Source organism: Vulpes lagopus, chromosome 8, assembly GCF_018345385.1.
Source record: "Vulpes lagopus strain Blue_001 chromosome 8, ASM1834538v1, whole genome shotgun sequence".
In the NCBI taxonomy this organism is placed as follows: domain Eukaryota; kingdom Metazoa; phylum Chordata; class Mammalia; order Carnivora; family Canidae; genus Vulpes; species Vulpes lagopus.
The window spans coordinates 68218906-68324280 of record NC_054831.1 but is presented as its reverse complement, the minus strand read 5'-3'; the positions used below and the strand labels follow the sequence as shown (position 1 = coordinate 68324280).

At 38.9% G+C, this 105375-nt stretch overlaps 1 protein-coding gene and 1 long non-coding RNA gene across 3 annotated transcripts; one reads left to right on the top strand and one right to left on the bottom strand.

The window, feature by feature from the left end:
* Positions 1-13600: 13600 nt before the first annotated feature.
* LOC121498028 lies at positions 13601-17760 on the bottom strand. Of its 2 annotated transcripts, none has more exons than XR_005989597.1 (3): positions 17589-17760; positions 16894-17038; positions 13601-13643 (listed from the first exon to the last, which is right to left on the bottom strand). It is a non-coding gene; the product is annotated as an uncharacterized LOC121498028 (long non-coding RNA). The 2 variants fall into 2 exon arrangements; XR_005989596.1 differs by lacking the exon at positions 13601-13643 and adding an exon at positions 16330-16524.
* A 520-nt stretch (positions 17761-18280) lies between these two features.
* On the top strand, positions 18281-91641 carry SLC39A12 (solute carrier family 39 member 12). The gene is made up of 13 exons (XM_041767155.1): positions 18281-18342; positions 19430-19770; positions 27130-27411; positions 31281-31488; positions 39560-39729; positions 44513-44684; positions 48963-49135; positions 51759-51911; positions 53830-53940; positions 57430-57496; positions 61048-61206; positions 62805-62992; positions 91144-91641. Exons 2-13 carry the CDS (start codon positions 19510-19512, stop codon positions 91270-91272), a joined length of 2073 nt encoding a protein of 690 aa, XP_041623089.1. The 5' UTR covers positions 18281-18342; positions 19430-19509; the 3' UTR covers positions 91273-91641.
* Positions 91642-105375: the final 13734 nt, after the last annotated feature.

Below are 105375 nucleotides of genomic sequence, written 5' to 3'. Positions count from 1 at the left end.
AGCAGAACAGAACAAGGCAAACCAACAAAAGCTTGCCGGGTGAATTTATGAACTAGATAATGAAGAAATAATGTTGAATAGGACAGTTTTGTAGGTGTTAATTATTCTTCAGGATTCCCTAATAGGTCAAAATTCTTGAGAACATGAATACAATAATATTTCTCAAAATTAGCAGAGGGCAGTTGGCGAATTTCATGATGTAGAATGGCTGCTTTTAATATAACTATTTTTTTTAACTAAAAAGAAGGTATCACCAAAAATAGTAATATTATAATTTGCCTTTTCATACATCTAGTTTTTCTTAGGGAATTTATATTGTATCCAAATATCAAATAAGAAAATTTCCTTGAAACCTTGTTTTTGGTCAAGCTTAAATTGATGTTGTCATAAAAATGTTTTAGGAGATTCCTTCCACTGGAAATTTTGTCCAAACTGGCGCAATGCATATTCTGGTATTAGAATTTCTATAGCATTCTTTAAATGATGTTTTTGATTTGGAAGGGCGCCCTGACAGGCAGCAATTTTAAACAAAAGGTGGCACTGACATTGGAAAGGCTCTCTGAGTTGGCTGGAGATCCTGGCTGTGCTGTGGGGGCTTTAAAATATTAAAGTTATTCATGGCGGCTCTGCATGATTAGGTTTTGGCAAAGATTATTGATCTCATTCAACTAGCTCTGTGGGCTGAGTGAAAACCTTTCCTGTCACAGCATTCTCCTTATGGGTCTGATTACAGCTCATGTACACACAGTTCTCCAGGAGTGTGAGAGAACTCCACAAAGCTATCACACTTTCTTTTCTGTGAACTTTTTGTTTTCTTGAAGGATGGGAAAATTCAAGACTCACTGGGCTGGCTCCTGATTTGGGGTTTTGGCAGGGGTTCTCAAACTTTGATGGGCATAAGAGCCACATAGAGAATTTATTCAAAATACAGATTTCTCTGGGCTCATGCTTCTGATTCTGATTAAGTAGAGCTGGGTTGGAGTCCTGGAATCTGCATTTCAGGACGCATCCCAGGAGATTCTGATGGCCTCAGGCTTTATGAGTGCTCTATTTTGATGAGATGCTCTATTTCGCAATCATTTTGCATTGAGATAGCATTTCCTCCAAACTGTTAGATATCTCACATAATCCCATAATCTGTGAGGTAAAAGCAGGATAGCCAGATAGCATGGGAGTTAACCAAAGTTTCAGTTTTTCCATTCTTCCTGTTAATTAACTAACTAGGAACTGTAGATGCTAAAATCTTTCTGTACTACTTTTTGTAAACTGCCTTATACTCTCTGCTTTCTATTCAATGTTTGCATCCTTCGTCCCCATTCATATGTTGTGAACCTAATTACCAGTATGATGGTATTAGGAGGTGGGGTCTTTGGGAGGTGAATAGGTGATGAAGCTGGAATCCTTGTGAATGGTATTAGTGCCTTATAAAAGAGATCCCTGAGAGCTCCCTGTCCCTTCCATCATGTGAGGATGAAGAAAGAAGACTACTGTCCATGAACCAGGAAGCAGGTCTTCATCAGACACTGATTTTACTGGCAACTTGATCTTGGACTTCTCAGCCTCCAGAACTGTGAGAAATAAATGTTCATCGTTTCTGGGCCACCTAGTCTATGGTATTCTATTAGAGCAGCCCAAATGGTCTAAGACAGTCTCCCAATGCTATCCTGTGCCTACACAGTTCCTTTATAATCATCATTAATGAATATGTGCAAATTGATGATTTGTTTTTCTTATCCAATCTTAGAATATAAACTCAGAGAAGGGAAAAGCCAGTCATTATGTGGTCCTGGACAGAACCTTAGATCTTTGTGAAAAGCATCATTTCTCTTTGCTGTGGGTGATAACAGAAAATTATCCCATCCATAGAGGCTTCCCAGCTCATGGAAATGTCAGTTGTTGTGGCTCAGAGCTTGCTCTTGTTATAAAAGGAAGTACATGGAAACCTTCTAATGCTATGATCACCGTCAATCTAATTCACTCTTATTTTCTTGAGAAGTAAGAGGATCGCGTCTGTAAGAGGTACCTCATCAGCTTCTTTGATAAAAATTGCAATAAACATTTCAAAGAGGAATCTGTCTTGTATTTTCCCTCAATTTTCTGGAAGTGAGAGCGGTTCTTGGCTATGAAGGTAATAGGAAAACTAATTAAGTATCTATCGTGCTAAACAGAATGCCATGTAATTGAATAAATTCCAGGTGGTCCCGAAGTGTGTTCTGCTGACTGCCATGTGCCACCCTATGGGTTAATTCCAAAACCCACAGGTCTTCACTTTTGAACTGTGGGAACAAAGGAGGAGATCTGAAGTTTCTAACAGAGAAGAAGGAAGAATGTGAGATTGATAATCTCTATGTACCCACATCTCTAAACATGACAGGCAGTTTATCAGGCAGGATTTGACTCCCTTGAGGAAATACTGGGTTAAGGGATGACCCTTTTATTAAGGGTCTCAATAAAAAGTCCTGATTTTCTCTGGATGCGCCCAGACTTCTCCCTGGGCCTTTGCTTCCACATGTCAATAGTCTGTAACTAGCTATGGATTATGTAAGAAGAGTCTGTTTCCATATCCTATGGACCCCATTGGCCCCTGACTCTGTTGTGGGCTGCCTCCCCACCTGGACTGCAGTTCTGCTGGAAACACCTGTACTGGTCTCAAGCTCCTGTGGTGTGTTTTTACCAGAATGCAGGTAGGGGGATTCCTGCTTCCTCATCCTCAGGGCCACGTCTCACCCAGTGAAGAGTCCTCAAGCTTATAGAACATGAAGGAGGAAGCAGATCCAGTTTGGGGCCTTTGTTTGAGCAGCTGACAGAGATTCCACTGCCAAACAACAGAGAATCTGGCAAAATCTCTGAAGAGCCTTAGCCAACTGGAGCTTCAGAAGCCACAGCTTCCCTCTGAGCTCCCCCTCAAGATGTGTATAGTCATTGCGCTTGTTTTGCTTCCTCCCTACTCTTGTTTAAAAGCCAGATTTCTCCCTTGACAAGCAGCAAAAGCACAGTACTCTGGGCTTTCCATGAGGGCAAAGAGGAACAAGGAGAACAAGTTTGGGGAGGCCAGGCAGTATCAGGTAACCTTTCCTGCAGTTGATCTTTAGAGTATCCAAGCCACTGTGTTCTTTTGGACCGTCTTCAACCAAGCATTTTCTACAGTGCCAAGCCTCAGGATATCAAGAACCATTTACAAAATACTCTCTCTCTCTCTCTCTCTCTCTCTCTCTCATAAGAAGAATGATTTAGCTAAGCTAATGATTTAGCTATATGTGTTTCTGCCAACACATATCACATAGACTGAGACAATAAAAGATTTTTTTAAGAGCCTAAAGAGAATTAGAGTGAGTTCTTGTTGGAAAGAACACAGTCACTCCCCTTCCAAGCATTCCTGGGATCGGCCAACCTAAGCTACTTTGGTAGCTGCCACCAATCCTGTGGCACCCAAAAAAGACTAACACAATGGGCAATGTGGTACTTTAGTGACCATAACAGGTACCACACCTGGGTAGACATCAACACCCATAATCATGAGGGTTTTTTTAGCTCTCACTTTGTTTTCTTCATTCAGTGGTACTTCACTTTCCATTGGCTCCGATAGTGCCCAGGAATAAAATGCTATAAAGAACCGAAGCAGAAAAATGACAGTGTAAGCTACAAACTCTAAAGTTGTTTCTGGGACCTAGCCATGGGTAAATGGTCAAATATACACAATCTGTTCTTCTGAACACACCAGTCATAACATTACGACTTCCCCAAATATTTGACAAATCTGCAAAGGATGTCAACCCAGAGATTCTGGTAAGCCATTCTGTAGTTAAGGCAGAAAGCAGAGCTACATCCATTTGGTTGAGTGTTGAGGCCAAAACTACCATCACGGGGATGATGAATACCATCACCCCTAAGGAGTCATGTCTAAGACAGCAATGATCACCACCAGGACATGAAGAGTTGAGTCAGAAATGAAGGTACCGTCCATACTGACTGTGGCGCTCAAGGCTACACCCAATATCACATGCACATTATGAAACCTGACAGCTTTCAAGAAGGAGATTGAGGCATTATGCAGGTAACTGGTAACAAAAATCTAGAGTTGAGGCCACTCTCAGTATTGTTTTTACAGAGCTTATAAAAATGCTGAGGATGCCAACAACAAACCCAAGATGGCACATGGTCCCTGGGTAATACACGCTTATTGTCACAAAGCTTCCGAATGGCACTGGCACGTGTTGAACCCTCCACATGGAATGTGCTTTCTTCCCAGCTCCAAGAGCTAGGCACAATAGATCCCTCAGGTCAATTTCATTAGGATAACCTCCAATTCCATTGATCTTAAACTCAGCCTCCTGCTTGTTTCCATAACACTCATAATCTCTTGATGTTTCCTTTATTTATTTCCTCCCTACCAATCCCAATGTAATGGAACCAATGTCTAGTTTGGTTCATCAGTGAATTTCTGATGCCTTCAACAGTCCTTGGCTCATGATGTTAACTCCAGTGAGTCAATGAAAGAATTCAAACTATAAAATAATAATTTTTATGTGTATAGTTTAATAGTAGATATATTTACATTGTTGTGCAACCAGTCTCCAAAACTCTTTCATTTTGCAAAACTAAGACTCTATACCCATTAAATAACTTTCCATTCCCCTAACCCCCACCTTCTGGAAACTACCATACTACTTTCTGCCTCTATGAATTTGACTTCTCTAAGTAGCTCCTTAGAGATATAAGTGAAATCATGCATATTTGTCCTTTTGGGACCACCTTATTTCACTTAGTGTAATGTTCTCAAGGTTCATCCATCCTGTAGAATACATCAGAATTCCTTTCCCTTTTTTTTTTTTTTTTAGGATTTTATTTATTTATTTGGGAGAGAGAACATGAGTGGGAGGGAGGAGCAAAGGGAGAAGGAGAAGCAGACTATATGCTGAGTGTAGAGCCTGATGAGGGACTCCATCCAGGACCCTGAGATCCTGACATAGCCAAAGACAGATGCTTAACTGTTTGAGCCACTCAGGCGCCCCAGAATTATTCTCCTTTTAAAGGCTGAATAATATTCCACTGTATGTATAGAGCATTTTGTTTATCCATTCATTGGTCTTTGGACATTTATTTGCTTCTACTCTTGGTTATTATAAATAATATTACTATTAGCATGGGTGTATAAATATCCTTCCAAGATCCTGCTTTTAATCCTTTTGGGTAATGCCTGGAAGTGGAGTTGCTGGATCATATGGTAATTCTATTTTTAATTTGCTGAGGAACTGCCATACTGTTTCCCACAGTGACTATGGCATTTTATATAAGGGGTCCAATTTCTTCATATCCTTGCCAACACTGTTTTCTATTACTTACCCATTTTTTTGATAGTAGCGACTAAAAGATGTGAAGTGGTTACATTATTTTTACTTTTTCTATTTTTTAAATTTTAAAGATTTTTAATTTTATTTTTTTAAAGATTTACTTATGTTTTTACTTTTTCTATTTTTTAAATTTTAAAGATTTTTAATTTTATTTTTTTAAAGATTTACTTATGTTTTTACTTTTTCTATTTTTTAAATTTTAAAGATTTTTAATTTTATTTTTTTAAAGATTTACTTATTTATTTGAGAGAGAGATTGCATGAGTGGGAAGATGGGCAGAGGGAGTCAAGTAGACTCCCTGCTGAGCACAGAGCCCATCCTGGGGCTCGATCTCACAAACCATGAGATCATGACCTGAGCTGAAACCAAGACTGAGCCCCTCAGGTACCCCTACTTTTACTATTTTTGAGTACTACTTGAGTCAGGCTATAGTGAATGCTATTGATTTCTCAATGATCTCCACCCTGGGGGAGACTAGGATTGGATAAATTGGACTTTAACAATGTCTTGGCTCTCCTTTTCTTGTAGAGGTTTTTGACACCTTCAAAATCAAGAAAACTTAACAGTTACAAACCATGTCCTCCACTCAGGTTCCTCTTCTCTGGGGAAGATATGTGCACATAGCCTTGTCTCAAGTTTTCTCTCACTCTAAATCCTAAAGAGGTCTTAGGAGGACAAATTCCATTTATCAGTGTTGCTCGTTTCTGGGCAAATCTGTGCTGTTCATTTTACACAAGATCAAGATAGTCCAGAGGCTTACAAAGTGTGCAAAGGAATAGATAGGCCAAGCCATTGACCACTTTCTCTGGCCCCACCTATAGAGGACAATGTCAGACTGGGAGAGAAAGCCATGATGTCTGCTGATTTCAGGGGTGGAGGCTTAACCATAGATGATAGATAGATGATATTTAAATATATATTAAATGATATGTGAAAAAATCTGTGCTAGATACTATATGTGGTTTATCTCATTTAATTTTTTATAGTAACTCATGAGCTAGATACTATTTTATAGATGATAAACTGGGACTTCATATTCCATACAAGTATAGGTGGCTGGTGTACAGAGTAGGCTTTATTAATCTAGGTTATGTCCCAAATCTATGTACCTAACTATTACTCTCTTTTGACTTCAGCAAGCAGGACACATTTGATGAAAAAAAATGCAAGGAAAATATTAAGTCTGTGTTATGAAAGTTTTCATACCCAAGAGAATGAAAGTTTTCATACCCAAGAGAGTTGAGAGCATGCTGCCTAATTGTACCATATTTCTGCTTAGATGACAGAAATGAGAACCCCAGTGCCATTCAGGATCTAACTTTTGTTGCAAGAGGTAGAGTTGCCCTTGCCTTTCTCAACACTTCCTAACCTTCCTCTCAGAGAAGCCTGCACGGGCTAAGCCATTAGACCAACGAAGTGAGGGAAGGCTTCTATCTGCTAATGAGCCAGAATAAGCTGTGACTCTCCATGAGGTCACTTCAAAAGTCTTATTTATATGTCACCAGAGGAAACCTTGAGAACTGAAGCTAGAAGGTAATTTGTGCTCACTGATAATCATTTTGTTCAAGGATATTTCCAACCTCTCTGCTTCACTTGACTTTGCGCAGACCTCTCACTTTTACTACAGTGTTCAAGTCATCTTGCCTTTTGTTGCCTCCCACACAGGGTAAGGGGTTCCCACAGAACACGCTGTAACTATCATAGGACTTATCCTGCTGCATGCTGTTGGACTGTTTGGCAGGCTGTTCTCTGACAAACTGTGATTATGGGAAGTGATCATGCTCCTCTTGTCATTGTCTCACCAGCATACGGTGACATAGGCATGCTCAGTAAATATCTGAGTATGATACTATGTAAATATGCAAAGAACATCTAATGCTCTTTGAGCATTCCCTATGTGCCATGTACAAGTCATTCATTGTATTATTATTTAATTTAACTTAGGAGAACCCTTACAACAGTTCTGTGAAGGCAAGTTTCTACTCTTACCCTCTCATTACTGAGAAAACTGATAGAAAGTTTAGGAAAGTCATTGAAGGTCACACAGCTAGTAAGTGGCTGAACCAAAAATGGAGCCTGGACAGGCTAGCTCTTGAGTGAGTAAGCTGACTTTGAAAGAAAAAAGAAAAGGAAGTAAGGAAAAGAAGGACTTTTCTCTGTTTGAACTCCATTTCCATGCAAGAGGGAGCACAGGTCACTGAGGTGGACTAGGTCAGGCTGGAATGGAACTGGCCACAGGGTTGCGCCTGGGTAAAAACCAAAGGGAAGGCACAACCCAAAGGCGCCAGCAGTAGAGCAGTATTCACCAGAGACAGCAACCCAGAGCAGGGGGTCATAGTGGTGGGGGTGCAAGGCCAGCAGGCTTCCCAGCACCACCCACTCCTCTTTCTCCAGGATATGACTCTTTCCTGGGGGCATTGGGGTGGAGTGTGATATCAAGGATTTCAGTTGCCAATATTGGCACTGAGAATAACAAATCAGGTATTTCACTATCTTTGTTACATTTATCATCATCATTGTGAATAGATAATGCATATATAGGGTACACAAATAAAAAGATTCAAGAGTATGATGAACCCCCATACCACCCACCCCTGTAACTCCCATCCCTCAGCCACTGGCAACCACAGTTGGACATTTCTTGTATATTCTTCTAGCGATCAGTTATATATATCCACGCAAATAAGTGTACACACGCATATGCATGCATATTTATATATGCACAACATTTCTCTGGAAGAATATACAAGAAACTTTTAACAGTATTATATATACACACACATATGTGTATATATATATATAGGAGTCTCCACTCATCCACTTTCATCCTTCTAAGATTTCCTTGCCTTTTTTTTTTCACACTGCTGTCTTTTCTCTGTTCTCTTTATTTGATGAGTTATGCTTCTTTTATTTAAAAAAATCCTCTATTGTCATCAAAATGGAATTTGGAGGAGAGCTCTGAGATAAACACACACCACCTTTAACCAGAAGTCTCGTTATATATCCACAGCCTCAGAAAAGGTATTGATGGAGCAGAGCTGGAGACAGATCCAGACTTGGGCAGTCACAGATGATCTATGGGAAGCTGGGTCAACTGAAGGAAGAAAGAAATCTAACAAAATCCTGATTTTAATAATAATAACAACAGTAATATTCATTTGACATTATCAGTGCCAGGTGCTGTACTTTTACATGGTCTCTCTCTTTTAATCCACACATAAAATAGGTACTAAATCATCATCTGCATTTCAGAGATAAGGACATTGAAGCTTACAAAGATCCAGTAAACTGACCAAGGTTATAAGTCTTGTGAATGACAGAGCCCAGGATTTAAATTTACATCTGCCTGAAACCTTTCTCTTAAATCCTGGAGCTGCTCGTTATATACTCTTCTGGCTGATTCCTGACCACCATGAATAGATTGGATCAAACTTCAATTTTGTGAATTAAATGTATGTTGGGAGGACAGGATATGCTGAGTGCAATTTTCCAGGTCTGTTGTTCTCTTCAAATGGCATTTAAAAATAAGAACAGCACCCTCTTAGGAACTGGTTGATAAGAACCAGTTTAAGTTCTACTTGAAGGCATCCCATCTATGATGTCTGATACCATCCCAAAGCACCCTATGCCTCCGGTATTCCCCTAGATTAGCCTTAATCTTTTTACACTTTCTTAAACTCTGAAGTCTAATAAGGAAGTTCAGATGGGGTATGCTATGTAGTTTCAAAGAGATACTGAGTTTCCAGAAGTTCTAACATAACAGGAAGCTGGGTTTCAATAATATTATGTTGATACGATAATATTATATGTCAACCTGACAGGGTTGCCCAGGTAATTGATTACACATAATTTCTAGAAGTGTCTGGGACGATATTTCAGGATGAAACTAGCATTTGAATTAGTAGCCTGAGTAAAGCAGATGGTATCATAATGTGGGTGGGCCACATCTAGCCAGTTGAGGGCCTGAACAGAAAAAGGTGAAGGGGGAATAATTCACTCCTTCTGTTTGAGGATCTCTGAGCTGGGACATTGATCTTCTGCTACCTTTGGATTTGGACTAGAACTTATACCATCAGTTCTTCTGGTTCTAAGGCCTTTGGACTAGATGTCTTGGGACTTCTTGGCTCCCATAGTCACATGAGCCAAGTTCTTATAATCAATGAATCAATCAGTCAATCAATCAATCAATGTCTATCTATCTATCTATCTATCTATCTATCTATCATTTGTCTAAACTTTATCTATATATCTCCTACCAGTTCTGTTTCTCTGGAGAAATTGACTAATACAATTGGGTTGGCACCATTCCCATCATGGACTATGTGAATGATACCAGATTAAGAATTTCACTCTCATAAAGCCAAGGCTCTTTACCAGCACTTATGGGGCCCCAACAAAGCTTCTCATAAGGAGAAATACAGAAATGCCTTCAAGACTTCAAGGAAGCTCTGATCTAGGTGTTTGCAACGTACCTTTCACAGTAGGAATCTGAGACATGGCGATTATTTGAACAAAGGTGCTCAGTTCAGCAAGTGAGGCCCAGACATTAGGGTTTTTTTCTTTTTCTTCATTTCGTCTTTAGAAGAGGAGGATTGTAAATAGAACAAGAGATCATGGGATGCCTGGGTGGCTCAGCAGTTAAGCATGTACCTTTGGCTCAGGTCGTGATCCTGGAGTCCCCGGATTGAGTCCCATGTCAGGCTCCCTGCATGGAGCCTGCTTCTCCCTCTGCCTGTGTCTCTGCCTCTCTCTCTCTCTCTCTCTCTCTCTCTCTGTCTCTCATTAATAAAGAAATAAAATCTTAAAAAAAAAAAAAGAACAAGAGATCAGAGCATGGCTCCCCATGATACCATTTTCTTCTTTCAGCACCTTATCCTCTTGACCATAACTTTTTCTTTTGTTGGTGGCTGAGCTTCCTACTTTTATGCTAGTCCTCTTCTTCCCCAGCAGCAGGTCTGCTGATCACATCCATTCTCTTTTATCCTTACAGGGATCACACAGTTCTAATCAACTTTTCCTCCTCTGGCTCATTCATTCAATTATGCATTTATTCATTCATCAGATATTTATTCAGCATCCACTCTATGCAAGGCACTGTGCGTGAAAACCAAGATACAGCAGTGACAAGAAGACATAGTCCTTCTTCCTGCAGACCTTAGGCGGCTATAGGAAAGACATATTTTAAACAAATGATTTCATAAAGAACTTTTAATTGTTATTAAAGAAAGTATAATGGAAAAAAAATAAAGAAAGTATAATGGAAGAAACTTTGAGGAGCTCATGAGGGTACATATTGAGGTCAGAGAAGGCTTGAGAAAGTTGAAAAGAATGGAATGAGTCAGAGTTCAGAGAAATTGATGACTGAAGGGCTGGGGGTGTGGGCAGGGAAGAGTGTGTGGGGAGACAGTACAGAAGCAAAAAGGCACAGAGTGAGCAAGGTGGAAGCTTGGGGGGAGCCTGCCCCATTTCTTAGCTCCCAGTCTTTACAAACGCCCAGTTGAGACAATCTTTTTATTTTCCTTTCAGCTCTCCAAAGTTGAATTAAAAAGGAAATCCCCGGATGGAGTTATTTTTCTCATTGGATATAGTCCACTAAGAATGAAGTACTACCCTCTCCCACTAATCAGAGCTGAGCGATCCCTTCACCCACACACAGAACACAGGACACACCCTGAACCACTTTGTAGCATGGTTGTTTGGGGGTGGGCTGAGGTCTCCCACCAGGATGAGGGCCCAGGAGATCTGAGAGTATATGTAGGTCATGGTATTTCACACAAGCTGTAACAGGAGCTTGCACAAAGCAGGTTCTAAATAGTTGCTGGCTGAACTGAATTATTGTGAGTTGAATTCAAGATTTTCTGGAAATTATTTCTGGAGCATTTACCATTAAGGGAACCATTTTTTCAGTATATGGTAGAGACAACTTCCACTTTCTAACATGAACTATTCTGGGATCATTTCTCCCAAACAACCCTCTGTATTTCCTGCCTTATTTTGAACCAGAAATTGGGATTTTAGCGCCTCTTTGCCTCAAGGGTTTTGCACAGAGATAAGATAAACATATACGCCTCCACATCGTGGGACAAGTAGGATAAAAACAAGGTATCACAAGGCACAGGTGATGAAGATTCTACTACGGCAGGGGAACCATGGAAGGCTTTTAAAAGAAAGTGGTATTTGAGGGCCTGAGGGAAAGGCAAACAAACAAAACAAAGCATAGGTTTGGCAGGCCAGGGGAGAAAGGGCCATTTTATCCTGAGAGAAGAGCACAAATACTAGACCCTAGAGATGCTCAGGGTAAGAGAAGTGGCTGCAAATGGCCTGGAGAAGGAGCCAAAGAAAGAGGCTGGAGAGGACTTTTCATGGAATCATACTGTAGAGCTTGTGTAATAATTGCAGTGATGACAGTCCATTTATTGTACTCATAGCTGTGCCAGCTGCCAAAACGCCATAAAGGCAGGTGATATCCCCATCTTGAAAAATGAGAAGAAGGCTCAGAGGCTCCATAAAATATCCTACGTGGGGCCAGTGTTCTTTCCCCCAGGTCTGTCTGATTCGTATTATCACCACGGCCTCCTTTAAAGAACTCCAAAACCATCCTGGCTGGCAGTTTTAAAAAGTATTTCAAAGGGCCCTCTTTTAAAAATGATTTTTCCCTGTTGTACAAAATTATGCATATTTACTATAAAAATGTGGAAAATATTTTAAAAAGAAGGAAAAATCACCTATATTCCTACAACCAGTAAGGAACTATTACTACTTAATTATAGTGATATTCTTGCCATGAATATATTTGACATAATTATGATCCACATAACATTATGTACAAATGTGTAAAAATAACTTCTCTTATTATACAACGTGCCTAATAACTGGATAAATATTGGAAAGATCTCTTTCCATACTTAGAATAAAATCCACCAAATAATAAGTACTGAACAGTTTATTTTGTAGAATTCTTGTGAATGCCATTAGTTGAATCAATATAAATAGTGTTGAATCCTTCTCTTTGGCAATATTAGAGTCTAGCAAATTTTTGAAATTCTCATTAGCATAAAGGATATTCAAAAGAAATTTCAGCACATAATTCTGAAATACCCATAAGTTGACACCAACACTCTAATCGTAAAAGCAGGCTAAAATGCTAACTCAGGATTCTATTTTTCTAAAAATATTCTAGAAATTGCAATGGTTTGGGTTTGCAGAAAAAAAAAAACATGTTTGAGGGTTACGTACCTTAATATTCTTTCATCTCAATTTACAAAGGATTAGTTCTTCATTTTAGGAACAAGCAAATAAGACATTAAATTAAAAAGGAAAGAATTCCCAGTGTTTTAGACTGGCGCTGAAGATTCTGAACAAATATTAAATGTTGAATATGTCCTTTGTAATATTTGTGGCTAACCCCAGGAGGGCTGGGAAACAAGTGAAGTTGGGGTGTGGCTGGAGGATCAAGAAAAATGTTGTAAGAAGTTCCACTGTCTCCAATTCCCCCGGAAAGAGTATGGATGAAAAATACAGCTTTTTCCAATGTGAATTGTCAATGTGAATTGATTTCCCTATGCTTCTCCTGTTAACACTTAATGCTTCCCAGTGATCCCCACCTCTTTATGGTGCCCTTATCCCCCCAAGTGTGGATGGGACATATGATTCCCTTCTGACCAGTGAAACAGGAATTTATAAGGTTACCAACAGTCGCATGAGTTTGAAGGGCATCCTTCCACCAACAAAGTCTTTCAGAGAAACCCCAACCCTGCCCGAGACCTAGGCTGCAGCCTGATGTTCCAAAACACAGAATACATGTCTCAGCCATGCCTGACCCACAGAAATTGTGAGATAATAAATGTGTCCTGTTGGGAGCCTAAATTTGTGTTAATCTGTTATGCAGAAATAGATGACTAATACACCTATTTACACAATGATTCACCCAGAGTGAGTCAGAAGCTAGTTGTGAAATTAAGTGGTCAGCAGGCCTCTTCACATACCCACTCTCCATTTCTAGTAGCTTTTCCCTGTCTGAAAATGTCATTTCCAGAAACAGAAAAAGATGACAACACATATCATTTTTGTCTCAAGGGGTACCAGCATATGCATGTGGCACAAATGAACAGAAGACTTGGAGGCATGGACCTCACAGAGGTAGGAGCCCAAACCTCCAGGGACAGGCAGCCAGGGCTCCCACGGTGGCTTGGATGGTAACTCTGGTGTTTAAGCCCCTTCTTCTGTCTTCCTGTTCTTCCAACTTGAGTGGAGAGGCCCTTGGCCTCCCATTCCTTGGGTTGCTGGGGCCACCTGCATTCCAGACAGGACGATCCCGTCAACATCCCCAGCAGACTTCCACTCAGATTCACCATAGACCTGAAGCACCCCCCTCACTTTTAATGAGTCTGGAGAAGTGAGGAGTTTCAGTTGGGCACTTTGTTGCCTTGAACAAATGGAAGAAGGAAGGATGGACACGGGGTGGATGCTTAGCAAAGTCTGCCACTCAAAGCTTTGTTCCCACAAAAGGAACCATGGAAAGACAGGAAAAAGGGAGGGAGGAAATAAAAAGAGTGAAAACTAATGGCATGGAAAGCAATCTATAAATGAGGTATCAAAGCCAATGGGATGGTGAATGTTTGAAATGACTAATCAGAGAGATCCATTTCCAACAAGACTGGCACAAAATAATGAGTAAAAAGGATGAGCTTTAGAATCAGGGATATATAACATCCTAATTAGGTTAAAATCATAAAAAGAGATAACTACCTTTTAGGTGATCTAAAAGGTAAGAGAGACAGAGACTACCATCCTTTTTTTTTCTTTTTTATACATCATGTATTTTCTCTGGGTTTGTTTTTTGTTTTTACTAGTGATAATCTAGGGCTTTTATAAAGAGAAGAAAAATATTGTTTGAAGTTGCACATAATAAAGTGTATGTTTTATTTAAGTCGGCTTCCAAGTCAAAGATGGCCTAAAGGTCTAAATTCAAACCAACTGACATTTTCTAATTGTGTCAACACAGTGAAATTGGCCGTGTCAGAGAATCAGAAGCCGTATTAGACAGTCCCTGCCCCATAGGGCTGCCTTCCCAGAGGGATATTCTGTTTTTCCTCTGAGAAATCATTTAGAGAACAAGGAGAATTTGTTTCAAATGCCTGGTAGGTAGTCCTGTTAAGTATCACATAAAAGTAATAAAGCCTAAGGTTCTGTTTGTTATAAAGTTCGGTCTTCCGCTTACATTTTCTTTTATCCCCTGAGAAGTTTTGAGCTGCAAGGTTTTGGGGAAGAATTGGAAAATCAGAATGTAGCAGATGATTTCCTCGATGATGGGCTCTCATCTGCTTCCTTCACATATCCCGCCCATCCCACGCTGTGCTGTAAAAGAAGCTTGCATTTACAAATAAAAACCAGGGAGCTCATCACAACCCACGGATGCCTGGAGTAGAAGTACCAAAACTTCGATGTGGACAGGCCTGGATTTCTGGTGACAACTACCAGCTGTGTGACACTGGCTAGTTCTGAAATGTACAGTGAGAAGTTCATTAGGTTCAATTGCTATAACACCAGAAAATATACATGAAGCTGCTTAGCACAGTGCCTAGGCGTAAAAGACACTCAAAAAGTGTTAATAAATATTGTTATTATTAATTATAATTATTATTTAGGGTAGTGTCTTGGAAAAGGGGGAAGACCATGTAAAGGGGCACATGGGGAGAAGCTTGGAAGAGGAGGACCTCCTATTACCGCCAGAGCTGGCCCCATGGGGCTAGGCTGAATGCTGGAGAAGAGGCACACACGCAGCCCTCTGGCAGCTCAAAGCCTCCTTTCCTCATGAAGGTTGCTGGAAAATTGTTCCAATAAATATATACATCTGTGATGAAGAGGCAAGTTAATGATGATCCCTACAGTTGTACAATGCCCAACCTGCAACACTGTACAGGGCAGCCCTGAACTATCCCCACAAGATGGCTTGATCCTGGTTTCAGTCTCTTTAGTTGGCCCCATTTATTTTACGGCTCCTGCCGGGCCCCTTTAAAGTCTTTCTAGCTCAAGGCCGGGTACACATGTGAATACATTATAAAGAAGGGGACGCCCGGGTGGCTCAGCTGTTGAGCTTCTGCCTTCGGCCCAGGGCCTGATCCTTGAGTCCCGGGATCGAGTCCTACATCGGGCTCCCTGCACGGAGCCTGCTTCTCCCTCTGCCTGTGTCTCTGCCTCTCTCCCTCTGTGTCTCTCATGAATAAATAAATGAAATCTTAAAAAAAAAAAAATCTAAAGAAGTTTGAAGTGCAGGCCATACCAAAAGGCAAAGAATCCGACCTGAAGGAAAGACCGGTCAGTCCCCAGCTTCTCTCCCACTTCCCCTCCCCCAGCAGCGCTGTCTGTCCGTCTAGACGCGACTGCATCAGATGAGCGTGGTCCCAGATGGGGCTGCCGGCCTCCTAAGCATCAATCAGGACTAGATTAGCTCCTCTCCATGCCGCGGGCTAGCTAACGTCTGGAACTCATTACCCTGCAGGTTGCTCTGGTTAGGGAAGGCCGGGGCCGCCGGCGCAGGGCGTGACCCTGGAGACCTGGGATCGAGTCCCGCGTCGGGCTCCCTGCACGGAGCCTGCTTCTCCCTCTGCCTGTGTCTCTGCCTCTCTCTCTGTCTCTCTCTCTCATGAATAAATAAATAAAATTAAAAGAAAGAACGGCCGGCCCGGGCTTGCTGGGCAAGCAGGCGGCCTGCGCCCCGCCCCCGGCCTTCAAGCTGCAGCCCAAGTCGCACGGAGGCGGCGACCGGGTCGTGCAGAGCCCTCGCAGGCTGGGCCTGACTTGGAGCCTCCCTCCCGCCTCTGGCTGCGCCACCTTGGCCGTGGGGCCGGGACGCGGACAGGAGCGCGGCTGGTGGCTGGCTGGGGCTGCAGCAAGCGGGGGGCCGGGTGGTGGCCCGAGGCCCTTCTGGGCGGGGGGGGGGGTCGTGGGCTGTGGGAGCCGCGGCCAGTACCTGACCCGGAGGGCCTCCAGGCCGCAGAGGGGCGCGGCCCCGGGCGGGGGCGGGGGGCGCCAAGGCAGGCGGGGCTCGGCCTGCCCGCAGGTCAGTGAGGCGACGGCTGCAGCAGCTGCTGGCGGGGCAGGCCGGGGAGCCACGGCCGCGGTCCCCAGCGAGGCCTAGCGCAGGCCCAAGGCTGCGCCTGTCGCCTGTTACCTGTCGGGGCGCAGGGTCGTGCGCTCAGTGGCTGTGGGACTGGGCTTCAGTCACCCCCCAACCGGCCCCTGAGCCACATCAGGACGAGGTGCCCCCCAGGAGCCCCTTTTTTTGACATACAAATACAGGCTGTATTGGAGGATGGGGGGGCACAAGGGCCATCAGGGGTCACGTCAGTCCTCTCTGCTCTGCTGCTCCCGCCACACCTCGTTGGGCTCCAGGTCGTCATCGTAGTCGTCCTCCCCTCCCCCTCCTCCCCTTCCCCTCCACCCCTTCCTCCTCCCCTTCCCCCCTCCCCTCCCCCTCCTCCCCTCCCCCTCCTTTGGCGCTGCCCGACACCTTGAGCATCTGGGAGGCCGTGAAACCGACCTGCGGGTTGCGTGTGGCCTGCACGCTGCGGCGGACCCGCGGCATCTCCCGGACGCTGGCCCCGTTGCCGAGCCGGACCTCGAGGTCCTTCCACGTTTGCCAGACAGCGCCAGCGGTCGCGGGGTCGCAGATCTGGGAGCAGAAGCTGGAGATGGCACGCGCGGCGCGGTCAGGGCCGCCAGGCCTGCACTCCAGGTCCGCGAAGTGCAAGCACATCTCCCGGGCCTGCTCGCGGCCAGCTCCCGGCCCCCCTGCCGGCCCCCCTCCCCGCTCCCCTCCCCGCTCTCCTCCCCGCTCCCCTGCTGGCTGCACGCGGACTCGGGCTCCGCTCACCCGAGAGCTCCGCAGGGGCTGAACCCGAGCTGCGGCCTCTGGGAGCCTTTGCCTCCAGCTTCCCCGAGGGTCCCGGCCCTCCCTGGGCACTGTCGCCCCCTCTGGCTGCCAGGTTTCACATCCAGCGAGTGACGCAGGAGGAGACTAATTCTCCTGATTGCTTCCTCTTTGCATTTCCCCTGCCTCCGGCCTCCCTCACCCCACTGCCTCCACCCCCCCCCCCCCCCCCCACCTTCCTCGGAGCTGAACCCAGAACCCGGACCCTCCCCTACATCCTTGAGCATCACTTCGCGCATCGTGTACCCCGTGCCATTTACACGCGCTCTGTCCACTTTGAAATCGTGGGTCTGAATTCCTCTTACCTCCTGCACGATTTACCACTTGGTTCTTCCAGTCGTTGGTTGGCTCATAATTTGCCAAGAGCCTCCTGCGACCTCTTCCCCCGCAGACGCTGGGGCCAGAGTGTACGTGCTCCCGTGTGTTCCCGCTTCCATTCGCTACTGCCCAGCTGAGAACTCGACGCCTCCCACACGTGCTTTTCTCCTTGTTTGAAGACCTCCTTTTACAGATTTTCAAATGCCTTAAATCTTTTAAACCTCTGCACCTTATAAAATTAAGGCTTTATAAAGAGCTTACCTTTTCCACAAATCTTCACCTCTTGAGTGTGGCTACAACAGTTGGGGAATCAACTGGAAAGAATAAAGAAATCTTGATCTAACACTAAAGCCTTTACATTCAGCGAGGTGAAGTCCATTGACCTAGATCTGTCCCTGAGAGAGGCAAGGGACTGTGAGAAATTCTAAGATTTTCTTAGATTTTGAGGAGCATTGGTAAATATTGATATTAAAAGTCAGGTTCGCTAGCCACTTTTATTTCACTTTCCTGAAAAATCTGCCAGACAGAAAGTTCTCATTTTTATTCACCTTCATTGTTACCCCCAGAGCAGCTCTCTCCATAGCAACTGAAAACTTCTCTGGGTTGAAATAATCCTCTCCAGCTCCCAGTGCACAGTCAAGGAATTTTAAAAACAAGAGGACTTTGTAACCGAAAAATACTCTGCGCGATTTAAAAGGCCACGGAGATCCAGATAAATAATCATTTATCTTCCTTCTAACGGTAAGCACCACATTTGGAAATGTTTGTCTCCTCTGCTGTCATTTTTTAAATGCTAAAATAAGAATCTTGAACTTTCTCTCTCTCTTTTAACTGTAAAAGTAATCCCAATTATCTATCTCTTCTTACTACCCCGCAGTCATTACTAGCCCATCGCCAGGCCAAGATCTGACATGAGATGCTGTTAACATTTTGCATTTTCCTTAAGCAGTCCATTGAAAAGATGAACTTTTTCCGCAGAAAGCTGATTGGCTCAGACACTCCCTCATGCCTTTAGTGACCATTGAGTATGTGGATTTACCAGGGCTCTTGCAGTCTTGGAACTCTTGGGCTTTTCTGCTCATTCGTACTTTGATTGGACTAAAAACTTAAAAAATGGCCACTGTTTTCTGGGCATGACTGTTTTCTTCTATTTACCCTTCCTTGACTATAACCATCTCATTCAATGTGATATGGGTAATTTATTGAAGTGGATTTTCTGGGGGCACCTGGGTGCCTCAGTCCGTGAAGCATCTGCCTTTAGCTCAGGTCATGATCTCAGGGGCCTGGGATCGAGCCCCGCATTGGGCTCCCTGCTCAGTGAGGAGTCTGCTTCTCCCTCTCCCTCCCTACCCCCACTGCTGCTTATTCTTTCTCTCTTGCTCACTCTCTCTCTCAAATAAATAAATAAAAAAAATATTTTTAAAAAGGAATGTATTTTCTGTTTATTTTTATTTACTTACTTGAGCCATGAGGACCACACAGCACTGGGGGTTCTACTGTAGGATGGGATAAAATGAGAGTACCTCCCATCTGGGTCCTCTGACTTGTACCATCTACAAGATGAAGAGAGAAACTTCTTCTTCCTAACTCTTTTCCTCTGTTTAGTTTAGAGAGAGGCAGTCTAACAAACTTCTTGGCTCTTCCTACAGTTTGAAAGTCTAGGGCCATGAGAGTTGCCTGCTGCTGGTGGTTATAAATGACCTACGGACCCCCTGCTGTCCAGAAACAGCTTGCCTTTGCAAATCAGCTTAGCCACCCAATTAATGAATCCTTTCAAACATGTTGCAGGCACAATAATTAAAGCCTTTATTTTTCCCCTCTACTACAGAAATTCCTCCGGTTACAAGTGTGCACCAACAGGCCACCCAACTCCCTCAGACACTGACTGAAGGTAAAGGAAGAGTGGAAATGTGCTTCTGGACAAAGCTTCCAGTATTTGGGGTGTCTTTGTTCCTCCTACTCAGCCTGGTTCCCTCTACTGAGACAGAGAGACCCTCGAACCAGGACAGCAGCAGCGCCTGGAGCCCAGGCCACCTGATGGAAATACTGCGAGCTCTCTCTGCTGGTGACCCCCCACCCCGGAACCATTCTGGAAGCCTCATCCAAACATTGCTGGAGAAAACTGGCTGCCCACGGAGGACGAAGGCAATGCAAGGAGATTGCAGTCTGGTTAGTGCAATAGAATATGGGATCAGGTGCCAGGCAGGTTCAAAGAGGAGCAATGGATTCTCTTGCCATTTATTTCAGTAAAGCAAACTCTAATGCAGTACCCAAGTGGGCGGTGCATTGTGGTATAATAAATCCCATGGTCAGGATATAGGAAGCCATTCAGCATTCCAAGTATAGCATTTAAAAACACGGAGAAGTTCTTTTATTAAGATGGTAATGTTTATGAAAGCCTGTCTGCAACCCTGCCGCATGTTAAAGGGTATTAAGTTGCAAGTGTGAACTTTTAGTTCTCTCTTCTTTCTGATTAACTAATTATTATTATTATTATTATTATTTTTTGTGGTTAGAGAGAACTTGTGCATCACTGGTTACACGCTATTCCTTTTTGAGAGTATAATGATAGTGACAAGATATTTGTCAAATGTTGAATTTTTAAGTACTGTATCCTGGATCTTGATGGGTGTTTTCTAGTATTTTACATGGTAGATCGCTAATGAATTGCGATAATCATCCTCTTAAAAATGACACATCTGAGGGGCGCCTGGGTGACTTTTTTTTTTTCCACAGAAAGCTGAAAAATAATTTATTCCAGTAGATGGCAGAAATAAGAAAGTCATCCTGAAAATATACTTTGGTGTAATTCTGTTGGGACAGATATTCCCTCTGAACATGCTCTCCTACTGACTGCCTTGTCTTGTGACAGTTTTTAAACACTTTGCTGATTCCCATGTTGTGACCAGGCAGGAGTCATCTTCAAATTCACAGGTTCCAAGGAGAGAGCAATGTATTTCTCAGTCAGTTAGGCATCTGATTCTTGGTTTCGGCTCAGGTTATGATCTCAGGGGCTGTGAGATAGAGCCCTGTGTTGGTTCTCTCTCCCTCTCCCTCTGCCCCTCCTGCTCATGCTCTGTCTCTTTCTAAAATAAATAAATAAATAAATAAATAAATAGATAATAAATAAATAAATAAATAAATATTTTTTAAAAATGACACATCTGAACTGGGGAAGAGAAGTGTTGTAGACGGAGCTCAAATGAGGCCTATGGCTCATGGGCCACGATTCCCAGCTTTACCTGTGGCTCTCAACCCTGTCCACACCTCAGCATCGCCTGGGCAGCTTTCACCAAATACCACACTGGGGCTTCTTCCTCCCTCTGTAGATAAGATTTAACTTGCCTGGGATGGAATTTTTTAAAAAGCCTCTACAGGCCGCTTCAGTGTAAAATCTGTTTTAATGCAGAATCAGAATGTCTCCGTGAGGGTGGAGGGATCCACAGGGACAGCACCAGAGTCAGGAGCGTGTATTGTAAACGATAGCAAACAGGAACAAATGAAAACCCATTCACCATCCCTTTCCTGATGGATGAGACTTTTTTTTTCAGAATGAACCTACAAATAAATGAATAAATAAATAAGAAAAGAAGCAAATAACTGCCTCCAGGAAAAAAAAATTGGCAGATTTTCTCAATCGTGCTTAGGTCTAGGGGAAACATTTCCTGGCCAAGTGTTTTGTTTTGTGTTTTTGATGTGTTTGTGTGTGTGTGTGTGTGTGTGTGGTTTTTTTTTTTTCATGACAGAGGGTCTTACTAATAGAGAATTTTTCTCTGCTCTGTACAAACAATAAATAACTTAATAATTAGTGAAATTCCCAAGGGCTCCCAGAGAAAACATGTGTTATAATAGGCAACTCATCTGTGATGACATTAATTTATATATATAGCAACATAAGACTTCCCCATGGAAATAAGTAGGAGTCATATCTTATTAATGTCCTCTGAGAATTTGCTTCAGGGAAATATTTTCCCCTAATGACATAAAGTGCCTTATTAAGGCTGATTGAATATTAGTCTAGCTAGCGAGAATGTAAACATGCAAAATTGTTCTGTTTTTTTGGGGGGGGGACAGGGCAGAGGTTGTTTTGTACTTTTTGTTTACTGTGACATTAATTTGGCCAACTTAGCTTCTGTCTAAGCTATGTCTTTGTCCCGGGAAGTGAAACACTTGTCTTTAATAGTCTCCTTGCTGCTGCTATTTCTCTGTGGAAAAGACTGTGGTTTAAAAAAAAAAAAAAAAAGGCAAATTTCTACTTCACCTGCTCAGAGGGCTACACTTCACCCAAATCACCCATAAGCAAGGATCCCAACAAAATCTCTCCATGTCATTCATAAAAAACCAGGGAGAAACAGTGTCCTAGGGCTTTACAAACAACCGCAGTCTAGCACAAACCACAGGGCTTGAGCTTGTTGTTGAATCTCTCTTATGTCTTTTTAGGGACTTTTCCATTTAGAGGCAGGGTGTATATTAGAAATTCTCTGATAGGGGACACTTGGGTGACTCAGTGGTTGAGCGTCTGTCAGCTTTCAGCTCAGGTCATGGTCCCAGGACCGTGGGGTCGAGTCCTGCCTCAGGATCCCCATATGGAACCTGCTTCTCCTCCCTCTGCTTATGTCTCTGCCTCTCTCTGTGTTTCTCATGAGTGAATAAATTTTAAAAATATTTTTTAAAAAAATTCTGTGGTAAAAAGAGGGCGGGTGGGGTGTAAGTTCCTATCCCTAAATGTCTGAAAAAAAAGAGGGAAGTGGGGAGAAAAAATGTTTGCAATTGTATTTTCAGACTTAGGTAAAAACTGAATGGGAGTGTGTGTGTACATAAATCAATCTGAAGTATCTGAAAGCACTGTGCATTTAAAAATAAATCCATTCAAGCTTTAGCCTTTGAAAATGGATAGTCTTGCCTGATCATGGCCCTTTTTTCTTTTTTTAATGAGAAGGATTAAAATGGAGTTTTAGTGAACTTAATGAGGGATTAAGTTAACTCTAAGAGAATGAATTCCACTTCAGTTATGGTGAGAACCATGAGCTTACATAGGTTGCAGACATGGTGAAGGGATATGAACTTGGATGTCTGGAGTCAGCACGGGGCCCAAATCCTTGTTCTGGTACCTTCTAGTTGATAGGACATATTGAACATCAGCTCTCTCATCCATAAGACCCAAGTGCTGGTTCTCTCCTCAGGGAGCTGTGTGTGAGGACAGCTGGGGCAGGACAGCTCAGGCTCTCTCCATCCCCTCATGTTTCCTATACATCATGGGCATTTCCAACCCCTGGACACCAGAGCAGTGCTGGTGAGGTACCTGCAGTGCTGCCAAGAAATGGAACCTTCCTCAGTATCAACATCCTGCCCATCCCCAGACCCCTCCCCTCTCTGTCCCAGGGGTTAGGGGTTTTTATCCAAGATCTCTAGAAGATTCTCAGATACATTCAAGGTAAAGAACCACTACTTTAAGGTCCTGCATTTCATTCAACCTCCCTTCCCCCATTTGTCATTTCTGTTATAGGATAAACAGGGGTTAGCTCAAGTTTTATCTTAACTTTTTGATCTAACAAATTTTTTTATTACCCTAAGATGTATCTCTGTCAGTCAGAAATGCCACAGAATTTGGTCTAGATCCACAAAAAGCCAGTGTCTGCCATCAGCCAACATCCTTCCAACTCTTGGTTTGTCTGGAAAAGGAAGAAATGTAATTTCCCTTTTATAGTCGACACAATCCCCCAAAAAGACCTTACAAAAATCTTAGAACTTGAAAAAATCCAGTGGATTTATCTATAACCCAAAATCAAATTAAAGTATCTTTGGATTTAAAATCTTTAAAGTTTATCCTACAAGTCTGATAACTGTCCTATTAATGTAGAAGAAAGATTTCATATCGCTTTTTGTCAGTAAAGCTTTCTTAGCATGAGCAATGAACAAAACTGAATGAAGCAACTGGGGAAGATGATCTGATTTGGCTAAAGGAATCAAGAATCTGTGTTCTTACCCCCCAAAACCTTGTGCTTCCACCTGACAAGATTTAAAAAAAAATCGATGGATTATTCCTGAATGAGTCCATTCTTCTTTAACAAAGACTCATTTCACCAGACGGATGACGGATCTCAATGCCTATGGGGTGGAAGTATTTGCAAAATTTTACTAAATATTCTCTCCCCAACACAACTTAGCCACTCCTAAGATCCCTAACAACTAAAACAAATCTAGTGACGATGAGTTGGAAAGTCCAATCCCCCACCAATCCCCATAGTGCTTCTTGTCATGTCAAAGTCTGTTAGCCCCTCTGATGATCCCTATAATTGTCTTTCCTCAAGCCACTGCCTTCCATACAAAAATAACTTCTTAAGAGTCAAATATCCTAAAAAGGCAGAAAAATTTCAGCTCACAGACATTTGATTCACAACTAAGCTTTATTTGAGCAAGCCTCAAAAAATTAAAGCAAGGTTTAGGCAACTTCTGTTCATTCAAGATGAAGGAAATTTCTAGTTAGACAAAATGAGATGCTCCACAGCTATTTAAAAATTTTCAGTTACAAATCAATTTACCTTCCATGTTATATGCTTTTCACAAACCGTATCTTACCCTATCCTCTGTTGCCCCAGGCCACATCCCTCCTACCCCAATCGTAGAAGGGTATGTTGAGAAGGAACCACAAATAGAGAGGGATCTCGGGCACCTCTAATGTGATGAAATGTGGCTGCATACTCTTTTGTGTGGTCAAGCAAACCCTGACCACATGTGTCTGGGCTGGTGGCCTCATGGAAGTCCCACTTCTTGTGTCACTGGCACTCTTTTTCCAACCTCCCCAGCCTCTTCAAACAACCTGAGCAGAACTGTCAGCAGGAACTCCTTCAGTCTTCTAGTTGTACTATGTTCTCATGGATTTATATTACAGCCTTACCTATCTCTTGGTCTCCTAATTGACCTCTTTTTCTATCAACGAGGAGGGAGAGAAAATTACTAGTTGAAGGGGCTGCGCATGAAGTACATAGGTGGGTCTGTAGCTTAGTTCTTCAAGGCACAAAATGAAGGGATAAGAGAATAAAAGCCTATCTTTGGTGGGGGGTGAGGGGATTAAGATTGGGCCACCACTGTTAGCCTTGTGACCTTAGGTACATTACCCTTTCTTAGACTTGCTTTTCACATGTGCTAGAGATATAACTTTCTTATAGAAAGAAGACATAATTCATGCTGGATTCTGTGCAGTGTCCTTGCATACTGCATAGAAATGTACCCGTTATTCACTATGCATTAAATAAATGGGTAATTGGTAGTCTCAGTGCTTAACATTATGCAGAAATATTTGGTGGGTTATCAAATAGGCTGGAGATATTTTGTTTTTCCATTTTAAAAAATGGAATGAGGGACGCCTGGGTGGCTCATTGGTTGAGCATCTGCCTTAGGCTCAGGGTGCGATCCCAGAGTCCTGGGATCGAGTTCCGCATCGGGCTCCCTGAGGGGAGCCTGCTTCTCCCTCTGCCTATGTCTCTGCCTCTCTCTGTGGCTCTCACGAATAAATAAATATTTTTTTAAAAATAATGAACTAATATTCTTACCATCAAAAAATTTGTTATCTGACATTTTTTCCAGAACCAATTAGATCTATTTACTGAGGAATACCTTGGTACCTAAGTTGTTTAGCACTGTCCTGGGCACATGGCTTCCAATAAAGGATAGCTAACACTATCAATAGTTTGGTTTCAGGAGGTTATATGTTACAAAGAATGGCTTTATTATCCTTTTGTTTCAGCTGATTCGCCTGCTTGAGTCTTGGCATCAGCCCTGCCAACAGCTACCAACCCATGCACTTTTCTTGTGGGCTAATCAAGAAACCAAAGGGCTGGGTTGGTTTTAGTGGTGGAGCTTAATGGTCACAGTGAGTTAGTCTTGTTGGGAAGCCCGGGTCCTTCCGTTTGCTAAGTTCTTATCCCAGTACACTTGAACCAGAGAGAGAACAGAATCCATATGGCTTGTGAAGAATGTGATTAGTGCTTTGTTTTAGAGACAGATGACATGTTTCTTCCTGACTTAGATAGTGTGTCCCAGATGTTACCCAGTGGGACACACAGCACAAATGGAATTAGAATACCTGAAACTTCCACCTCAGAGAATAGATTAAAAGATGTGATAGTAAGTTGTCCCATAGTGGGAAAAATCCCTCTGGGGCTCAGGACAGGCATCCCCACATGCCTTCACTCTGAAGCTGGTACTGTGCAGTGGGACGCTCCTGGGATCCTAGGAGAATTTTTAGGAGCTCCTCACTGTCTTAAGTAAGACCATTCCTGTCTTGCCAGGAGAGCTTCCGCTCCACAACCCCGTGTGTATCTTTTTCTCATTGTCCCATCACATTACCCAAAACACCTTCTGCCTCATAAACTTCCCGGATGAGACTTGCCGGGCATCTGGCTGTGGGTGTGAAACAAATGAAGCATCATGGAAGTATTTTTAGCAATTCTCTTAGGTAGGATAAAGGCGAGGCAGATGGCGTTCATTCATTTCATTTCACGCCTTGTAATTGCCAGGCATTGTGCTAGATGCTGAGGATAGAACTGTGCACAGACAAAACCTGGCCCTAATGGACCACTTATTCTCAAGGGAAAAGACAAACGTGGAGAGAAAGTAATTATAGAACACTAGTGCCACAAAGAAAATAAACATGCTATGTGCTGGGGCTGCCACTAGCTCCATGTGACTGTTGGGCACTCGATACATGGCTTGTCTGAATTGAGACATGCTGAGAAGTGTAAAGTACTCTCCAGATTTTGAAGGCTTAGCATGGCAAAAAGAATGTCAAGTAGCTAATAAATAATTTTTTAAATGGTGATGACATGTCGAAGTGATCATATCTTGAACATGTGTTTCAATAAGGTGCATTATAGTCAATATATTATTAAAATTAATTTCACTTTTTAAAATGAGGCTACTGGAAAATTTAAAGGGATGCATGGCTCACCTCTGTAGCTTGGGTCATGTTTCCATCGAACAGTGCTACAGTGCCACACTGGAGAACATGGGGCAGGGTTTGGGGCTTTCTACTTTAGATATGGTGCTCGGGAAGGCACCTCCAAGGGGGTGTCACTCTCAGCTGAGATCTGAGAAATGAGGGGAAAGAAGATCTGAAAGGTGGTAGGAAAAGGCTTGGTGGGACTGATAGAAAAGGTCAGTGAGAGAGGTAGGGGGAGGTTAGGATGAGGTAAGGGAGGTAGGTAAGCAAGAGCCAGACCAAAGAGAAAGCCGTATGGAGCTTGGATTTCATTCTAAATGCAACGAGGCATTACCTTAAAAGCCAAAGAGTCAATTGGTTTTAGTCAGGCCAGCAAATAGACAATTGGAGATCGGAGGACTACTGTCAGGGAATAAGGCATCACTGAGGTATCAAAGTCCAACCAGGACTGTCTTATCTGAAGCTGAGTGTTGGGCCTGCCCCCATGCCCCTCCTATTTATAAAATAATAGGCAGTGGCGATCCGGTGGTCGTTAGTGTTCCAGGACTATCTGCTAAATTTTGTCTCTACTTTTGTTTTCGGAACAGTGCTTTGAACCAGATGCCCTATTACTAATAGCTGGAGGAGATTTTGAGGAGCAGCTCCAAGAGGAAGTGGTCCAGAGAGTTTCTCTTCTCCTCCTCTATTATATTATTCATCAGGAAGAGATCTGTTCTTCCAAGCTCAACATGAGTAATAAAGAGTATGCATTTTACCTACACAGCCTCCTCAGCCTCAGGCAGGACGAAGACTCCTATTTCCTTTCACAGAACGAGACAGAAGATATCTTGGCACTCACCAGGCGGTACTTTGACACTTCTAGAAGCCAGGTAAGAAGGGGGAAGGTGCCAACTAGCTTTGGTGCTGAGATACGGTCTGAGAGCCTCATTTTCTGTCACTTATTTATTCCTAAGACAGTCAAAGGCTTCTAAGAGAGGTATTTGTGGGTTTCAGTTATGGGGTGGTAAGTGATGTCATTTAAAATTCTGAGTATGAAAGGGGGAGATGTGATGAGTAATTATTGTAAAATAAGTTCCAGCCAGAAGGTGGGTGGGTGGGTGGGTGGGTGGGCAGGAAAGCCAGGTGACAGGGCAGCTCTCTTCTCCCGAACACGAAAGTGAATGATTCACAGCTCCTGATCGTTCTCCAAGGACTGACCCGTGGTGGGGAGGGCACTGTGCCTATTTGCCTTGCCTTCTGGCCAGGGAAAAAGAAGGCAGTACCATTTGAGAGAGATGAATTTATCATTAGTTAACAGCTTGCAAAAAGCATTATTCATGACAGTCAGCACAGACAGTATCTCTTCTGCAGCTTTTGATTCGTGCTGCTTTTGTTCAAGGGATCTCTTGAAGTGGTTTTCTCCTCTCGGGGCTCCCACCGTGAGGACCTGGGCTCCTGGTCCCTTCTGGCTTTCATTACCGTTCCAGCAAAAGCTGGCCTTTCAATTACCTTTATCAGCTTTGCAGTGGGGAGTTTGAGCAGATAAAGTGCTCTGAACATAAAAAAGAAAAGAAAGAAAGAAAGAAAGAAAGAAAGAAAGAAAGAAAGAAAGAAAGAAAGAAGAAAGAAAAGTTTTTAAAGCCACATTTTCTTAAAGGACTAATTGAGCAGCCTCTGGCACATTTTGAGGAGTATCATGAAACGTGATTTTTTTTCTCTTGAATTTTTCATTGACCTGTGTCTTTGAGCTGCTCTAACAAAAATACCATTGACTGAGTGGCTTATAGGCAATAGAAATTTCTCATAGTTTAGGAGGCTGGAAGTCCAAGATCAAGGCACTGGGCAGATTTGATATCTAGTGAGAGCCCCCATCCTGGTTCATAAGAGGGATGGTTCCCTCTTACGAGAGTTTCACCTCTGGCAGAAGGGGTTGGGAAGCTCTGCAGGGTCTCTCTTATAGGGCATCAATCCCATTCGTGAGGGCTCTATCCTCATGACCCAGTCACCTCCCAAAGGCTCCATCTCATAATACTATCACAGTAGGTGGTAGGATTTCAACATGAATTTGGGGCAGGAGAGGACACAGACATTCAAGCAATAGTGACATATACAGGTGAATTTGATTTTTAACCTCCATTCTGGTTCCTGGGAACCCAAAGGTATCTGTGCAATCATGCTGTGGCCTACCAGCCAGCAAACATAACCTCCAGTTTGCCATAAAAATGTTAATTTCTCTTGTGCTTGGCACACAGATGGAAAGACCGTTTTCCTAAGGGCTGTGTGAGCATCACTTTGGTAACTCTTATTTCATGAGTCTCAAAATAGGGCCATATTTTTGTTTCTACTTCCAATTGAGAAAATGGGTTCCTTTCTGGAATTCAGTTTCTTCTTAAATAAGGAAATAGGCCCACATATAATTTTTTCAGTGCAACATCTATATGATACAAGATCGGTTCAAATTAGCCAACAGGATTTTAGTCATCCCATCTGTTACTGCGTTTTGATGCAGATTAAATGGGAATGAAAACCCAGCACTTAAAAGCAGATGGTGTGTATATATTCAACGCAGATTTCTGGTTATCCAACACATACTGCAAATACCTGGGCTTCCAAGTATATGTGAGATTAAACATTCCTAGAACAGAATAAAATAACTCTATTATGTGTCAACCTACTTTCTCCATCTATTCAGTCAAGGATTCGGATCTCTTGTTGAGTTGCAACCCTTGCTAGGCCTTAGACCAGTTGTCTTCGGAGGCTGGCACCATCATCCTTTAGCCCATACACGTGGGCCGGAATGCCCTTAGGAATCATTAGTCAGTCAAGCCAGTCTTTTACAGGAGGCTGGGCATCTCAGTGGAGGATGCCGCTCTCTCCGACTAGAGAGTGTGAGGTCACAGAAGGTGCTGGTAGACCAGGCCCACTACTACCAGCATCTCTAGTTCTTGGTCTGCACCGTATTCAGTCTCCATATGTAAAGCCCTAACAGCTGCTCCAGGTGGGCCTTAATCAGCTCACCAGGATGCAGCTCTACACAGTAGTGCCCTAATCTGGCCACCCTCCCTAGTGGACCAGAATGTAAATATCCCTCCATTCCTTCCCTTTTTTTGTCCAACTACTGTTTTATCTCCTTGACTCGTCTCTTGCTTCCACCTCTCTCTGTTCTTTCTACTGTTTGCTGTTTCCATGATAAATAAACAAGGATCTATATAGACTTCTCCACTAGCCCTGACTCTTATAATGGAGGCATAGTGGATGGTGTTGCCATCATACAGTTGGCAAACCCAGAAACCTGAGCCATTTTTAACTTTTTGGACTCCTTCACATTTTCTTACAAGTCCTTTGTAATATTTCTTAAGTACATCCGCTTCTTTTCATCTCAAGTGCTACCATCTTAGGTCAAGAAGTATCTTGGATTAATCAGTAACTTCTTAACTAGATTTCCTGCTCTTAAATTGAGCCCTGGCAACTTATTTACTACTTTGCCACCAGAGTGGTATTTCTATAACCTATCTTACTGTATTATTCTTCTGTTTATAACATTAATGGCTCCAGAGGAGTTTAGGGGGAGTTTTCATCACACTGGATATAAGGCTCTTGTCACCTCTTCAGCCTACTGTTTATCAGATGCACTACTAGACACTGGGACCAACAATAATAGTGCCAAAGATTAGTCGACCATGTCCTAAATGTACCAGCTACTATATTAAGAATTTCTCACGCATTAGCTTATCTAATCTTAATAACCTTTGTGGTGGGCAGCATTGTCCTTTTCTGCTGATAAAAAATATGAAGGTTAGCAAAGTTAATCATTTTGCCCAAGGTTACTCAGTTACAAATAGCAGAGCTAATATTAAAGCCTTTTCTGTCTGTCCTAAGCACTATGTAATGGAACTGGCTTTGATGGTATGAAAGTCCCATCACCATCCTCCATTTCCATTTATTTCCATGTACAAGGGGAAGAGTATTTAAGAGCATAGGCTTTGGAGTCAGATGCGCATGCACACTGAGACTCTGTTATTGGCCAGGTGATCTGTGTAAAGAGTATCCACTGCACAGAGCTCTGGGACATAACGTAATGGACTTCTCATAGTGTCTGGCACATAACAGGGACTCAATAAATGGTTGGATGAGTGAATGATATGCTAGTGGAATGCAAGGCAAGATCTCACTTTCCAGATGCTCATGATTCAATTGAAGAAAATTGATGTACACATGAAAAAGATCCTAGATCCTATATGGGAGTTCAAAGAACACAGACTGTGCTAGTTCTGATTTGCACTTAGCATGCATTGATCTTGAGAAGAAAGGCAAGGGTGAAAAGAAAAGTTTTCTGTGATGACTCAGTGTACCAGAGCCAGGATGAAGTCAAAGGCAGGAATATAGATGTGAAAGTCATTACACGGTGGGCTGTACTTGAAGCTGGAGAGAAACAATTCACCAACTGGAAGGTCATGAGCAGCAAGAGATCTTCTTGGAGAAAACACATCTCTGAGGGAGTAATGAGCAATGTTAGGTAAATAAGCATCCGTAGGATGGGAGCTAGAAAATCCAGTGTTGGGAGGATAAAAGAAATGGGTATTTTCCAAAAACAGAATTCTGAGACTAGAGAATGATGGTTGTCATGTTCCTACAAACAATTCAGACCTCTTCAAGGTGAAGAACTATTTCTTGTCTTTTGGAGGAAATCCTAGAGATACTTGAATCACAATAACTTCAGAGGTTCAAACTTTTCTCTTTCTGGTGTATCTGATTTCAGTGTATGGAAACCAAAACGCTGCAGGAAAAGTCTGGAATACTGAGCAGTGATGGTGCTGATGAGAACACACTTCCTCAGCTGGCAGTGACAATCATCACTTTGTCCCTCCAAGGTGTTTGTCTGGGGCAAAGAAACTTGCCTTCCCCAGACTATTTCACAGAATATATTTTCAGTTTTTTGAATAGGACAACTACTCTCCACGTCTCGGGTAAGGGTGCTTTTCATGAATTTCACTGCCAAGTCATACCTACTAAATGAATTGAATTATTTGTTGTTGTTTTCTTTTCTTTTCTTTTCTTTTTTTTTTTTTTTGGTGTCAAGTTGTATAAATTCTTTATATATTTTGGGCATTAACCCTTTACCAGATTTTCATTTACAATTATCTTCTCTTATTCAGTAGGTTGTCTTTGAGTTTTGTTGTTTCTTTTGATGTGCAGAAGCTTTTTATTTTGATAAAATCCCAATAGTTTATTTTTGCTTTTATTTCTCTTGCCCCAGGAGACATTTCTAGAAAAATGTTGCTATGACCAATGTCAGAGAAATGACTACCTGTGCTCTCTTTTAGGATTTTTATGATTTTCGATCTCACATTTATTTCCTTAATCCATTTTGAGTTTATTTTTGGGTATGGTATAAGAAAGTGGTCTAGTTTCATTCTTTTGCATATAGCTGCCCAGTTTTTCCAAGACCATTTTTCCTATTGTATTCTCTTGCCTCCTTTGTCAAAGAGTAATTGACCATATAATCATGGGTTTGCTTTGGGGCTTTCTAATCTGTTCTATTGATCTAAGTGTTCATTTTAGTGCCATTACCATTTTGATTACTATAGCTTTGTAAGTATAACTTGAAATCTTGGATTGTGATCCCTCCAGTTTTGTTTTTCTTTTTCAAGATTGCTTTGGCTATTCAGGGTCTTCAGTAATTCCCTAAAAATTTTAGGACTGCTTGTTCCAATTCTGTGAAAAATCCTTTGATAGGCATTGCATTAAATCTATATACACATTTTAATAATATTTGTTCTTCCAGTCCATGACCATGGAATATCTTTCCATTTGTTTGTGTCATTTTCAATTTCATTCGCCAACATTTTATAATTTCAGAGTACAGGTCCTTCACCTCCTTGGTTAAATAAATTTATTCCTAGGTATTTTATTATTTCTGGTGCAATTGTAAATAGGGCTACTTTCTTAATTTCTCTTTCTACTGTTTTTTTTATTAGTATATAGAAATGCAACAGATTTCTGTATAGTGATTTTGTATCCTGCAACCTTACTGAATTCATTTATCAGTTCTAGTTTTTTGGTGGCGTCTTTAGGGTTTCTATATATAGTATCATCTAATCTGCAAATAGTGAAAGTTTTACTTCTTCCTTACCAATTTGGAAGGCTTTTATTCCTTTTTCTTATCTGTGCTAGGACTTCCAGCACTATGTTAAATAAAAGTGGTGAGAGAGGATATCCTTATCTCATTCCTGACCTGACTGAAAGCTCTCAGTTTTTACCAAGTAAGGATAATGTTAGCTGTGAGTTTTTAAATATATGGCTGTTATTATGTTGAGGTATGTTCCTCTAACCCTACTTTGTTAAGGGATTTTTATCATGAGTGGATGTTGTTCTTTGTCAAATGCATTTTCTGCAGCTATTGAAAAGATTACATGGTTTTTATTCTTGCTCTTGTTGATGTGATATATCACATTGACTGCTTTGCAAATATTGAACCACCCTTGCATTCCCAGGAATAAAGCCCACTTGATCATGATTTTTTTTAAAGATTTATTTATTTTAGAAGGAGTGAGTGTGCATGTGCAAGCAGGGAGAAGGGTAGAAGGAGAGGGAGAGAAAAGCAGACTCCCTGCTGAGCATGGAGCCATACTTGGGGCTCAATCTCAGAACCCTGAGACTGTGACCTGAGCCAAAGCCAAGAGTTAGACATTCAACCAACTGAGCCACCCAGGTGCCTCAGTAAATGATTTTTTAAATGTATTGTTGGAATCAGTGTGCTAATATTTTGTTGAGGATTTTTGCATCTATGTTCATCAGAGATACCAGCCTCTAGTTCTTTTTTTCTTTGTGGTGTCTTTATCTGTTTTTGGCATCAGGGTAATGCTGGCCTCATAGAATGAATTTGGAAGATTTCCTTCCTCTTCTAGTTTCTGGAATAGTTTGAGAATAATAGATGTTAACCCCTCTTTAAGTGTTTGGTAGACTTGTCCTGTGAGGTTGTCTGGTCCTGGAAATTTATCTATTATTTTTGGTTGTCCAGTTTGTTGCCATATTATGATTTCTCATAATATTCTCTTAAAATCCTTCATATTTCTTTGGTGTTGGTTGTTATTTCTCCTCTTTCATTGCTGATTTTGTCAATTTGAATATGATCCCTCTTTTTTTTTTTAAATCAAGAGTCTCAAAGGTTTACCAATTTTGTTGATCTTTTCAAAGTGCCAGTTTCATTATTTCATTGATCTGTAGGGTTTTTCGTTTCTAGTTTGTTTATTTCTGCCTTAATATTTATTATTTCCTTCCCTCTACTGGTGTTAGGTTTTGTTTCTTCTTCTTCTTGCTCCTTTAGGTGTAAAATTAGGTTGCTTAATTGAGACTTTTCATGCTTCTTGAGGTAGGCCTATATTACTATAAAATTCCCTCTTAGAACAGTTTTTGCTGCATCCCAAAGATTTTGGATGGGCTAAGCCAAGAATGCATTTGGATGCGCAGATCTCCAGAAGTATATAGGGTTGAAGACATGGTGTTAGCAAGGCTTGCCTGGGTCTGCTGTGGGAGAGGACCTGGAATGGAGGCCTGGCTGGAGGGAGTGTGTTTGCAGGGGAACAAGGGGCAGGGCATGCTGTTTACAAGTCACACAGTGAATGGAGGTGCTGCACTGGGCCCCCCAGGTGTCTGTGTGTCCAGAATGGTGTGGGGAGGTGATGGAAGGAGGGAATGGCACCCACCAGCTCCTTTGTTCCTGGAAAAGTCTCCCAACAACCCCTGCTCCTCTAGTTTGAGCTCTGAGATTAGTAAACAAATCTCTCCTGTGTGCTCCAGGTATTTTTCAAACAGCTGCTTCCATGCTGTATCATAGTGGGGCTATTTACTGGGCTGTTTAAGGGCCGGGACCGTTTCCTCTTGCCCTCCCAGTTCTCCCAGTTCTCCCAGAGCTGAGCCTGCTGATTTTTAAATTTCCAGGTTTTAAGCCCCACTGATTAGAAGAACTTATGAAATCTGATCCCTCTGGTTTTCAAAGCTGAATATTATAGGTATTTGTCTTCCCTGAGTGGGCTCCTTGGTGAGAGAATCTCTCCTGTCCTGCTGATCCCTCCCTCCTGCAGACGGCCCTGCAATCTGTTTAGCTCCTTGCCGTGTCTCCACCCTTCCTACCCTCTTCAAAGTGGCCCCTTTCTCTACATTTAGCTGTGGTCAGTTCTTCTAGTCTTCAGGTTATTTTCTGGGTTATTTACACTGCTGTGTTATCCAGTTGTATCCATGGGACAAGGTGAATTTAGGGTCCTCCTACTCTGTTGTCTTCCCCAGAAGTCACTTTTAAGTGTTTTTTAAAAAATATTTTTATTACAAAGATTCTGTATAATAAAACAAAAGTGACATACAATAAAAATATAAACAAAAGCAGAAACAGTAATATAGTCAACCCCCATGAACACGGGATCTAAATCTCAACAATTGGATAATCTTGTCTTTTATTTGCCTCTATCCTTTCCCATCACTTGATTATTTTGAAGCAAATATTAAATGTTTCTGTATGAATCTCTAATAGAGAAGAGTTTTTAAAAGCACACTATCACCAATATCATAACTAAAAAATTAATACTGATTCCTTAGTACCACAAAAAAGTTCATTAATGTGCAGTTTTCTGATTTTTAAAAAGTATTTTTTTAAATCAAATCAAATCTAAATAAGGTTCACTAAATGTGAATTGTTGGTGTATCTCTTCAGTTTCCTTTATAGATAACATGCCTCTCTCCTGACTCCACCTTCTGAATTTTGTTGCAAATATTTTATTGGAAGAAAAGGAGGATTGTTTATTGTGTCTGGATTCTGATGACGGCATTTCTAGTCATCTAATATGTATTTCTTTGTACTGTGTTTCATGTAATTGGTTACAGAGGTTTGATTAGGTGGCTTATTTATTTGGGGGATACTATCTTATAGTCAGTACCTTCTATCAGCAGGTACATAACATCTAGTTGTCTCTCTCTTTTTGGGAAGTCATAAGGTATTGATGATAATTGTCTAGATTGATTATTTATAGCTAATGAAATGATATTCTTCTAATTTACTCATTTCTTCTTCATTTATTAGTGTAATAATTCTGTAATGGAAAGCCTCCCCTCATCACAATTTCATTTTATTGAACTTCTTAAAGAATAAATTCTTGATTCTTTACTTTACCACTTTTCAAAACAATAACATTTCCTCACATCCTTCAAAGGAGAGCCATGAACATTTTATATCATCGTGATTTCATATCTCTCAATCTATTGTCATTATTATCCTAATTAGTGTTCATATTGTTTTCTCTTTGCCCAGTAGAATCATATTCAAGTTGACTTCTAAGACCTTCTGACAAAACTCTTAGGACATTTTCTATCTTCCTTGTTCTCTACTATGATATATTTCAGGTTTATCTTGTACATTTCCTGTCTAGACTTGGAATCAGTTTTTCTGTAATTTTTTTTTTATTTTTAAAGATTTATATATTTGAGAGAGCATGAGTGCATGTGCACTTCAGTGGGGAGATGCAGAGGGAGAGAGAATCTGAAGCAGACTCCCTACTGGGCATGGAGCCAGATACAGGGCCTGATCTCAGGACCCTGAGATCATGACCTAAGCTGAAATCAGGAGTTGGATGTTCAGCCAACCAAAGGTGCCCTTTTTAATCTTTATATAAACAAATTAAAGACTTTTTAAAAAAAGATTTATTTATTTATTTATTCATTCATTCATTCATTCATTCATTCATTCATGAGAGACACGCAGAGAGAGAGAGACAGAGTCATAGGCAGAGGCTTCCCTGCAGGGAGCCTAATGTGGGACTTGATCCCGGGACTCTAGGATCACGCCCCGAGCTGAAGGCAGATGCTCAACTGCTGAGCCACCCAAGCATCCCAGTCAGACTTTTCTTTCAGTGCTTTCTGATTTTGACTTATAGTTAAGAAAGTCTTCCACAGTCCTAAGTTTTAGACGAAGTCACCTATGTTTTCTTCTAATATTTGTATGTTTTCATTTCTCATTCATTTTGGATTAATTCTGGTATATGTTGTGAAGAATAAATTCAGTTTATTTTTTTCTATATGACTGTTCACTTTTTTTCTATGACTATTCACTTTTTTATACTTATTATTTTAAAAGCAGTGGAAATTATTTCCTCCACGGATTTGAGATACCACTTCTATATAATACATTGATAAATGCAATTAGATCTATTTCTGTTTCCTATTCTACTGTCCAGCTTGTCATATTTATGTGCCAATGCCATACAGTTTTACTTATAGTGGCTCAATAGTATATTTTACTGTCTGATAGAGCTAGCCTTCTTCATTGTTCTTCTTTTCAGCATATTTCAGCTTATTTTTCCTTCCTAACAAACATCATCAAAATGTCAAATTCTGGAAAAAAGCATTGTAATATTGCATCTTTATATCCACGAATATAGGATGTCTCCATTGTTCTTGTCTACATGTGTGTTTTTGTGGAGTTTTTACTCTCATAGGCTTTAGACATATCCTGCTACATTTATACTTATGCTTTTAACGTTTTTCTTGGTTTTTTTAAATGGTGTCCTTTCTTTCATTATATCTTCTAACTGGTATTTGTTTGTACATATCAAGAATCTGATTTTCGTAGACTAATTTTATAACCTCCATTATTAAATCTTTTATTTTTACATTTTTTAGGGTTTTGCCTCTTGCTTTCCAATTCTTAAGTCTTAATTAAGTCTCTGCTTGCTTTCTTATTTAAATAGTACTAAGGATAAATAGTAAATAAAACTGTGGGTAGTCTGCATTATTATCATGTTTCTCAATTTGAAAGAAAAGCCTGTAGTGTTTCCTGAGTTTAGAATAAATGAGAAAAATATAAATTTGTCTTTTATATTAGCCTTATACTTTATATTTTTAGTGCTCTTCATTTCTCCCTATAGATTCAATCTATCATTTAAATCATTTCTTTTCAGCCTGAAGAACTTCATTGAGTATTTCTTTTTTTTTTTTTAAAGATTTTATTTATTTATTCATGAGAGATACAGAGAGAGAGGCAGAGACACAGGCAGAGGGAGGAGTAGGCTCCATGCAGGGAGCCTGATGTGGGACTTGATCTCGGGACTCCAGGATCATGCCCTGGGCCAAAGGCAGGCACTAAACCATTGAGCCACCCAGGGATCCCCTCATTTAGTATTTCTTATGAGGCAAGTCTTCTCTCAATGAACCTCTCATTTATTTTTTATCTTGGAATTATTTTATTTCACTATCATTTCTGAAGAACTGTTTTACAAGATAAAAAATCTTGATTGAAAGTCTTTTCTATTTGCACTTTGAGTATGTGATTCCACTACTTTCTGGCCTCCATTGTTCAGATGGGAAGTAAGCTACTGATTGTATTGATGGTTCCTTTTATGTGATGAATCATTTTTCTGTTGCTGCTGTTAAGATTTATCTTTTTCTTTGACTTTCATCAATTTGGCTTCAATAGGTCTAGGTGTGGATCTTTTTATATTTAACCTTCTTGATGTCTGATGGACTTCTTAAGCCTTAGATTAAGGTTTTTACATAAATTTAGATAGTTTTTGACATTATTTCTTCCAATATTTTTTCTACAACTTTCTTTTCTCTGATTGCCATTGTATATAGCTTGGTATACTTGCTGTTGTCTATGGTCTCTGAACTTGTTCTTTTTAAAAATCTTTTCCTCCCTCCCTCACTTTTCAGACTGGATTATTTATATTAATCTATCTTCATCTTCAGTAACTCCTCCTTTTACCATTTCACATATGCTGTTGAGCTTCTCTAGCGATTTTTTTCATTTCACTTACTATATCCAACACCAGAATTTCCATTTGGACTTTTATGTAATTTTGAATTTCTTATTTATTCTATTTGTTGACTTGTTGTCACACTTTAATTTTTTAAATATGCTCTCCTTTAGTTCCTTAAACCCACTTATAATAGCTGCTTTGAAGTCTTTTTCTGTTAAATCCAACACCTGGGAATACTTACAGGCCTATTTAATTAACTGCTTTCCTCCCTAATTCTGGGTCGTATTTTCCCTTTTTTTTTTTTTTTTTTTTTGCAAGTCTCATAATTTTTTTTTTCACTGAATGCCAGTCATTTAAAATAAAATATTGGGGATGCCTGGGTGGCTCTGTGGTTGAGTGTCTACCTTTGGTTCAGGGCGTTTTCCTGGAGTCCCAGGATCGAGTCCCACATTGGGCTCCCCACATGGAGCCTGCTTCTCCCTCTGCCTGTGTCTCTGCCTCTCTGTGTGTGTGTGTCTCATGAATAAATAAATTTTAAAAAAGTATATTGTAGTAACTAATTTCTAATTTTTCCTGTCATTGAGGATAACATTTCGGAAAATTCAAGGACATTGTATTCATAAGCAAGATGATGGATAAACCCAAAGAAATTCACCATTACATTTAATTATTCTCTGTGATCAATTTTTAAAAGCCTGGAGCTCTACTAAGGGAAACTAAACTGTAATCTATAAACTGGCAGCCATACCGCAGTATCACTAGAAAACAAAGTCGGCTTATCTCTACAACCTGAGATCCCTTTCATTTCCTTTCTTGTTTCTGCATAAATAAATCCTTAAAAGGAAAATCTTTTTATTGACTTAATCAAATTAAAGTTGTAGTTAATCTACTAAGGATGTATATAGTACCTCAAGGAAATAAACTTCTTAAGGATTAGACCAGTCCTATCTTTTGTTTGCAGTTTTATAGGGAACATTCAGAAAAAGAAGTAGTTGATTCAAGAGAAGTTATTTTTTACAGGAATTGCCCATTGTATCATCCCTACGAGATAAAAATGGTGGGATTATCTTTGTAAGGTTGATTTAGCCCCAAAGCTTAAAATTGTGCAAAGGAATCAACATTCCCATGAAGTTTAAGTGTTCTTTTAGTGTTATTCAGAGTAACATCTTGACTTTTCATCAGAACCAAATCTATTTAGCAAAATATCTATGCTGTGGCCATAAGAAATTATGATTATCCTAAGATTCACCTGTCTTTATTCTATGTGACGTCAGATTTTGTATGAAATTTCTAGAACTAGAGCAACTCCTCAATACTCTCTGGACCAAAAGTACCTGTATCAGAAAAGATAAAATTCATCCACTTCAAAGGAAACAAAACAACCTAACAATCTATGATTGGGGCTCCAATCTATCTGTATCGATGGACCAAGAGTCACATGATGGTTCCATTTCCTGGGATGAGGTATGGTCATTATTCTTATATCACAAGTTGCTACTGTCAATGTTGTAAAAGTTCTATAAGACTTGTGGAAAATTTAAAGGATAATGCGTATTTTCAGGGATCCCTGGGTGGCGCAGTGGTTTGGCGCCTGCCTTTGGCCCAGGGCGCCATCCTGGAGACCCGGGATCGAATCCCACATCGGGCTCCCAGTGCACTCTCTCTCTCTCTGTGACTATCATAAATAAATAAATAAAATTAAAAAAAAAAAAAAGATAATGTGTATTTTCTTAAATGTAAAAATACTCTATTTCTAGAGTGGTCATGGATTTTTCCTTCTATAAATAGATCTCTGTGTGCATAAACACGAGGCCAAGATATGTAGGAAAAACATAGAGTATATATAGGTATAAATATAAATAAATGTAAATATAAATATAAATATATATATACATATATATGTACATACATATATATATATTACTCTTTCCTCCCTTGTGTCTGTATTGAATGCATGAATAATTAATTCAGCAAACATACTATTTACTACCTACCAGTCACCATCATGGGTGTTAGGGATACAGTGCTGAACAAAAATAGGCACAACTCCTTTGGAGCTTGCCAGATAGTAGGAGGATATAATTTTTCATATATATTTACAGTGATGAATGAATGCTTTAAATGCAGGTTAGGGGACGCCTGGGTGGCTCAGTGGTTGAGAGTCTGCCTTCGGCCCAGGCCGTGATCCCAGGGTCCTGGGATCAAGTCCCAAATTAGGCTTTCTGTATGGAGCCTGCTTCTCCCTCTGCCTATATCTCTGCCTCTTTCTCTGTGTCTCTCATGAATAAATAAATAAAATCTTTTAAAAAAATGCAGGTTAGATTATGAAGAGATTACTTAGAGCTGTGAGCAACAGAGAAATATTTGTATAGTAGGTAGCACTGAGAAGTTTTTTGAGAAAAGGTGATATATGAGCTTATAAACATATTTATATCCATATTTCCTAAAGTTGTGCTCCAAAGTACATTCACTGGGATATCTTAATGCTCTTTGAAAAGGGGTTCTGTAGCATATTAAGTTATTTAGGGAGGTCCTTTAGCAAATAAACTTCTTTAATCTCACTGAATCCAGTGTTTCTCAAACTTTGACTATAGAATTCTTCCCTGCCCTAATCATTTAAAATCCTGAGAAATTTATGTTCCATGAGTATGGCTTATGTTTACTGAGTATGCACTATGCCTTAGACATAGCACTATTTCATGGGCATTGTTATTATAATTATTTTATTATTATAACAACTATATGAGGTTAGTGTATATTATTCCATACTACAGATGAGGAAATTGAGGCATGGAGCTAATAAATAATTGCTTCAGTTGACAGAAGCTGAGGATATACACAAAGGTTGTCTGATAACATATTCTGTGGTCTTAACAACTGTGCTATTGCTTGGGAAATGTTGATTTAAATAAAACTATTTTTGTTATTTGTATCTTAGATGAGCAAGGTACAGTCTGTACCTTAGAAGAGCAAAATCCCTTACAGATGCCTAATAATGTAGAATATTATTGCTGTGAGTTATGAAGACATGATCAAGCAGTATCATATATTCCCTCCCCACCCCCAGAAGTTTGTATCTCTTAATCCCCTTCATCCATTTTCCCAACCCCCATAACCCCCCCCCCCCCAACTAGTGCAGCCACCAGTTGGGTCTCCATATTTCTGAGTCTGTTTCTCTTTTCTGTTGTTTGTTCACTTGTTTTGTTTTTTAGACAAAAACAGGTGATTAACTAGAATATTTAATATTTTTAAAGATAAATTTCTGTTACTTCTACATATAAGATATATATACAAGATATATATGTATATGTATATATCTAAGATATAAAGACATTTATTAAATTTGATTCTTTCAAACTCATGCTTATTGTATTCAACTCATAGTGAAGAGAGGTGATGCCTCTGTTAATCTTTGTTTGCCAAGTCTTCTTAGATGCTTCCACAGGGCTGACTCTTAGGAAGGAAGCAAATTTGCTTAATGAGACCTTATCTTCATAAAGAATGAAAATTGTTTCTTAAAATTTAGGAACTACCTACTTAAAGCATGTGACTTCTAAGAACAGTAGTAGTCATTTCCTGTGCTAACACTGCATGTCATTTTCCTTGTGCTTCTCAGTAGGACCCTAAGATAGACCAGATCTGAAGATCCTGCCTATGTCATTTAGACCAGTAGTCTCAAAGTGTACCTGAGAACTTCTTAGAAATGCAGATTCTCAGGTCCCATCCCAGCATTTGCTGAATCATAAACTCTGAGAGTAGAACCCAGAACTCTCTTTTTAATAAGCCCTTCAAGTGATTCTCAAAACTAAAGTTTATGAACTCCTGCTTTAGAATAGCTTTGTAAGGTTACCATAGAAGTCTGGTGACAGGGCAGCCCAGGTGGCTCAGGGTTTACCGCCGCCTTCAGCCCAGGGTGTGATCCTGGAGACCTGGGATTGCATCCCACATCAGGCTTCCTGCATAGAGCCTGTTTCTCCTTCTGCCTGTGTCTCTGCCTCTCTCTCTCTCTCAGTGTCTCTCATGAATAAATAAATAAAATCTTTTAAAAAAATAAAAAAAAGTTTTTAAAGTCTGATAACATCAAAATAAGGTTATACATATATTGAAGCTTTATATAAAGGAATAGAGATATGTTAAAGGTTATTGGCTGGATAATCCAAATTTTCATTCTATTTTATTCTTTATTAAAAATAGTTTGGGTTTCAAATTCATAGAATATAATGAGTCACCATCAAGGACATTTGTATGTTAGTGATTTCAGAAGAAATATAAAACAAACAAATGACCTAAAAAGCCCAGGAACAGCAAATAAAGATCAAGGGCACAGAAGCTTATAATAGAATATCCTTACTCTAGGAGAAGGTAGTCTAAGACCAGAACTATTCAATTTCTTGACAGTGACCTGGGGAAAGAGATGCATGGGCACTCCGTTCATGTTTGTCTCCTCACTACTTTACCTACCAGTCAGGCACTTTTCAATGAGAATATTGCAAAGGACTCATCATCAAAAGTTTATTGCCAGTTTCCCTTTGTGGTCAGTATTTTTAATGATGAAGTAATTCTATTCCATTAGTAACAAACGGTGCAAAAGAGAATATATTGTCTTTGGCACAAATTTTTTTGACAAAGGGGAAAAAAAACACACCCAAGTTTAGCTTTCTGTTCTTGCTTTTTGTAGTAGAAATCTTTTGGAGTTTTGCCCAGTCCTTTTCTGAGAAATGCCTTCCTCACCCACAGGCGTGAGGCTGGCAACCATGTCTGAACAGTATGATCCCACCTCCCATCTCGCCAGCAAAACTGATTGAACCAGAGGGACGTCTGACCCAAGAGAGCCCATCTGTGGCTTTGCTGAAGCAATCAGATCTCTGTTGGGACTTGCAGACTCAACTCAGTCTTGGGTTTGTGGGCTGAGAGGTCACTTCAGAGTTGGGGCTTATATGGCCATGTGTTTACTAAGGGAGAGAACACTAGACCACGAAAGGAAATAGATATATTCAGAGGGAAACAGAAAGGAGAAAATACTTGGCCCCAAAAAGAGAGAGACAGAAACATCCTTGGTTCTGGTTTTCTAGCTTCAAGTTGAGTTCCTCCTGAAGGGTGGCTAGCTTTTCAATCTCAGACATCCTTAGTGCCTTCTAGTGCAATCTCCTCTTGGTTCTCTCTGGTTCGAGTTGGTTCCCTTCCCTACAGTCAAACATTTTCTAATCAAGATAAGACATTTTTTATTCATGGATTCAGCCCCACAAAAATTACACGGGACAGCCCAGCAAATATGTCATCATTTTCTGATCAGTGATGTGCCTTTGTTAAAAATCCCTGCATTCTCCAGCAGAGCAAATCACACGAGCCTCGTAAATGAATGATTTTCCTCAAATACCTCATAGATTTGTGACTAAAGCTCAAAAAGACATTGCGCAAGGCTCTGATTTCAGTAGAAGACGCCATTTGTGCTGGTGGAACTATAGACACATTAAAACTCTTAAATGTAATTTTTGATACACAAAATCAGCCCCAAACACTTCTGAGATACACAGATTCCTTGTAGCAAATTTAAGAGACCTAGTGCATTTGTTGTTTATCTATAATCCTTATCTCTTATAAAGATGTCTATGCAACGTAGAAAAACTGCAAAGATTTAGATAAGAAGCGGTAGAAAATAATAACTATTTCAATTATTTTTGTGGAGATGGGAGGTCAGTTACAAAGATATCCATATTATTTAGTGTTTACACACACACTGGTTGACACAGCATTCACTTTTTAAAATATTTACTTTACTTTTATTGCTTTTGAAAATATGTTGCCTACATAGGCTTATTAAATCAGAGAATATTAAAGGCAATGATCTCATTACCTCAGAGCTCCTGTTTATCATATAAAATCTTGACTTTGTTGATACAAAGCCATCCCCACTGAAGAGCAAAAAAAGTATCAAAGCTTCCTTAAACTGCTGGTTAGAAAACCATTCAACACATTGTAAAATACAGTGCATGTTTTCAGAAAAGATAAAAGGGTGCAAAACTCATACTACATAATATTCAAAAAGAAAGTGAGATACAGCTGACTTTGATTAGAGGTTTAAAATAATCTTGGGAAATTATATATACACAAAAGATTGCAAGGGGAAAATGTAGCAATGGCTTCTTGTGTCCTTTTTAGCCATTCTGTTTAGTTCTGACTTCTCAGGAATGGCAATTGATGAGAAGTTTGTTTGCTGAGATTAGTAACAATGATGTTTTCCCCATAGTCTTGCTTCTCTGCAGGGAAACTGGTGGAGATATTTCTACAGAACAGCCTTTCACCCATTTCCAAGGAGGACTTTAAGCGAATGAGTCCAGGAATTATCCAGCAATTGCTCAGCTGCTCTTGCCAGCTGCCTGAGGACCAGCAAGCAAAGCTGCCACCGACCACTCTGGAGAGTAAGTTGTAGTTCTTCCCCCAGAAAATTAGTGCACGTAACATAATGACAGTGACCACAGGATACTTATATATCAAACACTCTTCTAAGCATTTTACATTCCTCAACTATTGAATCCTCACAAGAACCCTGAGCTAGATAATAATAGTATCTATTTTGTAGATTAAAAACAGGCACATAGAAGTTAAGTGACTTGCCCAAGGACACACAGCTGATAAGTGACAAAGTTGGGATTTAAACCCCAGGAAGCTGGCCCCAGAGTCCTCGTTGTCAGACATTATGCTACAATACCATTCATTGAATATTTTCTATTGTGTATGTAAGTTACACAAACTGATTTTGTCCTCTATGTATGACTCAGTCATGGATCAACGTCAAAGTTCCTAGTTAAGAACTGACATGGTATAAGAGAAAGGCCATTAGTGATAGGATCAGAAATTCAAAGTTGAGTCGTGCCTTCTATCCCCAGCCAAGTCTGGGATCTTAAGCCATCTCTATTTCCCTGGGCCTGTCTTTTTTTCTGCAGGGTGGGACAGCAGTGATACCTCCTTACTATCCTTTCACACATCATGACACACATAAAAAATGAAGACATGCTGTGGTAAGCCAAAGAGCTCTCTGGGGTGGAAGTGACCGTAGAGGGAGGTGCCAAGCTCCCAGACCTGGCTGGAATCCCCAGGAAGCGAAGAAAAGATATTGCATTCACCTTACCCCACTGAATCACTGTAGTAGGTGAGCTCTGCTGTAAGGCCTCACAGGGTAGCTCTCAGTTTCAAATGGGATAATGTGTATAAAAAATATGTTCTGTAACTTAAAGCACTTTAAAAGAGAAAAAGCGGCCTAAGAACATCCATGATGGATAGCAAAAATGTGACAGTTAACACCCGCACCCTTTAAAATATTACCAGCGATCTGAGAGCCTATGAATGCTTTTTCAGAGCATTTTTCTTTCTCTTTGAGATAGTCTTGCAATGCCCATCAGGGAAGAACTGTCCAGCTATGCACTTCTAACACACAGTGAATTCTGCAGCATCAAGTGGTTCATTTGAAGAGTTTATGTGAACAAAAACCTGCCAGACCTAAATATCTAAGACTCCACATTCACTGAAAGGAAAAAAGCTTCATTAAAACTGAACAATTAAATAATTCAGCACCTGGTGGTCAGCGATGGCTCAGAAATGGGTAAGGGGGACAGACCATGGTATCTAGGAGCCTCCATGAGGATATTTACATGGCCATCACTTGCTGCGGTATCCGCTACATACGGACTGCTGCAGAATAGCTTTATGAACTGGAAATTGGTGAAAAATGTTTATCTTTCTAATCGATGTCTAGACCCTTCTGGAGAATGGTCTTCCTGAGAAAAATTCAGAGAAATCACACGTACTATAGAACCCCCAAAAGCATTGCTGTGCTCAATTAAAAATGTTGCATTTGTAACTTAAGGGAAAGGCTTAACTATAGAAAATGTGAGATGAAGACTGAGGCAGGGGAGAGGTTATGAAGAGCAGTGTTTGGTGTGCTGGCACCTGACCCCTAATAAGCATAACCTTTACAGGAAAGAGTATTGTGGCCAAGTATAACAGGTTTCAGACCTGTTCGAGGTTGTTGCTCAAGAATGGCTAGGAATTCAATTATTAGGGAATGTTTTCCATCCTACTATTGTAATGATGGGAAACATTTGTATAGAACCTGTCTGCAAGCTGCCTGACTCCAGTCAAGACGCCATGACACCTCTCTGAGGACCTGGGGTAATTAGCAGCATCCGTGGCCACCAATGGCAGATTTTATGGTTTTCAGGCTATCTTTGCCACACAAGAATAGGTGAAATCTGATTCACAGAGGACCTAAACAGATTTCTAAGCTCTAAAATTAGGAAATACCCTTTCCTCTCCAATACCACACCGTGGATCCCTTCAGGACAAAGGGGAGAGGAGTAGAAGAATCAAAGGACTGAAAACTTTGCCTTTTTGCCTGGGAAGTGCCACACCCTAATTTATCCTTGTGAATTCTCAACATTTTCTGATCTTTTGTAGCTATCATAAAAATGTGGCAACTTGGAATTTTATTAGACAATCCAGGTGCTCATGTTAAACTTCAAATGTCTTTATGTATTCAATGAGAAGAATGACATTCCCACATAGAATCTATTTGTGGAAGAGTGGGATATGAACCTTGGTTAAGTAGCTGGGATGTTTTTATAACACAGATATTTTTACTAAGTCAGAATAAAATAAGACCTCTAGGTGAGTATATGAGGGTTCCAAACCATTTGTTATTTTTTTTTTTTTTAGTTTTTAATTGTGGCTGAAAAATTGAAACTGAGATGAAACTTAGCCATTCTTAAGTATATAGTTCAGCAGTATTTTCACATTATTGTGCAATACATTTCTAGAACTTTTTTATTTAGCTTGCAAAACTGCAACTCTATATCCATTGAACAATTGTCTTGTAGAGGTTCACTAGAAGTGAAGGGGTGGTGGTAAGCCTGGGAAAATTAAAATTTGAACGTTTTTTGCTTCTTTTGAGTACACTGCCAACTCTATTTTAATATTAGACTCTTATAATTTAGAACTTATGATTCAAAGAAGTCCTCCTAAAAACGTAAGACCATGTTACCAGCTAATATTAATACGATATAATGTAGAGGGTGAACCTTCCAGAAAAGTATAAGAATAATAATAGAATACCTTTTATTTCAACAAACTTTAAGATGATAGTTTCTTAAAATCTATAATGGGCTTTAATTAGTATGATAACTGAATTTGATTTAACTTATTATCTGCAGTCACTAAAGGAAATGATAGTTTAATTTTGTAATTACCTTCCTTCACTGTTTACAAATCAATTTGCCATGGCTTATAAGTAATTTCTAAATAAGTAGAAGACAGAGTATTTGCACTGAATATTTGCAACCAAAGGAAAATGGTGGCCTGGAAAACTCTTTATCCCCCAATTGTTTATACAGTTGACCCTTGAACAACATGGGTGTGAATGGCACAAGTCTACTTATATGCATATTTTTAAATATATATACAGTACCATACTGTGAATGTATTTTCTCTTATGATTTCTTTTCTTTTCCTTTTTAATTTTTATTTTAAGTAGCCTCCATGTCCAACATGGGGCTTGAACTCATAACCCTGAGATCGAGTTGCACGCTCAACCAACTGAGCCAGCCATGTACTCCTCTTATGATTTTCTTAATAACATACCCTCTAGGAGGATCCCTGGGTGGTTCAGTGGTTAAGCGCCCGCCTTCAGCCCAGGTGTGATCCTGGAGTCCCGGGATCAAGTCCCACATCGGGCTCCCTGCATGGAGCTTGCTTCTCCCTCTGCCTGTGTCTCTGCCTCTCCCCCCACCCTTGTCTCTCATGAATAAATAAAGAAAATCTTAAAAAGAATACCCTCTAGTTTAACATTGTTCAAGGGTCAACTGGACCCTGAAAGCCATTTTTTTCTGTCTCTTTTAGTCTTTTCTCTTTCCTTCTTTGCTGCTTCGTCCTTCATACATATTTGCTTTTGTTTGAAAAAAATCTTAAAAATTGCACTTCTTGAATATTTTTTGAAAATTTAGGAGCCTAGAAACATGAGATAAATTTAGAGGTTATAAAAAATTATTGCAATAATTTAAAATGTAAGCTGTCCAGGGGCTCCTGAATGGCTCAGTTAAGCATCTGCCTTTGGCTCAGGTCATGATCTCAGGGTCCTGGGATCAAGCCCCTGTGTTGGGCTCCCTGCTCAAGAGGAAGCCTTCTTTTCTCTCCCCTGCTCCCTCTGTTTGTGCTTGATCTGTCATTTTAGGCACCATGGATAATAAACACTTTTGACGTTATGAATAATTTTGAGAACTTTTGGAAGGTTGTACTTCCCTTGTACAGAAACATAAGTCTTCTAGGGCCCAAACTACATGCTTCCTCTGTAACTCTGCTTCCTTGACTTTAGAATGTTTAAGTGGGATTCAAAGGAAATCCTTACCAGTGTATGGCAGCAGTTGCTGTGGTTTATAGTGAAAGAAGTTAATTTCTTTGGTAGTGAGAAGTAAGCTAGGTCCTCGCTTGCTTTACTAAGGAGTCATTGGGGTAACTTCAAAGCGACAAGATTAATGGCAAAAGTCTTTTCATTCTTTTCCTTAAAAAATAAGACCTTTATACTCATAGAACAACTCCATATCCCTATAAGCTGTACTGTAAGATGGATTTTTCTGGCATTTTCACTGGCTGGGGCTCTGGTAGTGGATGATGAGCACTGACTCCTTTGCAATCTCCATTTGGCTTAGAATATGGCTACAGCACAGTGGCCGTGGCTCTGCTCACACTGGGCTCCATGCTCGGGACAACGCTGATTCTGTTCCACAGCTGTGAGGAGAACTACAGGCTTATTTTACAGCTGTTTGTGGGCCTCGCCGTTGGGACACTTACTGGGGATGCTCTGCTCCACCTTCTCCCTCAGGTAACTCTTTTCTGTTTTCAATGGTGTGTTTCTAATTTCCATTTCCATTTTATCACTGGAGATGTTGATGCAAAATTTCACAGTGACTTGGCCAGAGTCTTCCTTGGAAATAAGTATTGTTTCCCCAAAACACTTATAGGGGAAAAGAGAACCAGTCCTTAGGTTTACCACATGTTATTGTTATTTTTGAAATAGACCAAAAAAGGGTTGCAGATGCAGATTCCTATTAACAAAATTTCAGGAAATATTTACTACTTATCTGTTAAATGAAAATGAATTGGGCTGCAAGATGTTGGGCTGAGTTTTCTCCAGTTGTCCCCAACTCTCATCAGATCCCTTCTCTGCCCTCTCTGCTGCTTTTTTTCTGCCCCAGAAGACTGCTCCTCCTCAGCTTCCTTGGGAGCTGAATTTTGTTTGGATTGAGCCAATGGGAGTCACAACAGAAAAGCCAGGGTAGGAAGAGAGAGAGGCAGGGATATTTCTTCCCCACACTCCTGGCTCTGCACTTGCTCTAGAAGCAACTGATTACCTACAAGACTACAGCTCCCATGGGAGGCTCCTCCCCAGCTCCACCTCCCACTGAGCTACAGACTTTAGTTCCAACCTTTGCCCTTTCTGCCCTAAGAGTGGAAATGGTTTCCTGAGGTTGCTAGCTTCCAGGTGTCTCATTATCCCTTGTTCCAACCCTTGTTGCCCACATCTCTGTCATTGCCCCATCAGTATTGTCTCTTCATTTGAACAATCAAAATGAATTTCCATTTTTTTAAATTTTTTTTAGCCTAATAACATCTAGATTTACCTTAAGAAAAACATAAGCACCAGGAAGCTGGCTCTTTGCTGAATTCTTCTGAGGCTCTTTATTTGTCAGAAATGAAAGGACAAAGACCTGAGATGCAAGAGTTCAGACAGAAGGGGCTCTTAGATGAGGTTATTTCTTCCCTCTGAAATCTCTTGGGACAGTTAATGATGGGCAAATGAGCCCATCTCCCCTCTTGCAAAGCTGGAGATGTTAAAAATTTCCACAAGCCTCTGGCAATTTCCTACCGGGTCACTGTTGTTGCTCAGGGGCTCAATGATTATTAGATGTTCTGAAAATCACAAAGTGAGCATTGGAAAATGAAACAAACCATTATTTGTTTTAATTTCCCCTGTAATCTAATTTTCTGGAAATATTTCAGGGTTTATTGGCTTGAGGCAGTGGCCGAAGACTTTTCCTAGGTCCCTTTCGTGGTTGCAGAGCTATTCGCTGCCCAGGATCCTGCAAAACAGCAAAAGGGTCTTATGGCTTCCTGTGCCTTCCCCCACTGCCCATGGGGGACATGTAACTCCAGACAGCAGGCATGGACTTGGGGGTAGGAGGAGGGGCTGGGGCCCTCAACTGGTTCTGCAGAGACATGTTCCAGAGAGGAGCTTAAAAGATTAGTTAGGTTTCATGAAAATTGGAAGGCAACTGCTTTACTTGAGGGAAGAGACGTGGACATAAGTTACTGGGGAAAGAAAGAAAGGTGCAGTACAAATGTGGTGGAAAACTAGAAACATCAGTGGCTCCCAACGGTGATCCATGGTTAGTGTTCAGAGGACTACACAGAAACAAGAAAAACATGACTGCCATGATTTCCTTTTTTTTACTAGCAAAATTTACTCAACTTAAAGGTCTACATTTTATTCTGAGATTGTGGGGTTTTCTTCTGTTTTGTTTCATGAACTTTGTCCATTATTTTGTGAAATTACAGTAATTACAAATATTAGATGGGTATCTTTTAGTGTCTTTACCAAAAGGAAAGGTTGACTAACATATATTGGTTTTGAGTTATGTTCAGAAACTCAATGTATATTCTTGCATACACTCACTCACGTACTCATGTGCACATACGTGTATGCGCCTAAATATACATATGCGTCTAAGAACACACATATGTGTACAGTATGTACTCATAGGATTGCTTTTTCCTTTTTTTACTTTGATGGTCAGTAGCATCCTAAATGTAGAAACCACTGAGCTGTTTCCCAAACTGCCTTCTCCCGGGGAGGCAATATGATACATGATGATTTACTGGCTCACAAGAAATCATGAGGTCAACCAATGGGATGAGTCAACTAAAGGAAAATTCTTAATGCATTTCTTGTATCCTTTTGTTTCCCAGAGAGCTGACAGGATTGCTGGTTACACAGTATACATTCCATGAAATAAATCTTTCAGGCAGATTTCTTACTTATCTGAACATTTTTAAAAAGTTTTGTTTAATTACAATGGGGCATAGGGAGAATAAGCCCCAGATGAAATATATCTTTATATTTCTTCTGGATATAAAATAAGTTGATCTGTTATAAAGACTTGCTGTGCAAACAGATACAGATTAAACTCTGGGGTGGAGGGAAGGACTGAGAGTATATGAAAATTTGGTTCTCCTGTCTTTTCTCTTATACACATTTTGTTTGACTCTGATTAAATCCTGTAGTGGCAGTATTTGTACAACTAAAAGCAAACTTGGCTTTGAATGATTCCAGCAGTTGTCATGTCCTCCCCAGAAGGAAAGGTGAATATATTCATTACTGGACCTATTAATTAATATTGAAATCATCAAAAGTTATTTCTTTGTGTATCTTTTTTTTTTTTTTTAAGGTTCTTGGTTTACATAAGCAGGAAGGCTCAGAGTTTGGACATTTCCATGAAAGCAAAGGCCATATTTGGAAACTGTTAGGATTAATTGGAGGCATCCATGGCTTTTTCTTAATAGAAAAATGTTTTATTCTTCTGGTATCACCAAATGCTGAGGTATATTTTAAATTTTATTTATCCTGTGCTTTAAAGCTTCTTAATATTCATCTTTTATTTAAAAAGTCCATGTTGAAAAGTAGTTGACATCTTCATAAAGTTCTCTGTAAGGGATGGGACTCTGATTTCCAGAATACACACATCATTCTGAATGGCAGCTTCCCTACAAGTATGGTTATTAATTTTTTAAACCTCTGTTGCTGGCCTGTTAAGGTACTTGTTAAAACCTGCTCTTTGACCTTCGTGGCTAGTTTAGAAACAGGAGACTATTTCATGTCTGAGAATGAAGGGACCCAATGGCCTAGCTACTAATCAGCATTTTGGATGTCTTTCCTACCCAAAAACATATAAACATGCAGGCAAAAACTTTGAAAACTCGCAAAATTACCCATCATTTTCTATCCTAAGAGCATTTAAAATTATAAAAACAAAGAGCTCAGAAATGGGATTTGTGGCAGATCTTTTTTTTTTTTTCAGCTGAATAATTGCATCCATTGTGCCTGTATTTGATCAATTTCTATGTCTGTGATGAAACGTAAAATGCAGTATGGTTTTTTAATGGATTTGTTTTGCTCTTACACATTATCCTATCAGACAATAGATTAGCTGGTGGGTTGGTTAAAAGATAAATGCTTGCAAACAACTCTAGGAGACTAAAATAAAGCAATTTTTCCTTCAAAGTCCTAGGGCTCTATATCCTCCATGGTTTTCCACTTATTTTCTGGCTTTCTCCTTGTTCACGTAATTTATAATATGTGTGCTCAGGGAAAACTTTAGCAGCCTTTTAAAATATTCAGCACTTGTTTATTATTATTCCTAAATTTTATCCAAGATCCAGATTCTATGCGTCAAAAAATAAGATGGTTTTATGGATGAACAAAGGGATGATAGATGAAAGAAAGGTGGTAAAATGGTTGTAGTCAAATGTTAATGGTACTATCTTGGGAGTATTTGAGTGCTCTCATTACAGTTCTTTCAGCTTTTCTGTGTATTTGAAACTTTTCACAGTAAATAAAATGCTATAGAAATTTTCTTTTTAATGAAGCAGGGTTTTTCTTTGTCCTGGAGCTCAAGCTAGGATGCTATAGTAATTCAGAAATTAGGAATGTAGCTTTGATTACAGTCCCTACCCTTGCACGCTCAACAACCTCCACAGAAGAGGTTCTAATCTCAATAAGCACAAAAGACAATAATAGATCCCCTTTGCCACAATAGATTAGCTTTCTCAGCCTGAGAAAATTAAATGACAAAGTCAACATATCAACCTGTGTGTAATAATTAGAAAGGTAACCAGGATAGAAATGAGTGAAATAAATTCTGGCATCCAAAAATGTAGATTTCATTCAGATTGTCCTTGAATTTGTCAGGGAACTTAAAATGAGTTTTTTAAAAATAAGTTTTAAGCATAGAATTTCAAGACTCATTATGTTGAGTAAAATCAAAGAATGCAAATGTTTTAGAAGGTTCGAGTGCTTTAAGTGATGAATGCATTTCTGAAGATATTAAGGAGTTCTAGGGTATAATATAGTTTCAATTATCATCCCTTTTGGTATCCCCATCAGAAAGAATTCAGAATTGAATTTTGTAGTAAATACAACTTTTCAGTAAATACAAGACAATATAAAAACTACCACCACTCAAGTCTTTTAAAATCATAACTAGACATACCTAAAGTTTCATTCTGAAGTCATTTGGAGTACGAATGATGTTTCAGAGCAGTCCTGTGCTTTTCCAAGGTGAGACGTTTTAGTAAGTATTTATCATGATGAATTCTCTCAATGCTTTTTCTGTGTGTCACCCACCACTTTGGCCATTAAGCAAAGTGTTATAAAAGTTGTAAACTAGAACCATGGAATTGACACAGGCTGCACCTGTGTTCTTCTGGCTTTGGTGCTAATTTTAAACCATCCTCATCCAGCAGGGTGTATCATTGGTTAATGGGCATGGGGGACACTCCCACCATCTTGCACTCAACTCTGAACTAAGTGACCAGTCAGGCAGAGGCAAATCTGCTTCAACACTCCAGTTGGTACGTTACTGATCTGAGGTACTCTACTGATTTGATTACCTTCTTTCCTTTATTCTCTGATGAATACATGAAAATCAGTAGGCTAGATAAACAAAATCCACTCCTGATTTGCCTTTCTTAACCATGCTAAGTAGTTTGGAAAGCTTTGCCAAGCACCCACAAGCTGTTTTAAAGGGGAAAAAAACTTTTCCACAAATTCAAATCCTTGCTATCTACACCACTTTGAAACACATATGGTCAGTCTGACACTACATTTATCTTGATCATTTTGTTTACAAGTTTTCATAAACCACTTGACCTTTAGGTTTTCCATCCTGAGTAATCCTTAGCCATGACTAGATGGGGCCAAATAATTGCTGAGCAAAGAATTAGTGCATCTAGGAGTGGGATGGTCATTTTATATGGCAGAAAAGAATTGATTCTGGCACATAAGCTGTCTTAAAATAAATGGCTTCCATTACATTGAGTTTTCTGGGACAAATATTCCCTGTGAATTTGCAAAACACAACCTTCAGTCAGGTTTAAAACAAAGTTCCCAGTCTTTTTTTTTTTTTAAGATTTTATTTATTTATTTCTGAGAATACACAGAGAGGAGAGAGAGAAGCAGAGACACAGGCAGAGGGAGAAGCAGGCACCATGCAAGGAGCTTGACGTGGGACTCAATCCCGGGTCTCCAGGATCAGGCCCTGGGCTGAAGGCGGCGCTAAACCACTGAGCCACCTGGGCTGCCCCAAAGTTCCCACTCTTATTCTCAAAGTACCAAGTAAAGGGACAGGAAAAAATATGAAAGTAAATAACAGAAAGCTTGCCTCCTCTAACCAAGGCCTTGGGGGAGGTGTTTACAGTTCAAGGATAGATTCCTAACCGAGTGGAGATAAGTAAGCTGAGCCTGAGACATTGCCACAGCTAAGAGAAGTCTGCTGGTAGATTGTGGATCTAGAGCTAAACTCAAATATGAACAAAGCCATCCCTTTAAACAAGTAATTTTGAAAGCCTTATTATGTTTATTGCCTAAATACTTCACATGTGGCTTGGAAGAAGATAATTTCAGGCTGAGATTAGTTTTAAAATCACTTTCAGGCTGACTTTATTCCTTCTATTTCAGTGAAGAGGTTTAAGAATCCCAAGATGCGTATAAGCAAATATCTGATGCTTAGTGAGTTTTGAATTTTTTTATAAGATTTTATTTACTTATTTATGAGAGACGCAGAGAGAGAGACAGAGACATAGGCAGAGGGAGAAGCAGGCTCCCCTCAGAGAGCCCAATGCAGGACTCAGTCTCTAGACCTGAGGATCATGCCCTGAGCCGAAGGCAGCCGCTCAACCATTGAGCCACCCAGGCATCCTGAATTTTGAACTCTTTGAATATGCTAGCTCACTAAGAATATATTCATTATTCCTTTTGTTATTTTAGCCCTAAGATCAACCTTAAGTGAATAGAAATAATATGAACTTTTAGGATTGTTTGGTTCAATTTCCTGGTATTTCAGGATGGAGGGGAACCCCTAATTCTCACCAATCAAGGAGTCTTGATGCTTGCCTCTAAATTCCTTTACAGAGTATAAAGGTTTTGGGGGGAAAAATCTTAGAATAAACATTTGAAATCCTGTCTTTTAAGAGAACTATAGAAATTTTTTATTTTAATCAGGCTTTCGATGTAATGTAAAAAAGGTTTTCTTGTTCACCCTGTATCTTTTGGGCCCTACCTTACTTCTCAGCCAGTTATCCCAGAATAACCCATTATTGCATCTTTTGAGTAGATCCTACTGTTGTAATATGTGGATACGAGTTTACTTTCTCTGTTTCACATTTTTTAAAAAGATGCTTATGCCTCTCATTAAATTTGTCTCAAAATTCTCACAACTTTGGGCAATGGAATCATGAATAAGCTATTTTTTTTTGGAAATTTATTTAAGTTAATGCTACACTCTACGTGGGGCTTGAGTTCATGACCCCAAATCAAGAGTTGCACACTTTTCCAACTGAGCTTGCCAGGCGCCCTTGTGAACATGCTTTTAAATGGACATGTTCTGGGATGTCTGGGTGGCTCAGTTGGTTGAGCGTCTGCCTTAGGATTAGGTGTGATCCTAGGATCCTGAGATTGAGCCCCACCTAGGGCTCCCTGCTCAGTGGGGAGCCTGCTTCTCCCTGCTTGTGCTCTCCTATCTCTCTCTCTCTCTCTCAAATAAAGAAGATCTTTAAAAATAAATAAAAATGAAAAAATAAAAGGACACGTTCAATTGGCAGATACAGGTTTCCCTCACCATCCGAAAACAGAGCCTTCCTATGAGTTCTTTTGTAAGCCAAAATGGTAAAAAAGTGAAGAAGCAATTACCATTAATTTACATGGAAAAACAGGTGGGCATCCCCAGACACAAAAAAACTTACCTGTCTTAGGACTTTTTAATATCTTAGGACCCATTTTGCTAACAGGTGCACATGATAAATCAAGATAAAGCACCAATGCTCACAGATAATAGGTCAAAGCTCCGGTGGCTTGATGCTGAGATGCTGAGATGCTGAGTGGAGTTCCTGGGGAACGAGGTTCAAGCACCACTCACTGCTGGGGTGCTGCTGCTTTAGCCTTCTACCAAAAGGAGGCTGAATGCTGTTTGTGTTTTTTGGCTTTTTTTTCATAAAAGCAAAAATCCTCTTTGGGCTTCTTTCAGTTAGTGAATACAGGTCCTAGGGTAGGTTTTTCATAAAATCAAAGGCGTGTAGTATGAACTTAAGAAAAGTGGAGGCTACTTATGAAAAGTCTTCTTTTTCACATAATAGAATGAGAATCTGAGGCACAGGGATGGAAATGACTTTCCTGAAATTGGAACATGAGTCAGTCTCTGAAATAAAATCACATCATCTGAACTCCCAGAAGTCAATTTCTAATTCTTAATTCTCTGTCTTAGGAATGTATTAAAGAAGTTTAAAATGTATGATATTTCTCTTTTGTAAGCCTATTGATTTACTTCCTTAATCGGCAAGATTCTTTCACTCATGGGCAAAGCCCCCAACACAGAATATTATGCTATCATGAATACTGTGAGGCATTGCACGGGTTTGTTCTCTCTCTGCAATATGTGATGTGCTTTAAGATCCGAAAATGAATCCTAGACCTGTAGTCCACCATACAGAAGTGTTAAATTAGGTCAAGAATCAAGAATCGGGTTTTTTTTTCCAGCTTTTGGGTTTTATAAAGGCTTCCATAATTTAAGAGCTTGAGTTACAGCCTGTCTCAGGAGCCTCCAGCTCTGTGTGGAAGGTTCTGATCTACATAAGAGTGCTATTTTCATCTAAAGGTACACAGTGTCAAAGGTTTCCTTCTGGCCCATCAGCTTTCCCTTCTATGCTTGCCTCTGAAATTTCGAAGTTCTAGTACACCGTAGAGTATTAAAATGTTTAAAAGTCCACCTTACTCTCCAGATGTTTCACTTTTACAACAAAATGATGAACATTGCTGATCTCTCATCAGTTATTTTTAATTTAAAATAGAAAAGCCCAGAAGATTCACAGGCAGCTGAAATTCCTGGAGGCAGTATGACAGCCTCCAACAGAAAATGTGAGTACCACTTTTCAAGAGCTAAACGTTAAATATAGAAAGTACCACAGAAAAAGGTTATGTCTGCTTGAAAACAGTGTGTGGAAATCATACAGATTTCTCACTGGGTTTGTGTTTCATCATTGCAGCCTTTACGAGAAAATGTTTAATACTCATTTCTAGGAGTTTTTCACACACACTGTGCATTAACATCAATCTTATTCCATCCTTTAAAAATGATTTTTCCCTAAACTGTTTAAAACGGATCCTCTGAGGACTGCAGTTAGTGTAAATCCGTATGCAGTTATCAAGCCTCCCTTAAGATCATGAGCGTAGCATACAGGATAGACTTGTGGAATCACTACATTGTGCCCTTGAAACTAATGTAACATGTGTCAACTAAACATCAATAAAAACAAATTCATGCTTATGTGATGAGTGAGCCTTTTACTTCTTTCTCTAAGAAGTCTGGAGTTTTCTGCACAGTCTACTGAAATTTAGTGCCAACATCTGTTAATGTGTGATGTTGTCACTGGAATGGTGGAGTTCAAGTGCAAGATATCTCATCAATTGTATCTTATTCTATAATTCTCCTGTTCATATAAATTCTAACCAAACTTTTTCTATGATTTTTCCCTATTTCTGAATTTAATATACCCATTTGGTATACAATTTTGCTTTCAGGACATGGCTAGTAATATTTCTCCTTCTAAATCTTTAGTTCCAGGAGAGATTCTAGAATGCCTGGCACCTAGTAGGTCTGCAATGGACATTTCTTCACTATTGATTTTGAAAGCAAAGAAGAGGAAAGAAGGATACGCCCAGGCACGTTATGAGTGTGGTGGCAGATGCTAGGTCACGGAGTAACGATGGTCCTACTCAAGTATTTTGGAGGCCTCGTATCTTTCCACTTCAGATATCAAGCTTGGCATACAGAATGCACAGTGAACAAATCCAAATTTGATTACTCAACTGCCCTTTTCCAGGGACATATTGAATTAGGTTCAAATATTTGATTACTTGTTTCACATTACCTCATTGGTGGAACTCAGCTTGTGTTTCAAAAGACAGGATGTGAAAATCCTACCCACAGTCTGATTTAAATAAACAAAAAGCAACATGATACAAGGTCCAGCCCATGCTTCACCATGGAAAACCTCTGATAAGTTAGAAATGTGGAAATGAATCTGACTGCCAGGTACATAAGCAAAGATAAAATATTATTGATAATTCTGTAATAAGTACACTAGATTACCAGTGAATGCTGGTCTTATCTTCCACCGAATAATATTTAAATTATCTTAAACAATATGTACAGTGTGTTCCTTGAAGTTTACATGCAAATATGTATATTTGCCTTGTGGCTTGTTACATGTCCATGATATGACATTTAGAAACCCATAATTGGAGGTAATAAAATAATGGATAACAAAAATAGGGGCGCCTGGGTGGCTCAGTTGGTTAAGCATCTGCCTTGGGCTCAGCTTATGATCTCAGGGTCCTGGGATGGAGCCCCAAGTTGGGCTCCCTGCTCAGCAGAGAGTCTACTTCTCCCTCTCTCTCTGCCTCTCCCTTCCACTCGTGAACTTGCTCTCTCAGATAAATAAATAAAATCTTAAAAAAAAAAAAGGACAACAAAAATAGGTCACACTGTTAGCAGAGTATAAGTTGAGTAAAAATTTTCCACTTGAATATATGCTACAAATATCAAAAACTATGTAAAAGTACATGGAAATCACAATTTATTTGCATGCTGCAATGTTGCCAAATGTATTACTTTAACTTGTTTTATTTTCTCAAAGAAGACCTTTATTTCTGAAAGTTGGCAGCAAAGTGACCTGATAGGATGATGAGATTCTGAGAGCTTCCAGGCCATGTCAATAAGAAATCCCTGAATTCGATAATTTGATATTTATTCTGTGTTTCTATGATCATTGCTTGAAATTTTCTCATTTTAAATAAAGAGTAAAATGAAGCAGTAAACCACAAGAAGGATATAAGTTAGTTTTATAGTAATAGGTCTAAATAAGCCATGAATTTTAGAAGTGAAATGCTTGGATATATCAATAACTCTGTCTCCTGGCTGATAGTCTGGGCTATATCTGCCATTTACTTCATTGAAGTTATTTGATGGTATGGGATATGAAATGAGTCGAACTGTATTCCCCAAATGAAATAGAAAGCCATATTATAAAACAGTGCCCCTATAGTCTTAGACCATGTAACAGAAACCAGGAGGTAACCTCTTTCTATTTTTTTAGAAGATTTTATTTATTTATTCATGAGAGACACAGAGAGAGAGAGAGAGAGAAAAGCAGAGACACAGGCAGAGGGAGAAGCAGGCTCCATGCAGAGAGCCTGACGTGGGACTTGATCCCGGGTCTCCAGGATCATACCTTGGGCTGAAGACGGCACTAAACCGCTGAGCCACCCGGGCTGCCCACCTCTTTCTATTTTTACTGAGTATATAATTATTAGAATATTGGGTTTAGTTCTAACAGCAACAACAGCTAGTGTTGACATCAGGCACACAGTGGATAGAAACTGAGTAATTAATGAAGTTTTAGACTATGGAAATTGATTTGAAAGGCTATCCTTATCAAATGGATACCTAAGTGGCTTATTGTCAAGATAAGTGTTATCCACGGAGTACTTTTTGAATGTATTAATTGTTCAATTGCACAAGGGGGTTATACTAATCTAAAATGTCAGGGTTTTTGAAAACAGAAATTCTGTCCATGAAAAACTTGAACCCAATTATGATCAAAACTATGATATTAGTTATTTCAGTGACTCTCTACTAATCAGATAATGTATATTAGGTAATGGAATCCCGTGAAAACAGCTTCTCTTTATTTTATTCAACATCCAGCTGGTCTAGTACTGAAAGTATTTTTCAGAAAGACAAACTAATTGTTCCAAGGCTAATTTGGGGGCCAGCAGAGCTGATAGTGGTTCTGTGGAGGTCACAGCAGGAGAGTGATCAAGATACTTTGGGAGGGCCATGAGTGCCAACCAGAAAGGGGAACTCAATGAGCAGAAGATGGCAGGAATGTACTCCAGCAGACTCATGCCAGGGACAGTCTGACCCAGAGACAGTTTTGGAAAATAGCCTCCATTTTAATGACATTCTACAGGGAGGGTCCTAAATTATTTTATTTTATTTTATTTATTTATTTATTTATTTTTTCAACTCCTAAATTATTTTAAAGTGCTTTACAAAAGATGCACATGGAAAGGTCATTGATGGTACTTTGGAAGTCTATAACGATGCTTCAATTTTTTTCTTTTGGGATAGTTGAACAAAGTGACAGAACAGTGAACACTGATAATTTATCTCATTACTAGTCAGATCTGTTGAAAAACCAATGACCGTACAGCCTGAAGTGTCAATTACCATTTTTGTGTCTCCAGTCTTGACTTATTTTAAAAGCCGAAACAAAGTGGGGTTGCTTAATTTGGTGCAATTTAAGAATGTCTAGGGTGGGTGGGAAAGGTGCTTGTGTGTGAAGGGTTCCGGGAAATGTCTAGAGCCCTGTTAATGCTTCTCACACCTTTATTTGGTTCTTTAGGCAACACCATTAGCTTGCTAGCAATAATGATACTGGTTGGGGACAGCCTGCATAATTTTGCAGATGGCCTCGTGATAGGAGCGGCCTTCTCATCTTCATCTGAGTCGGGAGCAACCACCACGCTTGCTATCTTGTGTCATGAAATTCCACATGAAATGGGTAAGTCGCATAGGATCATGGCTGTCCCTGCTTGTTGAGAAAGCCGTAGTGTTTTTCTAGCTATGGTTTGTGGACATCTTTTTCCAACACACAATTGAAGATGAATACTTTCCATTCATAATTTATTTAAATGATTCGAAGACAACTAGAAAAGTAAACTTCTGTACCGTGGGATAAAATTCATTTAGACTCTTTATGATGTTTACCTAGGGTCAGAAGTCACTTGTTTTGGATTCTGGAGAGTTCTATATGGAAGAAAGTCATTGAGAGAAACCTCGTTTTAAAGAACTTTGGCAAGGACTTTAAGATCTGCATATTAAATGTAGGGAAAGCATTAAGAGGGGAACTTTACCCATTATGTCAGCAAACAGGCCAATGAGATAAAATAACATTTAAATTAAAGCCAAACCATGGTTTCATCAACTTGATTTATATAAAATGTCTAAGGCCAAGCATAAAATTGAAATGACGGGCGTATGGTAGCAGATGCACAGAAGGCTCTTTTTCTGGATAATCTTAATAGCCCTGTAATTCAAATTCTGCCTCCTGGGAAACAGGAAGAGACAGACTAGGCATTTCTGAAACCGGCCCAGGAACAGCAGAGGCTGGCTCCAGGCACACACATGACCTAGTGAGGGGGCTCTTGTCAATCTTATTACCCCCACTTCCAGGTCTACGTTGACCTTTTGGGCCAGCCCAATCTCTGGTGTTCAGTGTCTACTGCCCGAAATCCTGTCACCAACTCACCATCCACCCTTCCTAGAGCAATTTACCCAAGAACCTTCCTGAAACCATTAAAATGTAGCTGGTCCAGGTGCCGTATACAGTGGCCTTGCTTTTTAGACATCATAATAAAACCACAGAGGAGTGTGACAGTCTATGGCAGGCCAGCAGAGACATTTTTAAGACCTGTTCATAAGACCAACTTGCAATAGAACTAAGGAACTGAGTAGCAAGACTGTCTCTTTATTGAATTTCAGGCCTCCTCTATCTCCCAAACTAAGAAATAGAGGCTCTCAGATCAAAAGATCATTCTTCTTTAGGAGGAAAGGTATATAGAGAATAAGATCATTTTTCTATAATCATCAAGGCAGTAAAACATTTTCTAAAGGAAAAAATTTGTTTTCCTAACCAACTTTTCCAATGATTTTAAAATCTCATATTAAGTAGTTGTCTGTTTCCCCACAGGAGTTCTTGCAGACATAGATAACAAAAGCCAACATAACGTGATTTCACCTGGCAAGGTTCCAGGCAAAAAGGTTTTAAAACCCTGAAACAGCAAGTCCTTTATTCTGTATTTATCTAAGTTGAAAATGTCAGGGTGCCAGGAAATAAAGAATATGTCATGGTTCTCCCGGCATATGTTATGTTATCTTAAGGAAAAGTAAAAGGAAGACAACTCTTGAAATGTAACTTCCTAATAGTATAATAAGAATCCTAGAGAAATATCAGAAAATGTTTTATCAACTGGTCAGTAAACTTTGCTTATAAAATGGGCCCCAGTTGCTGAAATTTGAAACAACCTAATAGCAGATTAATCCAGCAAAGTCGTCATCAATTATATAGTGATTATATTTTCTTTTTCCCTTAAATTTTAGGAGACTTTGCTGTACTCTTAAGCTCTGGACTTCCTATTAAGATTGCCATCCTTATGAATTTTCTAAGTGCTCTAACTGCCTTCATAGGACTATACGTTGGCCTCTCTGTATCCACTGATCCATGTGTTCAAAACTGGATCTTAACAGTTACTGCGGGGATGTTCTTATATTTATCCTTGGTGGAAATGGTAAGCTTTGTGGCTTTTCTATGTTGTTTTTCTAAACTCTGAAAATGTAAAACAGAGACAAAGCCATAAAATAGAAGGATAGATGAGAAGAGAAGACTATATTTAATAATATAAAAGACTAAGGAAATATTCTGTGTAATCCAAGAAAGTAAGCTGTAGGCAGAAGAAACATAATTTGAGATACAGAAAATATTGACATCCTTTTAGTGAAATTAAGTGAAATGAATGAACCCTGTAGAACTGCCAAAGATTGTTCATCAGTTCATTCTGCTCCAGCTTTGCATCTCTACATAATGCTTATCCTTCTAGCTGAGGAAAGCTTTATAAAACAGCTACCTATATTATTTATGCATTGGAAAATAGTTCAACTGAAGTTGTCATTAAATTATTTAGCTGTTTGACTTAATTAACCAACTGTATTTTTAAAAATAATGATTTCAACTTTAAGTTTTACTTACCAAAGGGCTATCATGCTGGTGAAAAGAGAAAGATTATACAATCGAGTCTCTAACATTACAACATGTGTTTCCAAGAGTGGTCCTTGCGGACACTAATGGTAACTCTGTTATCACTTTTCATTCTCTCTAATCTCTTGAAGCTGGAAATTTTTACTTTTTTTTTTTTTTTTGCCTCTTAAATTATGGAATCTGCAAAATAAACCAGTCTTTTTTAAGGTCCCCTTCTATTAGACTTGGTACAACTTAGATGTGTTCATTTAAGTCCTAATATCCTTTCTTCTGTCTTGGAATCATGTACATGATACAGATGAATGAAAGAAATATTTAAGAGTGAAAATGAGTAGAAAGCCAATCCAAATGGAAGGAAGATGTGTGGTTGGTTACATGAATCCTAGAGCAGAAAAGTAAAATACGCAATCTTGAAGGTAATATGTGGAACAGGACCCTTGGGATTGACTTGTGATAGGGCAAAATCTTGCTATTGTCCTGGAAGTAAGTAAAGAGAAATGTTTCATGAAAAAAATCTGAAAAGCATGAACCTGTCCTAAAACAACTAGATAACCGTGAATTCTGGAAGTAAAATTCAGTAAGAAGGCTCTTCAAGTAAACACAACCATTTTAAACCTCAGTTTAAATACTTCTTGTTGTTTTTCTTAATTCTCCTGAGATTCAGATAGAGGAGGCAAACGCCAAAAGGTACTTCTGTGTTTAGAAATGTTCTTACATATTATTTACGATACTCGGGGAGTTTCCTAATCTTGATTGTGAAGACAGTGCTAGTGGTGCAAGTTCAACCCACCTCTTCTGAGCCCCAATCCTCAAGCCAAGGTCAGTATGACGATCCTGTGAGCCTTCCATTTTGAGAAATCTGGATTGCTAGCCTTGCATGGTGGCTTCAGAAGAACTCTGTTGCTCATCATTGAATATTGCAAGCTACCTTTTGTTTAAAACGTCTGTGTATCAGTCCTCAAATTCACTCATGAGTCTCCTGATTTTGTTTTCTGCTGCTAACTTCCTCTTTATGACTCAACTGGGGGCAGCTGCTGTATTCTTTTGAAGTTTATTCTGTTTTCGTTTGTTTGTTTGTTGTTGTTTTCTTAAAGTCTGGATCTCTCTTCAACTATGATGGATGTATATTTATCTAGTTAATGCTTTTTCTTTGTTAGAGAGTCTGATCTCCCGAAACAGACCTGAGGACATTATCAGGAACCATTTTTCACGTAGAACCCTCAGCTAAATACATGATTTTCCCCCTCACTCTTTTCTCCCCTTGGTCTTGTAAGCGTAAGCAATCGCTTGTAAGAAATGTGGAAGATATCCTCTGAGATTCCAACTAGAATGAATCTTGACCTTGTTGCAAATTACTATTGGCCAAGGAAAAACTGGCAGCCTGGCAAGAAGACAGGAAAGAAAATACTCTGGAGTTTCCTGGGGCTACTTCCTATAATCCAGGTCGCTTGCTCTCACGGCCTTTTGAGTAACTTCTAAACAAATAGGACTCTCACAGAGCAGCAACTTTAACCGTTGCTGTGCTCTGGGGCTGTGCCAGAGAAAATAGTTTTTTGTCATTTAAAAGGAAGAAAACAAAGTTTCAAGACTGTAAAACAGCAAAGAAAATAAATGACAGTAACTAAAGGATAAGGGGGTGGGGAGGATACTCTCATACACTGGTTATTTCCTAAATGCTGGAAATTTACCAGGCACCTTCTAAGCGGGGCTAATGTGAAAAGACTAGGGACATTTTTGTCTTGCTTGTTTGTTTCAAAGAAATTGGGCGTGTCATTTCAAACTCCCAGAAGAAAAAGAACTAGGAGCAAAAAGGGGGCCATTAGCAGCGAAGTCAGCAAAGCAGAAAGTCTTCACCAGGGAAATCTGGCAGCCTAAATTCTCCGAAGGGGTATGCCCTTATCCAAGCACACTGACTCTCAGAGGCATTGAATGGTTTCTAAGGGAAGTTAGGAATGAATGCAGGCCTGGGTGGCCAGAGGCAATTCATTCTGTCGTAAAGATCAGTGTGCTAGCCTGGGTTTGCCCCAAGCAGAGGCTAAAACCTTTATTTTTACTTTTTTATTTTTTTTATTGGAGTTCAATTTGCCAACATATAGCATATCACACAGTGCTCATCCCACCAAGTGCCCCCCCTCAGTGCCCATCACCCAGTCACCCCATCCCCCCACCCAACTTCCCTTCCACCACCCCTTGTTCATTTCCCAGAGTTAGGAGTCTCTCATGTTCTGTCTCCCTCTCTGATATTTTCACTCATTTTCTCTCCTTTCCCCCTTTATTCTCTTTCACTATTTTTTATATTCCCCAAATGAGTGAGACCATATAGTGTTTGTCCTTCTCTGAATGACTTACTTCACTCAGCATCATACCCTCCAGTTCCATACACGTTGAAGCCAATGGTGGGTATTTGTCGTTCCTAATGGCTGAGGAATATTCCATTGTATACATAGACCACATCTTCTTTATCCATTCATCTTTCGATGGACACCAAGGCTCCTTCCACAGTTTGGCTATTGTGGACATTGCTGCTATACACATTGGGTGTGGTGTCCTGGCGTTTTACTGCATCTGTATCTTTGGGGTAAATCCCAGCAGTGCAATTGCTGGGTTGTAGGGCAGGTCTTTTTTTAACTCTTTAAGGAACCTCCACACAGTTTTCCAGGGTGGCTGCACCAGGTCACATTTCCACCAACAGTGCAAGACCTTTAAAGGCAGATGTGAAGGTGGTTCACCCGGGAGGTGATCCCAGGGGCAGGAATAAAGGGCAGGTAGAGTGGAGCAGAAAATGATGATAAGTCAATAAAATGATGCATTTTTGTTAAGTCGATCTCCGCTCTGGGGGATCTGCCAACAGGACCTTCTGAGGCGGCTCCAACTCCATCATTCAAAGCCCAGGGCAAGAGAATGAGGAATGCAGGGTGGGCTGAAGCAAAGTTCTGTGCAAAACTAATCAACACCCCCTCGGAAATGGTCTCTGGACCAGTGGCTGAGCATCAGAGATGAGAGGATACGAGGAGCCCCCTCAGGAGCAGTAGCCAGCCAAAAACTCAGGAAAGACTTAATGCCTGATAGCTGGTGAATCAAGCTCCAAACCCTATTGGTCTGGAGGCAGTATTTGATATTCAACCATCTTTGTCCTCTAGCACTCAACTTTGATTCCCCTCATCACCTGAGGAGGTAATCTTGGCTGACCCAGAGTTTTGTCCTAGAAGGGCAGCCCAGGTCTTCCCTGATGGGTCTGCTTTGCCCTGGTTGGGCCATGCTTCCTGCCGGCCCCCTAACTTATGGTAGCCAGTGGCAATTACTCCCACCAGTTTGATAACATCTATCTCTGCTGGTTAATCTCTGCTGGCAGGAGGGGCTCAACCCTACTCATGGGTTCAGGTTCAGTGGAAATGCTCCCTGGTGTGTTTTCAGAAACAAAGATCTGTGATCTGACAGTGCTAAACTTCACAGGAATAGGAAGCACAAATTTTATCAGTGGAAGAGCTAGCAATGATGGTGGACCATTGCTTCATGGTTTCTCTTTCTGCTATTTCTCCGACTCCCTTCCTTCTATTCACTTTGCATTAATTTTCTGCTTATTTTCTGCTTTTGTGAAACAGAATAACATATCATTGATTTTAAATCTTTTCTTCCTTTATTTTTCTTAAGATTGTATTTATTTATTCATGAGACACACACAGAGAGAAGGAGAGACACAGGTGGAGGCAGTGGCAGGCTCCATGCAGGGAGCCCAATGTGGGACTTGATCCTGGGACTGTGGGATCACGCCCAGAGCCAAAGGCAGATGCTCAACTGCTCAGCCACTCAGGTGCCCCAAATCTTTTCTTCTTTTAAATTTAAAGCTGTAAGTTTAAAGCTTTTAAAGCTATGAATTTCCCATAAGCACTGTTTGCTGGATCCCATGTATTTTAATATTCTGTGCTTCTAATACCAATAACTTTGAAACGTCTTTAAATGGCTCATGTAACTTTTTCTTATAAAAGTATGGCACCTAATTGCTCAATATTTATAAGTTTTAAAAGTAGCTTTTAGTTATTTAATTTAATTCCTTCACTGTTAGAGAAATACTCTATATTATTTTAGTCCTTTGAAATATTTTAAAGTATGTGAATTTTATGGCCCAGTGTATGGTCTATCCTGGTAAATGCTCTCATCTACATTTGGAAAGTCCATGAGTTCAGCAGTTGTTGGACATAGAGTTCTGTGAATGTCATGTAAGTCAGACTGGTTGATGGTTTTATTCATATTTTCAAATTCCATACTGATTTTCTTTCTTCACTTGTTCTGTCAATTATGAGGGACTGATGTTAAAGGACAGACCTATGTTTGTGGGCTTGCCTATTTCTTTCTTGGTTTTATCAATTTTGTTTCATGCACATGAAGCTCTGTTATTGCATGAATGCACATTTAGGGTTATCATGTCTTCTTGATTGAATTGACACTTTTATCATGTGGAAAGATCCCTCTTTACCTCTAAGAAAACTCTTTATCTTGAAGTTTCCTTTGTCTGATGTTAATGTAGTCACATCTGCTTTTCTGCTTATTGTTTGCACAGGGCATCTTTGCCATCCTTTCATCTTCCCCTGTCTGTAGAAAGTAAGTGGTAGGGTCTTGAGAGAGTATTTGAAGTTCTTATAGAACTGTAAGATAACAAACTTGTATTGTTTTAAGCCACTACCTTAGTGGTAATTTGTTAACATCAACCATAGAAAACTAACGTATCCCTACTACTACTCCTTAACTACCAACCCTGGTTTAGATGTGCTTGGGAACAGAGGCAGCTATGTAGGACTGTCTCATTCTATTTGAGAACTGGAAGTTCCTTCTAAGAAAAGTCTCAGAACTAAAAAGTCCTATTCACCGTCTCTAAAGTTTACAAACTTTCTCAAAGAGAAGGAAGAGACAAGCCCTGGAAGTACTATTTTTCAGCGTTTGGGTAAGAGGTTTTATTTCTAATAAATAGGATTTATTATTTAAAAAATAAACTCATTTGAAAGAACATAAGAGGTTATGGCATGGGAAGGTTTATTTTGGAAATGAAGCAAGTTTCAGACCTTTAGGCATTTTTCCTAAGGTTTTAGATCCTGCAAAACTGTTTCCATAACAACAAGTCCCTAGAAACCTCCAGGGACTATCACCACAGATGTAAGTAGAGATGTCCCTAGAATCGGCGACAATCAGAACTGGACAAGTGCCCAGGACCCAGTACATGAATAGCACCCAAGCTGATAGTGGAGAGGCTGTAACTCTGAGAGGTAGGTAGCAGAGAAGGAAGTGCTGAGCTCACCAGTTCATGCCAAAACAAAATGAAACAAAATGCAGGTGCCCCCTCCATATACACCAAGGCCAACTAATTGAGAATAGACCTTATTTCCAGCCGCCTCCTCTACCAATCTCCCTAATTATGTAGTTCTCTGGATCTCTTTCCCTCCCATCTACACTTTGTATGTTTGTTTGTTTGTTTGTTTGTTTGAGGGGATGCTCTTTTAAAACTTCTCTTCCTCTTCCGGATTATAACTAATGTTCTGACTTCACTTACATCATGGGGGAGAAAACTGCAAAATTGAAGAGCAGTCTAGACTACCTTGTGGCTCTATCCTCTGGGAAGTATCTCCTTGGAGTAGTATCACAGCCAGACTTGTGTCTAGAGCATTCTCCAATTTCTAGATATTTTTTCTTGAGTGAAAGGCAGGGTAAAGAGTATTTTGAATCTGACCTCAAGATCCTCTGCTTTTAAAATAAGCCCAAACACACAAAAATAAGATCTATATATTAAACCCAGTCAATAAGTAGGAATTAAGTCAGAGGAAGAGCATCCATTGGCTTCTCTATTTTAATTCAGCAAATTTAACTAATTCATGATAGTGGATCGGGTGAAAAGGACATAAATTGACTAACAAAACAGTCAACTTTCTAGCAAGGCATCTCATCTTTTCTTAATCACCTGACTACAAAATTAAACTAAAATAGAATCCTATACTTTTAGGATACTGATTCTTTCTCACTTCCCCATTATTCTTTATCTTCCAATTTATTAATTTTGCTGGAGTCTTGCTTTCTCAGAGAAACCTAGATATATCCAATGTAATTCAGTTAATAATCTACAATCACCAAGTTGGTTCTGGTAAGAGTCATTTCTCTTTCCAAAAAAACTATTAAGCTATCTTTTCTTTGAAGTTTGATAGTACCAAGGTGTGATACCCTTTAAACAATATGCATCTATATAGAAAGCAGGTATTTTATTTGGAAGATAAAAATTACTCGATATACATATTTGCTTTCAACACATATTGTACTGAAATCAATGAGTGCAACTGACATCATTTAAAATACTCTTTCTGTGGGGGGAAAATGACAAGCATTTAAAAACCATTTCAGGCAGCAAAATTAATGTAATTTAACATTCACAATTATTTCTTCACAATTGCAAGAAGTATGAATCATACCAACAATTTTGAAAGATTTTTATTCTCTTTCTCTATAAATCTTTCAAACTCTATGCTTAGATATTTTCTACTGAGAAAATGGTTAATAGACCCAATTTTGATCATTGTTGAACCCTGTGATTTCAAAAAACTTGACCACCAGAAACAATTGTATTTTTCTGCTCCTTGCATTTTTTCTCTTCTAACCAGGCTCTCAAACCATGTGCATGCATACACATCTTCCAAAGTAATCCATTTCTTAGGAAAATATTAAAGATGGCTAATGACTCTCTTTCCTGAGCTATGCAATTAAGAATTTGCCTAACTAAATCACTTCCCCTAAGAAAAAAATGGAGACAGGAACTGTTAAATCCAAGTTAAAAGTAAATAACATCCTTGTCTCTCTGAGTTATATGTGACATTGTGGTCTTTGTCTTACAACTCAGTTTTCAAAACAGGAGATTTTATTTTCTGATGTAAATGGCTCCATAAATTCCCTTGGAAAGATAAGATCAGGAAATCAGAAGTCTACAGTATCCTGTATCTGAATATTTAAATAAAATATCTAATGCTGCATGTTAAGAAAATAACCTTATGATAAGCCTCCTCTTTGGTACCTTCACTTTGGTGATCCCAAGTACACAGAAGCTTGTGATCCTTGCTTTCTTGCTTGCAAGAGAAAATTAAAACTGCTCTATTAAGTTGTTTTGTGAAAAGAGCTTCTAATTTAAAAAGACAAATTCGGGGATCCCTAGGTGGCTCAGCGGTTTAGCGCCTGCCTTTGGCCCAGGGCGCGATCCTGTGGAGTCCCGGGATCGAGTCCCGCATCGGGCTCCCGGCATGGAGCCTGCTTCTCCTTCCTCCTGTGTCTCTGCCTCTCTCTCTCTCTCTCTCCTCTGTTTATCATGAATAAATAAATAAATCCTTAAAAAAATAAAATAATTAAAAAGACAAATTCAAAAAAGGACTTGCATCAATGGGAACAAATCTCCCAATTTTAGGAGATGGTCGAGTAAACATAATGATCTTTGTTGAGAGTGTTACTATTAGTAATCAAATATGATGCTAAAATAGAACACACATTTTTTGTCATATAGAATCTGTGAATTTTATTTCAAGACAGTATTATTATTCTGGCAACTGCTTTTACCCCCATGGAATTTCTAATTCCAGTACAATTAACATACAGTGTCCTGTCAGTTTCAGATGTACAATATAGTGATTCAACAATTCTATACATTACTTAGTGCTCATCTTGATAAGTCTACTTTTTAATCCCCTTCACCTGTTTCACCCATCCCTCCCCACTCATCTCCCCTTTGGTGACCATCAGTTTGTTCTCTCTGTTTAAGAGTCTGGTTTTTTGTTTGTCTCTCTTTTTTGTTGTTGTTCATTGATTTTGTTTCTTAAATGCCGCATATGAGTGAAATCCTATTTGTCTCTAACTTATTTCTCTCAGCATTATACCCTCTAGGATCCATCCATGGTGTTGCAAATGAAAAAGATTTCATTCTTTTTTATGGTTGAATGATATTCCAATGTGTGGTGTGTGTGTGTGTGTGTGTATCATATATATATATATATATATATATATATATATATATGTTGTGTATATATGTATAACATAACATATATATCCAATGTAATTCAGTTAATAATCTACAATCACCAAGTTGGTTCTGGTAAGAGTCATTTCTCCCTCTAAAAAAACTATATATATATATATATATACATATATATATATTTTTTTATGGTTGAGTGATATTCCAGTGTGTGTGGTATGTATGTTATGTGTGTGTATATATATGTTGCGTATATATATAACATATATATACATACATATGTTGTGTGTTTATATATATACACAACACACACACACACATATTACATCTTCTTTATCCATTCATCTATTGATGGATGAGCTGCTTCCATAATTTGATGATTGTAAATAATGCTGCAATAAACGTAGGGGTGTATATATCTTTTTGAATTAATGTTTTCACATTCTTTGGGTAAATACTCTGTAGTGGAATTACTGGATCATATGGTAATTCTATTTTTAATTTTTTGAGGACCTTTCATACTGATTTCTCGGGTGGCTGTACCAGTCTACACTCCCACCAACAGTGCGCAACGGTTCCTTTTTCTTCACATCCTCACCAACACTTGTTGTTTCTTATGTTTGTGATTTTAGCCATTCTAACATGTGTGAGATGATACCTCACTGTGGTTTTGATTTACATTTCCCTGATGATGAGTGATGTTGAGCATCTTTTCATGTGTCTGTTGGCTATCTGGATGTCTTCCTCAGAAAAATGTCTGTTTATGTCTTCTGCCCATAAAATAGAACATACTTCTAACCTTCTCCTTTAAATTGCTGTCAAAAGAAATGACTAAGAAAACGAATTCAATAAAACAAAAAAAAAAAAAAAAGGAAACATATAATAGACAAAAGGATAGATTAGGTTGAAACATCAAACTTTTATTGAATTTAAGTTTTTGGAAATTGTTAGAAGCAAGAATTGATAGAATGTTTTTCAGCAAATATTCTAAGGAAAATTTTCATTCTCCAGGATATTGCAGAAAGAGAAATCTAGTAGGACCCTTTTGAGATTTTGCAGCTGGTAAAACCTCATTCTATGGATAAGCAACCTTCCCTAACTAGTTACAGCCAGAGAAACAGCCAGGTTCCTTCAAGGAAAGGAGACATAGACTTCTCTCCATCATGTAATAGCTGACAATCACAAAGACATTTGAAGTAGTTCACACTGCAAACTAAAAAAGGGGATTCTAATCCTCTATAATTGGATTATTTTACAGGTTAATTGTCTGAATCCATTTGGGCTCCTATAATAAAAAAACATACACTGGGTGGTATATTTATTTTTCTTTTTCTTTCTCCCCCGCCCCCCGGGTGGTTTAAACATTTATTCTCACAATTCTGGAGGCGGGGAAGTCTAAGATCCAGGTGCTGGCAGATTTGGTATCTGGTGAGGACCTGCTTCCTGATTTTCAGATAGATGGCTGTCCTGCTGTGTCCTCACACGGTAGAGCATGGAGAGAAGCAAGCTCAGGACTCTGATAAGGGTACTTATCCCATTCAGGAGGGCTTCATTCTCATGACCTCATCTAAAGCCACATCTCTTAATACCATCACACTGGGGCATAGGGTTTCAACATGCACATTTGGAGGGAAGGAAAACATTCAGTCCTTAATATCTATGCTCTAGGACTTTGAGATCTAAACATACCACATGATTCTCACTGCAAAGTGATGATAATGAATCCTTACCAGGCAGTGAACGACACCTCTTCTTATTAAATGCTACTTATTTTATTTTTTTATTTTTATTTTTTAAAGATTTTATTTATTTATTCATGACAGACACACAGAGAAAGAGAGGCAGAGACACAGGCAGAGGGAGAAGCAGGCTCCATGCAGGGAACCCAACGTGGGACTCAGTCCTGGGTCTCCAGGATCACACCGAGGGCTGAAGGTGGCACTAAACCGCTGAGCCACTGGGGCTGCCCTAAATGCTACTTATTTTAATATTATAAGCTAAAGAGTTAATCAAAGCATTCCTTGTGTGTGTCTGCATGTGTGTGTATGTGTGTTTGCATGTATGTGGTGTTAATTTTGGTAAAATACATATAATGTGAAATTTACCATTTTAACCATTTGAGGTGTATAATTTAATGGCATTAAGTATATTCACATTGTTGTGCAATCATCACTATACTATCCATTTATGTAACTTCTTTCACCTTCCCAAACTGAAACTCCATACTCATTAAATACTAACTCCCTATTCTCCTTGCCCCTACTCTCTGGCAACCACCTTTTTACTTTGTCTCTATGAATTTGGCTACTCAAGGGAACTCTTTTAAGTGGAATCATAGAGTTTTGCTCATTTTGTGACTAGTTTCTTTAGCTTAGCATAAAGTTTTCAAGGTTCATTCATGTCAGCATGTGTCAGAATTTTTCCCTTTTATTTATTTTTTTTTAATTTTTATTTATTTATGATAGTCACAGAGAGATAGAGAGAGAGGCAGAGACACAGGCAGAGGGAGAAGCAGGCTCCATGCACCGGGAGCCCGACGTGGGATTCGATCCCGGGTCTCCAGGATCGCGCCCTGGGCCAAAGGCAGGCGCCAAACCGCTGCGCCACCCAGGGATCCCAATTTTTCCCTTTTAAATGCTGAATAATATTCCACTGTATGTGCACACACACATTTTGCTGATGCATTTATCCATCAATGGACATTGAGTTGCTGAATCATATAGTAATTCTAATTTTAATTATTTGTTTTCCATAATGGCTGCATCATTTTACCCTCTCAGTGTCTCTGCATCATCACCCATACTTGTTATATACTATCATTCTGAAAATAACAATCCTAATGGATGTCAAGTGGTATCTCGTCTTCGTTTGTATTTCCTGAATGAGAAGTGATGTTCCTCAGCATCTTTTCAGTGCTTATTGACCATTTGAATATTTTCTATGGAAAAAATGTGTTTTCAAGTCCTTTGATCATTTTGTTTCGATTTTTGTGTGAATGTGAGTTGTAGGAGTTCTTTACATACTCTGGATATTAGCCTCTTATCAGATGTGTGATTTACAGATACTTCTTCCTTTCCATGTTGCCCTTTCACTCTGTTTATAATGTCCTTTGGTGTATAAAAGCTTTAGATGTTAGTAAAATCAAATTTAATCTATTTTTATAATGTTTTCTTCCCTGAGTTTTAAACAGTGTACTTAAGAAATCATTGCCAAATCCAATGTTATAAAGATTTCTGCCTATGTTTTCTTCTAAAGGTTGTATAGTTTTAGATCTTACATTTAGGTCTTTGATCCATTTTGAGTGAACTTTTGTATATGTTATAACTAAGAGTCCAAATTCATTCTTTTGCATGTAGATATCCAATTTTCCCAATACCATAAGTTGAAAGGGCTGTTCTTTCCCTACCAAATTATCTTGGCACTCCTGCCAAAATCAATTGCCTGTGTTTGCAAATGTATTGCATTCCATTGGTCTATCTGTCTGCCTTTATGCTAGGACCACATTCTTAATTATTGAAGTTTTGAAGTTAAATTTGAAATCAGAAAGTGTGAGACCTCCAACTTTGTCCTTTTTTCAAATTTGTTTTGGGTATTTGATGCCCTTGAGATCTTTAAAATAATTTTTAAGATAGATTTTTCTATTTCTATAAAAATATCATTAAGAATTTGATAGGAATTGCATTAAATCTGTCAATCACCTTACCTAATATTGATATCTAAGCAATATTAAGCCTTTTAATCCATGAACATGGGATGTCTTTTCCTTTATTTGTACCTTCTTGGTTAAATTTATTCCTTAGTATTTTATTCTTTTGATGCTATTGCAGATGAAATAGTTTTCTTAATATCCTTCCTTTTCAAAATGTTCATTATTCGTGTATAGAAACACAGCAGATTTTTGTGATGATTTTGTATCATAGAACTGCTGAATTTTAAATTGCATTTTAACATCTTGGAAGTAAAAAAAGGTATTAGCACTGGGTAACAAATTATTATTAGAAGGACATGTTTAATAAAGCAGTATATTTTTAATGTAATGTTACAGTGAATACAATTGTTTAAATTAAAGACATTTACAAGTCAAAAGAAGTCCATCATTAACCACATGAGCTCATTTCTCTTGTTTTTTTTTTAATCACCAGAAAAGAAATCTGTGTTTATTCATATTGTTTCTCTTTTCCTTCAATTTTAAGTTACATGAATAGATAAACATGCATTGATGAGAATAAATAAATAAATATTTTTTCTTCAAGTTACAAGGGACGATGTTTTCTTAAATTCTTAATGAAGACCGTATGACAAATTTGATCCTTGTGTGATTTTTCATTTACTAAAGTAACTTCCTTGTTAAATCTATGAAGTCTGTGACAGTGAATGCCAGATACAATCTTGTTTACTTATCAGCACTAACATCGGTTGTTTACACTTCATTCATCTGAAGTTTATTGAATGCATAAGATGATCACTGCTATGAAGAAACAGCCTATGTATGGCTTTATGTTGTCAACAGTCTCAAAGAAAAGCATTAAGGTCATGTGATTGTTTCTGCGGTTGAATACTTACTAAAATGAGTAAGTTGGTCAGCTAACAGATGAAAGACGAAAGACAAACACAGATCAGTCCACCTATTTTTATTGGATATATAAAGGCCAACAGTCTAATTTCTCCATTTTTCAGCAAGTTGTGATTTCATGAATGGCTTCTTCAGAAAATTTTCTTGGAGACAGTGTATGTATAAAGAATCATATAGACTGAGTGTTAGGCTTCGCAAACAGTGGGTGAAATTTGGGTGTTGTTAAGAACCATAATAAACCTATCTACCTATTCAATGGACAAACTCCTACATGTCTCTCTGTAATCATTTTTTAGATAATATGTTATTAATGAATAATTATCAAATGACCCTTCAGAAAAGCAAAAGAAAAATTAATTGATTGCCTTATTAACATTGTTGTAAATATGTGGATGAGTGAATATTCAAAAGCTAATTTTTTTCTCATGCGTTGGACAATATACAAATGTTCCAGTGCTTCTTTGTAGCAATGATGATCATTTGGGGGAAAAAAATCTAGATATATTAGTAGTATAAGACTGTGGAAAATATTTGGAAAAAAAATCCTTCTGTCCTGAGTCTAAATAGAAGACTTTGAAATGGCACTATCTAGTTTGACCTAAGCCAGTAAACCATCCAGTAACTCAAAATATGCTTTAGTTTTTTCTTTTCCTTTTTTCACTATTTTTAGAATAATAGGAATGTGTGGGTGGAACAGAAGAAATACAACATGATACATAACCATTATAATTCTTCTCCCAGTAGGCCTATACCTCCAGCTAAGAGTGTTTCTTTAATTTATGTAATGACTGGGGAGCCTGGGTGGCTCAGTTGGTTAAGCTTCTAACTTGGGCTCAGATCGTGATCTCAGGGTCCTGGGATTGAGCCCTGCTTTGGGCTCCCTGCTCAGTGAGGAAGCTGCTTCTCCCTCTCTGCTTCTCCCTCTGCCACTCCCCAGACTTGTGCTCTCTCTTGTTTTCTCTCTCAAATAAATAAAACCTTTTTAAAAATTTATCTAGCAACTTAGATAATCAGCCTTTCTTTTTTTCTTTCTTTCTTTCTTTCTTTTTTTTTTTTTTTTGTCTGTACCATCAGCAGTAGTGGCCGCTGCCCATGTGTGGCTGCCTCATCAAACACTTGAAATGTGGTTACTGTAACTGGGATATGGATTTTTTTTAATTTAGAAAAACCTATTTTTTAGAGGAGTTTAAAGTTGAGTAGAAAATACAGAAAATTCCCAAGTGACATCTGACCTACACATGCATACCTTCACCCACTCTCAACATCCCACACCACAGAGGTACATTTGTTATCATTGATGAAACTATATTGACATATTATCACCTAAAGTCTGTAGTTTACATTTGGATTCCTGTGTGGTGTGGTGCATTCTATGGGTTTTGGCAAATGACACGTATCCACTCTTGTCATATATAGAATATTTCCCCTGCCCTAAAAATCCTCTGTGTTCCGCCTCTTCATTCCTCCTTTTCCATTAACCCCTAGAAACCATTAATCTTTCTTTTTTTAAATCTCTGTAGTTTTGCCTTTTCCAGATGGAAATGTAGTTGGAATTGTACAATATGTACCTTTTGAAATTGGCTTCTTTCCCTTAGTAATATACTTTAAGATTCCTCCAGATTGTTTCATGGCGTGATAGCTCATTTCTTTTTTAGCACTAAATACCATTGTCTGGATGTACCACAGTGCGTTTATCCATTCTCCTACTGAAGAACATCTTGGCTGCTTCCAGGTTTTGGCAATTATGAATGAAGCTGCTATAAATATTCATGTGCAGGTTTTTGTATGAACCTAAGTTTTCTGTATATTTAGGAAAATACCAAGAAGTATAATCACTGGATAGTATGATAAGAATATGTCTAGTTTTTCTTTTAAGATTTTTATTTATGAGAGAGAGGGGGGGGCTCCCCATGGGGACCCCAATTCGGGGCTCAATCCAGGACCCTGTCAAAGGCAGATGCTCAACCACTGAGGTGTCCAGGTGTCCCAAGAATACATCTAGTTTTATAAAAGATTTCCAAATGTCTTCCAAAGTGATTGTACCATTTTGCATTCCCACCAGCAATAAGTGAGAATTCCCATTGCTCCAGATCAGCTTTCAGTGTCGTCAATGTATGGATTTTGGCCATGCTAATAGTTGTGTAGTGATATCTCATTGCTGTTTTCACTTGAAATTTTCTGGTGACACATGATATTGAACACGTTTTAATATGCTTATTTGCCACCTGTTTAACTTATTTGGGGAATGTCTATTCAGGTCTTTTAGCCATTTTTTTTAACTGCGTCATTTCTTATTTACGTGCTTCAAGAGTTCTTTGTATGTTTTGGATAACAGTCTTTTATCAGATGTGTCTTCTACAAAATTTTCCTGGTCTCTGGCTTATCTTTCATTTTCTTGATAGTGTCTTGTGGGGAAGAAATTTTAATTTTTTAAAATTTTATTTATTTATTTATGAGAGATACACAGAGAGAGAGAGAGAGGCAGAAACATAGTCAGAGAGAGAAGCAGGCTCACCTCAGGGAGCCTGATATGGGACTCAATCCTGGATCCTGAGATCACGCACTAAGCCAAAGGCAGACACTCAACTGCTGAGCCACCCACGCATCCCAAGAAAATTTAATTTTAATGAAATTCAGCTTATCAGTTATGTCTTTCATGAATCTGTCTCTGGAATTATATCCAAAAAGGCATCACTATACCCAAGATCATCTAGGTTTTCTCCTTTGTTGCCTTCTAGGAGTTTCATAGTTTTGTGTTTTCCATTTAGACCTATGATTCATCTTGACTTAATTTTTGTGAAGGATAAACGTTCTGTGTATAGACTCATTCAGGGTGTTTTTGTTGTTGTTGTTTGGTTGGTTGGTTGGTTTTGGGGTTTTTTGGATGGCTGATAGTTCCAACTCCATTTACTGAAAAGACAATATTTGTTCCATCTTATAATTTTTGCTCCTCTGTCAAAGAACAGTTGACTATATTTAGGTGGTTCTACTTCTGGCCTCTTTATTCTGTTCCATTAAACTGTTTTTTTATTCTTCCCCAGTTCCACATTGTTGTAATAGATTTATTTATTTTTTTAAAGATTTTATTTATTTATTTGAGAGAGAGAGAGAGAGAGAGAGAGGCAGAGACACAGGCAGAAGGAGAAGCAGGCTCCATGCAGGGAGCCCGACATGGGACTCGATCCCGGGTCTCCAGGATCACGCCCTGGGCTGAAGGCGGCACTAAACTGCTGAGCCACCAGGGCTGCCCTTGTGATAGATTTATAATAAATCTTAAAGATTTATAGCATCAACTCTCCAACTTGATTCTGCTCCTTTAATATTATGGAGGCCATTCTGGGTCTCTTGCCTCACCATATAAATTCCGGAATCAGTTTGTCAATATCCATGAAATAGCTTGCTGAGATTTTGAATGGGATTGTGTTGAATCTATAGAGAAACTGACATCTTGACAATATTGTGTTTTCCTACCCATGGACATGGAATATCTCTAGATTTATTTTGTTTTTTTCTTGATATCTTTTATTAGAATTTTATACTTTTCCTCAGATAGATCTTGTACATATTTTTGAGATTTATACCTAAATATTTCATTTTTGGTGCTAATATAAATGATACTGTGTTTTTCATTCAAATTCCACTTGTTAATTCCTCAGATGTAAGAATTGACTTTTGTATATTAATGTTGTATCTTGCAACCTTGCTGTAAGTACTTATGAGTTCTAGGAGGGTTTTTTTTATTTTTTTGCATTTTATACATACAAAATCTTTTTTGCATTCTTTTTATTTCCTTTTATTCTCTTATTGCACTCCCTAAGACTTTGAGTTTGATGTTGAAAAGCAGTGGTGGGGGATCCCTGGGTGGCTCAGTGGTTTCGCGCCTGCCTTTGGCCCAGGGCGCGATCCTGGAGTCCCGGGACCGAGTCCCATGTCGGGCTCCCGGCATGGAGCCTGCTTCTCCCTCTCCTCTGCCTGTGTCTCTGCCTCTCTCTCTCTCTATGTCTATCATAAATAAATAAAAATAAATTTTTAAAAAAAGAAAGAAAAGCAGTGGTGGGAGGGGACATCCTTGCCTTTACCTGATCTTAGTAAATTTTCTAGTTTCTCACCATTGGGCATGATGTTACCTGCAGGTTTTTTTGTTACAGATGTTCATTATGAATTTGAGAAAATTTCTCTCTAGTCTTAGTTTGCTGGAAGATTTTATCATAAATGGGTGTTGAATTTTGCCAATGCTTTTTATGCATCTATGGATATCTTCTTTAGCCTGTTGGTTGATGTTGTAATGTAGATCATATTCATTGATTGTTAAATGTTGGACCAGCCTTTTAGAATTGGATAAATCCCACCTGATTGTGGTTTATAATTCTTTCTATATATTGCTGGATTCAATTTGCTGATATTTTGTTGAGAAGTTTTCTAGTTCTGTTCATAAGAGATATTGCTTTATAGTTTTCTTGTAATGGCTTTAGTTTCAGTATTAAGACATTGCTGGCCTCATAGAATGAGTTGGGAAGTATTCCCTCTGCTTCTATCTTCTTAAAAATTGTAGAGAATCAGTATGATTTCTTCCTTGAACGTTTGGTTGAATTCAATGGTGAATAACCTTTTGGAGGATTATTAATTCTTGATTCATTTTCTTAAATAGATAGAGGCATATTCATATTGCATTTTCTTAAATATTTTACTTATTTATTCATGAAAGACACACAAAGAGAGGCCCTGGGCCAAAGGCAGGCGCTAAACTGCTAAGCCACCCAGGGATCCCCACACTGCATATTTCTTCTTGTGTGACTTTGGCAGTTTTTAAAAGAATTGGTGGGTTTCATCTAGATTATCAAATTTGTGGATAGAGAGTTATTCATAGCATTCCTTTATTATGTTTTTATTGTCTTTGGTATTTGTAATGATATCATTTTCATTTCTGATATTAGTAATTTGTGTTTTCTGTCCTTTTCTTAGTCTGGATAGAGGCTTATTGATTTTATTGATCTTTTCATAGAATCAGGGTTTGGTTGGTTGATTTTCTTTATTGATTTCCTGTTTTCAGTCTGATTGATGTCTGCTCTAATGTTTATTATTTATTTTCTTCTCCTTACCTTGGATTTAATTTGTTGTTCCTCTAGTTTCCTAAGTTGGAAATTTAGATGATTGATTTTAGATCTTCTTTTCTAATACATGCATGAAATGCTGTAGTTTCCCTTTACTCACTGCTTTCACTGAGGCCACAAATTCTGATAATTTTTATTTTTATTTTCTTTTAGTTCAAATACTTTAAAATTTTTCTTAAGATTCCTTCATTGATCTTTGTATAATTTAAAATTGTGTTGTTTAATCTCCATGTATTTGGAGATTATTCAGCTACCTTCCTGTCATTGATTTCTAGTTTAATTCCATTATTATCTTAAAGTAGACATTGTATGATTCCTAATTTTCTAAATTTATTAAGGTGCGTTTTATGGCAAAGAATGTGGTCTATGTTGGTGAATGTTCCATGTGAGCTTGCAAAGAATGTATATTCTCCTGTTATTGAATGAAGTAGTTTACAGATGTCAATTATATCTAGTTGATTGATGGTGCTCTTTGATTCAACTGTGATCTTACTGATTTTTTCCTGGCTGGATCTGTCCATTATGGTAGAGGAGTGTTAAAGTCTCCAGTTAGAATAGTGGAAACATCTCTTTCTCTTTTCTGTTCTACCAATTTTTGCTTCACATATTTTAACATTAGTTGTTAAGTGCACACACATTAAAGATTGTTATGTCTTTTTTGAGCATTGAATCTTTTATTTTCATCTAATGCCACCTTTTTCTTGATACCATTCCATGCTCTGAATTCTGTTCTGTTTGAAATTAATAAAGGTATTGCTTTCTTTTGGTTAATGTTAGCATGATATATTTCCTTCTCTGTACTTTTAATCTATATGCATCCTTATGTTTAAAGTGGACTTGTAGACAGCATATAGTTGTGTCTTATTTTTTTATCCTTTCTGAAAAATCCTTGCTTTTTTCTGTGTATTTAGTCCATTGACATTTAGAGTAATTGTTATTATAATTAGATTAATATCTACCATATTTGTTACTGTTTTCTAATCGTTGCCTGTTGTACTTTGTTGCTACTTTTGTCTTCCACACTTTTTCTTCCATGTGATTTTAATTGAGCATTTTATATAATTCCATTTTGACACATTTGCTAGCTTATTAATTTTACTTTTTTTTTAGTATTTTAAGTGGTTCCTCTAGAGTTTTTAATATACATTTACAACTAATCCAATTCTACTTTCAAATAACACTGCTTCATGGGTAATAGAAATACCTTATAATAAGAAATTATTCCAGGGATCCCTGGTTGGCTCAGTGGTTCAGCGCCTGCCTTTGGCCCAGGGTGCGATCCTGGAGTCCCGGGATCGAGTCCCGCATCAAGCTCCCGGCATGGAGCCTGCTTCTCCTTCTTCCTGTGTCTCTGCCTCTCTCTCTTTCTCTATGTCTTAAATAAATAAATAAATAAATAAATAAATAAATAAATCTTAAAAAAAAGGAAAGAAATTATTCCTAGTCCATCCTTCCCATTCTTTGCATCATTGCTGTCAATCATTTCACTATTATATAATAATACATAAAAATACACAAGCATACATAATCAAATACATTTTTGCTATTATTGTTTTAAATAAACCATTATCTCTGATCAGTTAAAAATAAGAAAAATAAAAGCTTTTATTTTACTTTCACTTATTTACTTTCTGATGCTCTTTCTTCCTTTTTTTTAAAGATTGTATTTATTCATGAAAGAGGCAGAGAGAATAGCAGATACATAGGGAGAGGGAGAGGGAGAGGGCTCCTGCAGGGATCCCAATGTGGGACTCAATCTCAGGACGCCAAGATCATGACCTGAGCCAAAGTCAGAGAGACTCAACCATTGAGCCACCCAGGTGCCCCAATGCTCTTCCTTTCTTTATGTAGATCCAAGCTTCTGCTTTTGTTATTTTCCTCTCTCCAAAGAACTTCATTTAACATTTTTTTTTTTTTTTGCTGGCAACAAATTTCCTCAATTTTTTGTCTGAGAAAGTCTTATTTTCCTTTCATTCTTGAAGGTTACATGTGGGGGTACAGAATTCTAAGTTGGTAGCGTTATCTCTCAACACTTTAAGCATTTAACCTCACTCTATTTTTGTTTGCATAGTTCCAGAGAATTCAGATATAATTCTTACCCTTGCTTCTCTAAAGGTAAATTTTTTTTTTGGTTTTGTTTTATTGTTTGTTTAATCTGGCTTCTTTCAAGGTTTTTTCTTACCTTTTTTTTTTAAAGTTTGAGAATGATATGCCTATGTGTAGAGTTTTGTGTTTTTGTTTTATGTTGTTGGCATTTATCCTGCTTGCTATTCCCTGAGCTTCTTGCATCTGTGATCTGGTACCTGACATTAATTTGGGGGGAAATTCAGAGTCATTATTGCTTCTAATATTGCTTCAGGTTTTTTTCCTCTCTCTTCTTTTTCTGGTATTTCATTACACCATTACACCTACATTACACCTTTTCCCTCCTGGTTTGGATATTGTATTTTGGGTTGTTGGGTTTTTTAGTCTTTTTTTCTCTCTGCTTCTCAGTTTTGCAAGTTTCTACTGTCATATCTTCAAACTCAGAGTTTTTTTTTTTCTCAGCCACATCTAATCTAATAATGAGTCCATCATTCTTCATTTCTCTTGCAGTGTTTTTGATCTCTAACATTTCTTACTTATTAGAATTCCTATCTCTATGTTTTTATAACCCACCTTTGATTGCTTATGTTGTCTATTTTTCCCATTAATTCCTTACCATATCAATCATAGTTTTTGTTTTGTTTTGTTTTTTAATTCCTGGTTTGATAATGCCCACTTTCCTTCTGTATCTCACTCTGGTTCTGATGGGTGTTCAGTCTCTTCAAACTGTGTTTTTGCCTTCTAGTAATTCATGTTATTTTTGTTGAAAGGATGACATGATGTAGTGGGTAAAAGGAACTGCAGTAAATAGTCCTTTAGTAATGTAATAGTAAGGTATGGAGAGAACAGTAGCATTCTATAGTTCTTTGATTAGGTCTTGGTCTTTTGGTGAGCCAGTGCTCCCAGATGATGAGCTTCTTGTCTCCTCCCCCTTTAGGTGGATGAGAATGGCTAGAGGAGGGTGAAATGGACTATTTCCCTTCCCTAGGTATAAACTCTGATAAAACCCCAGCAGTGTAGGCTCTGATAACATAGCTTTTATAAGGGAACTCCTTGTTAAGATCACAATCCTCTGGCATCTCAAAATGGTTCCTTTATCTCCCTCCTGATAAAAGCATGAGAGGATTCCCCCACTCCCCAATATTCACTGTGAGAATTTAGTAGAGCTCTTGGCAGAAAAATCCACAAAAGTGGAAATTAAGACTTAAGACTGGATCCCCCTAGAGTTTTTAACTTTTAGGCTTGTCTACACTAAGCCTCTAATAATTTGTCAATTACAGTTTGTTTCTCTACCCTGCCACACAAATTTCTGCTTGTAGGTTTTTGCTCAGGTAAGTTGTGATTCTCTGTATACACTTGTGTTTCTCTCCAATGTTTGGGCCAGCCATTTGACCTCACTTTTCTGTTATATCTGAGAAGAGCTGTTGATTTTTCAGTTTCTTCATCTTTTTACGTGTTGAATGAATTGGTGACTTATAATCTTGTATGACATACCAGAAACCAGAGGTCTTTGATGTTAAATTTTTAAGTACATTGTTTGCATATGCAAACAGGAAATTGCAGATTTGGGAACCAAATCATGACTTTGACTAACAAATTTCCATTTTGTTCTCAGATGTTGGTCTTCTGCAAAGACACAATTAAACTCTTCACAAATGTGACAGTAAGAGCAGTCCATGGAATATGTGCCCCAAGAGAGATTAAGCCTTATCAGGACAGCCTATAAAATAAGTTTTTGAGGTTTTCTCTCTCATCATATTTCTTAGGAACAAGAGTGGCTCCTCTTAGCAAATGCAAATGTATACCTAATTCAGTGTGCACTATGGATTTTAGGGACTTTCTGAAAAGAGGGTGGTATGTCAGTTATCAAGGGAGCTTCATGAATGGAGAAGCAAATCATTTCCCTTGAAAGTGGACAATGCCAAAAACTATTCCTGAGCATTCCCGAGAGAGGAAAAATATTTGAATTACAATCTTACCTTCAAAAGAAACATCACTGAATGTCTTCAGTAAGTGAATGTTGAATATTTATATTTAAATTGTAAATTTTTCATAATGAAAGGACTTTGATTTTTTTAGTGCTTTTTTAGAAACACTGGATGCTGAACTTTCTTTTTCACTATGTACATTTATGATTCATACTGAAAGTAAATGTTGAAATATCTAGTGAGAGATCTTTAACACCAACCATAAACCAGTTTCAGATTAAGGGTGGAAGTAGACAGGGAAGGCTTTGCATGGCAAGACTCTGAGCTTAGAATTATAAAGAGAGATCAAAGATCTTAGTTTCAGAGAATGTTTTATAGATCACCCTCCTTTGTGATTAGTTTTTCCTAGTACATAATTACTACATAGCACATGCCTTTAGAATTTATCCAGTTTCTTGCCTGGTGGGTTCTAACATTCTCTGTGAGTATTCCTTTTAAATCTTTAGCTTGACTATGTATATAGCTATAGGCACTGACTCAAGTGTATCATTTACTTAATATCACTTTCTAAAATGTTCAAAAATTCTAATGAGCAGTTGGTCATCATATCTACATCTCAGGTAGTTAGTTAGAATCATAGGGGTCATTATGTGCAGACAAGTCAGGTACTGTGTAGGCTTGGTGCATCTCAGGGAATTTCTCTCTGCTGTGTCTGATTCAAATTTGAAAACAAAACAAAACAATGGCATGATAAAGGGCTATCATTTAGGTAAAGATTTTTCTTTTTTTTTTTCTTTTTGGTAAAGATTTTTCTCCTTCTTTTTCTTCTTCTCCTCCTTATCCCTCTCCTTACCCTCTTCCCCCTCCTCTCCCTTCCCCTCATCCTTCTTCTCCTCCTCCCTCCCCCTTTGTCATGGTCATTGTGTCTTTCTTTCTTTCTTTCTTTCTTTCTTTCTTTCTTCTTTCTTTCTTTCTTTCTTTCTTTTCTTTCTTTCTTTCTTTCTTTTCTTTCTTTCTTTCTTTCTTTCTTTCTTTCTTTCTTTCTTTCTTTCTTTCTTTCTTTCTTTCCTTTCTTCTTTCTTTCTTCTTCACCAGAAAATTACTATCATGTTTTGGCATCTACTGATTTGAGTTGGGGAACTTGCTAAAAAAGTAAGTTACTTTCCACCTCAAGGTTTCCAAGTTTCTGGTAGAAATCTAAAAAATATATCTTAGCTCTATCTCTGGGCAAAGGTATTTTGCTAACATTTCTTCTCTTTTTTCCTGACCTTTTTCTTCATTATTCACATACTCTATCCAACATTTCAGCCCCTCTAGTCTTAGGATAAAAGAAAGTTAAGATCTGTAAAACTGCTCAACAAAAGAATTTAATTGCCCTCTCTTGAAATCCAGGGAAAATGGGGAGCACTAAAACTGATGTCAGATTTTTTTTTTAAAGAAAAAACAAAATACGTACCCTTGGAAATAAACTCTATGAATCTTTATTTTCCTTCAAAATTTACTGACTGCAATGATAAAAAATATATATATAAGTAGATTCAAAGTAAGTGAAATGTGGCAGACGTTGTTGAGATTTGGCATTTTATATTTGGATCTTTTAGAAAGACTTTTTGTAAGACTCTCTGGTATTTGGCATTTTGGTGTATATCCAAGAAATATTACAATTTACATATTCATCCGTAATTATCCAAAAAAGAACCAAGTATTGTCTCAAAAGCAAGCTTAGCTGGACTTTCTTACCAATCCCATTTATATGCAGACATGAAAAGTTCATATAGACAATCCAGAATAAGATGATCCATATCACAATGAGAATCTCCTTAAACTTTTTCTGAAATGTTGATTTTCATTGTCTATTTCTATAGGCTTACAAAGTAGTCTTTTTTTAGTAGCTTTTTTCAAGTGCATGTGGTCTGCCTTGAAAACAGAACCTAACATATCTGTTATAACAAAAGCAGTATGAGGGATCCCTGGGTGGCGCAGCAGTTTGGCGCCTGCCTTTGGCCCAGGGCGCGATCCTGGAGACCCAGGATCGAATCCCACATCGGGCTCCCAGTGCATGGAGCCTGCTTCTCCCTCTGCCTGTGTCTCTGCCTCTCTCTCTCTCTGTGTGACTATCATAAATAAATAAAAATTAAAAAAAACATTAAAAAAAAGCAGTATGATATCTATATGTTGCACAATATATTTTCTCTATGTTTTCATCACATGCAATGACTTTTATGTTTAGTTGTACATTTTTAGCATTGATATTTCCACTTTTTTCTAATTAGGTAGAAAGGAATTGGTCATAATAGAGATGAGTTTCAGATAGAATGCTGGTCTTTACAGGTCTTTGAATGTCCTTGTTAGAAGGTAGGGGAGAGGGGCATCTGGGTGGCTTAGTTGGTTAAGTATCTGTCTTTGGCTTGGGTCATGATCCTGAGATGGAGCCTGAGTTGGGCTCCCTGGTTAGTGGGGAGTCTGCTTCTCCCTCTCCCTCTCCCTCTGCTGCTGGCCCTGCTTGAGTTCGCTCTCTCTCAAATAAATCTATAAAATCTTGGAAAAAAAAAAAAAAAAGAAGGTGGAAGAGGGACACTAACTGAGAAGGCACTTGGAGAATAGAAAATGAAGAGGCCAATCCATTTAATTTACATAGAATCTTATTCAGGGTAATTTACTGACAGAGGGTAGGGGTGGGGGGATTGGGCAGGAAATGATCCACAGCAGCTGCATAGCTATTCTCTGCAATATCCAGACCTTAGGGCACAGATTATATAGAGTGAGGGGACACATAGAAGGGCATTGTCACACATACCTCAAAGGACTTTCCTGCCCCTAATTGACAGCTAATCTTTAATTAGATCTTGGGCATCACCTGTGCATCAGGAAGGAGGAATAACTATGTTATCTCTAACAGATTCAGGGGAGACCAAAACAAGCCTTCCCCAAATCCCAGCCTGGGTGGGCATTTCTAAGGTATGTATTAATCTCCAAGGGGCCTGGAACATGTAGCCCCAAAGGAGGTCACTGAGCAAACATGAACATGATGGAGGGCCAAAGATAGAGCCAATATTGTCTGCACTCCTACAGTCCTCTACAGTAATGAGATGAGCTGACTTCTTGTCCTAGTTCTGACATCACATCTATATGACTTCGAGTAAGTCATTATCCTCCTTGAGCCATTATTTCCTCAAAACTAAAAGGAGTTAATAGTTTTCTCTCCTGCAGGATTATGAGGAGTAAATGGGACAATATAAGAAAGTGCATGGTAAGACAGAAAGCGCATGGTAAATGAAAGTAAGTGCTGCATAAGACTATCAGCCCCAGCATCCTGGAAGACCTCAAGGGAAGGATGAGCTGCTGGAAGGCACACCTACATGGATGGCAAGATATTGTAGAGCCACTTCTTTTGATTAAAAAGTAAAAAGCAAAAAAATGCCCCCTAAAAAGTAAAAAGCTGGAATCTTGTTGCAAAATTTCCCAGAAAACATTGAGTTCATGTGAATGGTGTCTCCTAGAGTTGTAAAATACTCATGATGTTTTCCTGTGGGTAATGCCATCCACATACTCAGATATAGAATTCTTGGTGTTCTTCCTGGGAGTGGGGCCACTGACATAGCCTAGAAGCCCTTATAAACACATTTAGTCAATGCTACCATGCGTTGCACACTACAAACCAACAGATGCTCTATAAATTTAGGTCAGTGAAAAAAACAATAGGTCAAACAATTGTTTTAAAATTGTGGTATTTTTGGATTTAGTTGGGACAGAAGCTAATTGGGATTATGAACGACGTCCCAAGACACTAATTTAATCTCTGCAGTTTCATGTTGAGGCTATTAAATCTACCTAATTAAGACCTACTTCTTTCCAACTGAAGATTCTCAGTAGAAGTTCAAGGCAAAGATGGAATTAGAAAATGAGCTTTCTAACGTGTAGGTTAAGACATTGATGGTTTGAAAATATATTTCAAGTTCTATCTGTTGAACTAGAACCATTTCCACCACCATGCTTTATATCTTGTCTGTTTTTCTCAACAATTCACTGAAAACCATCATGATGGTTCAGTCAGTTATTCATATTTTGTGAGTACTTGCCCCAAAAAATCTTTTTAGAAATTACTTCTACTTCATCAGAGATGAATAGCCAGGTGGCACTAGACACAGTAGACATAAGGTGAGCTGTTAAGTCATCCATATCTTCCGATGAATATTAATTACCTTGCTTGAAAAACAAGAAGGTGAGGGAACAACGCAATGTCTTAGTGTATTTGGAATTAAGGTTAATCAAAGTTTGAGCCTTTGACATAAAATGGCATAATTGTGTCTCACAGATGGTCTGATATACAAATTATTGAGACAGAAGGAAACTGGTCACCTACATTGTCTGTCTTTGAAGTCAACTCTTGGAAATTGCTTATAGACTGTTGAGAATCAGATGTATTGGGTAATTTTAATGCCTGTATCTTGTTAATCCCTCAAGAGTACCATCAATTAATTGCCAGCTTTTTGGGAACAGTATATGGATTTTCAAAATGCCATTTAAATGTACAATAGATGGTGAACCATACAGGGTTACTCTAAAGAAGCATGGTTAACCTCATGTTTAAATATGGCAGAAAAACACCAAAGGGACACATAATTTGTTTAAGGTCATCCACCCAGGACAGCATTTTTGGATCTTACTTTGCCTTTTGTTCTACTCATCCATGTTAGGGTGTGAGAGCAGGTCATAATCATCCTGATCTTAATTCTGTCAATTTATCTAGTTAAAAGGGAGAAATACCCAAAGAGAGCGCTCAGAATACTCTTGTACAGACATTAAAAAAAAAAAAATGTCAACCAAGCAAAAGAATACATCAACCTTTTTTGCCATGTACCTAAAGCCCTTGCATATTTTTTTTTCTGTAAATAATCCAGTAGTTCTCAAACAGAAGTGATTTTTTTTGTCCCCCTCAGGGGACATTTGACGACATCTAGATACATTTTTGGTTGTCACAGCTGGGGTCCGGTACAGCTGACATCCATCCGGTATAAGCCAGGGATCCTCTAACACACGGGAGAGCTCCCATAACATAGAACAAAGAATGATCTGACCCAAAATGTCAATAATGTCATTGTCAGATTAAGTCTTTCCTCCATGTTGACTTAAGCCAGATTTCCAATGGAAATGACCATGTCATACAAGAGATACACTCACTCTCATCTCCTCAGGATGAGGGATTCAAAGGAACGTGAGATGTAAACATCATGGGGATGAAAGATACAGCATAGGGAACATGGTCAATGGTATTATAGCCTTGTAAGTTGACAGACGTTAGCTACACTTGTGAGCATAGCCTAAGGTATAGAGATATTAATTCACTATGTTGTACACTCAAAGCTAATGGAACAATGTGTGTCAACTCTACTTCATTAAAAAAAATAAATACAAAGAAAAAAAGGACATGTTGAGGTGCTTCCCCAAGATACCCACAAGAACATTCTCCTCTACATGGTGTTGAAGTCATTCCACTAACGAAACAGCAGCCACTTGCCTCTCTGAGAGTCACGTACAGTCTTAGGGCGTGATGTCTTTATGATTCTAAAGGTCAGGAAGACCTTGTGATCTCTTTGAAAGGAGACAAATGTGTACTTTGTACCAACCACTGCATTTAACGGCTTCATAAACCTAGCAGAACAGTCAAAAATAATACTTTCAATCTGTTATCTATTTCACATTTAAGTGCTTTCTGAACACAGAAGTAAAAAGTTCTGGGTTTGCTTTCAGCTGATCACTATGTCATTTTAAGACTTCTGGCAACCCCTAGGATCCTTCTAACCACAGCCGAATGACTTAATTTATCTTATATTTTAAAATTTTGGTCAAGAGTAGGTATTAAGCATTTTGTAACTGTTTGGGGAATTTGAAAGGTTATTAAGTTCTGAATAACAGAGCCTCTCATGTTTTCCCACCAAACTTTTCCCAGCAGTGAATATATCTGGATCTTATTCTGGTTTTTTATTCTTTTTTTAGCTTCCTGAAATGACTCATGTTCAAACACGGCGACCCTGGTTGATGTTTCTCCTGCAGAACTTTGGATTGACCCTAGGTTGGCTTTCTCTCTTGCTGCTGGCTATATATGAACAAAATATTAAAATATAAGAGTCTCAAAATCCTTCACAAATAAATTATATGGCTTCATTTTGTTTCTTTTGTTGAAAGTGTCGATAGTGGCTTGTAAATTAAGTCTTTTTATCTTAGAGGAAGGGTGTATGTCTTTTAGTTCATTAACTTATTAATTTTATGATGCACTTTTGTTTTAGAATATAAATGTCAGGTTGTCCTCAATTGAGATTTTGATAGTAGAGCCCAGCACCCTGCTGGAATTCATATCTTTTTTTAAGAATTAGTATATTCTGAATTAATTCTGGTAAATTTTCAAACAATATTGTTTTGCCAATAAGGAATGTTTGAAGCAGATAGATGCCTCTTGGGATCAAATTGGCTGCAACTTCTTCTATGTCAATAATGTTTTTCTTCTTGTAAGATGATAAGCCATAAGCAAAATAAATTACAAACAAATGTAATAAAGTCTAGTGTTGATGTTATGATTTGTATGACCTTCTGTTACTGGGTGTCAGATTCTGAGTCAATCCTTATAAAACCAATATAGTATTGTTCACCTGGAAGCATTACCCACAGGCTCATGAATGCTTATAAGTCAGCAAACTCAGGAAGCCTAAAGGATAATGGGTCAGCATCCTATCTAATCACCAAGTGAAATCTGTTCTATGTAAGGAAAACTGGAAACAAAAAGGGAAGTTAAGAATTTTAAGTAATAAAGCTGCAGTGAGGCAGTAGATCAATGCATAAAGTCACACAGATTCATCAGAGTGTGCTTATGGATCTAATATTACTGACAATGTGATATAGTTTGTATTTGCTTGAGGAGACCTAAACATTGTTCATGAAATGTTCAAGCAGCATTACTGACAACCCGGCAAAATTATTAAAATAGAAAATAACTCTGGCTTTAGTTATTTTTCTTGGAAAACAGTGGCCTAATATTTTTCTTTTTTTTTTTTTAATGATATATCTTGACTAGGGAAAAAGCCCATTTTTCTGCCAAAATGACTCATGACAATCAAATACATCTCTTGCCTCTTTCTTACCAGTAGGCAGATACTCTTTGGCATGTCCCACCCAAGCACAGTCTTTTTCAACCACCTTTATTTGATTTCAAAATGAGGCTGGTTTCTTCTTCAGTTGTCTTTAGAGCTTGATTTAATAAGGGGGCCTCATGACACAGTGCAGTTGTTCACAGATGTTGGCAAACATTAGGCTCAACTAGAGGATTTATTCAAACACAGAATGTTCACCTCCATCTTGGGAGTTTCTGATTCTGTAAGTCTGGGTAGGCTTTGAGACTTTGGTTTTGGACGACCTCCAGGTGGTACCGATGCTGCTGGTTGGGCTCCCCCCTTTGAGCTACACTCGTGTGGTGGAATCCAGGCACACAAAGCTGTTGCCCAAGAGCTGGTGATTCTGATTAAACTGATTAACACGGCAAAGCTCAAACCAGACCAGTGCTCCTGGGTTGAAACTCATTCCCCTTTATGTCCTTGCCTGGGAGCACTGACCAATCAGAGGAGTCACTGGAGGAGGAGTCCACAGAGAGGCACTTTTCTTTATGTTTGCCTTAAAGGTAAGCAGACCTAACACATTGAGTTTTGCCCTTCTTCTGTTAAAGAATATAGTAATTTGTAGTTGAACAAAAAAAATGCCTTTGTATGGGTCAACACAGCACAGAGGTTGCATATAAGAAGCACCTGGCATCCACTGTGTTTTGATTTCTATGACCAAGTTCTGATTTTGACATTAAGCCTTAATTTATGCCAATTTAATTAGAAAAGCTCTGATAGATGACTTTATTCCAAGGTCAAGTTTAGAGTGGTTTGGGGCCAACTAAATTAAAATGTTTGATGTGAGCTACTCCATAACCTTCAAGTTAGAGTGAGTGTCACCTGACCTCTAGGATGAGGATGTGGGCATTGGTGTTTGCAGGGAGTCATGTGTTGGAATGATTGGAGGGACATCCTCCATGAGCATTTTGCAAGCCTACAACTAAGGCCTTGATTGTAAGCAGAGTCCCAGCCATCATAGGCCACCTGTAGAGGTAACCCTAAGAATAGCATGATGTAATGGCTTCTGAGGGCACCTTTCTAGGCTCACGACTACTTCCTTCTTCTACCTTAGCTGGCTGTTTGCTAATCCACTGAGTAACCCAATAGTCTGAGATGGAGCTCCAGCCACAATCTTAGAATTGCTAGAAATTCTCTTGTTCCTCAAAATTGAGCGATAATGATAAACCTATTAGACCAACTATTTGCCTTCTAAATATGCACAGAGCCTAAATTTGGGATGGCTGAATTTTGTCATCCCGGTAAGTCATTTAAATTATGTGTTACTCACTGAGATTTGGCATAATTGGTGTGTTCCTTGAAGCCAGATTTCTCAATAATGTTAGAGTATTTCTGTTTGCCAGGCCTAAATTTAGGATTCCAGTGTATTTCTACTTGGTGATTGATTTGTTTTGTAGTCACTGAGCTAGAAATGGTCCACAAAAAAAATCAAGGGGCAAATCACACAGAAATCCTACTTGAACATCTGTCACCCACTGACAGCCATGTTTAGGAGAAGGGGAATTGGCTCCACGTCACTGTGATGCTAAGTGCAGGGCCTGGGAAGATGGTTTCAGTGCTGTAAGCTTACCAGTATGAGACTGTTATATGTATGCACTTAGAAATTGTGGCCAATACCACTCCTCCCAGAACTCATATTTTGGAGGTGAGACTGTGCCTCTTTCTAAGATGCCTGTCAGGATACTGCACACTTACCTGTTCCTTTCTCTTCAAAGCTGGAGGGTTTGAGGCTGCTACTCACCAGGTAGACTGGAATGCTACTCACCAGGTAGACTGGACTACTCAGTTTGGGGCTCTTGTGTGATCGTTAAAAAAAAAAAAATCAGGTTTTAAACTGGAATCTTGGTTCAAATCCCAGTGCTGCCATTTAGTGGCCTTAAAATTTCTTTGTACAACTATGTCTTCTCATGTAAAATAAAACTAACAATGGAACCTAACTCACCTAGGATTGTGGTGAGGTCCATATGAGATACCTACTGCTCACAAAGCACTTAGCACAGTACCTGGAAAATAGAAATGGCTCCAGAAAGATGAAATTACCCATTGTCATCAGTTTCACAGTTTACTTCTCAGAGCTATATTTTGGGTCAAGGAAATGTCTTGTCTTGTTGGAGAAAGGAGATCAAGGCTTTTTAATGTAATGTCTGAGATCCTCTGGTGATGCCTACAAGCCAGCCCCCTGAGCTGTGCGCAGGCACTTTCACCTTTACTCACTTCCAGATCCAGAGAGATGGGGCCCCCTTGGGCTGACCCTCCTCCGCCCATCTCCCTGAGAAGCCTTCATCCACATGTCATAAGGCTTGCACTCAGTGTGAGCCCCTCTCTCCTTCCCTTTCTCTCTCATAATAGATGAAAACCTGTTATGTTCTACTCCACTCATACTTCTAAGGATGTAGAGGTCGAATCATGGAGCCCTGAGGTTATGGTTACTGTTATGATTCAATCTCAACTCCGGGAGAGCAAAAAGTAGCTCAGTAGATTGCCCATGTTGCCAGAGCACCTGCTGTCTAAACAGTGAGGCCTGGCCTATCTAAACAGCCTGACCTGCCCCCTGGCTGGCAGCACACATAGCCTCCACTGGACCCCAAGGACACCATGGACAGTGGTGCTCATCTCCCCCTGATGCTGTGCACACCCCAAGTGCCATAGCTCTCTTCAATATTGGGGGACAAGCCCCACATTCTCATACTTTACTTATATAGGCACCTCTCAAAACCCAACTGAAACTGTAGGGAGCTTGAGAGGCTAAAGAGACATTACCAAATCCAAGGGATACCCCGCCCCATTGCTCCTTGAAGGGCCTACCTATGGAATGTATTTGCACAACCTGACTGTACCCACGCACCCACCCACCCTGCCCTGCCTCTGCCACAATATCCACATCTCAGAGCAGGATGTTTGTCATATAGATCTTCCCCTGCACACTCCTCCATGCCCCACACCCAGTTTTGCAAAGTCTCTTGCATCTCAGAAGCTTCTCTTATATAACTCCCTCCACGTCCCTAATCATACTTAACAACATCAAAAAATTTCCCTCTTCCCCTGCTCACAGAGAGGGATGCTTTACCTGTGCTCCCACCAATTCCCATCAGTACCCTTGGCTTCACTCAAAATTTTGGAAAATATCTAGGATTTCTGTTTTCGAGGTATGTTGTCTCATGGTCTCAGCATTCCCTTAAACATCAAGCAAGGCCGAGTGCCCATTGACAGCCTACTGGATCACATAATGCTGGTGCGGGAACCGAAGTCAACCATTTAATTCAACTCTTTGATTTTATAGTCGTGTCATTACAGCAAACGTATTTATAGCACTCTGTGCCAGACACTATTAAAAGTGCTTTATGAGAGTCATTAAATTCTCTTAAGAACCCTGAGAATGTAGGCCTTATACCATTTTCATGCTCCCTTTTACAAATAAACAAACTGAGGCCCAGAGAGGTCAGTTAACTTGCCCAAGTTACAGAGCCAAGGCAGGCTGGCTCCAGAATCTGCGATCTTAATCCGTATATCACATGGCCTCTATAGAGGGGAAACTGAGGTTCAGAGAGTCTAAATGATTTCCTAAGCTCTTATCCCTGGAAAGGAATTGACATAGGATTTCATTCAGATCTCTGGCTCTAGTCTAGCCATCTTAACAATCTCCAGGCCTTGCTGGTCTTGCCCAGTCAAACTCTTCACCTGCAAGATCTTGGTCATTTGAGGTTACTTTTTTTTAAAAAAAATTATTTATTTATTTATTTATTTATTTATTTATTTATTTATTTATTTATTTAGAGGTTGCTTTTACTACCCAATTCATGTTAATTTCTCCCCATGAGGATGTAGAGTCTAAGCAGCAAGATTTTTTTTAATTGAAATATAACTGACATATAACATATTTCAGATATACAATAAGATGGTATTTGTATGTCATGAAATGTTTACCACAGTAAGTCTATCTGGTTACAATCTATCACCACACATAGTTACAAATTTATTTTCTTGTGTCGAGAAGTTTTAAGATCTACTCTCAGCAGCTTTCAAATGTACAACACAGTATATCAACTATAGTCACCATTCCATGTTACATCTCATGACTTATTGATTTTATAAATAGAAGTATATATCTTTTGACCACCATCATGCGTGTCTCCCACCCCCATATCTCTGCTTCTGGCAACAACCAATCTGTTCTCTAAACTTCTATGTTTCCTTGGGGGTGTTTTTTGTTTTAAGATGCCACTTATCAGTGAGATCATACAGTATTTATTTGTCTCTGTCTCACTTATTTCATTTAATGTACTCAAGATCTATCCGTGTTGTCAAAAATGGCAGGATTTTCTTCTATTTGTGGCTGTATAATATTCCATTGTGTTGAGTTTATATAATGAAATACTAATATATATGTAGAATATATATTATATATGTAAAGGAATATTGATATATATGTGTGTGGTGATATATACAACTCATCACCACATAATATTTGTATGCCATCATACATATATATGTGGATATATATACACATACATATATGGATATGTGGATATATATATCCACATATATATCACCATATATATGTATAAATATAAATCTCAAATTTTCTTTATCCATTCATCCATTGATGGACACAGGTTTCCATATCTGGGCTATTATAAATAATGCTGCAACAAAAATAGGGGTGCAGGTTTCCTTTTGAGTTGTTTTCATGTCCTTCAGATAAATACCCAGAAGTGGAATTGCTGATCATAAGGTAATTCTATTTTAACTTTTTGAGGAATCTCCATACTACTTTCCCTAGTGGCCTCCCCAATTACATTCCCACCAGCAGGACACAAGGGTTCCTTTTTCTCTGAAGGGTTTTCTTTCTCTGAAGAAAGGAAGGTTGGTTTCTCACCAACACTTGTTATTTCTTGTCTTTTTCATATTAGCCATTCTGACATATATGAGGTGATAGTTCATTGCAGTTTTGATTTGTATTTCCTTGATGATTAGAGATTTTGAGCATTTTTCATATACCTATTGGCCATTTGGAAGTCCTACTTGGAAAAATGTCTATTCAGGTGCTCTGCCCATTACTTAATTGGATTTTTTACGGGTGTTTGTTTCGCTTTTTTTAAAGATTTTATTTATTTATTCATGAAAGAGAGAGAGAGAGAGAGGCAGAGACACAGGCAGAGGGAGAAGCAGGCTCCATGCAGGGAGCCCGATGTGGGACCCGATCCTGGGTCTCCAGGTTTAGGCCCTGGGCCGAAGGCAGACCCTAAACTGCTGAGCCACCCAGGGATTCCCTGTTTGTTTCACTTTTGAGTTGTAAGAGTTCATCTACTTTGGATATTAACCTCTTAACAGACATCTGATTTGCACATATTTTTCCCATTTGGTAGGCTCCTTTTCATTTTGCTGATGGTTTCCTTTACTGTCCAGAGCTTCTTAGTTTTATAAAGTCCCACTTGTTCATTTTTTGCTATTTTTATTTGGGCTTTTGGTGTCAAATCTAAAAAGCCATTACCAAGATTGATGTCAGGGAGCTTACCACCTATGTTTTCATCTAAGAGTTTTAACATTTCAGATCTTATAATCAAGGTTTTAGTCCATTTCAAGTTGGTTTTTGTATATAGTATGAGGCAGTGGTCCAGGTTCATTCTTCTGCATGTAGCTGTCCAGTTTTCTCAACACTTTATTTAAGAGATCTATCTTTTTCCCATTGCGTATTCTTGCCTCCTTTGTCATAAATTAATTGGCCATATGTGCATGGGTATATTTCTGGCCTTCTATTCTATTGATCTATTGATCTGTTTTCATGTCAGTACTAATCTGTTTTGATTATTCTACCGTTATAAAAGGGTTTGAAATCAGGGAGCATAATGCTTCCAGCTTGGTTCTTCTTAAGGATGGCTTTGGCTATTTGGGTTCTTTGTGGTTTCATACAAATTTTAGGACTATTCTATTCTTGTGAAAAATGCCATTGGATTTTGCATGGGGAAATCATTGAGTCTGTAGGTTGCTCTGAGTATTATGGACATTTAACAATATTACTTCTTCTAATCCATGAACATGGAATATCTTTCAACTTATTTGTGTCTTCAATTTCTTTCATCAATGTCCTGATAGTTTTCAGTCTACAGGCATTTTGCCTCTTTGGTGAAATTCATTCCTAAGTGTTTTATTATTTTTGATGTAATAGAAATGGATTGTTTTCTTAGTTTATCTTTCTGGTAGTTCATTACTAGTATAGAAATGCAACAGATTTCTGTATATTGTATTGCTGTGTATTTCTCTGTTTAGGGCTGTTAATATTTGGTTTATATATTTATGTGCTGCTATGTTGAGTGGCTAAATATTTGCAAATGTTATGTGCTCTTATTGGACTGATCCCTTTTTCATTCTCTAATGGTCTTCTTTGTCTCTTGTTACCATTTTTGTCTTGAAGTCTGTTTTGTCTGTTGCAGGTATAGCAATCTTAGTTTTCTTTTGGTTTCCATCTGCATGGAATATCTTTTTCCCTCACTTTACTTTCAGTTTGTGTATGTCCTTCCTTCGTAAGTGAGCCTCTTGTAGGCAACATATGAATGGGAATTTTTTTTTTTTACCCATTCAGCCATCCTATGTCTACTGATTGGAACATTTAGTCTATTTACATTTAAAATAATTACTGATAGGTACACACTAACTGCCATTTTGTTAATTGTTTTCCGGCTGTTTTGTAATTCTTTTTTGCTTTCTTCTCTTGTTCTCTTTCTTGATGATTTTATGGCTTTCTGTAGGGATCTTAGATTACTTTCTCTTGCTCTTATTTGTATCTAACATAGATTTTTGCTTTCTGTTAGCATGATGCTTACATTAAAAAAAAAACCAAAACCTTACATTTATAACAATCTATTTTAAGTTAGTAACAAGTGAAGTCTGAATGTATCCAAATCTCTACATTTTTATAATCCCTCTCAATATTTTATTTTTATATCACAATTTACATCTTTTTATCTCATATATCCATTAACAAATTATTGTAGTTTTAGTAATTTTTACTACATTTGTTTTTGACTTTCCATGTGAAAGTGATTAATCCATCACCTTTACATTAGATTATTCTAATTTTACCATTCATTTACCTTTACCAGTGAAAATTATACTTCCACATATTTCCCCTTCACTAATTAGCAGCATTTTGTTTCAGCCTAAAGGAGTCCCTTGAATATTTCTTGTAACGTCTGTCAGGTGATAATAAGCTTCTTCAGTTTTTATTTGTCTAGGACTCTTTATCTGTCTTCCAATTCTGAAAGAAAATTTTGCCAGGTAGAATATTTTTAGTTGGCAGTTTTTTTCTTTCAGCACTTTGAATATATCATGCCACTTTCTTCTGACCTGCAAAATTTCTGCTGAAAAATCTGCTCATATTAAATGGGGATTCCCTGTACTTAATAACTTATTTTTCTCTTGCAGCTTTGAAAATTTTCTCCTTGTCTTTGAATTTGACACTTTAATTAAAATGTGTCTCAGTATAGGTTTCTTTTGGTTTCTCTTCTTTGGATCTCTCTGGGATTCCTGAATCTGTATGTATGTGTCATTCCCCAGATTAGGTAAGTTTTTAGCCATGATTTCCTCAAATAAATCTTCTGACCATTTTATTTTCTCTTCTCCTTGGAACCCTATAATGCAAATGTTGGTTTGCTTGATGGTGTCCCATAAGTCCATTAAGCTATATTCATTATTTTTCCTTTTTGATTTTTAAAAAAGATTTATTTATTTATTTGAGAGAGAGAGAGATCATGAGCATGAACGTGAGCAGGGCGAGGAGGCCAAGGGAGAGGGAGATGCAATCTCCTTGCTGAATAGAGAACCCCATGTGGGGCTTGATCCCAGGATCTTGAGATCCTGACCTGAACCAAAAGCAGACACTTAAGTGACTAAGCCACTCAGGTGCCCTCTTTTTTCTTTTTGATGTTTTAAGTGAGTTGGTTCCACTGTCCTATAGTTGAGTTCACGGATCCTTTCTTCTGCTTCACCTAATCTTCATCTGAAGAGGATTATGGTCAACCCTTATGTGTGTGTTTACTTGGAAACCTGTCCCTCAGGCCACAGCTATGAAGACAAGTTGATGGGTTTCTTGAACAGAAAGACTGGTTACCTCAGTCTGTTGCCTCTCTGCTATGCTTTGTGGATTGGATGGTTAAGAACTCTTTCTCTCTTTGCTACAGTTTTGTGGGATGCACTAGCAGAAGCCTCACTGGCCACCAGAGCCAGGCAATCTAGAGATTTGTCTTGGGCAGCAGCTGTAAAAATCAGGGTGCCAGATAAATATAGAAGATCCTTTTTGGGAGAAACTGGCACTGAAATGAGGCAGAGGGAGAGCACTAATATGGTGGCTGCCAGCCTCTGTCTTTGAAGAGTATTTCACTAGGCCTTTAGCTGTGTGTTAAATTGGATGCCTGCCTCTCAGGCTGATGCTTTAGAATAAGCAAATAAGTCTCTTTCACAAAAAGTTTGGGCACTTTTCATTCAACTTCCTCTGCCCTGGGCCCTGGCATGGGCTCTGTGTAAGCTATTTAAGAACTGTTTCTTAGCTCACCGTAGGTTTGTGTGCCTAGTGGGGGCAAGCCTCATTAAACTGAAAAAAGTTTTGGGGGCTCATCTCTCAGGTAGAGCTCTTAGAGTTGGGATGCCAGATATTTGAGTCAAACCTTTCATTCCTCAGGAAAAAGGTCGGGATTGAGTTCTCTCTCAACTTAAGTTATCATGCTAGGGGTAAGGTTTATGGTAAAATTGTGTCTCAGCCTCTCCACCCCACCTCAATATGTTTTTTTTTTTTTTTTTTTCTGATTTGCCCCATATGGAGGAGTCACTCAGCTAGTTTTGGGACTTTCTTTTCAGAAGAAATTATTCCTTATGCAGTTGTAGATTTGTCTGTGGGAAGAGGTGAGTTCAGGATTCTTTTACATCCACATCTTGAATGAGAAGCTATTTATTTATCTTGTGATTTGGAGCAATATAGTAAGCAATTACAAAATGTTAGGTGTGTAAGGTCACATAATGTGTTTATTATGGCTTAAAAAACTGGTCTCTGAGTGACTCAGTTGGTTAAGTGCCTGCCTTTGGCTCAAATCATAATCTCAGGGTCCTGGGATCGAGCCCCAGATTGGGGTCCTTAATAAGCGTGGAGTCTGCTTTTCTCTCTTCCCCTGCCCCTCCACCCTGCTTGTGCTCTCTTACTTGCTCACTCTCTCTCAAATAAGTTTTAAAAATCTTTTTTAGGGATCCCTGGGTGGCGCAGCAGTTTGGCGCCTGCCTTTGGCCCAGGGCGCGATCCTGGAGACCCGGGATCGAATCCCACATCAGGCTCCCAGTGCATGGAGCCTGCTTCTCCCTCTGCCTGTGTCTCTCTGCCTCTCTCTCTCTCTGTGACTATCATAAATAAATAAAAATTAAAAAAAAATCTTTTTTAAAAAAATCCTCTAAATCTCATTTAGAGTTTTCAATGCATTGCCCTTAAAAAAAATGCAGAGAGAAATACCTGGCTATCAGGCCAACCTGGAAAAGATAGATGACCCTGCGGATACTAAGTTACCCAGATCATCAGTCACAATAAAAGAATAGATAGGAATAGATGACAAAAATTGTGTAAATATTTTTTTCTGCTCGAGAGAGAATTTCCTGTGATAGTGTTATGTGTGATGAACCCAAGTAATAAGTGCAATGCTGAGACCAACATTTAGAGAGAGTTCATGGAGATAAGTTTTGCTTTATTTTTTAATGAAGTAAGAGCAGAGGGTATATCCAGAATTATACTTTAATAATAATTGTAATGGCTATTACTCATTGAACTTCTTTATACAAGGCATGGCTTATTACTTTACCTATACTATTTCTCTTGTCATTTAAGTCCCATATTAAGCCATTTTGGAGATGAGGGGCTTGAGTCAAAAAGCTTAAGTAACTTACTAAAGGTTACACAGCTCATAAATGGCAGAGCTACTGTGTTTCCATGGTCTTGGGTCTTTCCACTGCCTCAAACAAGGAACTCAAAAGGCAGCACTAGAAGAGGTCCTTCTGAAGTGCTGTGTGGGAATCCCCTTTCTTACACACCAACTTCCAACAATGGAGCAAGATGCCTTGGAATGAGGGGGTTCCCCAGTTGGGAAAGGTTTTTAATAAGGAGATGTGGAGCTAGATGACCTCTAAGCACCCTCAACCACCATCACCTCCACCACCACCACCAAGCTAGATGCCGACAGTCATACAAAGGCATTTTGTTGGAGGGAATGGAAATTGACAACACATTTGTGTTCTAAAGACTCAAACTTCATACTACATACAATTTAGGGGAGAGAAACACTTTCCCATCAATTTTTGGAGCTATTTTAGGTTTGCCAACTATATCTGAGGGTTCTTTTTTTCAAATATCCAGGTTGCTATCATAGCACTCACTGAAAACTTTGAAGTTAACTCTTTCCTTGTCTGTGTTTTCCATTACACTTTTAGTTCTTCCAGGGAAAAATGATCTCTCTTATTCACATTTATACTCTTAGAACCTAGCATATCACCCACAAGGTGCTAAATAAAAATTTGTTAAAATGAACTGTCTAAAAACAAGTCAGAGCATGTCATTCCCTTAATCAAAATATTTTGTTTCTCCCTGTTGCCTTCAGGAAGAAGTCCAAGTTACTTAACATGGAATATCTTCACAAATCCATGATTTGTCCTCTTTCTACTTCTCCTGTGGGATTTTCATTCCTTCTTTGTGTTTTATGTTACAATAAAATTAGAATGCTTGTGTATTTTCTTTGAGGTATTGTTGTTTCTCATAGCCATGTGTTTGCAAAGTGGTTTCCTTTCTCTGGCATGCCTTGGGTATGACTTCCTCTAGAAGTTCTCTTCATTCTTCCTCCTAGGTCTTACAAAACCCAGTGGGATTCTATCACCATCTTTTCTCCTTCCATTAACTCTCTATCATGGTACCTATGGTTCTGGCATATCACTGTTTAGACAGCACTTTTTCCCACCAGAAGGCAATCTTCTTGAGAACAGATGCTACATTTTGTTTATCCTGATATTTACAGAATCATGATCTTTACCTGGCCCATTGATGGCATTCAGTAACTATCTGATGAATAAATGAATGAATCAATTACAGTGCTTCGGCAATTGAATTGGAAATAAAACCAATATTTAAGTTTCTAAGATATTTTCAAAGTCTATTTGAAAACAAACAGAAAAACCTCATAGAGATGCCAAATTGCTTTTTCTTCACAGATAAAAAGCAGATCTAATTTACTTAAATGGCGGAGATCCCTGGGTGGCGCAGCAGCTTAGCGCCTGCCTTTGGCCTAGGACGCGATCCGGGAGACCCGGGGTGGAGTCCCACGTCGGGCTCCCGGTGCATGGAGCCTGCTTCTCCCTCTGCCTGTCTCTGCCTCTCTCGCTCTCTCGCTCTCTCTCTCTCACTGTGTGCCTATCATGAATAAATAAAATAAAATAAAATAAAATAAAATAAAATAAAATAAAATAAAGTAATAATTTACCTAAATGGCACTGTTAATCCCTGGTGGAGTTGTGCAAATCTTTAGGCTACAAAGAATTACTTATGAGGTTGTTTTTTTTTTTTTTTAAATAATGGTATACAATTCTTTTTTCAGTGTTGTTTTAATGCAAGTATTTGAGGAGGCTTTGAATATCAAGAGATTACAATTATCTATTAAATTCTTCTCCTGGAATGAAGATTATAAACCACTCTCCATATCTGAAACCCATTGAGTACAAAAGATGAGAGTAATCTAATGAAATTCCAGCCTAATCTTTTGGATTGGGATCACAAGTAGGATATTCAAAGTATTTACCTGTAGTTGTGCAAGTATTAGTCTGATGTTTTTATAAATCATTATTATTTTTAAAGATTTATTTACGAGAGAGAGAGAGAGAGAGAGAGAGAGAGAAAGAATATGAGTGGAAGGGGCAGAGGGAGACAGAATTCCAAGCAGACTCTGCACTAAGCATGGAACCTGATGTGGGGTTTGGCCTCATGACTGTGATCATGACCTGAGCCAAAACCAAGACTTAGATACTTGACCAATTGCACTACCCAGGTGCCTCCTTTTTTGTTTTGTTTTTGTAAATCATTTTTAAAAAATCTTTTAGTTATTCCAATAGTGTCATGAGGTGGATAAAACAGCCTTGTGCTATTGACCAAATTTTGTTTGTATATCCCCAAAATTCATTTGTTGAAATTCTAACTCCCAAGGAGAATTTTTGTAGATGTGGCCATTGGGAGTTGATTAGGTCGTGAGAGTGGAGCACTCATGAATGGGATTAGTGTCCCTATAAAATGGAGTCCATTTTATAAGGACACTTATAAGAAAGCCTACCTCACCCTCACCATGTCAGTACACAATAAGAAGACAGCCTCTATTAACCCGAAAACACGCCTTCACCAGACACTAAATCTGTCCAGGACTTGATTTAGGATTTCACAGCCTCCAGAACTGTGAGAAATAAAATTCTTGTATGTATAAGATACCCAGTTTACAGTATTTTGTTATAGCAGCCCAAACTGACTAAGACACTTTGGTTTTCAGGAAAGGTGATGCTAGTGAGTCACCAATAGATTCTTTTGTCAAACTCAGAGGCTACAGCTAGCTCTGGAACTCAAGAGTTGGTGTACCATTGTTCAGAAGTTTCCTTTCTGACCAACATGAAAAAAGATAGGTAAAACATGCGACAGGATCTCTGTTTAGATACCTTTTTTTAGAAGATAGTGATTTTAGAGATGAGAGGGGAGCATTCCACATCTTTATCATATGACATAATGACAATAACCCTCACACCACTGCCAGTGCCACGACCACTGGATAAGCACTGACTATATACCAGGCACTGTTCCAGGTGCTGTAAGTATCATCTCCATTAACCTTAGTACAATTTTAAGATAGTTATTCTTTTTTTTTTTTGAGATAGTTATTCTTACATGAGTATACTGATGTTTGTAAGAAATTGGTGCCAGTTAACATCTATCTTCTAGGATTAGTATAAGAAGTACAGGAGAAAGTGCATTTGAGAGTATTTGCAAACAGTAAATATCTAAACGAATAGT

What these genes read in the sequence shown, in the direction of transcription:
- SLC39A12 (XM_041767155.1), top strand. Translation starts at nt 19,510, where the DNA reads ATGTGCTTCTGGACAAAGCTTCCAGTATTTGGGGTGTCTTTGTTCCTC. An exon ending in TGCTCCACCTTCTCCCTCAG is followed by an intron (nt 49,136 to 51,758) that starts GTAACTCTTTTC and finishes TTTTTTTTTAAG; the next exon opens with GTTCTTGGTTTACATAAGCA. An exon ending in TGGTATCACCAAATGCTGAG is followed by an intron (nt 51,912 to 53,829) that starts GTATATTTTAAA and finishes ATCCTCATCCAG; the next exon opens with CAGGGTGTATCATTGGTTAA.